This window comes from Pogoniulus pusillus, chromosome Z, assembly GCF_015220805.1.
Source record: "Pogoniulus pusillus isolate bPogPus1 chromosome Z, bPogPus1.pri, whole genome shotgun sequence".
NCBI classification, from domain to species: domain Eukaryota; kingdom Metazoa; phylum Chordata; class Aves; order Piciformes; family Lybiidae; genus Pogoniulus; species Pogoniulus pusillus.
In genome coordinates this window covers 28,755,410-28,899,588 of record NC_087309.1, presented here as the reverse complement: position 1 = coordinate 28,899,588, position 144,179 = coordinate 28,755,410, and the positions used below count along the sequence as shown (strand labels likewise).

The following is a 144,179-nucleotide window of genomic DNA, read 5'->3' as shown; positions in this document are numbered from 1 at the left end:
ATGCTCCCATTCCTAGCACATTTCTAGAATCACTGCTCTGTCTGACTCTTATGGCTAACAATCTCACATCTCATTTGGTAGCTTTGTGAAAACCTCAGGAATCACAGGAGGAGGATTTTTCTCGTGAAGATTGTATTTAAACCATCCTACTTTAATCCAGAACAAGCCCAGAGGAAGGCAAAACCAGACAATATTTACAAAAAAACACCTGAAATAAGTATTCTGTCTTTGTTTCTGTCTATAGCCAGAAGAGTAAGAAAACAGATGGGAGAAACTTACTTATTGATTTATAATTTCATTTGAGATTCAGGCTTCTCCAAACCATGGAAAACAGATGTACCATATTTTGTAATTCTTCTTTTGTCTGAAATGTCTGGTTTAAGACAAGGTTGAAAGAATACATGAAATTCTATCTTGAATAAAAAGCTGTGCTGTAAATCCATAGCCCACTTGAATCAGGCAAGTACCAGGCATTCATTTAAAGCAGACTACAAAACCTGAGATTGTTTTGTTCTTTTTTTGATCACATCAGTGATCAGAAGTTGGTTAAATTAACCAATGCATTTACTCTGAAAACCTTCCAGCAGCTACTGTCAGAAAGTTTCTTAAAACCATCATGGCCTTAATAAGCTTTGCCAGTTGACCTGGGAAGAATTAGTTCAATCACACTTGTTAACTCTTGTGTCTTCAGTTTGCTGGTTACCAAGGTGCATGGCTACACTCCCTTCTTGCTTTCCTTCAAGTCATTCTGTTGGCAGCAATCCTTAGCTCATTACCAAACTAGAATTTGACATTTCACAAGGAGGAAAATGTAATACATAACCTTTGTTATTTTCTTTTTGAAAGGCATAATTTCATGTTTTCTTCTGTACCCTCTCACATATTACCATCATACTTTATTTCATATAGTCATGATTGAATTCTCATTATATTTTTATGAAGAGAGAACTCTTTTTCAATCTCATTACATGTGGGTAGACTGGGTGTAGGAAAGGATTTTGAAGTGTAAAAAAGGCATTTGATTCCAAGAATAGATGTCCCAGAGAAACTGGATTTATTTGATGATTTATTTTACTGAGCTGACTGTAAAGAGAAAAAAAATTGTAACAAAAAAACTATACACAAAAACTAAGTCCAAATCTGATTGTGACTTGAAGTTGACTCCTAATAAAATTTTGCTTTGAATTCAAATTTCTAAGTAAAACTCTGTCACAACTGCTGTCACTGTTTGCTTCACCACAAGTTACATTCAGAATTAACCCACACATGCATGATGTGCAGCAAATGCTCCAATTTAGAGGCTGCTGTGGAATCTTGAAGAAAGTGCATTTTATTTACATTGAACATATTTTCCATGTACATTCTGAACTCACCTGCCCTCCCGAAGAAGGGTGTTTGATTAGTAGTGGCACAATCCCAAGGCAAGCAAAGTGGCACCATCACTCCCACAAGCTCTTGGTCAGGATTCTGGGTCATGCCAGAGGATCTGAACATGAGCCAGCAGTGTGCCCAGGTGGCCAAGAAAGCCAATGGCATCCTGGCCTGCATCAGGAATGGTGTGGTCAGCAGGAGCAGGGAGGTCATTCTGCCCCTGTACTCTGCACTGGTTAGACCTCACCTTGAGTACTGTGTTCAGTTCTGGGCCCCCCCAGTTTAGGAGGGACATTGAGATGCTTGAGGGTGTCCAGGGAAGGGTGACGAGGCTGGTGAGAGGCCTTGAGCACAAACCCTATGAGGAGAGGCTGAGGGAGCTGGGATTGTTTAGCCTGGAGAAGAGGAGGCTCAGGGGAGACCTTATTGCTGTCTACAACTACCTGAGGGGTGGTTGTGGCCAGGATGAGGTTGCTCTCTTCTCTCAGGTGGCCAGCACCAGAACGAGAGGACACAGCCTCAGGCTGCGCCAGGGGAGATTTAGGCTCGAGGTGAGGAGAAAGTTCTTCACTGAGAGAGTCATTGGACACTGGAATGGGCTGCCCAGGGAGGTGGTGGAGTCGCCGTCCCTGGGGCACTTCAAGGCAAGGTTGGACGTGGCACTTGGTGCCATGGTCTAGCCTTTAGCTCTGTGGTAAAGGGTTGGAATTGATGATCTTAGAATCATAGAATCATAGAATAAACCAGGTTGGAAGAGACCTCCAACATCATCCAGTCAAACCTGTCCCCCAGCCCTAGCCAGTCAATTAGACCATGGCACTAAGTGCCTCATCCAGTCTTCTCTTGAACACCTCCAGGGACGGTGCCTCCACCACCTCCCTGGGCAGCCCATTCCAATGCCAATCAATCTCTCTGGCAACAACTTCCTCCTAACATCCAGCCTATACTTTCCCCAGCACAACTTGAGACTGTGTCCCCTTGTTCTATTGCTGGTTGCCTGGGAGAAGAGGCCAACTCCCACCTGGCCACAACCTCCCTTCAGGTAGTTGTAGACAGCAATGAGGTCACCCCTGAGCCTCCTCTTCTCCAGCCTAAACAACCACAGCTCCTTCAGCCTCTCCTCATAGGGTTTGTGCTCCAGGCCCCTCACCAGCTTTGTCGCCATTCTCTGGACACGTTCCAGCACTTCAACATCTTTCTTGAACTGAGGGGCCCAGAACTGGACACAGTACTCAAGGTGTGGCCTGACCAGTGCTGAGTACAGGGGAAGAATAACTTCCCTTGTCCTGCTGCCCACACTGTTCCTGATGCAGGCCAGGATGCCATTGGCTCTCTTGGCCACCTGGGCACACTGCTGGCTCATCTTTAGCCTACTATCTATCAGTACCCCCAGATCCCTTTCCTCTTGGCTGCTTTCCAGACACTCAGTCCCCAGCCTATAGTGCTGCTTGGGGTTATTGTGGCCAAAGTGCAGAACCCTGCACTTGGCCTTGTTAAATGTCATCCCATTGGCCTCTGCCCACCTATCTATGAGGTCTCTTCCAACCTTGGTGATACTGTGATACTGTGATCTTGGATGTGGGCACATATAAGTTGCCCCAGCACATCACAGATATATACATGTCTACAAATCCTTACATCTGCACACATGAAGTTAAAGAATCTGGGAGAAGACATGAGATTTCAGCCAGCATTGTGGCAGACAGCTGTGAATTACTGCCTCCTTTTTCTTCCTCTCCTCTCCAACAGTGCTAAAGCCTCATCTGTGGTCAACAGCAAATTCACTTGTCCTTTACTGAACCAAATTGTGGCCATCTTTTGTCAACCATCTGACATCAGTCTTTTTCATGGTCAAGAGAAAAGACAAACTCGTGTGATTAAGGTATTTTTCAGTATTTTTTTTAGGTTAAAGTCTATTATTAAGAATAATATTTCACATTGAGCTCTTGGAGCAAGAAGCATGTGAAAGGAAAAGATTGCAGAACTGGCCCATGTTCTAAAAGTAATTATATGGCACCAGGCAGTGCTGGAGAATAAAGAAGGAGACAAACAAAACCTATTGTAACAACTTATTGTTCATTTTTAACATAGAAAATGCTAATCATAAAGGTTGTTCAGTCCTCTGAAACAAGTTATTCATAATTTGAATGGGTTATGATAGCTTTCATTGTCATTCTATTACTAGTGTTTTCAAAACCCTTTTCTTACCCTTGTTTAAATATTCACATTGTCTTTAATCTCAATCAAAGCACAAACTTTCCCGTTTCCCCCCAAAACCTAAATATAGGTTAGAAGACACAAATCCAAACAATTATAGAGGAGAGACTATACACTTTAATTTATAGCCACAGTCTACCAATAAAAGGAATAACAAATGGTTTGGTAGAGAAGCAACAAAACTTCTCAAAGGAAAGGGGTAAAATCTTCAACTAATCTAAAGATCAGATTCATTAAAGTCAATAGATCTATGCCTGCATACAGAACGTATGGCTCTGGATCTCTGCTTCTGCTAGTGAGGGCCATATGGTAAAGCCTGCACATGACTCAGCACTCTTCATAACCGAACAATAGCATTTAGCTAGATTGATACACATGAGCTTCCTGCTTGTGACTTAGAGTAACATTAATTAATAATTCATGTGATGCTTTTCTGTCATTTTACCACTGGGCTTGTACTCATTTGGTACACACTTGGTATCATTTCTAGAGACTTCAGTTAAGCAAGGCAACACACTTCTCATGTAGGAGGCAATTGTTGGGGTAACACCTGATGTCTCCAATGTCTTTCTCACAAACATGCTTGTGTTTGCTTGAATTTTGGCAACACAGCAAAGTATAAAAGATTAAGAATGAAAATGAGGATACCAGATCCAGACAACTTCAACCAAACTTTTTTTTCTGAAGAAACATTCAGCAGAATTGCTGCTGAGCCTTCTCTTGTAGTAGTCATGTAAGCAGGTGTGAATGTGAGACCAGTATATCACTCTGTGTCCAGCATTGATGGAAGTTGAAATAACGAAGTCCATATCTTGGTTAGAATCCATGACAGCCTTGCTAAGCATGATAAGACACGACATGTCAGCCACACAGACCCAAGACTGATCCACTGCTCCATCTCCAATGCTTATTCCATTAGCACATGGCAAACATTAAATCCACAACAGGCATGATTTGATCCATATGCTGGTTTTAGCATGGTGAGTACAATACAATGTCAACTAAATTATCTAAGTGACAAATTTCATCTGTCCTATCTTGCATTCAAGATCACCCGTGACCAAAACACTGCCCTGAGGGCTTCCTTTTTGCAACAGAAGCACTAATTTCACTCAGTTAATTACAGTAAACAATGTAATTCTTAGTAGAGACAAAATATGTGAGTGCACTTCCTCTAATTGTAGAGATGGTTCTTCCTCAAGTATTCATCACGTCTTCCTCTTTTTTGTTCTGTTACTATAGGGGGTCCAAAACCCCATGTCTGGCTACAAAAGGTCAATAGGCTTACTCTGAACTTTCAACTGCAGCCATTTTGTCACGTCTGTTGACAGAAATTTAGATTTGCCAGTGTGCTATGCATCTTGAAAGTGTTAACCTTTAGATTGTTGAGGGTTTTTTCTTTTCTGTCTCCTAGGAGGCCAGCGTTTTCAGCAAAGTCCAGTTCTTTGAAATCAATTATTAATTTTTAACTCTTCCATTTAGTACTTCCCACATCAGATACATCAATACTACCTCATTTTCTGAAAGAGTCAAATATTCAGTCTTGGAAAACTGGATCTTCAGAATAACCAGTCACTAATCTTTACTCCTTATTTACTTTCTAGACCCCCAGAGACAAATCTCTTATTCAGAGAAAGACTGGATCTGTTTCTTTAATGGTATACTCATTTATTCACTAAGGAAAAAAAAGAGGTGAATCAAGACAGAGGAGAAAACAGAAGTAGCAGTGATGATCTGTGAGTCAAACTTACACTGAGCCTGCAAGGAATGACCTTCTGGGCTTGGGGCTTTTCTGAATCTAATCCATTGCAGACTGATGAAGAACATCCTCACTATTGCCTACAGGAATTTTTTTCTACAAGAATTTCAATCCAAAAATCACACTCGAGAAGGGGGAGGAAGTTAGTGACTCATAAGGTTTTAATAAACCAACTTTGGCTGTTTATTAGCAGGATGATCTTACTTTTTCTTGCTTTGAATTAATGAAAGAAAACAAACTGTCACTGTCCTTGACAACATCCACACAGAACTCTAAGAAACACCTTTTTTCATCTAATATCTTTATAAACTACCATCTATTTTTCATTATTTACACAAAGTAAATTAATGTAATTTCCAAAAATAACCTGCAGGGTCTTTTTTTATGCCTGGGTCTATATACCAGAGAGCCTGGAGTACCAAACATCAGGAAACAGCATCTGCCTCGTTCTGACTTCTAAGAAAAAGACAACAGTCAGAGATCATCATCTTTTCCCTCTGTTTGCAAATGTTCTACAAGGCAAAGTATCAGAATGGAAAATAGTTTGCCTCAGAGACATGAATATTAGAAAAATCCTATGCAACCATCAGATAGGCCTGGGAAATTCACCACCTGGCAGATCACCTCCAGAATCAGCAGGAACATGAGTGTGTTTGAAGCAGATGCTCTGAGTATTAATGGACAAATTCCTACCTGCACCTGTCAAATCAGAATCCAATGCAGAGAAAATAAGAGTGGCCAGAAGAAACTCAGATAAAAGCTTTTCAGAACAGGGCAGGATATGGTCAGCAAATCATTAATGAAGGATGTGGGAAAGTTTTTTAGTTTTTCCTGCAAGCTGGAGTTGGGAGAACACTGAAGGAGTGAACTTCAAAATTTTCAAGAAATAAAATTGTAGCGATTATCTGTGAAGGTATCAGCTTGTGGATCAACATTTGTGGTGAATAACACACTTTATGATTCTTTTTGAAGGACCTCTCTTGACTCAGCTACCTTCATTAACATAGTTCTTCAAGTTAATGCTGATGATAAATGCACTCCTTAATGAGGTTTAGGTTTATGAGATCCAGGTAAAGCACAATTAAAGGACCCCTGCAACATTTTATTTGCATCTCATTATCATAAGACCTTGACAAAATTAGATTTCCAGGTAATTACTACAGACCATGCCACGGACTTTGTTTTACAATGAATATTGTAAGTACCAAACTCTATCTTTAAAACAAGCTCATTTCTCCTCACAAAAAAAAGTCAGGCTCAACAGATTACAAAGACTTTATTCACAGAAGCATAAACTAGTTTCTCTTACTCAAAAAGTTATGTTTAGAAGGCAGTTACATTCAGACTCTGTTATATTAAATATAAATAATACTAATTTGTTAGTTTCCTTCACCTGATTACTTCATAGTATTGAACTAGCAGAAGCCAAACAAAGCACTACAATTATTTCCATACCTATAGATGGATGAAATTTCTATTGAGAAGGATCTATCATCCCTGTTAAAGAAAATGAACATATCCTGTTCATTCACAGTTCCCAGAAGAATTGAGTTCAGATAATAAAGGCCAAGTAGTTAACCAAGACTCTATGCAAATTGTAACATTACAAATTTCCAAAGTTCCTCACATAAAATCAACATAAACAAACCATACAAGTGGCTCTTCAAAAGTTCACCTGAGAGTGAGGCTCAGACAGGCAGAAGTCTGTGCTCATGACTTGTTAGCATGATAGCTGAAGTAACTAAAACAATTTGAAACCTAAATTCTGAAAATCCCACAAAACTTATAACGTAGGTATTTTAAGAGATAATTTTAATTCCAGTATTGAGCAAGTCTCAGACATCAACTGCAGAACTGTGTGTGTTTAGAAAAGGAGTAAAGTATTAAGCTATCTCACACAGTTTAGACATAAATAGAACACTAAACAAACATATAACCTTCATGTGAAAAATATGTCTTGAGAATTTGAAGGTTTGTTTTTTTTTTCTCTTGGAAGTGGAAGCACACCCACTACCAGAGAGCAAGATGAGTTACATCTGTCTGTCATTCGCAGAGAACCTGCCTCTGGCTGCCAGAACCTTTCCAAACCAGCAGTGGCCACCTGTGCAGGGATACCAGTCAACTGCCTGAGTGCCTATGAGTGCATCTTTTCTCTTCTATGGGTCAGGGTAGTAATTAATTTCTTAGTCTTGTCCTCCTTACCCAGGAGCTAAAACACCCTGATCTTCTCACAGTCACTGTGACCAAGGCTGCCCTCAACCCATATTTCCTTGACTTGCTAGTGTCAAAGAACACAATATTCACTGCTGGGAGAGGAGAGGAGGGGAGGGGAGGGGAGGGGAGGGGAGGGGAGGGGAGGGGAGGGGAGGGGAGGGGAGGGGAGGGGAGGGGAGGGGAGGGGAGGGGAGGGGAGGGGAGGGGAGGGGAGGGGAGAGGAGAGGAGAGGAGAGGAGAGGAGAGGAGAGGAGAGGAGAGGAGAGGAGAGGAGAGGAGAGGAGAGGAGAGGAGAGGAGAGGAGAGGAGAGGAGAGGAGAGGAGAGGAGAGGAGAGGAGAGGAGAGGAGAGGAGAGGAGAGGAGAGGAGAGGAGAGGAGAGGAGAGGAGAGGAGAGGAGAGGAGAGGAGAGGAGAGGAGAGGAGAGGAGAGGAGAGGAGAGGAGAGGAGAGGAGAGGAGAGGAGAGGAGAGGAGAGGAGAGGAGAGGAGAGGAGAGGAGAGGAGAGGAGAGGAGAGGAGAGGAGAGGAGAGGAGAGGAGAGGAGAGGAAAAAGGAAAGGAAAGGAGAGGAAAAAGGAAAGGAAAGGAGAGGAAAAAGGAAAGGAAAGGAGAGGAAAAAGGAAAGGAAAAAGGAAAGGAAAAGGGAAAGGAAAAAGGAAAGGAAAAGGGAAAGGAAAAAGGAAAGGAAAAGGGAAAGGAAAAAGGAAAGGAAAAAGGAAAGGAAAAAGGAAAGGAAAAAGGAAAGGAAAAGGGAAAGGAAAAAGGAAAGGAAAAGGGAAAGGAAAAAGGAAAGGGAAAAGGAAAGGGAAAGGGAAAGGGAAAGGGAAAGGGAAAGGGAAAGGGAAAGGGAAAGGGAAAGGGAAAGGGAAAGGGAAAAGGAAAGGGAAAAGGAAAGGGAAAGGGAAAAGGAAAGTGAAAAGGAAGGGGAAAAGGAAAGGGAAAAGGGAAGGGGAAAAGGAAAGGGAAGGGAAGGGAAGGGAAGGGAAGGGAAGGGAAGGGAAGGGAAGGGAAGGGAAGGGAAGGGAAGGGAAGGGAAGGGAAGGGAAGGGAAGGGAAGGGAAGGGAAGGGAAGGGAAGGGAAGGGAAGGGAAGGGAAGGGAAGGGAAGGGAAGGGAAGGGAAGGGAAGGGAAGGGAAGGGAAGGGAAGGGAAGGGAAGGGAAGGGAAGGGAAGGAAGGGAAAAGAGCTCACAGTCACAGTGATCTGAAAATTATTTACTGTTGCTCACAAGTATTTGCCGTCCTCAAGGGTGGGCAAATGTATCACTATTCCATCTTTCTTGGGTGGTAATAACCTTGTGCTTTTTTCGTCATTTCTCTGCATTTAATTTCCCTTTTGATGATAAGCCAGTGTGTTCTCTCAGTATTTCACCTTAATCTTTGAACTTGTGAGAGGAGCTGCAATTTTAGATTACGTGCTGCGCTGAAGGTAACTTGAAGACGCAATGCATAGGTGAAATGCTTATGCTTGGAAAACAAAAATGGTAAAAAAATCTAGTAATATAAAACCATTGCAGACCTTTCATAACTGAGAGGTCCTTCCTTAAAATGGAAGAAATTAAATGAGGATTTTAAAAAAAGAAAACAAACAAAGAAAAAACCTAAACCACAAACTCTTTCAAGCCCCCAACACACACACTTTTCTTAGCATGTAAGTCCCAGAGGCTCTGATGTTTTAAACTATTCATCTGTTATTAAATTCCTGAAGTTAATATTAACATTCTTTATTTGGATGTCTGAAAGTTGACTTTAAAGTAAGAATCTTAAAGCTGTTGGAAGACATTCTGTCAACTTAAGAAGTTGTGGACATATGTGGAGTTGTCTTAGGGGTTAAACACTTAATGGTAAATTCAAAGTGCTGCCTCTTCACAGTATCACAGTATCATCAGGGTTGGAAGAGACCTTACAGATCTTGATTGTGATCTCTAAAATCAAGATTTCCTCATCTTATGTCAAACCCTAAATGCATAAAGCATAGATCACTATAATGTTAGCATTTTCTGGTCTTCCATTGCTACTAAAGCACTTTCCTTATAAATCCTGCTCCTACAGAGTCGTAATTCCTCTATGTGCTAGTTTGAAGCAAGCTGGAATGTTTTGGTAAAAGAAGTAGATAACAGGCAGTGAAATGAAAAACAATTGTGTCTCCTTCTCTCACAGTCACACTGAGAACTCTGGGAAGAAGAAAAACATTCTCCATTTTGGTTTTTTCCTTCTGCCTTTGCCTTCAGACCTAGTCACATCTCATTAACCTTGCTGCCACTAACCTTGCTCCCTAACCTCTTGGCTGCACCTCTCTTCTTCCTGAGAACTGGGGTAAGGTTGAGAGGGCAGGGGGAGGTGTTGGGGTGGTTTGAGAGCCCCTCCTGGGGACTCAGGTTTCTGGGAGGGGAGTTGTGCTTCTGTATTGTTTATCCTTTGTATATTTCTGTATATAACTGTATACATTGTAAATAGCTGCCTGTGTATTTGCTGCTGTAAAATAAATAGCTTCATTTATATTCCCAGAGGCTGTCTGAGTTAGCTGGGGCAATTCCAAAAGTGTGGGGGGGCAGGTAAGAGCCCAAACCATCACACTCCAGTTAATAGGTGTATTAAATTGGCCTGCTCATATAAAACAAACAAATATCACTGTTACTTCTCTACAATGAGAGAGAATATCTTGGTTATGCCAATACTAACATGTCTGGCATTGATCAATGTCATGAAACTGAATGAAATAATTGTCTGCTGGGGATGCTGGGAAGGTGTTTTGTAGCAAATCAGTTTGGTCCTCGTAATCAAGCAGTCAGTATATAAGAACTGTATAAACATCTCAAGCACCTTTGGCAATTTGATCCTCAGCTCCTTAAATGACCCAGTGCAAGGCCATTTAAGCACTTTCTATTGCTCCCTCCTTGAAGACAACAAGGAATGGGAGAAACACATTCAACCCATGCATACTGTGTTCCAGAAAAGGATCCTATGATCATTCAGTAAAAAGAAGAGAGAGGCAATGAAAAAAAAAAAAAAAAGGAAAACTTCTGCAGTCTTTGCCTGAGACTCTGAGATAGCATGAGGAAAAACGCTTAGATAAGCCTAAATATGTCCCAGATCAGCTAGAAATAAATAATGTTTACATCAAGAATCCATTCTTTTGCCTTTTTGTAAGTCAATAGGCCTCGGATTGATTTTGCTTGTGTGTCATTTATGTCTAACACAATGTGTTAGTAGGATAAAAATATATTTTGTGTGGTGTATTTCAGACATAAAAATAATCCAGAACTTTTCTGACATACTTCACGCAGCTGCAAAAATTTACTCTCATGTCACTGAAGTAGGATTATTAACTTGGTTAAGGTCTGTGGTGTGGCAGAGCAGACACATGAGTTTCAGACAGGACAGCAAATGAAACATTAGTGCCTGAAGACTAGCTACTGATGATCACTGGAAAGGTGTTGTGATAGGCCTGATAGGCCCAAAATAGGCTTATACATGTTCTACATTGCCTAGGCATGTTTTTCGGCTCTATGAGAGGCAAGTGTGGGAAAACAACACAAAAGAACCTGTGGCCACTGAGTCTGTCCTGCCCAGGGTCCTGTGGTGTAAGGTACACACATTTAGCTTGTGCCTGCCTAGTGCAAGGCCCATGCTTTCCCCAAATTTGGGTGAAAGTGAGCCTATGGCTTTGCCTAATATGGTAAGCTTTGGCTAACTGCCAACCTGATTGGCCATTCTGTGCCCAAAGAGCAATTAATCTTGGCCCACATTGATAAAGGAGATATGCAGGTGAACAATGTGCTTTGCTCCCCTGTTCTCTGATGTGCTGCTGTGCTCAGCCATGGTCTGCCATTGCCTACTGCCTTATTGTTTGCTGGTAAACTCCATTGCCATAAGTTACCAGGAGCAGATCCTGGATGCCTGCATGCAATCACCCTGTGTGGTCAGCGTGACATCGTGCTGAAACTACATCACACAACATCCTGCCTCTACACCTGAAAGTCCTGCTCATAAGAAGCCAGGAGACAAGGTCAGAGATTGTCTGTGTCCTTTCCACAGAAGCCAGGAAGAACTAAGTCTCAACGTCTGACAAGACAGAGTCCCATGAAAGCATTTGGGCACTGTCTGGACTGTGGCTAACTCCCATGAGTTGGGTAATAATAATTTATGAATAAATGCTTAAATGCCTCTTTGTAATTCTCCATTGCTTTCTGCCATAGAGCAGAAAGAGCTCCTTGAGCTCATCTACTGGGCAAGCAGCACATTGACCGCAAGCGGCATTGACCGTGGGAACCTTCTCTTCCACTTTAGTTAATGTTTATATATTTTGCTGGTTATTACTAGATCTAGATATTATCCATAGAATGTTTCCATGGCTGTGTAAGAACTGAAATGTTATTAAAATGAGTGGTCGGGGGTGGCGAGAGTTCTGATTAGCAAAATTAATAAACAGTATTAATTTTGGAAAAATACCATTTTGCATCAATTAATTTCCCCTCCACAAGAAAAGGGGGGAAGATTTTAAAGGAAAGTGCTAAACAATCTCAGGGTGTGGAGTTGGAAACAATAATATAAAAGTGCAGAATGAGAAAGTAATAGAAGAGAAGAAGCTGATAATCTCAGCTACGGCAGGGTTCTACTGTGTTTTGGAAATACATGAAGATATACTTTCTCTTAAATGACAAAATATTTGACCATCACCACCCTGCAAGGTGCTAATGAGTTCATTAGACCTGGGGTAGAAGTAAGGTGATGTTCTGAAATGCCTGTGAAATCAACACACTGTAAATGACTCATTGAGTCATTTACTTTCTTTGGCTATATCACTGATCTTATTTCCATTACTTGAACTCCAAAATCTACAGGTCATGTTAAGATATCTAGACAGGATAAGTCTGTGAACCCATGTCGTGGAGGGCCTGTAGGCCCAAAAGGAGGCTTATTTATGCCTATGCCTTGCCTGGACATGTCTTTCTGCCAGGACCCCTGGTTGTAAACAGGTTGTGTAAGCCCCACACACCCAGCTCGTGTCTCCCTGGGGTAAGCCCATGTGATCCCCATATTTGGGAAAGTCCAGGCAAGCAGCTTCTGCCTATTATGGTAAGGTTTGGCTGACTGCCAACCTGATTGGTCACTCCAGTGGCCAAAGAGGCCATTAATCTTGGCCCACAGTCAAGAAATAGGGGTGCACAGGTAAACAAAGTGCTCAGATCCCGGCACAGCTCAGATACTCAGTCGCTCAGATGCTACCTTGATAGCTCAGAGGCCCAGACTTTCATGCTTTGACCTATTCGCAGCTCACCTGCCTGCGTATCTTTCTTGCAGAGCACATTTAAGCCTGCACATATATATATATATATATGAGGAGCCTATAGTCTCCTGAGTCAGCTGTGCACATCTGCATGCTACTGTGTTATCAGGAGCAGATCCTGTATTGCCTTTACCTACGGAGCTCAGACTCCCAGCAGCCGCACACTTTGCATGCTCGCTGCCTATCACTGCTGGTAATAGCCATTGCCACTGAGATAACCAGGAAGCAGGCTTCAGATTGTCTGCACACACACATGGCCTGCTAGCCACGAGAACCGTGCAGAGACAGCACAATATTCTCCTGCTATACCTGAGATCCTGCCAGCTGAGAATTCCTGGACAGGATATCCAGAAGAAGCCAGCAGCACCAAAGGCAGAGATTCCATCCCTCGCCAGGAGAACAAGGTTAGAGAAAACCTATTTCCCAGAGACTGGAAAGATTCATCCTTTCCTCTCAAGCTAGGAGGATTCCAGCCTCAGAGTCCACAGGCAGAGACCCTGGAGAATTGGACATTCATATAGGCTGTGACATAGCCTCAGAGGGTAATTAATAATTAATAAGAGTTGTGAGTAAAAGCTTTAATACCTCTGTAAATATCTGTTGCCTCTGCCATAGAGCAGAATCAGTTTCAGCCTGCTCTGCTGGGCAAATAGTATAGAGACCTCAAACAGCATTAAGCTGCAGGGAAAACTCCTCTCTCTGTTTATAGTTTGAATGTTTGCTAGTTAATTAACCAGTTTCTGTACATATTTTATCCTAGATTGTTTTCATAACCGTGTAAAGAACAATTTAATATTAATATACAGTGGTTGGGGGTGGCAAGAGTTCAGAATATTAAGATTAATAAATATATATTTTTATATAAAATTATCTTGCCCTAATTAATTTCTCCCCTCCCCTAAATAGGTGTAGGTAGCAGAATACCCCCTCTGTAACAACCTAGAAGATGACCTTAGCAGCAGGAGACAAAAGCATAATCACTAGCAAAGAGCAAAGCAAATCTATTGTATTTCGTGTGAAATGTACAAAAACACATTGATCAGAGGATGACTAAGATTTTTCAGTGTTACAGGGTTTTGTCTTGGCTTTATCTGATGAAATATCGTGTGGAACTTAATAAAAGAAAAAAAAATATACACATTGTGAGGCATGGTATGAATTCATCCTCAGCTGTAGGGCTCCTGCAATGAGAATACAGTTTGCTTCTGATGTTTTAAAGAATCTTCTGAATCCCTAGCAAAAGATTATCATCTTTTCCAAACTTCTAAAGAACATATAGACATAAAAATACATCCTCACTTCATATATCACTCTTGACTTAATTAGAACTAGGCTGCCCTTTATCTAACACAAAGAAAGATGTCATTTAAAGCATTTCTAATTCATTGGACTTTCTGTTCATTCATTAGCTGTACACATTTTTCACCTGTATTTTCCATTACTCACAGTAAGTCTATTTTTACAGGAGTATTTTGACAACTTTTTAACTGCAGATGCTCGTTGATTTCTGGCAGTCCTCTGCAGAATTTTTAACAGGATATGCTTTCCTGGCATAACACCAGCAGAACTCAACATTTGCTCTTCCAGCAGTTTAAGTCAGTGTATGAATAACTTGGCCGGCAAGGTGTCTAATCTTTTAAATTACCTAGTCCTCAGCAGGTTAATTCATGCAACTCAGCAGGTTAATTTGTGAAACTACATTGACTTCAATGGATCAAAAGCAAATAACATGTAGCCACTTTGGTTACCTTTCCACCAGGACTCTCCTGTTAGTACTACATATTTGGTTTGATCACAAGACCTTCTGCTGAGACAATATGATACGTTCAGTGTGATTAAATCATTACTACACTTGCACATTTTATTCCTTTCACCACTGATGATTTCTTGCTGGAATAGTCAAAGGGAGACCAATTTCTACTGAGTACCTACTGGCTTCAGCCTCATAAACCTATTTAGGTTTAATACCTATGACTCATCTGTATCCAAGCTAACTTCAAACACAAGTTAATGAACTTAACCAAAGCATCTGTCCTGAAAAGCTTCCAGTAGATACTGTCAGAAAGCTTTCTAAATCATCATGGCCTTAATAAGATTTGCTAGTTGACTTAGGAGGAGTTAGGTCAATCACACTCTCTTATGACTCTATAGTGCCTTCAATTGACTGGTCATGAAGGTACATGGCCACACTCTCCTACTGGTTTCCCTTCAGTAATGCCATTGACTCTGATCTCTGGCTTCTGAGCAGAATTTGACCCTTCCCAACACAGAAAATACAACATGCAACTCATGCTACAAATGTAGCTCTGGCTTTGTTTAGAACATAATCAACAGGTGCATTGTGTCATCTGTTCACAGTCTTAGTATGGTTCTACTGTGTAATGCCAGAGTAGTAACACACACATTTCATGTTGTATGGATTAGCTCCCATTCCAGATTTGCTACGAGTTTCACAGTAACATGAAAGGACTGAATGAGGAACACATAGCACTGTTGAAAATATAAGGAGATTTTTTTACTGTACTTTAAAACCACACATATTTCAATATCAATAGTTCTTGTTTTAGATTAGGATTGTTTCCCTAGGTGTTTGTCACCACTGCAACCAGTTGCTTGTTAAAATAGATTCAACTTCTTCCTGTAGACAGGTTTAGACAACAACAAATTTGTCAAATGCAGTATCAGCTTTTAGATTTCTCAAAAGCAGCTTCTTGCAAGTAGTTGATACACAAAATTAAAATGCCTGACAGTTTTCAGGCATGCAGGGCTCAGGACAACTTCCTTATTCTATTAATGGCAGAACTGTATCTGTAAGGCACAGATTTGAGTTAGAAATCATTAATTTCATTAATCAGATGGAGATGTATTTGAGAGATTTTTAGTTTCTTTCATATTGTCACCTTAACAACAATGGATGCAATTATGCAGGTTCCAATCAATCAATATAAGACTCTTATCAGCCCAGAACTGCTTAAATATTTATTTTTACAAATATATCCAGAGAGATCATTGTCCTTATGGAATTTCATTTTCCTGTTAGGAATCTGCAGAAACAATGTAAACCCAGACAAAAATATCAAATTTTTATGTGTAGACAATTTTAGGAAACAAAAGACAGAGAATTCGCTCAGCTGGAGTAGATTAACTCAGTTACACATTACTGAAGCTATTCCTGTAGACAAACCAGAGGCTTAAGCAAAACCAGAAAGGTTTCCTCAAAATACTATCTGCAGCAACCACCTACTAGTTTTAGTAGATGTGTATCATATCAGTTTGTCATAAGGCTGTTCAATACTGGATTTCCTCCACTGTTCTCCACTCCAAAATACTTAAAATATTTTACTAGAGTGAAGTTTTCTCTGAGACACATCAGACCCCTTTTTGTTGTGTTTCAGTGGGTGCACTTTGAGGTATGTTTTCTTCTGTTCCATTCATCGCCAAACCAATTAGCTACATACTCCCAACTTCTGGTTCTACGTATGCATCTTCTATGGCTTGGTACACTTTGGGGCATTTATATAATCTATGGGGTTAAGCTTTCCTCCCTACATATTTATTCATGTTAGGTTCACAAGCCATTTTTGCACAAATAATTTGGTTTTCTATTGAAGATGACCCCTCCATGGCAAACATTACTATAAGACTCCAGAACATCTTTCCCATTTACATTGGAATTTGTCAGCTAAAATACTACCTCCCCAAGTGATATTCTCAAGAAGTTTCCTGTTGTCTGCAGGAAAAGTCTGAGGTAGGAGACAATGAGCACTTTAAAACTGATCTGCATTCCAAACAGTCTTCAGTATTTTCATTTCTCATCACCCTTTGTTGGCTATAAAGGTACTTCTGCCATTAAAGCTAGGAGCAGCCAATGCCCATATTGTCAGTAGTTAATGTCACTGACATACTATCAAAAATGCCCTGTTTGCTGTCATTGCATAGTGCCTAACTCTACCAGCACTCCCAGTGAGGTCAATTTGCTGGGGCAAGAAGTGCACAAATTCAGCAATCTGGCCTTCAATGCTGGGTCTGAATCTTATTCCAAACACTGATTAAAGGACAGAGCTCACCTAAGCGCAAGGTGCCAGTGCACTCTGCAATTTCCTTGGTATTTTTTCTACAGCAACTCCCTGTTTTCTACACAAATAACAAGGACAAGACAACTGCTTTCTTCTGGAGGCTTCCCACCTAATCTGTCTATGGTCTTATTAACCCAAACAACTTTTTACATAAAAATCCTTTTAAAATACAAAAGGCAAAACCTAAGGTATCCGAAGAGCTTTATTTAATAATTTACCTTCTAAATTAATCAGGCTCTTTTGTGTGCCTTTCAGGACTACTAATAAAAAGCAAAAATGCATTTTTTTTCCATAGCTCTTTGACAAGGCTTCAGTTGCATGTGAAAACTATTTAAGTCATGTTAAATGAGTTACAAATAAGGATGCCTCCATTTCTGGGCATTTCATCCAGTTCTGGGCTCCTCAATTCAAGAGAGATGTTGAGATACTGAAACGTGTCCAGAGAAGGGCAATGAGGCTGGTGAGAAGCCTGGAACACAAACCCTCTGAGGAGAGGCTGAGGGAGCTGGAGTTGTTTAGCCTGGAGAAGAGGAGGCTCAGGGGGGACCTCATTGCTGTCTACAACTACCTGAAGGGAGGCTGTAGCCAGGTGGGGGTTGGTTTCTACCAGCAACAGAACAAAGGGACACAGTCTTGAGTTGTGCTGGGGGAGGTACAGGCTTGATATTGGGAAGAAGTTCTTCACAGAAAGAATTCAAAGCTTTGTGCCTCCTTTGACTATGCAGGCACGGGGAGGGCAGCACAAGACACCTGACACGAGGTGCTAAGCCCCTAGCCCTCAAGGCTTTGCTGGGGCGAAACCCTTATTGTTTGCTCGTATACTCACTCCTGGACCTCGCTTCAACAGGATGAGGAGAGCCAGGGTTAAACCTGCCTGTCAGGATTTGTGCCCTACCAGGACACAATGAGAGTGGGCTGCCCAGGGAGGTGGTGGAGTCCCCCGTCCCTGGAGGTGTTCAAGAAAAGACTGGATGAGGCACTTGGTGCCATGGTCTAATTGATTGGACAGACCTGGATGATAGGTTCAACTGGATGATCTTGGATGTTTCTTCCAACCTGGTTGATTCTATGATTCTATAATTTTCGATGCTTTATGGTCATTCCTGGAGGTTTAAAGAACACTGGATAGCCACACCTTCTATAAGAGTTACAGCTGCTTGCTTGTTCTTCAGGTTTGCAAACAAGAAAGATAAATCTTGACTTTCTTCCTTCTCATCACAGAGCTCATAGGTGTTTAAAAGTGGCTTATCAAAGAGATGCTTCAAGGTTCTCTGATGATGCAAAAGTGGTGCTCTGTTTAGAGGTGTTTCCTTCTCAGCAGCACCATTCCATCTCTGTGTGACAGGCTAGAGCAACACTGGAATCTGTATTTGACAGCAAGAAATTGAAACACCATAAGGACTCCTCTTCAAGTGTAGAAGAGAGTTGGAAAGCACATCATAATTTCAAAGCACAGGATTACATCACAAACCCTGAGCTATCTTTACTCTTCAGGATATACTTATCCAGTGCTAGCTGACACCATATTTAAAACACTTAAACTTGCTCCAAGGCAGCCCATTTGTACAATGGGAATAATTTGGTATTAGTGTTTGGGATTTTCATAACTGCTAAAGGTATCTTGTGTTTTTAAAAATAGCCTTATATAGAGCAGACTATAATTTTACTGGCCAGATTTGTACATTTTTTCAGTCACTAGGCTGCATCTGGAGCATGACGAAAAGCTTTAGTTGAACATACGTGTCTGATTTAACTATCATTTCTTCTTTACTACCTTACCAGCAGAGCATCCAGCATCACACTCTTCAAAGGCTCCCTGGAACAAAAGCCAAGATTTCCAGTTTGTCTATTTCTTTCTAAAACCACAAACTTGGGTGAATGCCATTCTCACTTGTACTTTATCTCACGTGTCAGCATTTCACAGGCATTTCCCTTCTGCCAACGCAATCTCACATATGAGCCAAGACTTGCCAAATTTCAGCATTACTTAGCCTTCTAAGACATTTACTTGTATCACAGATTTTTTTCCTGAAATCATGTTAAAGAGTACTTAACTGTAATTTAGACTATATGGCAGCTTATACCCCTGTTGGGTAGCCTATCCTTGAGCCCAGATGCACACAGACAAACTGCTGAGTATGTCCTTGACACAGAGGAGTGTTATCTTCATTCATGCACATGTCCTTATCAGAGTATTTGACTCACAAAGTGGATAGCGTAGCTGGCACCGAGGACACATGTTACTGTAGCAGAGTGAATGAGGTGTGTGATCTCTCCCAGGGCTTCCAGATAGCTCAGCATTATGTCTAGGCACAACAGAGTGGGGTTTGATTTGGTTTTAGTTGGTTGGTTTGTTTTATCATTATGTCATATCTTAAGAGAAATGTCAACAAGAAGCATCTTTAAAAGAATCCATTAGCTGTTACACGTGCACACCATATACACACACATGCATGCCAGTGCGTTAATACTGTGTAGAAAAAGCAAGTTATTGGAGAGATCAGCAGCCTGCTGCTCAATATCACAACCACAGATAGCTCAATAGCAGTTGTGGCTACCACACCTGCCCAGGGGCTAGAAAGCCTGCTGTGCAAATACAGACCTCAAGGTGTTGTCTCCTTCTGATGAAAGCTAGACAGGAAGCTCTCCGTCAGGTCTGGATACTCAGAGACACTCACATATTTTAGAAGGTGGCATTGCTGACAAGTTGCATCTTCTACTGTGCACCTTCAGATGGTGTCCAGAGGTACAAGCAAGCCCACAGACCTTCAGGAATTCAGCTGATGTGACTGCCACTAGCAAACCAACTCTCACCCAACTCAGTTTTACTTGTACCAGAAATCTTTATTAAAGCAAATAACATAAGTAAGACTATCCCAGCTGCTTTGAGTAAGGGTTTGCAAAATCAGTTCTTTAAACAGCAAACAGAAGGGTTAAGCACGTGCTGCCTCTGTGCTTCTTGGAGATGAGGCAGTTTGCCAATTTTGCAGCCCTCAGTAAACTTGACAGAATTGTTTAGCTGTACAAATTGGGTGAATTATCTCTTACACAGATGCTGTTGTGGCCTTTCCTTGGTTTGCTTATTCAGTCTTTTCTGTTTTTCACACCATCCTTATAATTTAACTTTGATAAGCACCTATGGTTTATCACTCTTCTCCCTCCCCTTCTACCTCCACCTCTCAGTCAGAGGGAGCAGAAGAGAGAACAAACAGCAAAAAGCATGTGATCTTGCCAGGGTGGTGGTGTGTAGGGGAGTCCCCCTAAACTTGTGTAAATTGAAAACAATGCCTAGAAGCTAAAACAGTCTTTATTCATTTTTATTAAGCATTTACTCCAAGTGGCCTTTTGAAGCCAACCAAAACAATGCAAAGGCTGCACACAGCTTATAATACCTTTATATTTGCTGCAGAAGCACAGGGGAAATGATGAAATGCAGAGGGCATTACGGTGCCAGCAGAGCAGTCTGGAATTTTTTTTCAAAATGATGGGCTTTTTTACTGTGAGAAGGTACTTGTCTGACCTCACTACTTGAATGGCATTTACGTTGGTAACAGTTCTGACATTTTCTTTTCTCTTTATTTTCTTATTGATTCTCACAAATTTCACAAGTGCTCAACCTTCATCCTGGAAAAAAAAGCAAATATCTACAGAGGATGCATTAAATCCTGCCTGGTCCTACAAAAGCCCATAGAATGGCATCCTGTTTTCATGGGTGATGTCCTGAGCAGGGCCATGATAACAGATGTGCTCTGATAGATACAGACATGGTAGAGTATTCTACCTTGGAGAAAAGCTGGAGAAAGGAGTCCTTGCCTGCCTGCTGACAAAAAGAAAAAAAAAAAAATCAATATACTCACAGTAATGACATACAAACACATGCAAACATCACCCTGGGAGACAGCTCCACACTCCCTGCTCAGGACTTGCTAGCTCAGGGAAACTTGTCTGCAGTGCAGATAACTTTTTCTTCCCCAGCAGCTTCCTGTTTCCCTGCAAGAACACATTTCTGGTGTGTAGCTGCAGCATAGATTAAAGGCCCCTGTCCAAAACTCTCCTCTATCTTTAGGTTTGGAGTAGAATCATAGAATAATAGAATCAGTCAGAGTTGGAAAGGACCACAAGGATCATCTAGCTCCAAACCCCCTGCCATGGGCAGTGACACCCTACCCTACACCAGGCTGGCCAGAGCCCCATCCAGCCTGGCCTTAAACACCTCCAGGGATGGGGTCTCAACCACCTCCTTTGGCAACCCATTCCAGGCTCTCACCACTCTCATGCTGAAGAACTTCCTCCTCATGTCCAATCTGAACCTACCCATCTCCAGCTTTGTTCCATTCGCTCTAGTCCTGTCACTCCCTGATATCCTGAAAAGTCCCTCCCCAGCTTTTTTGTAGGCCCCCTTCAGAAACTGAAAGACCACAAGAAAGTCACCTCAGAGCCTTCTGCAGACTGAACATCTCTAACTCTTTCAGTCTGTCCTCATAGCAGAGGTGCTCCAGCCCTCTGATCACCCCAGTGGATCAACCCTTCTCTGGACATGCTCCAGCATGCCCACATGCTTCTTGTAAAGAGGGATCCAGAACTGGATGCTGTACCCCAGGTGGGGTCTCAGAAGAGCAGAGGGGGAGAATCACCTCCCTCATTCTGCTGGCCACACTTCTCCTGAAGCAGCCCAGGATCTGGTTGGCCCTGCAGGCTGCAAGTGCACACTGCTGGTTCATGTTGAGCTTCTCGTCCACCAGCACCCCCAACTCCCTCTCCTCAGGGCTGCTCTCCAGACAGTCGCTGCCCAGCCTGGATTTGTGCTTCAGGTTGCCCCAACCCAGATGGAGGACACTGCACTTGGTCTTGTTGAACCTCATGAGGTTGGCTTGTGCCCATCTCTCCAGCCTGTCCAGGTCCCTCTGGATGGATCCCTTCCCTCCAGCCTGTCTGATGCACCACACAGCTTGGTGTCATCAGCAAACTTGCTGAGGGTGCATTCAGTGCCTCTGTCCATGTCACCGACAAAAATGTTGAACAAGACTGGTCCCAGGACTGATTCCTGAGGGACTCCACTTGTCACTGGTCTCCACTTGGACATGGACCCACTGACAGCTACTCTTTGGGTGTGGTCATCAAGCCAGTTCTTTATCCATTTAGTGTTCAACTCATCAAATCCATGTTTCACCAGTTTGAAGACCAGGATGTGGTGCAGGACAGAGTAATTACACATCTCTTTTCTGTGCAGTTGCCTCACTAGAGTGTGACTCCAAGATTCCACAGGAAGACTTGATGCTCAAAAACTTCACATTCAAAGGCTGAATGGAGCTCTAAGCAACCTGATTTAGTATGAGGTGTCCCTGCCCATGGCAGGGAGGTTGGAACTAGTTGATCCTTGAGGTGCCTTCCAGCCCTCACAATTCTGTCATTCTATGATAAACCCCTGGATTCCTCAGATAACAACTTGCCTAGTCTGAAGGCCTTCTGAAGGTTCTCTAAGACACCTGTCATAGAATCACAGAACCTTAGAGATTGGAGGAGACCTCCAGAGATCATCAAGTCCAACCTCCCTGCCAAGGCAGAATCCCTTAGAGCAGTTTGCATAGGAACACATCCAGGCGGGTTTTGAAAGTCTCCAGAGAAGAAGACTTCACAACCTCTCTGGGCAGCCTGTTCCAGTGCTCTGTCACACTCACTGCAAAGAAGTTTCTCCTTGTGTTGAGGTGAAATCTGCTGTACTCCAATTTGTAGCTGTTGCTCCTTGTCTTATTTGTGCTGACCAGCAACAAGAGATTGGGTCCATCCACTTGACACCCACCCCTCAGGTATTTGTATACATTGATGAGATCTCTCAGTCTTCTCTTCTCCTGACTAAACAGCCCCAGGTTTCTCAGTCTCTCTCCATAGGGCCAATGCTCAAGTCTCCCAATCATTGTCATGACTTTGCAGGTCCCTGTCTCTCCTGAGCTGGGAGAGCCCCAAATTAGACACAGTATTTCTGGTGTGGTCTCACTAGGACAGAATAGAGCGGAAGAAGAACCTCCCTAGACCTTCTGTAATGATGCTGTAATCAGTGCTGAGATAATTCCTATCGACTGGAGTTGTTTTTATCACCATCATATTAAATACAATGTGACAACAAAATGAAAAAGATTTAAAAGTAAAAATAACTACAGGCAGTAGCAGAAACTTCAGACAGTTATAGCCAGAGGCTTAGTACTCAGCCAAGTCATTGCACTTTTCTGCAAGTTGTAGGTCTGTGAAGGATTAATATATCTCAAAGGTGAGAACAATGGAGACCCTTATAAAAGGACCAGCAATGAGAAAAACATGACTAAGTGTCAAACTCAAAATATACAGCATGAACAAAATATGTGGCAGGTGGGGATCTCATAAAGGTTTTATATCTATTTGTTTTGGGAGATACACAGAACCACCTCGGACACAAAGCAATAAAACCAATTGATCAGATTACTCACAATAACGAGAGAGAGCAGTGCTTTCACCTGCAACTAAACCCTTCCTTTCTCATTCTGGCAATGGAAGCAGGTTTCACAGTGAGTATATTCATACCTGCTTCAGGAACGAATGTACAGTTTCAGTGATGGAAAGAAGCTGTGATGAAGGACTAGTCACTTTTCCCCCCAGTTACAGGTACCTGGAATGTCTTGAGATGTTCTCATGGTGGCATTACTTTCACAGGGGAGACCACCAGGTGGACTGTGTGGCACTGGCTGACAATGTTACAAGATGCCCTGCCTGCCTGCCCCTCTACCCAAAGGGGACAAAGGTATGAAGTGGTTCACTGCATACACTCATCACAGACACTTCCACTTTGACAGTGTCAGAGTTTGTCTAGGTTTATATTGTCAGAAGAAAAAAAATGGATGTTTTATTCAGGGAGAAAGCTGTCTCAGCCTCTTTTCTGAGGCAGTAAAGTAACACATAGCCCTCACTGGTGAAAATCTACTTCAAAGTGGCTGTTTGGATTCAACACTGGACCTGCCTATGGAAGGACACCTGCAGGCATAGGCCTGGAGTAGTCAGTGCACTGTCGATTCACACCAGAGAAGCACTATGGTGATGTGAAATTTCTCAAACATAATATCCTACTTAACATTCTTAATGCCACTTTAGATATCTGAAAGTACTTTCAAATGTCTTCTGGCTGGAAAGAACGTGGAGGACAGAAAGGAAGGAATATCCAGTCAATTTATAATTTATGCTTTTTAAATGCCAAATCAAATGAGAAACACAGCATTTCTAAATGCTCAAGACTGCGTTAAGACAATTTGAAGCATGTAAATAGTTTATTCCTGGCAAAATAGATTATTCCTAGTGAAAGAAAAAAAAATAATTTTACCTGAACGCTTTTTTTTTCCCCAAATTCTCATTTTTCAGTGATGATTATGAAAGGAAAAAAAAAAAATAATTCCAGGCTGACCCCAGGTAACTGCCTCACCTTCATCCTCCCACTCTCGAAGACTGCAGGCATACTGTGTGGTACCCTGCATCTCAGCCAGTAACTAAGGCAGTTTGAAAAATGTGAGCAGCTGAAAACGGGGCAAATCAATGTGAGTTTAAGCAATCTGGCTACAACGCTCTGGCAAGTCCAAGGAGCTTCTCTCTGTGCAAAGGGCGCAGAGCAACACAGACATGAACAGGAGGACAGCAATAACCTACTTCCAAATAAGCCAGGTTGCTCAGAGGAAAAAGCTTTGCAGAAGATCACTGTGATACACACAGGACAACCATTCTGCAATCCAGAAAGCAAACAAACAACTCTACTTTGAGAAATAACAATAAGCGAAGCAAGTTCCAGGTCTGGAGCCCCTATTACAAGAGGGATGTGGACATGCTTGTGCGTATCCAGAGAAGGGCCATGAGGAAGATCAGAGGGCTGGACCACCTCTCCTATGAGGACAGACCAAAAGAGTTGGGGCTGTTCAGCCTGGAGAAGAGGAGGCTCCAAGATGACCTTCTTGTGGTCTTTCAGTTTCTGAAGGGGGCCTACAAAAAAGCTGGGGAGGGACTTTTCTGGATATCAGGGAGTAACAGGACTAGGAGGGATGGAGCAAAGCTGGAGATGGGTAGCTTCAGGCTGGACATGAGGAGGAAGTTGTTCAGCATGAGAACGGTAAGACTTTGGAATGGGTTGCTCAGGGAGGTGGTTGAGGCCCCATCCCTGGAGGTGTTTAAGGCCAGGCTGGATGGGGCTCTGGTCAGCCTGATCTAGGGTAAGGTGTCGCTGCCTATGGCAGGGGGTTTGGAACTGGCTGATCCTTGTGCTCCCTTCCAACCGTGACTGATTCTAAGTGGATTTTTCTACTGCACTTTTCATTGCTGACAGGATTCCACTGGCTGTAATTGCGATGCTCAGCCACTGATCAAGGATGAATTGTTTCTGTGGTCACCATTTCCCAGTAGTCAATGCCATCAGCATTGCTGCATTTGTGGTTACCCAAGGTGACAATTGATTCAGAGGAGGTACATCCAGTTGCCCCTGTCTGCCTGGTCTTGTTTCAGCTGAATATTCAGCACCAAAAAAGGGTAGAAGGCAGCTAGTCATTTGGGTAGAGATGAAAAAAGTCAAGAATCCATCAGAAAGTTTGTGCTACCAGCAGCCTTGAAAAAGGGACTGCAGTGCTGCTAAAAAGCAGGATGCATTCTCCAATTCCATTATTAGACTAAGCCAGCTGTGCTCCTTTCTACATGCATATTTATGCAAATAAAGCAGAAAAATTAATGACACAACTTTCCAAATGTTACACGTATGCGCTTTGGTGTAGTTTATATCCTTTTTCAGATTCACTTTCTGAAAATATTCCAGCCTCTTAGGGGCTTAAATGTCTTCTTTTAAAAAGCCTTTAAAATGTTTAAGCACTTTGGTATGTCAGGGGTATTGTAGAGAGCTTCATTAACAGGAATATTTGAACAAACAGTAAAAATAAACACAAATTGTAAAGAAGGCTAATTTGTAATATTTTGCTACAGATAATCATGCTGAAAAGATAGCTTCAAGAACTAAAGCCATTTGAGTTGAAATTATTACCTTACCTGGGGAGTTTGCCTGCTCTGTACTGTTCAGGTTTCTGACTGTGACCGCTCACTATGACTTGCTCAAAAAACAGCTCCAGGCAAGAATGGTTTACAGCAGTAGTCTTAAGGAAGAGTAGAGGTTCAGCCAAGAGGTTAAGAAGCAAAGGTGGGTTAGGCCAAATGGAAGGGTGTGTTAGAGAGATGCAGCTCAGTCAGCAGCCCAAGCCAGTGAGAGAAAAAATAGCGAGAGTGTTATCTAATGTTTTCCTTTTTTTGTTCAGCGAGACTGTGAGCGAAGTAGACATCACACTGTTTTCCTTTCACAGCCTGTAATCTAGTTCTTCTCACCAAAACACTCTAGCTAGCTTCAAACTAGCACACATGACCACCAAAAAAATCAGAGATTGCAAACTGGTCATGCATGAACCACAAATGAAAAAAAAAACCAGAAGATGAAGGGACTGAATTATTTCTCTATATGGATTGATGGAAGTTTAGATTGGATATTAGGAAAAAATTTCTTTACTGATGAAGAGTAGTCATGCTTTGGAACAGGCTGGTCAGGATGGTGGTGGAATTGCCAACCCTGGAGGTGTTGGTGGAGATTTAGATTGGATATTAGGAAAAAATTCCTTACTGATAAAGAGTAGTGATGTTTTGGAACAGGCTGCTCAGGATGGTAGTGGAGCTGCCAATCCTGGAGGTGTTCAAGCTGTAGATGTGATACTTTAAGATATAGTTTAGTAGTCATGGTAGCTGGGTTACAGTTGGACCTGATGACCTTAAGGTCTTTTCTAACCTTAAGGATTCTGTGATTTCTTGTATAATTTTCAGAGCTGTTTCAATGGTCTCCTTCTCTGCAGACTTGTTCCTGTGCTACCTGATCTAGGCATATCTGTTTTGCAAGAGGGTTCATCCAGATAATCTCCAGATGATGATCCATCTAACCCCTGTCATTCTGTCATTCTATAAGTTAGAATAAATTTTCTGAAACACTTGGCTTTTAAAACTAGTGTCACCTCTGCCCCAAACCCAGTGAAAGACTTGCTTTCATAATAAAGTGAATGACAATTAAGGTCTGTTAAAACATGGAAAATTATCCATTCCTTTTAGAAATTATTCCCACATGCAAACTAGTAATTGCTAAACTGCACAGCAGAGAGGTTATGTGTTTACCAGATTTTTTCAAATCTGGCAGAAAGGATGCAAATATGAACAGTGCCTGTGGAGTTGTACAGATCTCAAGTGAGCTCATTCTCACAGCCTCAAAGCTAATTCCTGTGGTTCTGGGAGGAAATTTTTTTTTTTTTTCCTGCACTGAGTGAAATTTACCATAGCCAATGACAAACCACCCAGCAAATAGTTCCTTAGTATTGATAGAGCAGACTTTGAATATCTGAGATAATATAATCTATTAAAAAAAACCACACACACACACAAAAAAAAAAAAAAAAAAAAAAAAAAAAAAAACAAACTGCACAAAACATAAGGAAAGGGACAGAAGGAATTTGTGTTGGTGACAGGTTTTTACCAAAAGGTAAAAACAAAAGACTAGAAGAAAAAGGAAGAAGGGGAAACAGGAAACTGCTACTAACTCCTGGACACAGTATTAGCCCAACTTTACACACAGCAGCTGGCATAGTCAGTCTTTACCACCAGTCTGCCATTCGTAGTTTTTCATCTAGGCACCAATTTTGGAACCACATGCTTATGGAACCAGCAAGCAAGTATGGTGAGGTAGTAACATGATGGACATAAAGACTTGAGTCAAAGAAATAACAGTACAGCTGCACAAGACCTCGGTAAGACCTCACTTTTAAGACTGTGTGCACTTCTGGTGACCTACACTCAAAAAAACCCAAAACACACAGTTCAGATCCATTGGAGGGTGGTGACCACCTCTTTGATGCAGCATGAGGAAAACATTTTCCTTCTACACAGATTTGGTGCATACCAAATGAAGAAAAAGAAACTGAGGATATGATGTTTCTTCCTAAGTATTTCTGAAGATTAAGAAAAGGGAAAGAAGGCTAACGCCCAGAGGAGAGGAGCTGTTCAAGTGCACTAGGATAGGGTAACCGGCATGTGAAGAAGCTATCAAAAGATTTCTAACCACTCCAGGAGTGAAGGTCTGGAGCTGTGTTTTCACGCGGGACAGCAATCTGAAGGACACCACAGTGCATCCATAGAAGGCTCAATCAGCCAGGGGGAGATGACGGGAGTCCCCACGGGCGGAAAACACATTCATGTCTGCGGGCGTCTCCCTTGTCAGTAGGCTTCCTGCAGCTCGCGCGGGCTTTTTCCTCTCTATCGGACACTGTGCCTGCGGGAAAAGGCTTCTTCTGAGCCCCTGAGGAGCAGTCAGGGAACTGAGACAAGGCGCTGATGGTGCCGCTGCCCCGATCGGGGTATTGAAGCCTGAGAGCGAGGGTTAGAGCGGCTCCCAGCTACTCGTCACGAAACCCAGTGAACGGACCGAGGCAAAGCCGACACATTCCACAGCCCATCAGACGCACACGAACGTGCTCTGACCCGATTTCTCACAGGATATGGGTGTTCGGTCATTAAAGATCCCTTGCCGAGCAGTGATCTGCAGCACGTGTCTAAATATGACTCGGTTTGAGCAGCGCCTGAGGAAGGCACCAAGCGCCGCCAGCCCTCGCTTTGCCGACGAGCGCTGTGACGGCGAGGGACGCTGCGACGGCGAGGGACGCTGCGCCCCATAGCTGAGGGGAAGGGGGAGACTCCAGCATCCGCTCAGAAAACAGAACAGTAAGGGCTGTCTCCAGCGCTAACAGGCGCGGACAGCCCCGATACAGCACCCAGGCAGAGGTTTCGAACGGGGCCGTCCCGAGACGTTTTCCCGGGAGAACAAGCAAGACAGCACGGAAAGAGCGGGTGATCCCCCGAGAACTCTGCTTCCCCCGACCCAGGGCGGTCTGCGGGGGCGGCGGCGACTACAAGTCCCGGCTGCCCGGGGAGGAGCCGGCGCTGGGTTGCCGCTCGCCGGCCCTCCCGGTGGGAGCGCAGCGCAGCCCAGCGACCGCCTGCAGCCCCGCCGCCGGCCCCCACCGCGGCCGCACGGCAACTTTTCTCGTCTCCGGAGCCGGGCAGAGAGCAGCGCACGGAGGGCTGCGGAGGGTAGCTGGGCTGAAAAAGGGAAGCCTTGCACGGGAGCCGGGCCGGGGGCTGCGGACGGGAGCGGAGCTAGGAACGGGAGTGCGGTGCAGCAGGCGCTGCGGACGAAATCTGGGCACCGCAGTTTCGCAGGACACCCCCTCGCTCCGCGCAGGGCGGCTGGGCACACCAAGCACAGGGCAGCCTGGCCGGCGACTGCGGGGGGCGGTGCGGGGTGCCGCCCCGGGGCCGGGCCTCTCCAACCCCGGAGGGTCCTAGGGGGGCGGGCCGGGGGCCGAGCCTCCCCCACCCACCCTCCATCCCCGGGGCGTGGGAGCGGCAGCGGCGGCCCGATGGGCGGTGGAGGGGGCGGCTCTGCGCGGGGGTCGCCCGCCGCGGCTGATGCCGCTGCCGGCCGCCCGCGGGGCGGCTGAGGCGGGTGGCGGGGCCGGGGGAGGTGGTGGCGGCAGCGGGCGGCTCCCGGCCATGTGTCGGCCGGGGGTGCGCGGGCTCCTTGGGCGGGCGTGCCTGCTGCTGTTGCCGCCCTGTGCCCTGGTGCTGGCGGCGGTACCCGGCTCCGCGTCCCACCCGCAGCCCTGCCAGATCCTGCGGCGCATCGGGCACACCGTCAGGGTGGGGGCCACCCACCTGCAGCCCCGCGCCGCCACTTGGCCCGGAGAGCTTGCGAACGGACGGCGAGCGGGCAGCAGCCTCGAGGGGGGCAGCGCGGCGGGGCCGCGGGGCCGGCGACCGGAGGCTGCTGTGGAGCGGCAGCCGCCCCCCTCGCCCTCGCCGCGGGACGCGCTGCTGCTGGCTGTAGCGAATCTCAACAGCATGGTTGGGCTGCTGCCCTACAACCTGTCCCTGGAGGTGGTGATGGCGATCGAGGCGGGGCTGGGCGACCTGCCCCTCTTCCCCTTCTCTTCCCCCAGCGCCTCCTGGAGCAACGACCCTGTCTCCTTCCTGCAGAGCCTCTGCCATACCGTGGTGGTGCAGGGGGTCTCCGCCATCCTCGCCTTCCCACAGAGCCGCGGGGAGATGCTGGAGCTGGACTTCATCTCGGCGGCGCTGCGCATCCCCGTGGTCAGCATCGTCCTGGGCGAGTTCCCCCGGCGGAGCCCGGTAAGGCTCAGGCGGGGCTGTAGGGGTGGGAGACAAGGGGCGGGAGACAAGGGGCAGTGCCATCAACGCCGGCGGCAGTGGCCCCGCAGCCTTCGGGTATCGTGCGGGAAAGGGTCGGGGTCCGGCAGGCTCCCGGCTGGGCACGGCTGTGGGAGTCGGACAGAAGTTGGAATAGGGAGGGACCCTGCCCAAGTCCTGCCCGGAGAGAAGCACCCTGTCTCAGAGGGCCGCCGAAATTCTTATTTCTGATCTTTCATTACTCTTACATCCTCTCCCTTGTTCTTATCAGCGCAGGGGTAGGAAGGGATGAGCATGGTCTCTGTGGAAAGGCAGAGCTCTGTGGCAAAGCTAAGTTACGAGTCTGGAGTTGTACGACGCATTAAGTTGTAGAGAGTTGAGCGGAGAAAAGAGGGTCCTCGCACTGGTGAGAATCTGAGCTTCGGGAGGTCTTTAGCTTGGCTTTTCGACGAGTACTCCTTCACGGACTATAAGAAGGTTCTTAACGGGAAAAAGAAAAAAAAACACACACACACAGAGAAAAGCCACACAAGAAAAAAAAACTTATTACTGACCCAGAATGCTGTGTGCTGTGTGTGGGCATGGTAGCTGTTCACCAGATGACATTATGGAGAGAGGTTGTTCACTGTAACTTGACTTTATCTTTAGCTATTGAAAGCATTAGAATTTTCTTTGCTCATAGTTCATACATCATTGCTGGACAAGAATTTTCCTACATCTAATTGCCTAGCTAAAGTAATGGAATGCAAGCTTTGTGTCTGTTTGCCTAGCTAAAATAATATCAACGAAATTCAGTGTGTTTGGCTGTTGTAGGCACGAATAGCATTAGTATCCAAGGGAGAGCTGAACTTTCTGTCATACAGAGATGGCAAATTAGTGTTACACACTGGGGGAAAAATGATACTTCAATGTTTTGCAAATATATGTTGTATGCCAATAATCAGCATGCAGCAAAAGAGACAGAAAATGGTGTATTCTGTGTGGCACATACAAGAGAAGTCATGAGTGAAATGGCAGAAGCTGCCATTTAGTCAGAAGTAAGTTGGTTTATATAAGAGGAGCTAAACTTTGTGCTGATAATGTAATCAGAAAAAAAATATGACTAACAGAATTTCCTTTGCATAAGGAAGTAGAAACTCCATCCTTGATCACTGTTAGACTTCTATGTTAGGTTTGGTTTTTTTTTGGGGGGGGGGTGTTAGATTGTGACAGAAAACATTGGAAAGAAAGTCTCTGCTAGGCAGCTCCTAGTCTGTAATTGAAGGTGTGAGTGCTATATGCCAGACTGAACTCAGCTAGTTCTCTCTGCCTCAGCAAAGCCCACACAACTCAGGTTTCTGTAGACTGATGCAGAAATTCAAGGTTAATAAGTGTCACTGAACACTGTTATTGATATATATTTGGTGCCAATAGCATCCAGGTTTGCCCTTACTTCTACCAGCATTTCTGTTACATTTTCAGTTGTATCGAAGTCAACACCTAAAGCTCTTGAAAGACCAGATCCTGAGCCCACTGTCACCTTGCTCTATGTATTAAAATAAGAATTATTTTCTAATCCATGCTAGATGGGTCTAGTTTATTCAAAGCTGCCTGAGGACACAAGATGTGTTAAATGCATATAGTGAAGAGTTAGAGTCATTGCTCTTTTCCACAGGCTTCTAAGCTTCTTCTTTGTTTTTCACGTTATTCTCAGGGCAGAGCCAAATAGATCAATCTGTCCAAATCAGGACTTTGTTCTAAAGCAGACATTTAAGTGTCATTGTCTTCAGTGACACCAATGCTTGACATTGAACCTGTGCTGAATAGAGTTTTCTTTTTCACCTGAGCTAAAAACACTCACTTTTCAAGGTTCTGTGGGTTTAAAACCAATCTTGGTCTATTTCAAAGGCCAGCAGTTAATAAAAATGTATCTGTCTCTCAAGCTTGACTTGTAGGACCTGACATCTCTCTGAACATTCTTCTTTTGTACTTTCACATAATAAATCCCATTTTAAGGCTAACTCTGGAGGCAGTGCTCCACCAGACTTGCCTCACACACGTCACAGAGTTACAGGATTGCCAGTATCATCTTTGACCTGAGGAACTCCAGATATGTTGGCCCCAGAAGCCTCTTGTGTCTTACCACCTGCTCCAGGCAAGGGTTTCGTGTCACTTGCAGTGCGGTGCCAGCACTGCCATGAAATGGACTTACTATGGACCTCCCACCTCCTTGGCCTAATAGCCCTGGAGCTACTGACTGGCTGCATCTACCGCCTGGCAATTTTAGAGAAGTGTAAATGACAACTTTGTAGGTCAGGCAGATTTTTCTGATAGGCCCAGCATGAAGTTTTTCCAAGAAGAAAAGTCAGGATGACTGAGATCTAACCTTGCTTCTGAAATGTGAAGCAACAGCCTCCCTGAGATCACCCTTTCCACTGATGCTTTGGCAGAGCAATTCTTCCTCTCCCCAAAACACCACAACACACCTTAGGGAGGCTGCCTAGCATTAGCGTTCTAGCTTTAGCAGGAACAGAAGCAAGCTCAAAACTTCTTGCCCTTGAAGGTCATTTCCTGCTGTCTGCTGTCTGAGTAGCACAGCAAACGTGCTAACAACTCAGTGTTCATTGGGTACTGTCTCAAGCTGCTTCTCTGCAATCAGATTTTTTGTTAGGATGGTTTTAAGGTAGTAATGTTTAACAAGGTCTCTTCTTCTGTATGATGCTAGAGCAGGAATGTACACACACTATTACTTCTGATGCTGAATGTTAACTTATTACTGCATACAGAAGTTTATAGTGATGGTCATTGTGATTGAAAAATACTATAGTCTTTGAATAAAACTTCCCTAACATGGCAAAAAGCAATACTTAAAATGAAAAAGGAAACCAGAAATCCAGAATTGAAATACATTTCAGTGATGCCAGCTACTGCCCCAGTGACATTTGATAATTTACTTCAAACATGTAACATGGAGAGGAAATCCACAGTGTCACAACTGGGCAGCTACACTGAGATGTCTAGCTAGAGTGTTTTTGAAACTGTTGTGGTTGTTTATCTTTGAAAGTCTCTCATTAAATTGTACTCTCCTGAAATAACAAAAAAATAAATTTAAAAAAAGAAAAAAAAAAGAAAACAAAACAGTCTTTTCCCCATGGCATTAACAATCACAAGACAATAGCCATGACGAAAGTGTAGTACAGGATTAATTTTCATAGAAGTAATAGCTTTTGCTGGAGGTTCAGCATTGTGTGTGACAAAATGCAGACACGTTTTCAAGGTGCATCTGCTCATTTAATTTTTATTTACATATGTGATTTAATGACTAATGTAAGCTGACAGTAAATCTAGATTCTGTTGTGACCTGAAAAACTATTTACTTTTCCTAGTTTACTGTTGCTTTAGTCAATTTTCATACTCTGGGTAAACAAAAGTAACAATTGAACACCGTCATGCAGAAATCCTAAAAACACTGGATTTCATTGCTAATAACACAAGTGCACTGAAGCTTTAACACCTCGTTATTTTGCAGACAGCAGCTCATGAGCACTGATGCCACTGAGGCAAGGCTTGTCATGTTCACAGGTGATCACAGGATATCAGGGGTTGGAAGGCACCCAAACAAGTCATTGAGTCTAACCCCCCTGCTAGAGCAGCAGGGGTTGTTTGTATGAAGAAGCACACTTTAATTTTCATTCCAAGATTGCTAACATAATTTTTCCAGGGGTGGAACAGGAAAAAGATCCAGGGGATGTGGACTACAGATATAGTGATATCTTATCTAGTGCTACAGGTCAGAGCCAGGAGTGTAGGAAGAACAGTCCATAATATCTAATTTATAGGTGATACTATCAGAAACATCATGTTTTCAGCAGCATTTTCTGAACTTCAGAACTTAGGGAGTATTTTCAGTGTGTTTCAGATAAATCAGTAGCTGTGATTATCTTTTAATGTGAAAAGGAATCTTCTCAGAGCAACAAAACAACATGAAGTAAATCTGAATCATCACTCTCTGTGTAGCCAGTCCGTGTTTTATCTGGTTTCCTGAGGAACTAGAATTGCAGCATTGCTGATTATCACTATGACTTCCGAGAGGGTCATAAGAATAAATGAATCAAGTCAGAGTTAAAGAGTGCATTTCCTGGTAAAGTAGCATGCTCAGGCTCTGAACAGATGCTATGTAAAGAAACTGACCATTAACTTTTTTTTTTTTAATTTTTCTTTTTTTAAAAAAAATTATTTTCCTTTTTCTCTTTTGTTTTCTTTTTCTTCTTTTTTCTTCTTTTTTCCCCCCTTTTCCTTTTCCTTTTCCTTTTCCTTTCCCTTTCCCTTTTTTCTTTTCCTTTTTTCCTTTTTCTTTTTTTTTCTTTTTTTGGATTTGTTTTTAAAGAAATTAAGGTGTCTGTTGAAAACAGCCTTGTAGTTCATATATATCAAACCACCCTTGATGTGGGCATTCCCTTTTGGAAATAACCAGGAATACCACTGCATGTTTGGTATCCTCACAAATCACACTGACCTGCAAGATGCTGGCTATGCCAAGCACCAATGAGAACAGCCAGAAATTACAGCAAGGAAATGGAGATGTGGAAAAGCTTCCATCCAACTAAATGCCCAAAGACACTTATCTCTTCCTCTGAGCCAGAGCTGCATTTTTGCAGAAAACTGGGTTTGATCAGCCAAAAAAAAAAATTATTTTTTTTTAATCTCATTTTCCAAGAGAGACTGCAAAAAGCATCCTTAGCTGCAGGCTCTGGTAGTGCAGACTGTCATCACTAATCTCATTTAGTCCAAATGTTGAAGTTTATACTAGTTATTGTGTATATGAGGAATACGTGTTCACTCTTCCTTGAGATCTCCAACCTTCCTCACCTCTCTCTGCATAAATAGTATGGCACATAACTTTTGTGCACTTCAAGAGGATTTATGAGGGGTTCTTTGAGGGAAAGAAGGATGGAAATTAAGAAGATGTACAAACATGTTCAGCTGCTTCTTATTCACCTAAAGGTCTCTGCACTTTTGCTTGCAGTAAGATTAAAAACTTGCACGATTTAAGACACTGATATGCTGTGAAGTGAGAGTCCTTTCAGATTGACAGCTAATGTAAAAAAGCTTTGTGTAACAGTTTTGCTCTATATACTGGCACGCTAATTGTTTTAAACACAGATTTCAGAGCCATAAATGATGTTTTGCTGGCAGCTCTGTGGTCCTAGAGTCATGCAAGAGGTCTCCTCATTGTAACAGTCCTTTGTGAAAGAACAATTATGCAATATTTCCTGACTCAGCCCATCTTCTGTCTCTTACATGCTTTGCCCAGTATTATACATGGTCCTCAGTTTACTACTTTGAGAATGTTTTTCACCTTCGTTCCTGCACTGCACTAAACATTGTCAGCTCTGAGAGTACCATAGTTCTTATAGTTCACTTATGTTGTCTGCTGAAGCCAGACTACCTTACCTTCAAGTTGATAAATGATGTGTGTTGAAGGAAAAGGAGTCCTTGTTTATATTCTAGTCTGTGGTCAGGAAGCTCAAGTTTTGCGAAAGAGATGTTGACATAACATATGGGAGTTGTATTTGCACCTTCTGTATTTTGTGATTTTTCATCTTGTTTGATGCTCAGGCTCTGCCTTCTCTGTGTGTTGCATGCTTGATAATACAAGAAGTCATCCTTGTCCCCTAAACTGTCATAGTCATTACTATTTAAAACACCACTGAAGGCATCCAGTCATGTAAAACAGAACATTGCAGCCTAGCTACCCATGGGGACTTCTTTAAGGATAGTTTTTCTGTCAGCAAGTTTCATATACTCAGAAGCATGGTGCAATGAAAAGGAAAAAAAAAAAAAAAAGCCCTGTCTCTTTATTCATGTTACAGTGGAAGAATTCAATGCATCATGGAAACAAAACAAAACAAAAAACCCTACACCCAACCAAACAAAAATCCTTTTTTTCAGAATGAAGGGAACTGGATACAATATTTTTGCTTTCACTTCTCTCCTCTAGATCTTTAGTTTTAGCAACCCATTGAGACAGAAGAAGCTAGAACTCTGCTGGGATGAAGTTCCCCTCATGTTTAAGTGAATCCTTCGGTATTCTAACTTATACCCAGTGCCCTTTATCTTATCACTGGGCATCTCTGTACAGTGCCCATCCCCTTCCTCGTGACCTCCAGCCTTTAGATGCTGATAAGCATTTGTAAGATTTCCTCTGAGTCTTCTCTTTTCCAGACTAAAGAGCCCCAGCTCTCTGTGCCTCAGCTTTGCCAAATAGCACCTCTCAGTACTATCTCCAGCCTCTCTCCTTTGGAAGAAGGCTTCTCACAAACCCACTGGATTTGCTATCTTGCCACTGGGCTTTTGAAATTAAGGGGTCTTGCAGGCATGATTTTAGCATGATAAATGGTAAATATATATGGCATTTTGGCATTTGAAGGTACGAGAATTTGTATTTTACCAGGTGTTTCATGGCTTATGAAGGAGCGTATTTTTGAGGCGAAAACGTGTTTTCAAGCATATTAATTCAAGACTTGGTAATTGTTTGTAATGCCAGAACATTATTTAGTATTTCTAAATACCTAATATTTCTAAAACCCCAAATCTTAGAGGAATCTTACACGTCTTTTTTTTTTTTCAGGTTTAAGTTTATTCAACACTTATCTTAGATAGCATAAAAGTGTCCTTTTTTAAATAATACTTAGAATGCGAGTTGGGAGGCTTGGTTTGCACAACAGCCATTCACAGCTTTAGTTGTCATCCATAGTTTTTTGTATGTTTTTGTCTTCCTGCTAGTTATTTTAGGGAAATGTTTCACATGTCACAGGTCTACTGTCTGCTTATTTCAAAGCTTGAAACTGGATAGTGCGGCATTATTTGAAATAACGTAGACCAGAGATTCTTTGAGTGGCTTCAAGTCAAGGGTGAGCAATCTATCTCAAATAGAGCAAGGAGTTGCTGCCCAGATTTAGAATGCGCACTGAGCCTATAATTATTTAAGGTATCTGACTCTGGGAATCCTTAGATAAAATTATGCCAATGATCACTTTGTTCTTGAAATACATCCAGTTCTGTCAAACTGTGTCAAATCACTTAGTCAGCATTACAAATTCTGTTGTGTTTTCAGCTACATCAATTCCATTTGAAAAATGTGGTGAAGAGTTAATGTTTGGAAAAGGGGTGGAGGTAAGGTGGTGCCTGTAGTCTAATACTCTACCTGTGGACATTTCCTACATAAATGGAAGACAAGTGCCTGTATGGAATTGGTATGAAAACTCAAAAGCAAAGATAGTTGCCTTGTAGTTTGATGTGCATTTGCATGTTAGTCTCCTTTCCTTGCTGTACTTATGATACCATACTAGGCTCTGGAGAAAATACCTGGCTAGTGACAATATTTTTCTCAATCCTCATCCCTTGCTGCCTCTCTGGTGGAGAAAAAGCAGAGTTGATGTCAATTTCAATACCATATGTGATATCTTCTTTTGTGTTTTCTTGCTGTTTTTGGTGTTCACAAAATAATGTCTTCTTCACTTCATAGCATTGAAGTCTCACGATTCACTGCACAAACTCATGTTAGTAATGAGCCATTATACTATGGCAGGGTTAAATTGTTATTACTTTACTGAATGAAATGCATTATCAGAAGAATCCCAAGGAATACCTGGCTTTTGTCCACTACGTAACAAGTAAAATTTGGCTAGAAAAGACAAACACAAAGACGATTTGCTAGCAGATACTACATGGTGCCAAACAGATTATTACCAAAGAAAAAACACTCTTTAGAAATACATGTTGGGGTGATAGGTTTAACTTTGCCCAAGAATCTGTCCACTAAGGTCAAAGAAAGCATGCCATCTTTCCACTAAAATGGAAGCACAGCTGTGGAAATTAGAAAACAAAGTACCTTGTCATGCTGGGCATTTTTTGAGTCAATGCTCACAACTTAACTCAAAGGCTCCTTATAGATGGTCTCAGCTAGGGTGTATTTAATGAGTTACTACTTAAGCCCATGAAATATTGAAAATGTAGAGTATTAGAACTTGAGGCTATGCTGGATTTAGTTACACTTTTAAGCTATCAAATAAAATGTTTATCTCATATTCTGTTTGGGGCTGAGGGAAATGAGCTTGTTCAGCCTGGAGAAAAGGAGACTCAAGGGAGACCTTACTGCTCTTCTACAACTACTTAAAAGGCATTGTACCAAGGAGGAGGTCAGTCTCTTCTCCCAAGTAACAAGCAATAGGACAACAGGAAATAGCCTCAAGTTGTGCTGGAAGAGGCTTATATTGGATATTGTGGAAAATTTCTTTCTTGAAGCGGTTGTCAAGCCCTAGAACAAAGACAAGAGGATGTGGTGCTTAGGGACGTATTTTAGTGGTGGAATCAGTAGTGTTGAAGTAATATTTGGACTTGATGACCTTAAAGGTCTCATAAATGTATCTATGTTTTTAAAATGTGAAAGACATCCATGCTATCACAGCTAGAATTTCTAGATCTACTGTAATTAGCAGAAAACTGTAAAAAAGCAGAATTTATTTTTAAACAATCTAAATTTGTCTTTTGGCTATAAATCTGTGTCTCTGAAGATCTTACTGAGGGGCTTTTAAAGAAGGAAAGGATCATCTTTTCACTTTGAACAAGGAAGGACACTGAATCCCACCGTGGTACTAATAGCTATGCATTGCAGAGTTTATTCTGAATAGCTGCAACAGCGCAGAGAGAGTGAAGAAAATGAAACAAGGAAGCAAGAAAATTAGAAACATAAATGTCAGTAATGCAGGGAGAGAGAAGAAGAAAATAAATGGAGAAGAGAAAGAAGGGAAGAAGTGCCCTTCTATTTGTTGATTTTCTTTCTGATTCCAGAAGTGTAAAACCAAGAGAACTGAATTCTGTGTGAAGGCACTGTAGAAAGAGCTAGGGTCACCCAAGTACAGAGTGAAACAGCTTGTGTGAGTCAGGGTTGTCTTGATCAATGCTTCCCAGAAGGTTAGTGCAGAGTAGAGATTAATCAAAGGTAGATAGCACTTTATTGCTGCTGGAGGAGCTACTTACGAAGGATGTGAGGTCTTGGTGTGGGTATACATAGTGCAAGCCCTTTTTGCTCCTTGGTATTGAGAATTACAGGGAGAAAGATGCACCTGGACATCTCAGGACACAGTCTTACCTGATGCTCAGCATTTCAGAGTGCCAAGGAACAGAGCGAGGTCATTTGGATACACCCACCATCATAACAGTAGGCACCCAGAAGGGGTTTTCTAATAAGTGAGAGCAAATTCAGGCACAGTGGCTTTAGGATTATGCTGTGGGCATCATCAGCTGTTCTTTGCTTCTGATCTGGCACTGAAGGCCTCCACACTTTCCCAAACACCTTGTCAGTCAGCACCATCACAAGGAGAGGATGTGCAAATGATGGAAGTAACAGCAGAACTGAAAGGTTTAAGCTTGAGTAGGCAGCAATGATAGATGATTCATTTATTAAGCAAGTCACACTCAAGCAAAGCCATTTGTGCAAGGAACTCCTCGTCTGTGTGACTAAGTTCACAATCTAGCCCCAAGTGCTTCACAACTGTCACATCAAGCTAGTAACATTACTCTTTGTAATTATGAACAGCTACATGAAGAACTGAGAAAGGGAATTGACAGTGTAGCGTAACACAGACCACAGTGAGCTAAGTACTTGTTACATGCCATCTTTGCAGGGCAACGCAATCAAATGTTTATGTGCAGCTAGCCTTGGGACTTTGTTTTGGCTGTAGACAGGGCTTCAGAACATATCTCTCTTCAGGCTTGATGTTTACCACTCAGTCTTGAGTTTACTGTGTAATTTCCCCAGAACATAGTATAATACAGCCCAGAGCTGCTTGTGTCCCTGCAGCATAGCCTGTTGGTATAAGCAGAGAGCACGTGTGTACCACTACCATGCTGAGCAGCCGTCGCTGTCTCTACAAGAAGTGCATTGTCAGCAGGTTGAGAGATGTTGATGAACCTCTTGTATGCACCCTGCTGTACAGTCTCCCTTGCAGTGGATTGCATACACCCTTGCAGGAGTGGTGAGTTGGGAAAGCCCTCAGGAGCCGGCTGGAAGGTTTCCACTTGGCAGCAGTTTGAAAGGCTCTGGTGCGCAGCATGCTGGCTAATTAACTTTTTCTCTGAAATGTTTCAGTCACCTGAATCTTCATGGCTCCCGGCAGCAGATGGGGAGGTGGAGAAGGAAAGGGAGGAGAAGAGTGAATGTGAACACAAGTGCACCCTCAGCTGCCACTGAAGCACAGTAAACAAGGAAATTACTGTGATTGTTTGATTATTATTATACTGGAGAAATCAAATGTTCAGGAATTCAGAAGCAGGCACCATTTTTTCCTTTTCTTGCTATGGTGTTTTTGCTACTATTTTTTTTTTTTTTTTTTTTTTTTGCCAGCTTTCATCTGCGGTGATAGTTCCTGTTTTACAACGTGGAAAGTATTTGAAGTGCTTTATGAAAATCCATGAATGCGCTGTATGGGCATATTATAAACTCTTAGTATTTCCCTAAAGGCAAGCTATTCCACTTGCAGCTTTTCTTTTTTGTTAGGACTGTGAAGGAAATGATTGCCTGTGCTGTTCATAAGATGTTTTACAGGCAGTCTCACTTAAGACACAATTAAAAGACAAGATAGATCTCCAGGCATAAGCCAAGATTTTAAAAGTTAAGTTTTGCATTTGTTGCAAGGAAATAACTATTAGACATAGCAATTAATAACCAGAACAAGCAGCTGTATTATGCAGCAGGCTTTCTCAGTGGCACTACTGATAAAGGAGTCACATTACACTCATCTTAGAAGCACATTCACTCAAACCAGCTTAATAGAACTTTTCTTTTTTTTACTTTTTTTGCTTTTCAAATCAGATGAAAAGTCATCATTATGAGTTCAGAGTTTGATAATTTTCCAGTGCTATTTTAGATGAAAGCGTAGTTATTTATCACATTCTCAGTGTGTAGGGGGTTTGTTTTTAAGATTTTATTGTACTCAATGTGTGTATCAAAGCACAGGAAAAATAGATCCAAACTTTACTTGCAGCTGATAGTTGCCCTCTTCCTAGGGTGTACTGGAACTATGTTAGCTGTGATTTACATTTTCTAAGTATGTTAATACCATGGAGTTGATTTTATTCCTGCATTGGAAGGGCAACATTGTGGAAGAGTTATGTGCCTGGGTTTTCTCTCTTTATATTGCATGCAATGAGTAATAAACTGTAGAGCTCCAAAGGGACAAATAACAGGCTTGAGGCAAACACTGGGTAAATAGTTTGAGCAAAAAACATTGATTATATTTTAAGCGTTGGAACCTGAAAACTTTGGACATCATTGCATCATCGCACCATGCTGCACTTGCCAGACAGGAGTTTCCAGGAGTTTATGCTTATTTCCAGAGAACAAAATCAAGCAGTGCTTTGAAGGAGTGCTCTGCCCATCTGCTGTATCATTCCCCAGTAATCCAACAAGCATACAGCCTGCACTCGTAACATTCAGTGGTGTTTCCCTGCTCCAGGATCTCAGAAAGAGGTGGTGTACTGCTGTATGATCCCAACATCCCCACCTAGTTCCCAGTTGCACTGGTTGACATGGTAAACAATCTGCTGCCACTATCAGCTGCCTTCTGACTGACTGCACAGAGGGACAGCTCATGCCAGACTCCCACTGGCTTCTATAAAGTTGTCTACTGCAGAGCTAATGGGGAGGAAATGATCAAACAAGGCATCAGTCTTTGTTCCTCAGCGATTCGAGGGAGAAAAAAGCATCTGTTAATCACCTCTTTAAAAGTTCATATCAGAGTGTATCAGTATAGAAACAGGCTGGTGCGGTTAACGATACTCTTGTGGCCTCCGATTAGAAGTCTTATATCAGCAGTCAACACAGGGAAGACAAAATGGTGATTATGCAGTCACTCCTATGATCACCTTTTCATACACATGCATTATTTACATAACACAGGGTGCTTACACACGTTAATTAAAACCTGGGTTTGTTTTCCACTCAGTTATACTCCTAAGATCTCTAGAGCATGTAGTCCTTCTAAAAGCATTCATTTCAATTTCATTTTTTTGTATTTTGTTTAATGTTATCTTTCATTGTGTAAATAGGAAATCCTCCACTGCAGAATACTTGTGGGAACTGGATTCCTCTGCACTGAGAATTTGTTTTGAGGGCAAGAGATGTGCGACCAGTCTGTTTGGAATATTGATACCCAGAATCCGAGGAACCCTCAACATTTTTTTCAGCTCTACCAATATTTTACCTTCCCTTTCCATTTTGAGTGTGTCACGCTCATTTCAGCCTTTCTTAATCTTGCCCTTTGGCCTGTGTTCTGAAGTCCTGTCTTCCACTGCAGGGTAGTACGGATCCGAAATTAACAGAATCTTGACTCCAGAAAAAGACCGCAAAGCTCTATTGTGATACAAATCATCAGCAACATAAATTACTCATCACTCACTGTTCATCACATTCTCTGAAGAGTACCAAAAATAAGGCACTTATTTATAAATAGCTCAGCCTGCTAGATCCCAGTGAAACTCAAATTTTGTATCTTCCCACCATTTTGACAGTGCATATAAATATGTAGCATGCAGTTACGTGGAAGTTCGATGTCCTCCCTGGGTACACTACAACCCTTATGGGGTTTACAGCAAAAGAACGAATCGCGAATTGACACCCGTGGTGGAATGCAGCATACCACATGATTAGCATAAGAAAGAGAGTTTGCTGATAGAGAATGGGAGCTTCTTGCCCACCTCATACTGCTCTTGTATTCTTCCCCAGAAGTGTACTGTAAGAGGAAAGGGGAGTGAGAATTCGCGGTGAATAATAAATCTGATAATCGCAGGCATTTTTTTCTGCCTGAAAACCACCCAAAATTTCTGGAACAAGCACTATCAATATAAGCATTAGGAATAGCTCCATCCCAGAGCCTTCCAAAAAAATGTGTGAAAGTGATTTCCTTTTTACTTCACTGGCTTTGAACAGGGACCAGCTTAAAAATACAGTTTGGGTTTTTTGATTAATACCTGCGATTTTTTTTTCCTTTTCCCATCTGATAAACAGGAATTGGATATACACATAGAAGCTGGAGCTTGCAAGTACTCCAAGTGTTCGGTTTTGCTATTCATTTTCTCTGTAAGCATTTATCTTAGTGTAATTTGATTACTGGAATGTTCATGAAAGGCAAATGTTGAGGCAACCACGAACAGCTGAAGCAAATAATTTCATTCATGTGAGTATCTGTATGTTGTTTCTGATGCAATTGCTATCATTTAGAAAAAAAAAACCCAACAACCAAACCAATATATTGAGACTTCCTGTTCATTTCAGTGTGGTATGGCTTTGCTTAGAGCGAGGAATTAGCCCAGCAGGCTTTGTGGCTTTTTGCTGCAATGTTAAAACTATATTTGTAAATCAACTGAATACTTCTACCAACTTTAACCTTTAATTTTACCTGAGTTTTATGTATTTTCACCAGAGTTCCCTTTACGTAAATATCTATAGAAAGCCATACACTGACAAAGACCGAGGATAGCTCAGATAATTCATCCTTTCATAGATCTGTATTATGCCAGCAAATGCTTGACTTCTGAGAGTCATAAGAAATTATTAACATCTTATTAGATAATAATAAGCAGCAAAATAGCTTATTGTTGTCAGTAAGAGAGGAAGAAATGAATATGAGTCATACCACTGAGCTGGGGACTCAAACAGGAAATTCAGTTTTCTTCAGCATGGTTATGGGAAAATACATTGGGCTGAGCACTGGTCTACCAGTATAGGCTTGGAGAATTCCAGCTGAATTTTCTTGCTTTGTCAGAATTTTCCTCTAGGAGGTTACAAGTTGTCCAAGGCTGTCAAAAACAGCAGCAATCCATCATCTCTCTATGCAGTGCTGAGTCATGTGCACATTCAGCTGCTGTTCAGTGTATTGACAGTGTGGTCACCATTGGAGCTGTTGTGTGGTGCTGTCATCCACCCTTTTTCTAAGAGCATTATCAGTGAGAGGAGGAAAGGGCCAACTCAGAAAACAATTCCCTGACTATGCACAAAATATTTATTTTTGCAGTGGGCTTTGTCTGACCTGAGTAGTGTTTCTAATTGTGTGGGCCAGGAGACCAACGCTGCCCTCTTGGTTGGGTAATTCACCTTGCCTTCACCATGATCTTAGAGACTGTTGTTCCCAGCAGCCTCCACAACTCTTTGCCTGATGTGTCTCTGTCGCAGTATAAGAGTCCCTGTGTCACTCGATACGCTCATGCATGCATAAAATCTTCCCTCATTTTAACTGTGGTCTACAAGTGCTGCTTACCTTTAGGAACAGAAAATCAAACCTTGCACAGAAGATCCTGCTTTCTGTGAGTGTCGCTCTTTCTCTTTTATTAGCACGGCTGGATGGCTGCTTCACTACAATTTATTAATAATACATCCTGGTGTTCTGTGTGGTACCTGGCAATGGATTTTAAGAAGGAAATTTTACAGAATGTTTCAGTTCCCTTGCCCAGATAGTGCAGTGCAGTCTCCATATCGATGTAAGATACCAAAGTGCTACTACAACAAAATTCAGAGCTTAGTGATTTTTATCTTCCTTACTTCCATCTCACTGAGATGTATGGAAGTATAATCGTGGAAACCTGACAAAGATTTGCACTCCAGTGCTAACACCATGTAAGGAAACTGAAATGAGGAAAGACAAAAGCCACACACATTTCTACTTCTTCAAGGAATATACTTTTTTCTTGTGTATGTGATTTTTTTATTACAGTCCTTTCTTCCTGAAGCAGTACATTTCTTGTAGAGAGCAGCTTTATTGCATGTTCTTGCCAAACTCATAGGAGCGGTGTGATCTGTCATCCCTTCCTTTCAGGTTGTCTGGGAGAATTACATACTCCTCTGCAACACTTCCTCTTATTCAAGAGAGTTAAAAATAATCACGGCACCAAAAATAGATTATGTGAATTCTTCATCCCCAAGCTTGGTTCACAAGACTCTGCAGAGTCATCATGGATTATTTGCATGGAGATGGATAGATGCAAACAGCTTGCAGAGATCAGTAAGACATGACGCTTTTGTGTTTTATCTCAAGCACTTATCCATGTTGAACTCCCAGGGCATGCTTCATTTTCGTTGGTACTTACCCTTTGCTTTAGGAGCATACAATCACCCACTTAGGAAGCAGAAATAGTGCATGACTGACTGTGTCATGGAACAAATTATTAACACTGAGTAGTTGGTGATAGCCGTTTGCCAACAATCTACATGCCAAAAATTTTGCTGAAGCAGTTTTGTGAGTACCTAACTCAATGTATTTTGCATAACTCAAGACTAGCTTCTGGAGCATTAAATTCACAACTTCTGTCTTGTTTGTTAAATTCATAAATGTCATTGTTTCTTCTAGTACATAGAACTGGCAGCTGAGTGCTAGACTCAACCATCATATGGTAGTGGAGTTTTCAATATGCAGGGAGGCACTGTAACAAAACCTACACCTTGGACTTTCGGGGGGCAAACTTCAATTTGCTTAAGAAACTTATTTCCAAAGTCCCCTGGGCAGCAGTCCTTGAGAACAAAGGGGTCCAGGATGGTTGGACCTACTTTAAACAGGAGCTCTTGAAGGCACAGGAGCTGACAGTTTCCATGTGCCGAAAGATGAGCCGGCGGGGAAGGCGACCAGCCTGGATGAGCAAACAGCTCCTGAAGGAATTGGGGCAAAAAAAGAGGGTGTATCACCCCTGGAAGGAGGGGAAGGCTTCTCCTGACGTGTTTAAGGAGGTAGCCAGACTATGCAGGAGAAAAATTAGAGAGGCTAAGGCCCAGCTAGAACTTAGGCTGGCCACTTCCATGAAAGATAATAAAAAGCACTTTTATAAATTTATCAATGCTAAAAGGAAGGGCAAGAGGTGCCTCCACTCCTTACTGGACCAGGAGGGGAACAATATAACTGATGATGTAGAAAAGGCTGAGGTCCTGAATGCCTTCTTCACCTCAGTTTTCAACAGTAAGGAGGGAGTAGTTCAGGGCAAGTGGCCTCTTGAACAGGGGGATGGGGTCGGGGAGCGGTGTGTTCCCCTGGAAATTCATGAAGAAGTAGTTCAGGACCTGCTGAGCCACCTGGACACCCACAAGTCCATGGGACCAGATGGGATCCATCCCAGGGTGCTGAGAGAGCTGGCAGCTGAGCTGGCCAAGCCACTCTCCATCATTTTCCAGCAGTCCTGGCTCACCGGAGAGGTCCCAGGAGACTGGAAAATGGCCAACGTGGTCCCCATCCACAAGAAGGGTCGGATGGAGGAACCTGGGAACTATAGACCCGTCAGCCTGACCTCAGTGCCAGGGAAACTGATTGTCTTGGGTTCAAATGCAGGTTCCCAGAGACTCTTATAAATTTAGTAGACCCAATGACAATTTATAGAATTTATAGAGTGCCCTCCCCTCTTCCCCCTCCTTTCCCCAAAAGACAGGGAGAGAGATAAAGGTAGGGACACCCAAATAAATCAATCTCACTCGATTTGGAAGTAAAAAAGGAAAAGTTTAACAATAACTTAGAAAAAAGAGATTGGAGGTAGGGGAGTTTACAAAGGATAAGGAAGGGAAAAACAGCAAAATACAAAAACAGGGATGGATACAACCCGAGTAGTGTGATGGTGTCTCTGCCTCGTGGCTGCCACGTGTTGTGCTGGTATGCAGTATGAGTGTGTGGTCATGAGTGAACGCAGGAAAAGAGAAGAGAAAGAGAGTGAGGAGCAGGAAGTGCTCCTCTTTTATACTGCAGGAAGAGGGGGGAGTGGGCTAACCATCACCTGGAGTGTGGCCCACCCCTGGGGAGGGGCCAAGACCCCTAGGGTCAGGTTCAGGGTCACTCCCCCAGGAGTGTTAACCCTATACACTGATGGAGCAGGTTATCTTGGGGGTGATAACTGCGCACCTGAGGGATGGCAAAGACCTCAGGTCCAGCCAGCATGGGTTTAGGAAGGGCAGATCCTGCCTCTCCAACCTGATCTCCTTCTATGATCAGGTGACCCGCTTGGTGGATGTGGGGAGGCCTGTGGATGTGGTCTATCTGGACTTCAGCAAGGCCTTTGACACTGTCCCTCACAGCAAACTGCTGGCTAAGCTGTCAGCCCATGGCTTGGATGGTAACACTCTGTGCTGGGTTAGGAACTGGCTGGAGGGCCGGACCCAGAGAGTGGTGGTGAATGGTGCCACATCCAGCTGGCGGCCAGTCACTAGTGGTGTCCCTCAGGGATCAGTGCTGGGCCCCATCCTCTTTAACATCTTCACTGATGATCTGGATGAGGGCATGGAGTCAGTCATCATCAAGTTTGCAGATGACACCAAGCTGGGGGCAGATGTGGCTGGGTTGGAGGGCAGAAGGGCTCTGCAGCAGGACCTTAACCGCCTGCACAGATGGGCAGAGTCCAATGGGATGACGTTCAATAGCTCCAAGTGCAGGGTGCTGCACTTTGGCCACAACAACCCCATGCAGAGATACAGGCTGGGGTTGGAGTAGCTGGAGAGCAGCCAAACAGAGAGGGATCTGGGGATACTGATTGATACCCACCTGAACATGAGCCAGCAGTGTGCCCAGGTGGCCAAGAGAGCCAATGGCATCCTGGCTTGCATCAGGAATGGTGTGGTCAGCAGGAGCAGGGAGGTCATTCTGCCCCTGTACTCTGCACTGGTTAGACCACACCTTGAGTACTGTGTCCAGTTCTGGGCCCCCCAGTTTAGGAGGGACATTGAGATGCTTGAGTGTGTTCAGAGAAGAGCGATGAGGCTGGTGAGAGGCCTCGAGCACAAGCCCTATGAGGAGAGGCTGAGGGAGCTGGGATTGTTTAGCCTGGAGAGGAGGACGCTCAGGGGTGACCTTATTGCTGTCTACAACTACCTGCAGGGTGGTTGTGGCCAGGAGGAGGTTGCTCTCTTCTCTCAGGTGGCCAGCACCAGAACGAGAGGACACAGCCTCAGGCTGCGCCAGGGGAAATTTAGGCTAGAGGTGAGGAGAAAGTTCTTCACTGAGAGAGTCATTGGACACTGGAATGGGCTGCCCGGGGAGGTTGTGGAGTCGCCATCCCTGGAGCTGTTCAAGGCAAGATTGGACGTGGCACTTGGTGCCATGGTCTAGCCTTGAGCTCTGTGGTAAAGGGTTGGACTTGATGATCTGTGAGGTCTCTTCCAACCCTGATAATACTGTGATACTGTGATATTCATTTGTAAGGTTGAACTGCCAAAGGCTGTCAGAAGGATGGTGGCTCCAGTGAAGGAGGTGTGGTTCAATACAAATTACAGATGCTGTGTTTTGAGTTTATAAGCCATGAAGTGCAAAGGAGGGCAGTTGCACTCATACAGGTCCGTTAATACATCTCATGCCTTTGAGTGAATTTGCTGCTGTGTAAATAAAGATGCTCCTTGCCTCAGCTTCAACCAGCCTGCCCACAGACAGCTTGGTCTGGCTGGCCAAGTGCATGGAAATGTTTGTAAAGTTCATTATCAGAAGCTGAGGGCCTCTTCATTGGCTGTCATCTGTCATCGGCTGTTTGCTGACAGCAGGGTTGAAGAGCTGACCTACATGAGCGAAGCCTACCTACATGCCATCACATGGGCTGGGGTAAAAAGAGCTGAGCTTTGAGGAAGAAAATGTTTTGTATGTTGGTAGGAAGCCAAGCACAGACAAGGGTCAATGACTTTATGTCTAGATAGAAGTGGGTGACAAGTGGTGTCCCTCAAGGGTCTGTATTGAGACCAGTGCAGTTCAGTATGTTCATCAGTGATGTAGACAGTGAGAGTGAGTGAACTCTCAGCAAGTTTGCTGATGATACCAAGCTGAGTGGAGTGGTTGATAATGCTGAAGGATGGGATACCATCCAGAAGGACCTGAACAGGCTGGAGAAATGGGCTGAACTGAATCTCATTAAGTTCATTATGGAAAAGTTCAAGGTCCTGCATGTAGGTTTGGGCAATCCTTGATATCAATACAGGCTGGGGGGTGATGAAATTGAGAGCAGCCCTGCAGAAAAAGGCTCAGTAGTACTGGTGGATGAGAAGCTGGATGTGAGCCAACAATGTGCGCTCACAGCCCAGGCCAGTGGCATCCTGGGCTGCATCAAGTCCCTTCCAACCCTGACTGATTCTATGATTCTAAGATTCTAAGTGAAGTGTGACCAGCAGGTCAAGAGGTGATTCTGCCACTCTTCTCTGCTCTGATGAGACCTCACTAGCAGTCTTGCGTCTATCTATTGTAACTCCAACACAAGAGGGACATAGACCTGCTGGAGCAGCTCCAGAGGAGGGCCACAAGGGTTATCAGAGGGTTGAGCGCACATGTCCTATGAAGACAGGCTGAAAGAATTTGGGCTATTCAGCCTAGAGAAGACTTCAGAAGACCTTGTAACTACATTTCACTTGCTGAAGAGGACCCAGAATCAGGCCAGGGAAGGACTGTTTGGAAAGGCTTGTAGCGATCATAGAATCATAGAATTAACCAGTTTGGAAGAGACCTCCAAGATCATCCAGTCCAACCTAGCAACCAGCCTTATCCAGTCAACTAGACCATGGCACTAAGTGCCTTATCCAGTCTTTTCTTGAAGACCTCCAGGGACAGTGCCTCCACCACCTCCCTGGGCAGATAGAATGTGGGAGCAATGGTTTTAAACTGGAGCAAGGTAGATTTCTGTTGGACTTAAGGAGGAAGTTCTTTACAATGAGGGTGGTGAAATACTGGTACAAGTTACCCTGGGATGTGTTGGAGGCCCTGTCTGTGGAGACATTCAAGATCAGACTTGATGTGGCTCTGGGTAGCCTGATCTAGTCAGAGGTGTCTCTGCTGACTGCAGCAGGGTTGGACGAGATGACCCCTGAGGGTCCTGTCCAACACAATGCAGTCTCTGAATTTTTGAAGAGTTAATGCTTTCATTTGCTTCAGAGTATTTGAGAGCCTTTTGAATCAGAGAAATATGAAGCCCCAGAAGATTCTAAACCACAAAGCTTTTAAAAACCAAATTAAATACCCAGCCTACTTGGGTAATTGGTGCTTTGCAATCAGTGTAGTGGTTTTCCAGCTGTCAGAGTTTGTTGCAAACCCTACATAGCTTTAAAGAGGAGATACATTATTTTATGACAGGGGGATATGGAGACAGTGGAAATTTAAAGGAAGAAGCAGAGAATGTTAGAGCCTGTGTCTGAAAGAAAACTAGATTAGTAAAGGCCTTTCCCCTCATTTCCATGCTGCAGATCATTCTTCCTATCAATAACATCCAGCATGTTAAATTGTTGCTGTTACTTTCATTACTTTCTCATAAATGAATCCAACCCCTATTAACCTGCCACAACAGGGTTTTTTTTTTTCCCTTTCTCCCTCCAGTAGATTTCTGCAGAAACAGGTAGGGTGAAGAACTTTATACACAATGAAGTGAATTGGATATTTAGTTCCATCACAATAGTTTCTCCAGCTACTCCTCACTAGCTTTGTTTACAAGGTTTAAAATGCATTAAACTAGCCCCCACCCAAAGGCTTTGCTGGTATGAGCAGTATGATGTGTCTGTCCACATCACAGAATCATAGAATCCCAGGTTTGAAGTGACCTCAACGATCATCTGGTCCCACCCTCCTAGGCGATAGCGTAGTTTAAACGAGATGGCCCAGCACCCTGTCAAGGAGAGTCTTAATACAGTCCAGTGGAGAATCTGCTACTTCTCTTGGGTGATTATTCCAATGTCTAAGTGTTTTCATACCGACTAGTTTTCTTCTGGAGTCCAATTGGAATTTCCCTAAGAGTAATTTGCACCTGTTCCCCCTTGACTTTCCCATGTGACTCCTTGTAAAAATGGGCTTTCCATCTTACTGGTAGCTGTCCTTGATGTACTGGCATATGGTAATTAGGTCTCCTCTGACCATTCTGTGCTCGAGGCTGAACAAGCCCAGTTCTCGCAGCCTGTCTTCATATGGCAGCTCTTCCAGTCCTCTGATCATTCCCATGGCCCTCCTCTGGGCAGTTTCTATTCTGACCACATCTTTTCTTTTATAGCAGGGACTAAAACTGAATGTGGTACTCCAGGTGTGGTCTGACAGATACTGAGTAGAATCATAGAATCATAGAATCAACCAGGTTGGAAGAGACTTGCAAGATAATCCAGTCCAACCTATGATGCAGACGAGGTTCTCAGTGCCTATGCCTATTTGGTGGAGGTTAGAAATTTGAGGTGATATAAATTTTATATAAATATATATTTTTTTAAATTTAATATTCTGAACTCTCGCCACCCCCAACCACTGTATATGAATATTATGTTCAATCCATGATTATGAAAACAATTTAGGACAAAATATATACAGGGAATTGATTATTTAATTAACAAATATTCAAACTATAAACAGAGAGAGAGGAGTTTCCCCTTCAGCTTAGTGCCACTTGGGAGCTTATGCTATTTGCCCAGCAGGGTGGGCTGAAACTCTTTCTGCTCTACAGCAAAGGAAACTTATATTACAGAGGTATTAAAGCTTTTACTCACAAGTGTTATTAATTATTAATCACCCTCCAGGGCTGCGTCACAGCCTGTGCCTAGTGTCCAGACTTCAGGAGATCTGTCTGTGGACCCTTTGAGGCTGGAATCTTCCTGGCTTGAGGAGAGATGATAAATCTTCCAGTCTCTGGGGTCTTAGGTTTTCTAACCTGTGTTCTCCTGGAGAGGGATGATCTTTGCCTTTGATGCTGCTGTCTTCGTCTGGATGCTGTGTCCAGGGATATCAGCTTGGCAGGACTTCAGGAGCAGGAGAAAGATATTCGTGCTGTCTCTGGCACGGGTCTCCACGGCTAGCAGGCTGTGTGTGTGGGTGCAGACAATCCAAAAGTCTGCTTCCTGGTTCTCTCAGTGGCAATGGCTTTTACCAGGCAATGATAAGCGGCGAGCATGCGAAGTCTCCTAGGCTGCTGCGAGTCTTAGCTCCGTAGGTAAATCAAGACAGCTTGCAGATGTGCCTAGCTTGGTTAGGAGGCTATAGGCTCCTTTTATATAAATGTGCAGGCTTAAATGAGCTCTGCATCTAAGGTACACAGGCAAGTAAGCTGCAAATAGATCAAAGCATGAGGTCTGAGACTCAGAGAGCTGCAAGAGAGGTCCAGACTCTGTGTCTGAGCCTTGCAGGTGAGTCAGAGCAGCAAGGCACTATAGTGAGGGTCAGAAAGGGCTGAGCACGTGTCTAGCTGTGCACCCCTCTTTATTGACTGTGGACCGAGATTAATGGGCCCTTTGGGCACTAGAGTGACCAATCAGCTTGGCAGTAAGCCAAACCTTGCCATAATAGGCAGAAGGCTCTTGCCTGGACTCTCCCAAATATGGGGATCACATGGGTTTGCCCCGGGGAGACACGAGCTGGGTGTGTGTGACTTACACAACCTGTTTACAACCAGGGGTCCTGGCAGAAAGAAATGTCCAGGCAAGGCATAGGCATAAATAAGCCTCTTTTCGGGCCTACAGGCACCCAGCCCTATCCAGTCAACTAGACCATGACACTAAGTGCCTCATCCAGTCCCTTCTCATGAACACGTCCAGGGACGGTGACTCCACCACCTCCCTGGGCAGCCCATTCCAATGCCAATCACTCTCTCTGGCAAGAACTTCCTCCTAACATCCACCCTAGACCTCCCCCAACACAACTTGAGACTGTGTCCCCTTGTTCTGTTGCTGGTTGTCTGGGAGAAGAGACCAACCCCCACCTGGCCACAACCTCCCTTCAGGTAGTTGTAGACAGCAATGAGGTCCCCCCCTGAGCCTCCTCTTCTCCAGGCTAAACAACCCCAGCTCCCTCAGCCTCTCCTCAGAGGGTTTGTGTTCCAGGCCCCTCACCAGCCTCATCACCCTTCTCTGGACACGTTCCAGCACCTCAACATCTCTCTTGAATTGAGAGGCCCAGAACAGGACACATTACTCAAGGTGTGGCCTGACCAGTGCTGAGTACAGGGGAAGAATAACCTCCCTTGTCCTACTGGCCACACTGTTCCTGATGCAGGCCAGGATGCCATTGGCTCTCTTGGCCACCTGGGCACACTGCTGCCTCATCTTTCCTCCTGGCTGCTCTCCAGCCACTCTATCCCCAGCCTGTAGTGCTGCTTGGGGCTGTTGTGGCCAAAGTGCAGAACCCTGCACTTAGCCTTCTTAAATCTCATACCCTTGGCCTCTGCCCACCCATCCAGCCTTTCCAGGTCCCTCTGCAGGGCTCTCCTACCTTCCAACAGATCAACACCTGCTCCTAGCTTGGTGGCATCTGCAAACTTACTGATGCTGGACTCAATCCCCTCGTCCAGATCATCAATAAAGATATTGAACAGGACTGGGCCCAGCACTGATCCTTGGGGAACACCACTAGTGACAGCTGCCAACTGGATGTGGCATCATTCACCATGACTCTTTGAGCTCAGCCGTCCAGCCAATTCCTGACCCAGCACAGAGTGAATCTGTCCAAGCCATGAGCTGCCAGCTTGGCTAGGAGCATCTTGTGGCAGACAGTGTCAAAGGCCTTGCTGAAGTCCAAGTAGACTACATCCACAGCCTTCCCCACATTCACCAGGCGGGTAACCTGATCATAAAAGGAGATCAGGTTGGTGAGGCAGGACCTGCCCTTCCTAAACCCATGCAGGCTGGGCCTGATCCCTTGGCCCTCCTGTAGGTGCTTTGTGATGGCACTCAAGATGACCTGTTCCCTGACCTTGCCTGGCACTGAGGTCAGGCTGACAGGTCTGTAGTTTTCTGGCTCCCCTTTTTGACCCTTCTTGTGTATGGGTATCACATTGGCCAGCTTCCAGTCTTCAGGGACCTCTCCAGTGAGCCAGGACTGTTGATAAATGATGGAGAGTGGCTTGGCCTGCTCAGCTGCCAGCTCTCTCAGCACCCTAGCATGGATCCCATTTGGTCCCATGGACTTAAGAGGATCCAAGTGTCTCAGCAGGTCCCTTCTTCCTCATGGATTAGAGGGGGACTGTACTGGTCCCTGACTCCATCCACCACTTCAGGAGTCCAGTTGTCCTGGAGACAACCTGTCCCACTAGTGAAGATTGAGGCAAAGAAGGTGTTAAGCACCTCTGCCTTTTCCTCATCCTTTGTCACTATATTCCCCTCTCTATCTAACAAGGACTGGAGGTTGTCCTTGGCCCTTCTCTTGCCATTCATATATTTAAAGAAACACTTTTTATTTTCCTTCACAGCAGTGGCAGCCTAAGCTCCAAGTGGGCTTTTGCCTCTCTAATTTTTCGTCTACAAGACCTAGCAACTTCCTTGAACTTCTCCTGGGACACCTCCCCTCTTTTCCAAAGGTGATACACTCTCTTTTTAATCTTTAATTCCTTCAGCAGCTCCCTGCCCATCCAGCCTGGCTGCCTCCCTCGTCGGCTCATCTTCCGGCTCAATGGCAGAGCTGCTCCTGTGCCTTCAGGAGTTCTTTCTTGAAGCAGGTCCAACCTTCCTGGACCCCTTTGTTTCTAAGGGCATTTTCCCAAGGAACCTTCTGAGTTAGTTCCTTAAATAGGCTGCAGTCTGCCCTTCAGAAGTCCAGTGTGGAGGTTCTGTTGATGCCCCTCCTGGTTTCTCCATGTATTGAAAACTCAATAATTTCATGGTCACTGCACCCCAGGCAGCCTCCAACCACCACATCCCCTACCAGCCCCTCTCTATTTGTGAGCAGCAGGTCAAGCAGGGCTGTCCCCTTGGTAGGCTCACGTAACAGCTGGGATAAGAAGTTGTCTTGCACACATTCTAGAAACCTTCTAGACTGCCTCTTCTCTGCAGTGTTTAAGTCCCAGCAGATGTCTGGTAGGTTAAAATCGCCCACCAGAACAAGGGCAGGTGATCTTGAGGCAGCCTCCAGTTGTTTAAAGAGTAATAAATCAACCTCTTTTTCCAGGTTGGGTGGTCTATAACAGACTCCAACCAGGATATCAGTCTTGTTGGCTTTCCCCTTAATTCTCACCCATAAGGACTCAACTTGATCGTCCTTGATTTCTACCCCCATGACATCCAGAGAGTCCCTAATATACAGAGCCACTTCTCCACCTCTTTTCCCTTGCCTGTCTCTCCTGAAGAGTCTGTAGCCATTAATTACAGCACTCCAATTGTGTGAGTCATCCCACCATGTTTCTGTGATGGCAACAATAGTTTTCCTTCAGCACCAAGGCCTCCAGCTCCTCTTGTTTGTTACCCATACTGCGTGCATTAGTGTACATGCACTTCAGCTGGGCTGCTGCTTTTACCCCTATCTCTGGCCTAACATCCTCAAGTTCCTTTGGTTTATCTCTAGTGCTGTCATGTTTAACCCTCTCCCCCTTCCACTCTAGTTTAAAGCCCTCTCAACAAGCCCAGACAGCTCATGTGCCAGGGTCCTTCTCCCCCTCTGTGTCAGTTGTATCCCATCTGTTGCTTGCAGACCTGTGGCAATATAAAGTTCCCCAAGATCAAAGAATCCGAAGTTATGTTGGAGGCACCAGCCCCTGAGCCACTTGTTCATCAAATAAGCTTTCCTATTCCTCTCTGCATTCCAACCTGTGACTGAGGGTAAACATGAAAAGACTACCTGTGCACCTGTTCTCTCAACTGCTTTTCCCAGTGCCTTGAAGTCCCTTTTCACAGCTTTTAGCCCTCTGGTATCAACCTCATCCTTTTCTGCCTGTAGAGTGGGAGTGCTGTTGAGTTTCTCATCAACAAGGAAAGATCTTGTGTTTCTTGGGTGTAGTTCGGATTTTCAAAAGTTTTCAGCAGTTTATGCAGGTCTCCAGCCTGGTTTTGAAGTGGTGCAGTGCCATCTCCTGCTGCTGGGCTTGCTTCTGGGCCGTGCACTGAGCACCAGCAGCATGAAAAATGAAAAGGTGAGGAAAGGCTGTGAGCCATAAAGCTCCCACTTCGCAGTTGAGCTGCTGTACCCAGACCAACGTTGAGGTCTCTTGCCATCACCTAGAGATTTGTCCATAATGGTGCTTTAATGCAGTTTCATCATGAAAGGGGTCTACAGGGGAAGGCTGATGTGTTTCACCTGTCAGTGTGATACTGGGACCAACTGCATGTGCCACAAAGAGAGATGAAGAAAAAGATAACTACATTTATTTGTCCAGGGCTGGTGTCTTTCTATTAAGGCTAGCATCTGGTGAGTGATTGTGTCAGGCAACAATACAGACCTTCCACACAGCCAGATGGGGCCGTTGCACATAGCATGCTGGCTTTTCCCAGTGTATGGTCTTCAGTCTGTGCCTACCATCACATAGCACATACATATGGATGGATACATTGATTAAAGCTTGTGAAGTACCAGTTACTACTGCTCCACTAAGTCCAAGCTCAGGACGAAGGAGGGTTTTATAAGAATCATTTGTATTTTATAGCAATTCACAAGCTCTGTGTAGTCACTTTATCGTTGGTCTAAATGTCCATGCGAGGTGCAGAGTAAAAGCAAACCTGCTAGCAGTGATCTATGCAAATGTTTGTGTGTAGTAAAGAGGTGATGGCATTGTGTTTTTCTGTCAAGGCTTTAGATAAAAGCAGAAGATTGAGTCAGCAGCTAGGCGCTGTAGATATTCATCTTGTGCATTACACATCAGAGGGTGAAAGAGGCATTGCTGGTGACATTCTCTCAAGTCTCACTACAGTATTTGCTGTAAACCACTTTCTGCTCTGGGAAGTTACTGTGATAATGTCTCATTTCAGCACTCTGTACCCAGAACTCTTTTGGAATACAATGGATAATTAATAAGTTGCTTATGTACTTCAGACTTAGGAGGAAATCACAGCATGCCCACAGACATGTGGTACTGATGTGACATCAGTAGGATGGGTAACACTAGGCTGGGAACTAGATGGGAAACACCAGTTTCCACACACTGGAAAGGCAGACCAGTGCACCGTGAGTAGTGTAGGGGTACAAATGTCCACATTATTCAGCAGTAGCCCATGAAATAAATGCCCATTTTTTACTTCCCACATTCATTTAGGCATTGGGGCAGCTCTGTCTAGCGCAGGAAGGAATGGGAGATTTGAGGCCTAGATTCTGCTGGCAAAGTCTTGGTGTATTCTCCAGGATGTGTGACGCAGCCTTTTTTTTTTTTTCCCCTCTTGTGTGTCAGTTTTCCCCTTCTGTTCCCTCCCTGTGTTAAGAGTGTGAAATATTTCTCTTGCTGTAAGCCTTAAAATGAACAGAGAGCTGTTTTACAAAGGGACAAGAAACCTGGCCACTGGTGGTGATCTCTACCCCCTGGGGCACTGTGGAGGGGGGTTTCCCCATTTTTACGGAGTAAAGTTTGCCCCCAAGAGGAGCACAAGAGGAAGCAGTGATTTCAAATTGCATCATTTGGTTTCTATATTTGACAGCAAACCAGGACCCCTTCCTCCTCCTCCTCCTCCTCCTGTCCCTGTGTGCCTTGGTAACAGGCTCTGTGCAGTCACACAGTTTTGTGGGTAGTTGCTATATGCTTTTAGTGGAAACTTAAAATGCTTCCGTCTTCTGGGATGGGGGTAGGCACCTCCTGACTACAGGATCATGTCTTATTTTGTGTTTCAAATGTCCAGAAAAGCAATTGCACACACTTTCACAAAACTTCTAAGTTCTGCAGTTGTCTTTTGGGGATTTTGATTGGTTGGTTGGTTTTTACAGCAATGTATTCACTCAGGATGAGGAGGGAGTGGCAAACAAAGAATTTGCAATGAGTGTCAGCCACTAGGCTTTGCTGCATTTTCAGAAGTCAGATTCTTCCATTAAAAAACAGGAGATCTTCAGCTGATGGGCTAAAAACACCACACCTCCTAGTTTATTAAGTTTTTGCTCCTGCAGCAACTGCCGATGTTGAGTGGCACTCGAAGTGCTTCTTGTGCAAACAGACGTCCTTCTGCTGAGGAGAGTAGCTCCACCGCCTGGCAGCTAGTGAAAGGTGTGTAATGAGGCGAGGAGGTCCGTGCAGGATGAAACCTTCCTGCCCCAGATGCGCATGGGAAGACCTTTCTACTGTAGCCATGCAGAGTGACACTCCCTGGCCCAGATGTGCAGGATGAGACTCTCCTATGCTAGCTGGTAGAGCAGCACTGCAGACTTTGGGCAGGCAGCAAGTGGTGTTTCACAGAGTCACAGGATTAACCAGGTTGGAAAAGACCTCTAATATCATTGAGTCCAACCTGTCACCTGACACCTTCTAATTAACTAAAACCATGGCACTAAGTGCCTTATCCAGGCTTTTCTTGAACACCTCCAAGGATGGCAACTCCACCACTTCCCTGGGCAGCCCATTCCAATGTCAATCACTCTTTCTGTGAAGAACTTCTTCCTAACATCCAGCCTAAACCTGCCGTGGCACACCTTGAGACTGTGTCCTCTTGTTCTGTCACTGATTGCCTGGGAGAAGAGACCAACGCCCCCTGGCTACAACCTCCTTTCAGGTTACAGAGAGCAGTAAGGTCTCCCCTGAGCCTTCTCTTCTCCAGGCTGAACAACCCCAACTCCCTCAGCCTCTCCTCATAGGACTTTCATGTACATTCAGCATGGTGTGTCCTGATAGCTGGTTGCCTCTGTCAGCTCCCTCTCCCCCACTTCATGCAGTGTGTTTGTTTTCAAAAGAGGTGTTTGATTTTTTAATCTTATTTTCCCCTGCTTGCCTCCTGCTCTGAGAGCAAATTACAACTCTTCTTTATAATTTCTCATCTTTCTAATTAAATCCTTGATGTATTAAATAGAATATCTCAAGTGGAGACGTTTAAATTCACTTTCAGATTTTAAGTCAAATAAGTATGCACAAAAAAATCACCTCAGAGCCACGATTTAAATGTCTACCCTCAGAAATATGAATGGCTTACTTTACCCTGGTCTTGTTTAATAGAGTTAAAAGATCATTCTTTGCAAGCTTAATTCTCAGCTTTCTTTTGTATGAAAAATCAATATAAAGCAAAATTCACCCATAGATAAATTTAATCCTGTGGAATATAATGAGAGCAAGGCCCAACAGAAGAGGATGCAACAATGAGGTGGTGCTGGCTTTTTGAAGAATGAGATGTGTTTCAGCATCAATTTGTCCCACCGTCTGTTGCCATATGTAGCTATCAATTTAGTGACTGCTCCATGAATAACTTAATTCAGCACAACCTGCATTTCTCTGGCAGGCAGAGGATGAGGAAGCTAGTGTGATTTCTAGTTATTGTCCTTGAGGAACTGTGCCCTAGGAGGACTGTGGTGAGACCTCACAGTATCCAAAGCTGTCCTGCTCCTGGAGATGCTGTCTGCAGCAGGACAGCCCTGCACTCCCCACGTCAGTGCTGGTTTACAGCTTTGGCTAAGGATGGAAAAGGAAAGTGTTCTTGTTGAGTTGCCACCTCCATCCCCATCTGTCTCCAAGACCAGATGACCTAATTTCACACAGCTGAGCTGTGAACACCAGAGAAGGTTGCACATAGCCATTTGTGGAAAAATGTGTCAAAGGGGTGCAGCTGCTGAGGGTATGTGGAACACAAATGCTTAAGAAGAGCTGAAGACACTTTGAAGCCATGCTGGAATTGGACTGGTGAGCGAAACTGGTGCTACTTACTGCAGGTGTCAATGGTCAGTAATATCTATCTGGATTCAACGCTGTGTGAGTAAGATGGATGCATGTCAGAAAGGGCAATAGCTGCCTTTCTAAAATGGGATCAAAGTTCTTTTATCTGTGTAACACAAATCTATCTTCTCCATAGCCCCCTCCTCTTATATTCTACATTTTATTTCCAGAATTAATTTCTTTTTATTCAGCCAGAATTTTGCTCATGCCTAAAAAGTTAGGTAACACAGAAAGTGTACTCACAGACTCTTGTGCTTGTGAAAAAAAAGAGGCATTCTCTCGTGATATATAGCAGCATGTCCGTCTTGCTGATGGGAAAGTGGAAGCTGCTGTAGCAGAGCAAGGATGAGAATGCTGTTGTGAGGGCCCTTTACACTGAGAAGCCTGGCAAGAGTAATGTGCTAAGGATCCTGGTGTGAAGTATGCTTGGCAGTATGCATTGTAATTACAAACTTGGTTGCCAAATTCTCTGTCAACTCTTGCACTGTGTTAAGGGTAGTCCTCAAGAGTGAGGCATCAGAGCAAACACCACATGCAGTTAATCTCAGCTTTAGAAACTCTATATACAAAGCCAAGAAATTATCATTAGTCTAATTAAGGTCCTAGCAGTCTTGTCAAAGTGGTGTTACTGGTCTTAATGATGCTAACAGTTAAATTATCCAACTACTACAGCTCATTCTCAGTAATAGTATGGTTCAAATTTCCATACATGCATTTCATACATATATCTCTTTTCCCAGATGTTGGGCTTACTGTTCCAAGCACACCTGGGTCCTGAGGTCAGCATCACACATCTTCTATAGTAGACAGACAAGGGATGTGTGTGTGTGTTTGTTTCTAGGGGATGGAGATTATTAGTGGCAAGTCATCTGTGCCCCAAGATGTCTAAAAGGAGGAGTATTATGTTGATGACAAGTTTCTTCCTCCTGGCTTTGCTTTTGTGTAGTTTTTTATGTTTTGTGATGCTGTGTATATGTTGTTGTGTTTACATGCCCATTCTTCATTTGTCTGCAGTTCCACCTTCTATCTCTATGGTATCTGGTACACATTACATATTGGATACGTTTGTTTGTATTTTACTCAGCTCTCAAAATTATAATCTCCAAGTGACCATTGGTGAATTGTGAATTTTAGCCCTGGCACCTCTGGTGCTATTCTTTGCTTGTAGTCTTAAGAATTCTGCTGTCATCTTGTGATGGTGCTTCTGAGGATCCCTGATGCAACCTTGTGTGGGGTTTTTAGCAGTCTTTGAACTGTGATTTCTTGACGGTCCAAGTACATTTTGTTGCTGTAGGCTGATACCCCTGTATACTTAATCTGGCAATCACGCTAAAAGACTAGTAAGAGTTGTTGCATTAGCAGGCAAGCACACAGAGTGCTCTGTTAGCTACTGAAATAGTTTTCACAGAATCACAGAATTAACCTGGTTGGAAAAGACCTCTTAAGATGATCAAGTCAAACCTATCACCTTGCCCTTCTAATTAACTAAACCATGACACTAGGTGCCGCATCCAGGGAGCAAGTGAGCAGAGCGTGTCCTCCCTCCCCTCCTGGCAGCCTTCAGATACTTATAAACATTTATCAAATCCCCTCTAAGTCTTCTTTTCTCCAGACTAAAAAGCCTCAAGTCCCCCGGGCTCTCCTCATAAGCTATGCCCTCCAGTCCCCTAATTATCCTCATAGCCCTCTGCTGGACCCTCTCCAGCAGATCCCTGTCCCTCTTAAACTGGGGAGCTCAAAACAGAACAGAGTATTCAAGATGAGGTCTCACCAGGACAAAGTAGAGGGGGAGGAGAATCTCCCTTGATCTGCTGGATACACTCCTCCTAATACACCCCAGGATCCCACTGGCCTTCTTGGCCACAAGGGCACATTGCTGTGCCATGGTTAACTGTTCATCCACCCAAACTCCCAGGTCCCTCTCCTCAGGACTGCTCTCCAGCAGATCACCTCCCAGCCTGTACTGGTGCAATGCATTTTTCTTCCTCAGGTGCAGGACTCTGCACTTGTCCTTGTTGAACCTCATCTGGTTCCTCTGTGCCCAGCTCTCCAGTCTGTCCAGGTCTCTCTGGATGGCTGCACAGCCTTCAGCTGTATCAGCCAAGCCTCCCAGCTTGGTGTCATCAGCAAACTTGCTGAGCAGACTCTGTCTGTCTGTCCCCTCATCAATGTCATTGATGAAGATGTTGAACATGACTGGCCCCAGCACAGATCCCTGGGGGACACCACTGGTCACAGCTCTCCAGCTGGACCTGGCACCATTGATCACCACTCTTTGAACACCATCTTGTAACCAGTTCCTAATCCACCTCACTGTCTGCTCTTCCATCCCACACTTCCTCAGCTTGCTCACTGAAATGTCATGGGAGATGGTGTCAAAGGCCTTGCTACAGTCGAGGTAGACTACTTCTGGTTTCCTTGAATCGACCCTTTCAGTTATGGCATCGTAGAATGCTATCAGGTTAGTTAAGCATGCTTTCCCCTTGGTAAATCCATGCTGACTACTCCTGATTACCTTCGTCTCTTCTAAGTGGCTGAGATGCCCTCCAACAGGAGCCGCTCAATCATTTTTCATTTTCCACATTACTGGAAAGTGGCCTTAGAGAGGAAGCCTGGGGCAGAGCTAGGTAGGATCTCCTTGCTCATGCTGGCAAGTGTTCACTTGCCTGTGACAATCTGATTCTGTACTGGTGTGCAGCCTCTAGAAAACTACCATGTGGGAACAAACTGCCTGCTCTGCCTAATGTTTGCACTCCCTCTCTCATGGCATCTTTTTACCCAAATGTTTGCCACAGCTGTTCAGACATTTACTACATTGCTGTAGCACTTGGAAGCAAAAGTCAGAGACATGGACCTGGACACCTCTTTTTCCCGTTGGAAGTGCACCATGGAGCAGAGGTGGTTCTCCAGAGTTTTGCATTGCAGTTTTAATGCTGGAGGAAAGGCTGTCATGGGGAATTAATGCAGCTTTCTCTGACCATTTCGATTAGCAACCATCTGTCTTTTCTTTTTTTTTTTTTTCTTTAAACTGTAATGATAAATTTTAGGGAAGGAAAAACTATTTTGGCTCATGGCATCTGTGTGAATTATTCTTTGTCAAACTTTAAATGTTGGATTTTTTTTTTCCTCCTGGAGCAAAGAATACTTTGACATTTTTGAGGTAGTATTACTTATGATAATTTATAAGTGACTATGAAGGTAAATAATGGATCTTACTTTCCAAAACCATCTGAAAATTCCCATTTTATATTGTCTCTTTGTCCTTGTAGAGAGCTGTGCATATTCAGATAAGTTTGGGGTATTTGTATGTAGACAGTACAGGTGCTAAGCAGCATTGAGTCATGACAATCTGAACTAAGACAAAACTTAATCTAACCCCTGTGGCTTTGTGGTTTTTAAAATCAACAGTCAGAACCTTTTTAGGATCTGCTTATAAGCATTGCCTGGACAGATGCCAGGCTTCTTTTGCTGCAGGCATCAAAACTAAACCTAAGCTAACTTTTTTCTCTAAGAAGCTTTTAAACCGCCTGCAAAAAACAGCCTTCAGCCTAAGGTTCTACCCTGTTTCAAATTACAGCCTTGATCTAACAGGTGTGTATGTGAAGATATCAGTCTTGAAGACAAGAAAGAGAGGAATCGATTAAGCCATCGTCCTTATCTTGGGCCAGAGCAGGTCTGGGATTTTATTCTTCAGAGAACCCAAAGAGTAAATAGATAAAAACCTACTACTGGTAGTTTTAATCATATTGATGATGCTGTTTAAACAGATGTTTAAGTGTTTTGCTGAATGAAGTCCTAGGAGCCAAATCTAATGCTTACCAACATCCTGGGGGTTGACTGGGACCAGGAGAGAGTCCAGAAGCAGCACGACATTTGGGCTCAGCTGCTCACATTCTTCACGGGGCAATGGAGAGATCCGTGCCTGCCGTGCACACTGTCTGTATCTCTGCAGAAGCCATGGAATGAATATTGAGAAGGTGCTTCACTTTCTGCTTTGGAAAGCTATGTGTGTGTAGCCTTTTGACCACAGTCTTCCTTCGGGGCAGATCAGGTTTCTCACCGCATCTGGGAGGTAGACATGCTGGAGAACAGCTTCCTTCTGCTGCTGCTGCTGCTGCTGCTGCTGCTGCTGCTGCTGCTGCTGCTGCTGGGCACACCACACAGCAGCAGGGATGCAGTATGGTGAGCAGCGCAGAAGCTGGTTGGGCACGTTGGCAGGACCTCTCCATCCAAAGTTCTTCCCACAGTCTGTCAGCTGCCAAGATAAAATGCTCCTTGAAGAATTGCATCTTCAGCAGCAAGGCAGGTATTAAGAGTATAACATCTTCTTTTATGACATGAAAGGAAGAAGCAATAGCTGTGCCTATTGCCTTTAGGGAACTGTTTTTAAGCCTAAATTTTTTCATTTCAACCACGGAAGAGCTTCCCAGTTTTGGAAGTTGTGGCATCAGCTTGCTTGCAGCTGCCATTTCACTCTGTTTGTAAAGCTGTGAGTCCCCACAGTTGCACTGTAAGCCAGAAGGCTTTTTTTTTTTTTTCTTCAGTGGAGGTTTCACTGATGTAATTACGTAGCCTGTTTTCTCTTTTGTGTTTCTTACCCTAAATGCCTGTGTGAGCACTGGCACTGCCCCCAAGAGTCAGAGGGCAGTACCGTTTTCTGTATACGGTTTACTTTTACACAAACAGCAAAAGAATATTCACATATATGCTTTTAAATCTGCTAATGAAGTCACCATAATGTCAAATAAAATGTCACTGTGACCATGCCTAATTAGCATTACAAAATTGGTTGAAGAGATAAATGGCCAGATCCTTTGGGGTGTAAGTCAGTCCAGCTCCGGGCATTCGTGGTCACGAGATTTACAGGGACTGAGGATGGGTCTACAGAATACAGAAATGGAGGCTTGCAAAATATTGCATTAAAGAAATGCAAAACATGTTTCAGTTGTTAAATGAACCTGCTATCTCAGGTGTCTCAGTTAATGAAACCATGAAACTGCTCTGGTTGGGATACAAAAAGCAACTAAGTCATTACAGTCTCTGCTGATGTATGGGAGTGAAACACATCAGACCATGTAAAGCTTAATATTCCATGAATGGCTTGGTCCAAAGCCTGCTCAGAGTCACTGGAAATACTGTTAGTATCTAATCCAAAGGAAATTAAGGATTCTAGGCTTGTTCTTTACCCAGTAGATACTAAAATCAGTTGATCATTGCTGTTTTATAAAACAGGAGCTAATGACATGCAATAAAAATTTAAGCACTCATAAGCATAGAAAACGTTTCTGCAAGTGACACTGTGTAAATTCAAACAGATTATTAAAAATAGTTCACAATTAACATTCAAATGACATTTAATTGTCTGTGTAATTAAAAAACAAACAAAAAAAACTTGATGAAAGTCGTTCCATCCTTAATGACAGTGTAAAGTCAAATTTAAACAAGCAATAAAGATTTCTTGTGAACTTTGTAGTTTAGCTGATATAGTCAACCTTTGCTAGTTTCCAGAGTGAGGTAGTGAAGGAGTTTGTGTAAGAACTATAATAAGGATGGATGGGCACAGTTCAGCACACTTACACACAGGATCACAGGATATCAGTGGCTGGAGGGGACTCAAAGAGATTATCAAGTCCAACCCCCTGCCAAAGCAGGACCATACAATACAGCACAGATTACAGAGGAATGCATCCAGATGGGCCTTGGAAGTCTCCAGGGAAGGAGACACCACAACCTCTCTGGGGAGCCTGTTCCAATGCTCTCTGACTCTTACAGTAAAGAAGTTCCCCCTTGTGTTGAAGTGGAACCTCCTGTACTACAGCTTACATCCATTGCTCCTTGTCCTATCTCAGGGAGCAAGTGAGAATAGCCTAATCATTCTTGTAGCCCTCTGCTGGACCCTCTCCAGCAGATCCCTGCCCCTCTTAAACTGGAAGCCCAAAACTGAATACAGTATTCAAGATGGGGTGTCACTAGGGCAGAGTAGAGGGGGAGACAACCTCTGTTGATCTGCTGGATACACTCTGCCTAGTACACCCCAGGATCCCATTGGCCTTCTTGGCCACAAGGGCACATTGCTGTGCCATGGTTAACTGTTCATCCACCCAAACTCCCAGGTCCCTCTCCTCAGGACTGCTCTCCAGCAGATCACCTCCCAGCCTGTACTGGTGCAATGCATTTTTCTTCCTCAGGTGCAGGACTCTGCACTTGTCCTTGTTGAACCTCATCTGGTTCCTCTGTGCCCAGCTCTCCAGTCTGTCCAGGTCTCTCTGGATGGCTGCACAGCCTTCAGCTGTATCAGCCAAGCCTCCCAGCTTGGTGTCATCAGCAGACTTGCTGAGCAGACTCTGTCTGTCTGTCTGTCCCCTCATGTGTGCCATTGATGAAGATGTTGAACAGGACTGGCCCCTGGGGGAGACCACTGGTCACAGCTCTCCAGCTGGACCTGGCACCATTGTTCACCACCCTTTGAACTGTATCATGTAACCAGTTCCTAATCCACCTCACTGTCTGCTCTTCCATCTCGGGCTTCCTGAGCTTGCTTACTAGGATGTCATGGGAAATGGTGTCAAAGGCGTTGCTAAGGTCAAGGTGGATTACATCCTCTGGTTTCCCTGAATCTACCCATTCAGTTATGGCATCATAGAATGCTATCAGGTTAGCTAAGCATGCTTTCCCCTTGGTAAATCCTTGATAACTACTCATGATATCCTTCTTCTCTTCTAAATGGCTTGAAATGCCCTCCAGAAGGAGCTGCTACAGGGATGATACTATCTCATACATCTTCTGCTCCACAATAAGTAGAAAATTATGCACATCCAGACTATAAGTTGTTTGAAGCCTTTGCTATGAAATGACTCTGTCTCACGGACTGCTACTGGGTGACTAAGTATGCAGTTTGGGGAAATTCCTCGTTAAAAAGCAGTAATGGTTTATTAAAATCAACAAAAACTCCTAAAAGCATTACGAACACTGTTATGTCAAAGACCACAGTCACACTGACATGTGGCTTCTGTGTAATTTGGAGAGAGGGGCTACACGTTCAACTGCATGGAATCTTAGAGTTGCTTAGGTTGGAAGGGACTTCTATCCCACACTGCAAAGACCACCACTAACTGTGTCACTCAGTGCCACTGTAAGAAGTCTTTTAAATACCTCCAGGGATGGTGACTCCACTACTTCCTTCAGAAACTTCTTCCAGTTCTTGACAATGCTTTTGTTGAAGAATTTTTTCTTATTATCCAACCTGAACCTCCCCTGGCATAACCAGAAGCTGTCTTCTCTTGTTCTATCATCCTACAGATAAGAAATAAACCTTTCAAAATAATAAAAAAAAAAAAGAATCATCTTTTGCATATAAAACTGGTGAAGTCAACAAACTGCTCACTGGATGAGGCCAGAGGGAGTTCTTGGTTGAAAACTAGAACAACATGTCACATCAAGCATCCCCTGAGTCCCAGTACAAAGCAGACATTAATTGCCTTTCCTCCCTGATGTCTACAGGAATGTTTGCATAGAGGGATGAGGAATTGCTTGAAAGTTAAGCAGAAGACAAATGCCTGGTGACTAAACTTTGTGTATATTACTGCATGAAAAAAATTCTGAAGACCAGACCCAGTGCACTCAACAGAGACTGTGATTGCTGCTTTTCCAGGACAGAACATTTACCTTTTAAGCACATCAATTTAGCTGCTAATAAACACAGTGGTGATAAGTGCTCACACAGATGCACCTGTGGTCTTCAGAAAATGACAGCTGAAGCAGAGATGATTACACAACAAGAAGCACTTTTAAGTGCTAGCTCAGTCTAAGCCAGATCATCCCAAATCCTTCTCTATTCAGTCAGGAGCAGCATCTGAGCACAAGAGCAGTCTGCTGGCCCATATTGGCATAACCAAAGAAGTTGCACATAAGATAGGATCAAAGCGAGAGCTGCTGAGTGCTAAGCCTGTAGAATAGTATAGAATAGAGTAGAATAGAATCGACCAGGTTGAAAGAGACCTCCAATATCATCCAGTTCAACCTAGCACCCAGCCATATCCAGTCATCTAGACCATGACACTAAATGCCTCATCCAGGCTTTTCTTGAACACCTCAAGGGATGGTGACTCCACCACCTCCCTGGGCAGCCCATTCCAATGGCAAATCACTCTCTCTGTGAACAACTTCCTCCTAACTTCCAGCCTATGCTTCCCCCACCACAACTTGAGACTGTGTCCCCTTGTTCTGTTGCTGATTGCCTGGGAGAAGAGCCCAACCCCCACCTGGCTACAGCCTCCCTTCAGGTAGTTGTAGACAGCAATGAGGTCACCCCTGAGCCTCCTCTTCTCCAGGCTAACCTACCCCAACTCCCTCAGCCTCTCCTCATAGGGTCTGTGTTCCAGGCCTTTCACCAGCTTTGTTGCTCTTCTCTGGACACGTTCTAGCATCTCCACATTCCTGTAGGAGAATCCAGCCCCGCACCTGAGAATTCCACATCAGATGGAAACTGCCTTCACCTGTACTGCTGAGTAAAACTGTGCCAAATTTTCTGGCTCTGAAGCATGATTCACTTTCTGTGGACTGTGTGTGCTTGGTAGTGTGTTTGCTCTGGGCCTGCGGTAGTGCACAGTGACCCTAAGGTGTAACTCACCTTTTGTGTATCGTTATCAGTTCAGAGTGTTTTAATACTGGAAGAACCATGCTGCAGACAAGAAAAAGCTGTCTTGCATATGTTAAAATGTGCATATGCACTGGGTTCAGCATGGCAACACAGAAATCTTCAAAGGTCTAAACCTGCTGGGTAAGATGGAGAGCCAGTTTTCATGCATTCTAATCTATACAGCCTCCTGGGAGTGAAAGCCAAAGTGGGCTAGGACACACCAGTGCGTAGTACAAGAAAGCTTGTCTGGCTGGTGTGATGGTTTGGGGGTTACCCCGCCCCTCCCACACTTTGTATTTGCCCCAGCTAACTCAGACGGCCTCTGGGAATATAGATGAAGCAATTTATTTACAGCTAGCAGAATTTACAAGCAGCTATTTACAATATATACAGTTATATACAATTATATACAGAAATATACAAAGGATAAGCAATACAAAAGCACAACTCCCCTCCCAGAAACCTGAGTCCCCAGGAGGGGCTCTCAAACCACCCCACAACCTCCCCCCGGCCCTCTCAACCTTACCCCAGTTCTCAGGAAGAAGAGAGGTGCAGCCAAGAGGTTAGGGAGCAAGGTTAGTAGGAGCAGGGTTAATGAGATGTGACCAGGTCCAAGGCAAAAGCAAGAGAGAGAAACAAAAATGGAGAAAAAGTCTTTCTTCTTCCCAGAGTTCTCAGCGTAACTGTGAGAGAAGTAGACACAATTGTTTTTCATTTCACTGCCCGTTATCTAGTTCTTTTACCAAAACATTCCAGCTTGCTTCAAACTAGCACAGCTGGGTATGTGCCGGAACCAGACCAGGTACAAACTGAGCCGTACAAATGCCCAAGTTTTTGTCTTGGAGATACTATTTTATTCAAGAATATGGACAAAAGCTGCTGTCGTCTCTCATCAACAGATGGTTGCTTTTCTGCATCCAAATGGTTTTCGTATCTGCACCTTATCTGTAATAGCTCTAGTACTGTGCTTGGGATATTATGCTTCTGTATATACTGAACAGAGTTTGTCCTCCTCATGGCTATGCCCATGCAGTGTGCTATCCTTTATAAATGAGAAATATTCTGTGTATAGTGAATAACTAATTTCTTCTGTAATAGTGAACTTATCTAAGACAATAGACTTGCAAGGTTTTGCTGATTGTAGGCAGAACATTGTGTAAAGCATGTTCATACTTTGATTTATTTATTTTATTTGATTTACTTGCAGAGAGGATACAAGAAAAATTCCTTTCTACTCTGTTTGCAGTGAGAGACAAACTAGACTTAATCTACCTGATCACCTCATAACCTCAGAAAAAAAAGGTTGTTTTGATTCAGATGGCAGAGACTAATTTATTCAAATCAGCTTCCAAACCCCAGATATTATGCACAATGGTATGGGGATTTTTTTCTGAACTAATCATGCATTTTAATTACTTGGGAGTACTTTCCAGCACAGAACTCAGAGAATCTGCATAGCTTAGCTTGTTGTGTATTCACTAACTTGTCCTTTATTGAAGAATCTTACTGGATGTCATTGATTGTGGACAGTGATGTATTTTATTAGCTTATTCATGTGTCTGTTTGAAAAAAGACCATAGGTATCAAAGTAAGAGATAACAGAAAGAGCTGAGAGCATCTTCAATTACAGTATTCTCTTTATCAAGCTCTGAATTTAAATTATCTGCTCTGGAGAACAGATGGAGAGTTCATCTAACGCAGTGAAAGCTTGCTCCTTATAAGTGATATTTAGCTCTCCAGTTGTTTGGGGTTTTTCTCATTCTACCCCTTTCATCTCTGTTGGAGAGCCCAGGGTTTTATTTTAGTAAAACTGTTGTAAATCTATTGACTATGACATTATTCCCAATTCAGAATGACATTTCTAAGATCCATACAAACTGGAGCCTATAATGAACAGTAGAATATTGTTAAAATCAAATTGATAGCATTTTATAGCAACTTTAAATGCAGTAAAGGGTCAACTTCTCTTCTATCTAATATGAATTAACTCCTGAAAATGTAAGAGAATGAAGAACAGACTGTAAGTATTTAGAAAGGTAATGAATAGAAAGATAAAATTCAGATGCCTGTGTACGATAAGATGATGTAGGATAAGATCATTTGAGAGGGCATGAATGAGGGTAGAGAGGCTCTTCAGAGGGACTTGAATAGGCCAACATTAATGGGATGAGTTTCAACTGAGCCAAATGCTAGATCCTGCGCTTGGGGTTACAACAACCCCAAGTGATGCTACAGGCATAGGGCAGTATGGCTGGATTGCTGCCTGGTAGATGGGGATCTAGGGGCTGTAATAGGCATCTGAAGGCCAGTGGCATCCTGGCGTGTATTAAAAATGCTGTGGCCAGGAGGTGTAAGGAGGTGATTGTCCTCATGTACTCGGCTTTGGTGAGGCCACACTTCGAGTATTGTGTTCAGTTTTGGGCACTGCAATACAAGAGAGATGTGGAGGTGCTGGAGCAGGTCCAGAGGAGGGCAACAAAGCTAGTGAAGAGCCTAGAGAATAAATCCAGAGTCCAGAGGAGTGACTGAGGGCACTGGGGCTGTTTAGTTTGAGTAAGAAGAGTCTAAGGGGAAACCTCACTGCTGTCTACAGCTACCTGAAGGGAAGTTGTGGAGAGGCTTCTGTTGGTCTTTTCTCACAGGTAATTGAAGGTAAAACAAGGGGGAATGGCCTCAGGCTAAGGCTGGACATTAGGAAAAAAATTTCAGGTGGAGAGGCACTGGAATGAGCTGCCCAGGGAGGTGGTTGAGTCACCAACTGTGTGTGTGTTTAAAGATCGTTTGGATGTGGTGCTTAGGGACATGGTTTAGGGTGACTCTTGTAGAGTAGGGTTATAGATTGGACTTGGTGATCTTGAGGGTCTTTTCCAACCTGGATGTTTCTGTGATTCTGTAATAGACAAATATTGATATAAGGGCAGAACAATGATCATTTGGAACAAAAGATGCACTGAAACAGGCATCAGAATTCACATGTTTTTTTTAACAGTCTCGTCACTGAGATCAAGTATCAGTGTAAATTTTTTAAATTTTTTTTTTTTAAGCAAAGCTACTCTGGGGACTGTCAAATTCCCATCTGGAACCGAAAGTGGGAACAGTATGTGATGTGTTAGCTGAAGATCTGATAGAAATATTTAGATAGAGCAAAGAATAATTGTATGGAAGATGCAAGAAATTGCTTGGCTTTTTTTTCTTTTTTTTTTTTCCTTCCTTACTAAGTCTGTAGATAAAAATTAACTTTAATTTTGGGACCACAGAATGGAGAAGGTGTAAGAGAAAGGGAAAAGTGTTTATGGATCAAATAATAAGAAGAGACAAAATACTTACCTAAGAGAGCAAGTGAATTAGCCTCACATCCTTCTGCTTTACCTGGAAAAGATAAAGCCAATGGCAGTGCTGTTGGTAAACACAACTTACCAAGTTCTGTTATATGATGTACAAAATGTATTATGGAATACTTATTTTCGAGCTCAGAAATCATACTCTGCATATCTTAGACTCTCGTGTGTTCAGTAACTTGTACTTTGCCAAAGAATAAATCTTCTCATGCTTTATTGGCAGCCTATGGTGATGTGCATCAATTGCAGTCTGTGATCTGTTTAATTAGGTTACTCATGTGTCTGTCTAAAAAAAAGCCCCCAACTAGGAAAAAAAAAGCTTTCCCTTATTTTTCTTACTCTTTACCAAAGAACTTGTCAGTATCCATTGAATTTGGACATTTAACACCATGGTTAAACCTGACCACTGAGGGCAGTGTTTTCTCATAGCCCTGTTAGAAGAGCAGGGAAATCTTTGCTTGAGAATACCAAGAAATCCAAAAGTATAAACAGACTGAAAGAAATATGAAGACTTGGGAGCAGACTCCTTAGTGACTACTGAAGTTGACTCAAACTCTAGACGAGGAAGCCTGTGAATGAATGTTCATTTAAACTGCGTGAGTATAAATGTCCTTGTTTCTCACATGCTTCCCTTAGTTGACTGGTGATTACTTTGAACTGAGTGAATAAAAATTAAGAAAAATCATTAACTTTGCTTCTGGCATTGTTCTGATCAGTTGTCTTTTATATTTTTATGTGCAGAATCCCCTTCACCTGCAGATGAGTTTAGAAAACTCACTGAGTTCTGATGCTGATGTCACTTTCTCGATCCTTGCAATGAACAACTGGTATAATTTCAGCCTGATGCTATGCCAGGAGGAGTGGAACATCACAGATTTTCTCTTCCTCACACAACAGAGCTCCAAGTTTCACCTGGGATCCATTATAAACATTACAGCTAACCTCACTTCAACCAGTGATCTTCTGAACTACTTACAGATTTATCTGGAGAGCATCAAAGACACAACATCTACAATGGTGATGTTTGGATGTGACATGGAAAAAACACGGAGGATTTTTGAAATAACCACCCAGTTTGGTGTGATGCCTCCAGAACTTCACTGGATTATTGGGGATTCACAGAATGTAGAAGAACTGCGGACAGAAGGTTTGCCACTTGGTCTCATTGCTCATGGCAAGACAACACAGTCAGTCTTTGAGCATTATGTACAGGATGCAATGGAGCTGGTAGCAAGAGCTGTAGCGGCAGCCACCATGATTCAACCTGAACTGGCTCTTATTCCAAGTACTATGAATTGCATGGACACAGATGAAAGGAATATCACTTCAGGGCAGTACTTGTCAAAGTAAGTTGTTTAGTTTCTTTTCTTTTTTCCTAGGTAATATTCGTGGCCAAAAAAAAAAAAAAAATCGTTTTCCTTCCCTTTCCTACCATTCTCAGTGGCTTACCTGTCACACTGTTAATCCTTTGTAATGCAAATTTGTTTCAGTACTTCCTCCTGCTTTGTTACTTCTGGGCAAATAATGAAACTTAGCTTGGTTACACAGAGAGATACTGTAGAAGAAACTGTTCCACAGAAGGAGCCATCATGCAGTAAACGTAGGCTACACTGGTTGCAGACTCTGTGCTTAAATTATCTTGTATTTATGTTTATGCAGTTAGGAGGGAAGTGCCAGAACTAGTGTCAAATTCTCTGAGGTTTTGAGATACGTTAGAGAACATAAAAGAAGGTAAGAACACTTGCACCATCAAAGCAGTCAAGAGACCATAAAATCAAATTTCTAACCCTTATTAGTATGCTTCCATGGAAAAGAAGTAAAAAATATTGCACCTTGACCACCTGAGAGGCTACTGCTGCCAGGGAGAGCACTCAGAAATACAAGGTGCTCTCTCTGCTGCTTGGTATGGGAAGCTCCTGTTTCACCCTCTGCTAAAACTATTCCTGTAGACCACTGCACATCCCTGTTCTGAATTTATTCATAAAACTGCTTGGGGATTCATACTGAGAAATCATCTAGCTTTAAATACATGAGAAGAAAAGAATTGCATGGTTCTTTTTGAAAACAGACAAAAAAAAATTTCCTGTCTTGGTTTAAGCCCACCCAGACAGCAAAAAAACGCACCACTTGTTCACTCCTAGACACCTCAGTGTGATGTGGAGGAGAAAACAGAACAAAAGGCTGGAGGTTGAGATGAAGAACAGAGGGCTTGCTCACCAATTATGGTCATGGGCAAAAGGTAAACTCGACTTGGGGAAACAAAATCAACTGAATTTAAACAAAACTACCACCTGAGCCAGAGTAGGATAGCGATGAATACAAATGCATCTTAAAAACAGCTTCTTCTCACCTCTTTCTTCTTCCTGGGCCCAGTTCTGCTACCTCCTCCCTGCCAGCAGCACAGGGGTGCACGGAGCGTGTGTTGCACTGCAGTCAGCCCATGTCTGTCCAGTGTTGTTTTGCTGTTCCTTCCTCCTCAAGGGAAAACATTCTGAGAGACTTCCCCTGTGGCACTGTGGCAGAGGAGAGTCTTCCATTAATTTCCCTCACGGTGTGTGTCCCTTCCACACCAGCGGCAAACCACTCCACCATGGGCTTCCCTCAGAGTCACAGGCTTCTTTGGGACTAGTGATCTGCTCCAACGTAGGATCCTGCATGGGCTGCAGACAGGATTTTTCTCCATTGTTGATCTCTAAGGCCTCAGCCTGCTATCCCACCATGGACCAAAGGGGAGTGGTAGCTTCAATGTGCTTTTCAAACATGTTTTCTCACCAACTTCAGTGTCCACATCACATGGTCATTTCTTTCTTGTCTCACTCTCATCCTAAACAAAAGAGGTCCCAAAACAAAAAAGCCAGCCCAACATCTTTTCCTGTCTCTTAAATATGTTATCTCAGAGGCACTGATTGGCTCAGCCTTGTCCAGAGGTGGATTTGACTCTGGAAGCTGCTAGAAACTTCTTACTGGAGCTACTCCAGAAGGTCTCTTCCCCACTAGTGAAGCCCAGCCAGACACAATCTTAACACGCCAAGTACATGAATTCATCAATTAGCTTACACACAGGGACTGCTGCATGTTCTCCCAACACTACACCTAGTTTTCAGCCTACAGATTTCATTGAATGGAGTTAGGATAAAAGTTCTTGAAGCTTTTTGTATGCTTGCAGGTTCATTTTCTTTTTTAAGTTACATCTGAGATGTCTTTTCACAACACATCTCAAAACACAAACGTTTGAGACCATAAGTTTCTTAGTCAGCACTCTTCCATAACTTAGGGGTCACAACCTTCTTGTTTCCAGTGAGTGAAACAGGGCTTCGGAATAAGCATTGCACTGGATTGTGGTATCCCCACTGACATGTGATTTAATGTTATCCTACGGGTATTTTACTAGATCATATCTAAGTCTCTAAGAAGGAAAACTCAGCAAGAGGCTTCTTAAAATAACAAATATTTAAAGACAGTAGCTTTAGGAACAGAGTTTTTAGTGTTGAGGAAGGAACAAATTAAAAGGGGAGCAAAATTAAGGTCCTTGAAAGGATTCCTTCAGAATACATCTACACCATTGCTTTCAGCAGAAGAGTATGAGATCTGTCCTGACCAGTGACTGACGCAACTTCTGTTCTGGACAACAGTGTGCTATTTCACATCTGTTGCATTTCTTGGCCCTTTATGTTAGTAAAGGTGTTGTGAAGAAAAGAAAATTATCGCAGTGATTTTGTCCCTAGGCATCTGCTTAGAGACAAGGCAACAGGTTAGATGAACCCTTGTCCTGAATCACTGCAGCTACTTTTGTAGAGCATGTGAGATGGATACTTGGTGGCTAGTACTGATTGTGGAGTCCGAATGGTACCAGTAATTTCTGAGGTATGAAGCACTGATGAGTCACTAGACTGTGACCAACCTTGTGGATTACATGAGTGCTTTAGGAAAGTGTGAAACTTTTATCTGATGATGCTTAGTGTTGACTAATGAACCCATCTGTCTTGATAGATAGCTTCAGAGGTAGTGCATGTGGCGATGAAGGCACGGTGGCACAGACCTTTGCCTCCCTTAACTGCACTGTGTGGTTAAAGAGCAGTCTCACAAGCTGGCACAGCCAACACCAGCTTTCATTGCCAACACTGCAAACATTTAAATGCCACTCTGAAGCAGAATCTGGCTCATGGCATCCTGAAGATTATGAAGTTGTAAGTTTCCATCCTTCATTCCTCTTAGGATGAGAGCAATTCCCTGATCTCTTCATGCATGCTTATGGGAGCACCTTGTTGATGGAGCAAGCTATTAATATTTCAAAGCCATATCTTGTCTTAACACTTCTACTAGCCTTACAGCTTTGACTGCTTCTTAGGTAATTTCAGTGTCATGCTGTTTGCTTGCCCATTCCGTTTCTTGCCTCCAGTAAATTTTGCATGAAAGATGTGAAGTGACCAAGTCATCTAGCTTGAAAGAAAATGAAATCGTTTAATTAAATCATTCTTAAAAGTACTACAAAGGCATCGCTGCTGGAGTATGGTAGATCTACAGTCCTTACAACAAATCACATGAAAAACAAAACCAGAAATCTGCAAATTACACACTTTGGACTCATCAGTCAAGTGGAAGTGACACTAGTGAAACTTCGTTACACCTATCACAGCTTATTGTTGTGATCATCAGCTCCTATAGCATCAAGAAAATTAAGTCAGACAAATCGTTCTGTCTGTTTCCTAAAGTTATAGAGTGAAAGTGTTTTAGGTGAAGTCCCTGCCATGAGTTTCACTAGTGCTGCATATAGCATATACAAGTGATGAGCAGCCATAGCCACTTGCATATAGAACAAAGTGCTGTTACAATGTGTCTCCCACGTGGTTCCCCTCATTCATTTTGATTAATGTTCTGTCACAACTGAAAATATGAAACATGCAAATCAGCTGCGAAAGTAAGCTACTAACTTTGTAAGGCAGCAAAGTCACGCATTTATATGCTACTAAATCTCTCAGGTGACTGCTTCTAACACAATTCAACCACAGAACAGGTACAGAAGGCTTCATCCACTCTCGTGGGCACACTTATTTCTACGTGAAAGTTGGAGGACAGAGTGCATAAATTCCACTGTTCTCATTCTCCCTGCAGAAAGTAGATCTAATGCATTCATAGCTTTGTCTGAATGCTGCTGGTCTGCAGCATTCTGATATCCAGGTTTTGATGTAGTTAGCCGCGTGAGGCCAAAATTGTTAGGACTTTAGTAGCTTATTCCATCTAAGGACTATTATCCATGATTTTTGGCATTTTATGAACTGTAACACTATTTTCCATACTTAAATAATCCTTTCAGAAGTTTACATACAGACCCAGCTATACATGCAGTGGTTTTATTGTAACTGTCATAGTGATGGCTTCAGCATACAAGCTCAGCAAGGCTTGTGTGGTGGTTTGGGTGTACCCTGCCCCCCCACACTTTAGAAGTACCCAACTAGACTCAGCCAGCTCTGGGAATATAAATGAAGCTATTTATTTACAGCAGCACAATGTACAAGCAGATATTTACAATATATACAGTTATATACAGAAATATACAAGGTAAAAGGTAATACAGAAACACAACTCCCCTCCCAGAAACCTGAGCCCCCAGGAGGGGCTCTCAACCACCCCTGCACCTTCCTCCTGTCCCGCTCAACCTTACCCCAGTCCTGAAGAAGAATGGAGGTTCAGCCAAGAGGTTAAGAGGCAAAGGTGAGTGGAAGGTGAGGTTAGGGAGCTGCAGCTCAGTCAAAAGCCCAAAGCAGAGTGCCAAAAATGGCAAGAGTGTTATCTAATGTTTACTTTCCTCTTCAGCAAGACTCTGAGGGAATCAGACATCACCATTGTTTTCCTTTCACAGCCTCTAATCTACTTTTTCTCACCAAAACATTCTACCCTGCTTCAAACTAGCACAGCTTGTAAGGAAGAACTTGCATGATTTTTCACAAAGCCTAAAGAGGAGACCAGGTGTTAAGGAGGGGTTTGAATCTGGATTAGGAGTGAATTGTGATGAGGGCTATATAAAAATTATTAAATAGTTTATTATATATATAAAGAAAAATTCCCCAAACTTATTAACACACAAGGATTCTGCTATGCAGTTGGTAAAATTATTGTTGTAGAGTGTATATATACACAGTCAGAGTAAATGTAAATTATTTAGGAAAGGTTTTAGAAAATACTTTTAACTGTACTCAGCACTGGTCAGGCCACATCCTGAGTGCTGAGTCCAGTTCTGGGCTCCTCAATTGAAGAGAGATGTTGAGATACTGGAACATGTCCAGAGAAGGGCAACAAAGCTGGTGAAGGGCCTGGAACACAGCCCTGTGAGGAGAGGCTGAGGGAGCTGAAGTTGTTTAGCCTGAAGAAGAGGAGGCTCAGGGGGGATCTCGTTGCCATCTACAGCTACCTGAAGGGAGGCTGTAGCCAGGTGGGGGTTGGGCTCTTCTCCTGGGCAATCAGCAACAGAACAAGGGGACACAGTCTCAAGTTGTGCTGGGGGAGGTCTAGGCTGGATGTTAAGAGAAAGTTCTTGCCAGAGAGAGTGATTTGCCATTGGAATGGGCTGCCCAGGGAGGTGGAGGAGTTACCATCCCTGGAGGTGTTCAAGAAAAGCCTGGCTGAGGCACTTAGTGCCATGGTCTAGTTGACTGGCTAGGGCTGTGTGCTAGGTTGGACTGGATGATATTGGAGGTCTCTTCCCACGTGGTCGATTCTGTGATTCTATGGAGAGTCTTGAAGCACAAACTGCTGCTTAAAGGTTAAGCATAAGCTTCCACAGACTTGAGTGAAAAGAGTTTACTCACTGGTTAAGAATCTCAATATTTGTGATCCATCAGCATAAACAGGGAAAAATATAGTCCCATCCATGCGGTGGCATTCCACATGGTGATGGCGCAGCGCGGCTTTACTGCTTGTTCAGTTCAGATTGACTGCGTTGTCTGACACGGCCCACGGACACAAGTCCTCTGTGGCTCTTAGGAACTCATCGGAGTGGTCAGCCACCTGGGCAAAGCAGGATCCAGGGTTGTGGGCTGGGGCAGTCCAGTTGAATGCTGTGTATAGCAATGAGTCAGCTGGTGGGCTGGAGCAGCAGGCTGGCATGGCAGGCCAGCAGGTCCTGGTGCCCCAACTCGTTGCTAGGCCATTGCTATATTGTTACCTATACTCGGGCTTGGCAAAGCTCAAATGGGCAGCTCTATCCCAGCCTAAAGGCAAGCTGTTTTCAGTCCCTCGTCTCGGTCAGGCAGGGTCTGAGCTGCCGATCGTAGGCAAGTCCCCAGTTATGCACAGTGCAAAGTGTTGTGGCACGCAGAGGCGTGTAAGGCTCATGGGTAGTGAACAAAATAAAAGCAGCAGCAGCAAAAAACAAGTATGCTAGGTTTTAAGCATTTTGCAAGCGTCTTTGGCCAATAGCAACAGATTAAACCAGCCCTAGAACCAATCCCCAATCCTGAGTTGCATCTCCAAAAAAGGACAGGCACATGCCTAGCATCCGTGACCTGTGTTTACCACAAACAAAACAAGTTGCAAAACAAGGTCAAATGTGGTGTCTGTGATGGACTGAGAGGCTTTTGGCCACTCTCCTGCACGTCCTCTACCATAAAAGAAGAATAGGGGGAGGAGGGGAGGTGCACCAAGGTGGGTATTCAAGCAGGTGTTTAGGGCAAGTGATGGATATGTATTCTAGGTATAGTTTGGACCTTCCATCACACCAGGCAAGCATGGGCACATAAACTACATAAACTTTTCTTTGAATGTTTAAGATTGCCTTTCCCTAGAAACTTTATCTTGACAGTATTTACATACACAAACATCCAAGTATACCATCAAATATGAAATATGAGGTAGGAGGAAAGGATTAGTCAAGCAGTGGCAGACACCACTGATTAGCAAAGTAATGGCATCTTTCAGCTAAAACTATACTGTGCAAATTATTTTAACAGTGAGGACCACATTTATCTGTCCTATTTATAAACACATGCATGTGGTTTCAGGAATTGTTTTCAGGACCAAGTTAACACATGTATATGTGTCAGTGTTGGCTGTATCAGCTTTCTCCAGGCACAACCTGCTCAAAATAGACTGTATAAGAAGAGTTTTGAAGCCATCTCAGAGAAGGTTGTCACACACAACCACACTCAAAACCATATTATTTAGTGTTGTTGATTTACCCTTTGGTAAAACCTGGTGAATCTTGAGACATGCACAGTCAAGAGTTTTAATTGCTGACGCTCCAACGAGAAGTATTGGAGGTCATTAGAACAAAGGGCACAGACTGGACAGAGGTATGCATGCACACACACTTGCTGCGGGTTCATCCTTTCCAAATCAGTTAAGGTGATGTTCTATCCACCCTAACTGTTGATGAACAAGTAGCACTAGCTAAAATTTGTCTTGCTCGTTGAGGCTGGAGTGACAGCTATAGCTTTTATACTTCTTTCAGTACTTGTTTTCTTCCAATTCCCAGGACTAATGTAAGGCATTACATTCCACTGTGACAGAGAAATAGCTGTATTCTGAATTCCTTTACTGAAGAATGCATGCTTGACTTACCTCAGACTGTGTTAACAGCAATTTAAATCAGTTGTTTTCAATAAAATCACTGTGCTAATGCTTAAAAATTCTTAGCAAGGTCCTTCTACAGTCTTTGCAAAATACATACCAGTGTGGTTACTAACAGCAGTTCAGCTGATCATGATATTTACACTAAAGAGGATTTTCTTCTTAAGTAACACTTCCTTCTTGCTCGATTTCTTGCTCCTTTATCCATGTCATTTTAGCCTCTTTGATAATGATTTACCAGAAGATGAATTTAACATATCAGAGAGAGGACAACTACTAGCAAACACTGCCACCCAATACACAGGAAGTTCTTTGTTCTGAATATCTGGAATAGTAAAAGCCCAGAAATCTCAGTGCAAGATATGCAGTGCAAAATTGGCAGTCTTCATGAAATCTACTGCAATGTCAAAATTGCCCTTTTAAGAACATTAATTTTACAGAGATATTAAGATTTTTTTTTTCTTTTTAAAGCATTTAAATGGATTGACCATTTGTAAAACGTAGGACCTAGGGCAAGCATCTTTCACTGAATTCCTTTTTTTGTTCAGAAGTGGCTAACAGTGATTACTAATGCAAATTTTGCATTTTCAAATCCAGATTGGTTCACTTCAGAATGCTTGAAAGCTGTTGACAGCACTTCAGTAGCCTCTCTTACATAAGCTAGATCTTACTGAAGCTGCAGGATTTTTCTTGGAAGGCTGTTTCATACATAATTTCTACTCTAACATTTTCATAAATATTTTTGTCTAGGACACTGACTATGGATTTTATGAGGTGGATGTAGCTGAAAATGTGGTGTTCCCTCATTCATTTTGTTTTTGTTTTTGTTTTTGTTTTTTTCCCCAGTAAATATAAAGAAATCTCTGCAGGAGTTTTCATTTACATAAGATATGCAGGAGAGCGTTCCCAAGTACTTTAGTCATAAATTAAGTGGTGTGTTCATCGTGCTGTAGAAAAGCTATTACTGATCCAGATGTTCAACATCCCAAATTTATTCTCTTAAATTCACGGTGTTTGCATAAACTCTAGCATGATTACTTCAGTTGTCTGCCTCTGATTATCCTGCTTTCTCCCTCCAACAGGTTTTTAGCCAACACAACTTTTGATGGTCTCAGTGGCCACATTAAGGTGAAAGGTTCTTCTATTGTCAGCTCAGAAAACAACTTCTTCATCTGGAATCTGCAACATGACCCCGTTGGGAACCCAATGTGGACTCGTCTTGGAAGCTGGCAAGAGGGAAAGATAATTATGGACTATGGGATATGGCCAGAACAGGCCCAGAGACATAAAAATCACATGCAACACCCTACCCGGCTGCACCTCAGAGTGGTAACTCTCATTGAGCATCCATTTGTCTTTACAAGAGATGTAGATGATGAAGGTCTTTGCCCAGCAGGGCAACTCTGTCTGGATCCTTTGACCAATGATTCAGCCATGCTGGATAACCTGTTTGAAACTCTTCAAGGAGGGAATGACACTGTTCCCATTGAGCTGAAGAAGTGCTGCTATGGCTACTGCATTGACCTGCTGGAGAAACTGGCTGAGGATATGAATTTTGATTTTGACTTGTACATTGTTGGTGATGGAAAATACGGAGCCTGGAAGAACGGCCACTGGACAGGGCTGGTGGGAGACCTTCTTGCTGGCACAGCTCACATGGCAGTGACATCATTTAGCATTAACACTGCCCGCAGCCAAGTGATTGATTTCACTAGCCCTTTCTTTTCAACCAGCTTGGGCATCTTGGTGAGGACCAAAGACACTGCAGCTCCTATTGGAGCCTTTATGTGGCCACTTCACTGGACTATGTGGCTGGGGATATTTGTTGCTCTACACATCACAGCTATATTCCTCACCTTATATGAGTGGAAAAGTCCTTTTGGGATGACGCCCAAGGGAAGGAATCGGAACAAAGTCTTTTCATTCTCCTCTGCCCTGAATGTCTGCTATGCGATCTTGTTTGGAAGAACAGCTGCTATCAAACCTCCAAAGTGCTGGACTGGAAGGTTTTTAATGAATCTCTGGGCTATTTTCTGTCTGTTTTGTTTGTCGACATACACAGCCAATCTAGCTGCTGTCATGGTAGGAGAGAAGATCTATGAAGAGCTTTCTGGAATACATGACCCAAAGGTAAAGCATGTCTGCTGCTATTTACTCAGCTTTTTCAGCTTCCCAGTCAAAACTCACAGCTGCATAATATATGATTTATTAAAAAAAATCAGAAAGCAATCTGTGCAAAACAGCAGTTGCAGTACAATTAGTTACCATACCTGACAGCACTTTAGTACAAAAGTTAAGTGAGGGAGGATCTTCAAACATCCACAGAAGTCTAAGGGGGTTTTCAAAGATTGAGGGTGAGGAAGAAAGGGAAGGATTTTGGTGTTTCTCAATGCAGGGGAGAAAAATGGCTTCTACATGCAGACTAAGGATTCAATTTCAGTTCAGCTGTAGTTATTTTGATCACTTGGATGATTTACATCATCCTGAGATCTGCTCAAAGTAACCACATAGCACAAAAAGAAAAGCTTTGATGTTCTGCGTAGGATTTTGGAAGTTTTTCACAGGCCATAATGGTGCTTACAAAGTCAATACTGACAAAATGATAAATCAAATGGAGCAGAACTGAAATATTGAGAATGATCCTACCTTCTGCATCAAAACAGTGGAATTCGCTTTACAAGTAGTCAGACGTCTGATTTGAAGTGTTGTTTCTGCTGGGGAACTGTCATGGGAGGAGATGAATTATGTTGTAGACAACCCATCTGCAAACAGCTCAGACTTCCTAGTAATTTTGGTAAGGCAAAGAAAAATGTAGAAGCAGGACTGCCTCCACCCACTGTCTCCTCTAGTCCCAAGGCAGGGATGAGGGGATTCAGATCGAATTTTAAGTGATTTTATAAGGCTATTCTGCTTTTGTTCGCTACTAAATAATGATCATGAAAATGTGCATAGAGAATAGTTTGTAAAGAGAATGATACATGGCTACAGGTGACACAAAAGCAGCTGTCCTCTTCACCTGACAGTCACTTTAGAGGTTGGGGTGCCACCAGTAAATTTCCTCTGTTTGGCACTTTGACCAGTGGAAGTGTGATTTTAATGTCCACAGCTTTTCACTCAAGAACTAACTGCTGATAAATAGCTCTGAAACTGTCCACCATTAATTTGTCTCAGGTACCTGAACTCTTACAACATTCTAACACTGGAAAGAAGAAATTTTAATAACTCAAGAATTTAACCTTTATTTTTGCTTTCATAAATTGTGTAAATAAGGATTACATATGTCCCTCCAGACAGCAAAGGCCAGGCTCCATCTGTTACATTAGTAAAACCTTGCATTGAGATTAATGACCATCCAGTTTTGGCTGGGTAAGTGTGACTTCTGATTCACTTCCAACAGTGGTATCTCAATTGTTTCTACCAAAAAACCCAAGAACAATACTTTTTACGGTGGCATGAGGGCACTCTAAAATTGATTTATACCTTAAAGCAAACTAATAGTAATAATAATAATAATAATAATAATAATAATAATAATAATAATAATGGTGTGCCCTTCCCCTTCCAGAAAAAAAAAAGATAAATACTTCATCCATAGCCTCATGAATTTAAACTGTATTCCTGGATTTCTAATGCAGGAATAGTGTATTTATTTTATTCTAAGTGTTTTGAATAAGCAAATGAGAGCTTTCAGCTGAATTCCTCAGCTCCAGGCATGCCTCTGGTACAGTAATTGTTGTGAGAGCCATAAGTCTGGCTTGAAAATGAGGTTAGTCCTCCACTCTTTGCATGAGTATCACCTAATCCAGCAAATCAACTCACACCAGATTAGATCCTTGTTTTCTGCATCATTATTGTGACCACACACATGGAGATCCTAAGACAAATAGTAAACATTTTTGCAATTGCAAATAAATGGAATTATTCTAAAGAGGCACTGTGAATCTTGGCTTTTGAGTTACAAAAATGAGCACAGAGTACTGAAGTGCATAGGTACTTGTCTTGTCATGAGCAGAAACACCAAAGACTGGTCATTAGTACCCTCAATGATGTCATTAAATCAGTGTCATTGTTTGGGTGTTACCCGTGCCCACACACTTTAGAAATCACCCAGACTAGACTCAGACAGCTCTGGAAATTGAATGAAGCTTTTATATTTATGGCTTAGCATAATATGCAAGCAGATATTTACAATATATACAGTTACATACAGAAATATACAAGTTAAAATGTAATACGGAAACACAAACCCCGCTCCGAGAAACCTGAGTCCCCAGGAGGGGCTCCCAACTGCCCTTCCACCTTCTCCCACCCCTCTACCTTACCCCAGATAGTGCCTTGTGCCCAAGGAAGAATGGAGAGTTGGTCAGAGGGTTAGGAAGCAGGTGGATTGATCAGGTTAAGTTAGAGAGAGAGAAATGCAGCCTATAGGCCAGGCAGTGACCAAATGTCTTACCTATGTTTGGATTCTTGCTCTTACACATCTCAGCAAGCCTATAAGTATCACAGTATCACAGTATCATCAAGGTTGGAAGAGCCCTCATAGATCATCAAGTCCAATCCTTTACCACAGAGCTCAAGGCTAGACCATGGCACCAAGTGCCACGTCCAATCCTGCCTAGTGAAGTAGACATCACCATTGTTTTCCTTTCACAGCCTGTAATCTAGTTCTTCTCACCAAAACATTCTAGCTAGCTTCAAACTAGCACACAAGCATTTCCTAGTCAGGCACTTCTATGCTTCCTAGACTAGATCTAATCTTCTGAGTAGTTAATTACTGGTTTCCAATGTGGTAATAAGGCATGGTAGATTTTATGGAAGAGGATTGCCTGCCATTACATGAACTACAAAATAGCTTTGTGTTTTTAATTCGTGCATTTCTCTCCAAAATCTTAGTCTGTAGGAGTAGAGTGGAAAATACAGTGGCTTAACCTTTTCCCACACAAAGCCTCAACTGTGCCCATTGTGGAGGCACCATCCCTGGGGGTCTTCAAGAAAAGACTGGATGGGGCATTTGGTGCCATGGTCTAGTTGATTGGATAGGGCTGGGTGCTAGGTTGGACTGGATGATCTTGGAGGTCTCTTCCAACCTGGTTGATTCTATGATTCTATGATTGAAAGTTCTCTCTATAACTTAAAGATAAGTTTTAGGAAATATTTGTGTGTTACATAGGTAAAAGCAACACTTATTAGGTATTGGGTTAAAGCTTTTTATTTATTTATTTAATTTAAACATTTTACAGCCAGAATCACAGAATTAACCAGGTTGGAAAAGACCCCAGCAATCAGTGACAGAAAAGGAGGACACAATCTCAAGCTGTGCAATGGCAGGTTTAGGCTGGACCTTAGGCCGAAGTTCTTCACAGGAGTGATTTGCATTGGAATGGGCTGCCCAGGGAGGTGGTGGAGTCACCGTCTTTGGAAATGTTTAAAAGCAGACTGGATGAGGAATTTAGTGCCATGATTTAGTTAATTAGAAGGACTAGGTGACAGGTTTTACATTATGATCTTAGAGATCTTTCCCAACCTAGTTAATTCTGTGATTCCATGACCTTTGAGATCATCAAGTCCAACCTGTTACCCAACACCATCTAAACAACTAAACCATGGCACTTAGCACCACATCCAGTCTGTTTTTAAACACTTCCAGGGACAGTGACTCCACCACATCCCTGGGCAGTCCATTCCAATGCCAATCACTCTTGCTGTGAAGAACTTCTTCCTAACGTCCATCCTAAACCTGCCCTGGCACAGCTAGAGCCTGTGTCTTCTTGTTCTTTCACTGATGGCCTGGGAGAAGAGACCAACCTCTGCCTGGCTACAACCTCCTTTCAGGTAGTTGTAGACAGTGATAAAGTTCCTTCTGAGCCTCCTTTTCTCCAGGCTGAACAATCCCAACTCCCTCAGCCTCTCCTCATAGAGCTGTGCTCCAGCCCCCTCACCAGCCTTGTTGTCATTCTCTGCACACATTCCAGTATCTCAGCATCTTTCTTAAATTGAAGGGTCCAGAACTGGACACAATACTCAAAAGTGTTGCCCAGCCAGTGCTGAGTACAGAGGCAGAATGATTTCCCTGATCCTGCTGACCACACTATTGCTGATACAGGCCAGGATGCTGTTGGCCTTCTTGGCCAGCTAGGCACAATGCTGGCTCATGTTGGCTGTCAACCAGTACCCCTAGGTCCCACTCTTCCTGGCTGCTCTCCAGCCACTCTGTCCCCAGGCTGTAATGCTGCATGGGGTTGTTCTGGCCAAAGTCTAGAACCCAGTAATTTTTTTTTTTGTTTGGTTTTGTGTTTTTGTTTGTTTGTTTGTTTTTTGTTTTTTGTTTTTCCCCAGATCTGCTTGCCTCTTTTTTTTCCAGTGGTGGAGACTCATTTCAAAAAGAGGGCAGCAGGATGCAGATATAATATTTTTAATTTTAATTTTAATGTACTTTTAAACATTCTCCTGCTGCTCTGAGGATTCATATGCCTTTGCACTGTGCTTTTGGAATATAATCAAAACACAGAGCCCGAAGTAGAGGACCAACCTTCTTGAGCTGGTGTGAGATGTAATTTCTTGAGGCTGCCAGCCACAATCAAGTAAATTCCGTCTGATACTGAAAGCAGATGGGAAGGAAGGCAAGTTGGGAAATCAAAAGGGGTTTTCAAGATTAGAAACCTGGTGTCTAAAGTTAGTATTGCCAGAAATAACCACTCTCTTACTTTGGTTAAAAAAAGACAAGGTTAAATATTGCTTGAATAAATAGCATCTGCCTTTTTGCAAAAACTCACGTTGCAACAGTGATTTCTAACTGGCTGAGCAACTCACTGTTTTAGCAGTTGCTCTGCAGCTCAGAAGGGGAAACGTGGTCCTATGCTGCTGAAATCTCAAAGGTACAGAGAAATATATATATTATCTATATCAGAAATACGTACTGTCAGTCATATATTTATATTATGTATATCAGAACTACAAGTAAAATTCATTGCATTGCAACCACTAATCAGAAGATAGAGTGGGACACAGGATTGGAGATATCTCAAGTGGATATTTAAATGTGTTAATGATATAGAAGTAGAGAAATACAGAAATATCAGTCTGCTGAAAGAAGGGGTGGCCAGTGAGGCGAGGCAGACCAGAGCAGAAAGCAAATTGTGGAAGGCAGGAAAAATAAGTTCCTGGAATGTTTATTGAAACTAGAGAACTTAGTATGTGTTTTCCATGTAAGAATCTTAGCAAGGACAAGTCACTAAAGCCAAGCTTCTCAATACTTCTCAGAGTTTGCTGCTACTTTTATTAGGTCACATTTCAAGTGACTTTTTACAGTGAGTTACAGCAGAGCCAGTAAGTGGCAGCAGTATTAAAGCAACGTTCTGCCACCTTACATCTTACTCTTCTAAGAGAATGGGCAATTTTGGACCACAATTGCCCCCTGTCTCCTCATTTTTCTAATCTTACATGTTTTCATAGAATCATAGAATCAACCAGGTTGAAAGAGACCTCCAAGATCATCCAGTCCAACCTAGCACCCTGCCCTATCCAGTCAACTGGACCATGGCACTAAGTGCCTCAGCCAGGCTTTTTCTTGAACACCTCCAGGGACGTTGACTCCACTACCTCCCTGGGCAGCCCATTCCAATGGCAAATCACTCTCTCTGCCAACAACTTCCTCCTAACATCCAGCCTGTACCTCCCCCGGCACAACTTGAGACTGTGTCCCCTTGTTCTGTTGCTGGTTGCCTGGGAGAAGAGGCCACCCCCCACCTGGCTACAGTGTCCCTTCAGGTACCATCTCTTGCCCGTGAGAACTCGTAAACACAGCTTTGGGAGAAGTAACTCACCTGAAGGTGTTTGCTCCGCTGTTTGAGTTCAGGAGGGTAGCTGCAGGTTGAATACAGTGGTTACTTGAGTGAAAGTTGCAGCCGTGCCCTGATTTCCTCCAGGAAGGCTCTCTGCAGTACCTGGCAAAAAAATGTAAGAACCCATTTGCAGATAGAAGAGACACAAAGGAAAAACACTGCATTTGGACTAGTTTATGCTGCTTTTATCCCTTCCAGCATCTGAATTGTAAAGGTTCATTTCAGTTTTCCCCTTAATGGCAGGTCTTTGTATGCACAACACATTGCAGTGTACTCCTTTGTCAGAGTTCCTGGCAAAACAGGTGTGTTGATGTATGAATTGATTTCTCTACAGGGTCAGTTATTAAGCATACAGGTATACAGGCTAGCAGCCTGGGATGGTCTGAGTGTTTGTCCTAGACAGTTGGCTTTATTCCTGGTACCTGTCAAACCTGCTTATCGTCTTGTTTCCTATATAGCTCCCTAGCACCTGGGTGGTGACATTATGCTTAGTAACAGTTAGAAGAAACACTTCCTGAGGTTTAGTTTCCTTTTCTGGGGCCAATGTACATTTTCAGAGTAGCAAGAAAAGATTGCAATAGGTAACTTCTTAAACCAGAAATGGTACTGTAAGATTGTGCCAGTATGCAAATAGGGATACAGATGTCTAGGACAGCTGTCCTGTGTCTGTTTCCTCATTGAAGAGGGCCCACAGGCAGCTGGAGAGGGACCTTTTACAAAGGCTTGTAGTGATAAGAAGATGGATAGTGGCTTCAAACTGAGTAATCTAGGTTTAGGTTAGATTTTAGGAAGAAACTCTTCACCATGAAGGTAGTGAGGCAGTGGAACTAGTTGCCTAGAAGAGTTGTGGATGCCCCGTCCCTGGAAGTCTTTAAAGCCAAGTTGGATGGAACTTCAGAGCAACTTGATCTAATACAAGGTGTCCCTGACCATGGTGGGGAACTTGAAACTAGATGATCTTTAAAGTTCATTCCAAACCGTTTAATGATTCCGTGATTGACAGGTTGCATTAGAGATCTATAGAAGCAAGTTGAGTGTGGAGCCTTGTAGGGATGGGTTAGGCAGAGAACGGGCACAAAAAGGAGTATTTGCTGCCATTCTGCATCAGAAGCATGTATCTTTATGGCTGATGTGCCTTTTAGGCAGTCTATCCAAGTATTTTATGTTTCAGTTTCCATTCTGATTTCCATAAAGTGGTGCTGTCTGCATATCTCGTCTAGGTCTCAGTGCCACAGACAGGGAGAAGAAGAAATTATCTCTAAGTACATAGTGTCATTGCCTTCCTTTGCCCAGCAGGCCTGCAACTAATGTCCAGATCCAGTCAAACTCTTCAGTACTACATAGAAAAAAGTTTAAAAAGTCTTGTACTACAGGATCTCAGCAGCGAGTGGTGGTTTCTGTTGGCAGGAGGACTTGAAACAAGGACTTTGCTTTCAGGCTTCCAATACAAAAACCTATGTTGGACATGCACCATGAGGTCAGGAACATGTGTAGATCAGATTATCTGAGGCAAAATAATTGTGGAAGCCCAGAGGGCAGAAGAACGATTTCAAACATGCCAACTGGAAGTATACAACAGCAGAGGATGAGGAGCTGGACAGATTTTCCTCAAGGTGGTCCAAGAGTTGGACTTTCTTTCTGTTAAAAGCGTTGTTATTTCAACAATATAATGAGCTTTTCAGATGCTTTCCAACCACTGTCACTGCTGTGGCAGCTGTCAGCTGCTCTTTGCCATCTTTAGGATGCACTTGAGGAGCTATACTAGTGAATTTGCTACAGCTATATTTTGACATCTGTGGATCACTTTCTCTTCAAAATAACCTTTGACGATGGTGAAGTTCCTTTCCATATTGTATTTTGACAGAAAATATCAAACCCATCGACAATCATTTAACAAAAAGGGCTACAGCTGTGAGTCCTACTTTCAGCAATTTCATTGTGTTACCTCACCAAACTTTATGTGTCTGCAGTGGAGACACTGCATATTATTTAGTCAGTCTACTATGCTTTTACAGATAGCTGGGAGAAGTAGGCATATCAAGCTGCTGTTGCAGACACTCAGGGTGAGATCACCTGAGCTGTTCCCTGAGAGTACCTGTTTCTCTCCATCACACATGATGGTGTGCTAGCATGGGCAGCACTGATGTCTCACAAAGAATGTAGGTGCCCCAAGGAATATCCTTGTACAGACCTGTGCTCACTCTGACAAGCCCCATCCAGCAAGTCCTTTCAACAGTCCTTTGTGCTTAGTCCTCAGAAGTCTCTGCTTCTTTTCCAATGCATTGTCTGAACAGTTGCTTTTAAGAGTTGTCCATCTCTTTATTACAAAACTGAAAAACCTTGAGTAGTCCAACCAGTGCCAAATTTCAGCCATTTTGTTACTCAGGAAATAATGTTATTTTTGTTTTAGTTATGGCCTCAGTATATGGACTGCTGAACTTGAGGGAGAATATAATTAAGGGCAGGTTTTGTGAGGTTTCAAGTTCTTGTTTCTGATATGTGAACATCTCAGTTAATGTAGAAGCCTTGCAGCCCTTATTATATCAGCTACAAACTTCCTGACACATGTATTAAAACAGTCCATAAATACTAACTAGCAAGGAACTGCAGTTGAGCTTTAGCAATGCCAAACAACAAAGGAAGTCCAGCCACTTTGTAGGCCTTCATCATTAAGAGGTGTGATTCAAATAGCCTTGCATTTAGTGATATTTCCCCTGAAGTTCAGCAGTCTTTAGACTGAGGCCATAACTGTTGTCTGTTTATTGATAAATTTTCTTCCTTTAAAAAAAGAAGGTCGTGTAAGAATCACACTGAAGAGAATGCTCTGAGAGGCTGCCATAGTCTTTCACTGCAGCAACCTAAGACGAATCATTGTAAGAAGTGCCACTTGCAGTCCTATGTATTATGTATTAAATAAATAATGAAATAGCTTGTATTTAAATATGCATTAAATGCATTAAATTGCATAGCAAAAAACCAAGCAACAAACTGAGTGGAGTTAACAGAAATCTTATTGCTCCCATGGGGTTTAGTCTCTGTACTGGACTGCAGGATTCTTTGCTTTTTACAATTAAACCAGTTGGCTGCAGAAACCTACAGAGCATGTGCTTCTGTGCAGGAAGTCATTGGACACAGGAAGGTCGTGACTTACAGCATCACAGCCTGCTAATTACTGCATAGTGGTTTTCTGAGTATTAATGAGTCAGTGAAGGATTTGAACTCAAGAGGACTTTAGATGTCACAGAAACCACAGTGAAAAAAAAAACAAACCAAACACAAAGGAGAAACTAAGCATCAGATTCCAGTCAGAATAAGGAACAGGTGTTGCAGGGCAATCTCATACAGGAGTGAAAGAACACCTGAAATTAACTGAGGTGTGATCTTGGCTTCTGTAGCTTGCCCATGCAGTTAATGGTGCCTAACACTTGACTTGTTTAGCTTCCCCTTCTTAAAACTTTATTCTGAAGTTACAGCTTTGCCTATCTAGGCTGTCTAATTTGGATTTTTATCACTCTGGTACCTAGTTTATTAGAACGCACAATGCAGTCGTCTCCAAATCAAGTTTCCTTTCCCACTGAGACCTGCTTTTTTATGCCTTCTTGTCAACAATTATCTGTTTGATATCTTTGCATATTAATCAGTTCTGCTCCAAGTTTTCACCTATGAAGAATATCTGGTACTGTGACCCACTGTCTTCACCACTCTTTACCTCACCAGACCAATTATTTGGTCCAAAGAATGTAGGGGTAGGGGCAGAAGGGAGGAGGTATTCCTGTCCTCATTGCACGTGGTACAGGTCATGAAGGTTGTTCTTTCAGTATCAGAATGAATTAATGCTTTGTAGCATTTCCCCAGCTATATTGGCATCAGTTTCTTACTCTCAAGCTGCAGTATACCTATATGTCATGTCATTTTTTAAGAGAGAAAAGCAAGCCCACAACCAGAAATAGCAACTATGGCATAGGTGGGGCACAGACCCTTGCAAGAAAGAATCCAAGCCAAAAAATGTGAGGAGGTGTTACTGAAGTAACTGTCAGAGAGAGGCAGAGAACAGTGAAAATCTGTAAGGTTAATCTTACTACCTGACAGGTGGAAAGTCATCATACAGTTAAATTAGCAGCAGTGAGGATACAGATTATTATTACTGTTGTTGTTATTATCATCAGCATTATTAGTATCATCATTATTCACAAAAGTCACAGTCATTATGGTCTATAAACAGAGACCTGGCTAGCCTGCCTCATCTTCCTAGAGGCTGAAGTCCTCAGCCAGCTCCTGTGATGATTCTTTGAATTTCAGGGATGCCAAGGGGTCAAGCATGCTACAAAAATAAAAAATAATAGTTACCTGATTTACCTTAATTTGATGCTTTTGAACCAAAATCCAGTGTCAAGTAATGTATTCAAGAAATTAGGGCTGTACTGTTAGACACTTCCATGACAACTGGAAACCTCTTCATCCAAACCCTTTTGCAACACAGAATCATAGAATCAGTCAGGGTTGGAAGGGACCACAAGGATCATAGAATCATAGAATCAATCAGGTCAGAAGAGACCTCCAAGATCATCCAGTTCAACCTAGCACCCAGCCGTATCCAGTCATCTAGGCCATGGCATTAAATGCCTCATCCAGGCTTTTCTTGAGCACCTCCAGGGGCAGTGCCTCCACCACCTCCCTGGGCAGCCCATTCCAATGGGAAATCACTCTCTCTGTGAACAACTTCCTCCTAACTTCCAGCCTGTACTTTCCCTGGCACAACTTGAGACTGTGTCCCCTTGTTCTGTTGGTGGTTGTCTGGGAGAAGAGACCAACCCTCACCTGGCTACAATCTCCCTTCAGGTAGTTGTAGACAGCAGTGAGGTCACTCCCTGAGCCTCCTCTTCTCCAGGCTAAACAACCCCAGCTCCCTAGTTCCAATCCCTTTGCCATGGGCAGGGACACCCTACCCTAGATCAGGCTGGCCACAGCCTCATCCAGCCTGGCTTTAAACACCTCCAGGGATGGGGCCTCAACCACCTCCCTGAGCAACCTATTCCAAGGTCTCACCACTCTCACAGTGAAGAACTTCCTCCACACAAAGCCATTTGTTCCTTTCCTGGAAGGCACAGAGCACTTACCTTGCCTTAGAAGTTCTAGACCATGTCACCATAGAGGACCATGTGCAGCCCTGGTACCTGGGGGTACAATTGCTACATGGATAGGGACAGGAGGATCTAAAGTGTTGTCTTAATCAGCCAATGACAGCTGAAGCAGCCATAATTTATATGAAAAAGAATTTGAAAGATGATTGTTTTGAAGGCAAGAAAGCTACCTGCCCTTCAAGTTACTGTCGCATTCAGTTTCACCCTTCAGCCCTCATTTACTTGTAGGAACTACAATGACTTTCCATCAACAGACTTGAGATGTGGGATAGAAGTACAGAAGGATTATTTAACCAGAAATCTCCCGTATCTGTTTGGTAGTTTGAGCATGTATTCAGCCAAACAGCTCTCCTTTCTTTGCTTCTTGTTTTAACAAAAGATTTTACCTGCCTTAGAGCAGAAGAACATGGTCAATGAAGTGACTCAGTCTAGAGCATTTTTATAGCTGTTTTGTGCTGCTGTGGTGCAGCTGGAAGCAGTGATCTCTTGCCTGTTGTGAATCAGATCCTTTTTTGCTTCAGTCTATCTGTCTTTTTCTACAGCAATTTACACTTACTGCCTTACGGTTCTCAGCTCTCCTGGAATAAATCCCAGCTCAAGGATCGCTCTGTTCAGAAAACTCTTTAAGTGCTATTAAGAAACAGGGATAAACACACCAGAGTGCTTTTCTTACGGAGCTTTTTGTACTAAAACACTGCCCAGAAACTCAATCAGCATGGCACACTTCAGAAATTAAGCTACCTACCACAGACTAGAGTCCACAGTCTCGACCCTTAGGTGTGCAGCTTCTGTAGCACACAAGGGAGCAGAGCAGACCTTATAATTATTTTTTAGCACTCACACAGGGAGGGCCAATACAGAGGCTTTACATTTTTCAACAGAGACCTAAGTCACACTTTTTTTTTTATGTCTGCTCTTGTTGCAGTGCAGGAGAATGAACTGTCAGCACCAGACTGCATAGCTTGAAACTGCTTATTGACTTCAATGCAGCTGTAAAGATTAACGCCAGCTAATGACTTGGCTGAGGTGGATTCAAGCTGACGGGATTTTGACAAAATTTGACATTATTGTAGCAAGCCAATACCCAGCACCACTGACGTTTTTTGCAACAGGGAAGGGAAAGTGAGCTTTAAAATGTATTCTGCATACACCATCTCCTGGAGGCCCTGGGAACATCTCCGTTTCCCAAGCCTGAACTCATGGGATAGTTTCTGAGCAAAACCTGCAACTCCAGAAGTTCACATGTGAATTTTCATCTGCAAGAATTTGAAATTCATGTGCTTCACAATGAATAATTTTATTCCAGCTCCCTCTGCACCCCATAAATATTCACTAGTTAGTTTTTAAAAACTCTTGCAGATAAGGAGGGAAAAGCCTATTAACCAAGTTATGCATTGTTTTGTTTGGTTTTTTTTTCAATTTCTGTTTATTCTGCTCTTTTTTTTTTTCCCCCTGAAACTTTGCTTAGCACTACCAATTGCATTACATTTATCAGTGGGTCATGAAAAATCTATCAGCAACTAGAAGACCACTTAAATATATGGGTTACATAAGGCAAAATAAAATGCTATTGCTTCATATGCAAAATACAGAAGACTGATTGCACAACAGCCGATCTTTAAAAGCATGTCAGCTCTTCACAGCAGAGCAGACATGCTCCTCTCCAGAGATTATCAACTGAAACTACAGTTCTTCAAGATTCTGCAGCAGTTCCCTGGCAGACACTGTGCTGGCACTAACGGCCATTCTGCTGATGTACAAGATGTCCATTAAACCTGGTGTTATACCAAGTAACCAGCACTATTGTGGGGCAGAGCTACTGAAACCTTTTCACTTTTCCTCAGAAGTTGTTGTAAAAGCTAGGAAAAGTGTTTTTGGCTATGTTTGCCATGTCAGTACCCTATTAAAATTAAAAAGCAGTACTGTAGGTGGTGGTAAAAGCTGAATCCATGTTCAGTTTGCATCTGTCACTGCAGGGTGCAGTCGCTGGCAGTGCGCTCCCCTCACTCTGCAGTGGGTTGCCCTTTTCTGATTTCCTTCAAAGAATAATTCATGGGGTTGAATTTTGCAAAGGAGAGGCTAACTGCATGAATGATGAAATCATTTTAATGATTTCAGATGCCAATTAGAAATTGAGTTCCTGAAACATTTTTCCTCCAGCCAGCTATCAAGATGCACAGAACAGTTCTGAATCAGATTCAGTGAGACTGTTAGTGCACCCTGTCAGTCAAATACTGAGAAAGCATCTCCTAGATTTAAGTCACTTCATTGCTTATAGAAAATAGCCATAATGTCACTTCTCAACAGTTGTTCTGTTTAGACCTTCCTTGTCTCTTCACAGCTCCCAGCAAGCTCAGACTCTATGGGATCAGAAGGCAATATTGTATTGCCTGCTTTTTTTGGAGCTGAGACCATCTTTTCACTCTATTTATATTCTGAACACCTGGGGTTCTTACACACTGCAGAAGTACATGACAACCAAGTGTGATGCAAACATCAAAATGGTAGTAGACATAACAGAAGTCTTTGAGGCAGATCTTCTGGCTATGCAGCACAGAAAGGTCATATAAAAGCCAGAACCTGCTAGAAAGATCTCAAAATCCAACAGCACTGTTTTGGAGTATATCAAGATTAACCACTGGCAGCACTTCATGCATTTTCAGTCTTAAATCCCAACTTGCATAAGATATTTCTCTTTCTGAGTGCTTTCAAGTCTGAGTCTAGATGTTCTCAGCCTAACTGATGGCACTGGATGCAGGGGGACTGTATTATATAAACTGGAATGTGCCAAATAATGCAAACCCCCTGACGTTCAAGATTATATTTTCCTGTTTCTGCTCCTGCTGTTTTATCACATCGATATTTTCATGCATAATTGGCACCCCAAGCCATAGATATATGCAGATGCCCAATTCTTGTCAACATCTTCCCAAATAAAACAAGTTCTTCACTTCCCACTCAGCAGATGTTTTAACAGCAGAGGATAGAAACCAAGAGGATCTAGAAGTAACGTGCCAAAGCAAAGGAGCTGGTAGCTGCAGTATTTGTTTTTGGCGGTAAGCAGCACAATCACCTGTCTAGTAGCACAGTGTTCTCTACAAGGAGTAGAAGACTGAGCAGCTGTAAACCTTTTCCTGGTGCTGTCAGAGAAGCTGGATGGATATTCTGTAGAGCTCTTGATCTTACTTAAACACCTAAGCTACCTCCCTGTCTCAGTGACTCAACAATTTCACCTCTTCAGCACTGGCAGGCATTCATGTAACCCCTTGTTTTCTTATGTAGTGTAATGACACATTACCTCTTGTTCACGATCTTATTTGTGTTGTGTTTTCTTAAACAGTGAGACTTCTTGGAAATACTGGCACATGAATCTCACAGATCCTTGAGATCACAGGGACAGCACTGGTACCCCAATTCTAGAAAGCATATTCACTTTCAAAGCTCTTTAGCCTTTCTCATGCACCTTCATCTTTCACTTCCCAGCTACATTTCCTAGTCTTCCTTCCAATCATTTTAGAGATCTTTTCCAACCAAAACAATTCTGTGATTCTATGATTTTGTGAAGATGGGTCACAGAATCATAGAATCAACCAGGTTGGAAGAGACCTCCAAGATCATCCAGTCCAACCTATCACCCAGCCCTGTGCAGTCAACTAGACCATGGCACTAAGTGCCAGGTCTTTTCTTGAAGACTCCCTGGGCAGCCTATTCCAATGGCAAATCACTCCCTCTGTGAAGAACTTCCTCCTAACATCCAGCCTGTACTTCCCCCAGCACAACTTGAGACTGTGTCCCTTTGTTCTGTTGCTGGTTACTTGGCAGAAGAGAGGAGATTGGCTACAACCTCCCTTCAGGTAGCTGTAGATGGCAACGAGGAATAAAGGTGCAGCCAAGAGGTTAAGAAGGAAGGTTAGTGGCAGTGAGGTTAAGGAGATGTGGCTTGGTCTGAAGGCAAAAGCAGAGTGAGAACAAAATGGAGAATGTTATCCAATATTTACCCTTCTTGTTCCTAGAACTCTCAGCGAGACTGTGAGAGAAGAGACACAACCATTGTTTACCTTTCATAGCCAATTATCTAGTTCTTTTCACCAAAACATTCTAGCTTGCTTCAAACTAGCACAGCTCTGCTTCCTCCCCCTGAACAGAGGGCAGGGATCATGGGATCATGCCTTGGCAAGCCAGGGCAGGTATCTTCCAGGATACGTATGCATCAAGAACCTTTATTCTTGTCATTCCACAGTTGTCTGAACCTCTGAAGTCAGAGTACTGATTAAAGATGACCAGTGCATAGCCTCCTCTGGCACTACAGCCCTGTGCTGTGAGGGACCACCACTTGAGGTGGCCCATTTACTAGTGCATATCCAAATGGGAGCTCACCATGTGTCTTGCAACTTGGTGTGCAACACTTTTTTTCACAGCAGACTGGTAGATGGTTCCGAAAATCAGAGATGTGCTTAAGCAGTATGACCATTCATGGTGTACATAAGTGTTTGATACCAAACACAGTTTACTAATACGACATCCCAAATCTTGAGCTGTAAAAGTTATATTGTTAGCTGCTAGAGCCTTCACCTTCTTTTGGAGAGCCACTAACAAATAACATTAAGTAGCTTTTCAACCCTTGAAAAATGTTGGATTTTAACTACCCTGTTGATAGATTCGTATCTGTACTATTACGCTGCCCAGGCCACTGTCGTTCCCGCACTTCTCCCACTTGGCAGGTTGGCTGGCACAGTTTGCAGTTCACTGTGGTGCTATTGTGGCATTGCTAGCTGGCATTCAAGGGGCTGGTTGCAGGCTAAAGCAAAGTTCTGTGTATGACAGCAGTGCTTAGTTCCCATGCACTGCATGGGAGAGGCTGCCTGGGAGTACAGAGCTAGCCTACTGACTGATGAGTGGTGATATTCAGAAGCAATGACTCCTTTAAAAAAGCAAATTATTTCCTTTGAAAGGTAGGTCTGGCAGCTAAAGAAAATAATAAGGAGGGATATGTCATCTGTACCTTAACTGTTCCTATGTCTTGTTCAATAAATTGTCAAGCTGGGACTTTCCTGTCTCTAGGTCGAAACAAACCTTGTTCTTTTGATTTCTTACAGCCTTAGATGTCTGATTTTGGAGGGACCTTGTCAGGCCAGCACCTTGAGTGCCATGAAAACTCTTGTCTGGAGATGGATCAGCAGCTATTGCATTCATTTATTTTTAATCACACTTGCATCATCAAGTACTCCTGGTACTCCAGAGGTAGAACAAATGTCAACAGTTCCTAGTGCCCATTACCTGCTTTGTGATCGTTGTGTGCCCTTGACACTGACTGAGCTTTGAGAGAAAAGCCCACAGTGTACACAGAAGTATAGTTTCCACATACTGTCTTCTCAGTAAGATAGCCATATCTATATGGTATTACAGATTAAAAAAGCAAATTACTGTCTGCTACAAATCATCAGTTTAAAAAAAAAAATCACTCTTGATTCTTAATAATTGTTCCTCAAATTCTTATTCTTCAGAGCTGATGATTTTTTCAGAAGCTCCAAGCATTAGGATTCCTTTACAGATTTAAAGAAAACCAAAGAAACACACATGAAACAGAGCATGAGAAACAAAAAAGATACCTGGAAAAGTAAGGCAGGACTCACAGGAAGTCTGTGATATTTATCTACCCTATGAGGACAGAAATAGCTGCGTTTCCATCTTCTCACAGAATCTTCCCAGGAGAGAACTACAGAACAAAAGAAAGCAGCAGCCACAACTGATGATTATTATTTCCATCCTGAAGTTTTTAACCCTTACCAGTCTTAGTGGATCAGCAGTGAAGGTAGTGCAGCTAGACCGTGACCTGCTTTTGGCAGCGTTTTGTGTTGTTAGTCTACAGTTCACAGAACTGGAAGCAAACCTTTTCCTCATGTGGATAAGCAGCAGTAAGGAGGAAACACAATTCCCAGAAGGTGTAGAGGACAGAAACTCTATTGAGATTTATCTTTCATAAAAAGAGTTGGGAGTCTGCAGAGCTGCAGACGTAATTATGCTTAAGAAAAAGCGTAGATTACCAGAAGCAGGTAGGACCATAGGATGCAAAAGATCAGCAGATAATTTCCTTACATATGTGTTCCAAGACTTCCCACCAGACATATGGTGTTGCTAGAGACAGGATATTAAGCCAGATGGACTTTTAATCTAATGCATGTTCCAGTATTGTCATCACTTGTGAGAAATTTGACAATGTGCCCAACACGATGTAAAATTATTTGGGACAGAATATTGCAGAAAGGTACAGTTTACCCTCTCTCTTTTGTGTCAGCCTTTCTCAGAGAGGCTTAAATCTTTGTGTAGATGTAGATGCTGGAGACAGTTTGAGTGAGGGATACTTCCTAGTGTAGTCAGGCATCCACAGTATTGCATGCTGTACTGCAGTTGGCAGCACCAGGTGTGCCACAAATACCACAACAAATGCCTAAGTTGACTTGGAAGGTGGCTTACAGTTCAGTGGGTTTTTCAGTGTGTTCACTGAAACTACCAAGAAATAAACCCTAAAAAAATAGTCCTGACTGTGGCAATGATCTTCTTGGGACATAGAGTGCAGAGACAACCCTCCAAGACCATTCTTGAAGCAGGGCATTTTCAGTATCTTGAGACTAGACCTAGATTTGAGTTGACAGCATTGTGCTGGAAGTCTCCATGAGGTATTGTCATAGCACAGCTCTGTTATTTATGTCTTCTGGCAGTTGAATGCTGCTCCCACACTTCCAGGCAAGAACATTTCCCTCTGCGCCCACAGTCCTTATGGCACAGCATGCACTATGGCCAGCTCCATCTGGAGGCACACCCTGCATTGCTTGTCCCGTTGTCATTCAGACCAGAACACCACACAAAAATATGCAAACACTCCCACCATGCCCACAGTTTTGCATTTACCTGCAGGGCTCATTCCCAGGGTTACAATACAAGGACCAGATCAGCAGAGCACATTGTTAAAGCACCTGCCCACCTTCCAGATAAAAATTACTAAAATACAGTGTATTTGTGTCTTTCAGGACATTGAAATACCATCCAAGATACCTTTTCCTGTTCAGTTTCAGACTAAACTAGATAAACCTGTATTGACAGACTAAACTAGATAAACCTGTGTTATTCTTGAAGAAGCTAAGGGTACTGTTTTGTCTGTAAAATCATTGATGAGAAGAGAGGGAAGGGTCTTCTGTATGGCTGTGTGTTGTCTTACATGCTATTCTGCATAGATAGTAATGCTGTGAGCCAGATGGACCAGCAGAATGCTTCTTTGCTTTGTCTTTGCAAATCAGAGCATGGCTATGATGTAAGATAATCTTTGATGTGCACGCTCTTGGTGGCATGCACAAAACTACAATCTTTAGTTTCTCTGTGGACAATATCAACAAAGACTGTGGTATGATGTCTAGACATCTAGGAATTAAATCGTGGTGCTACTCCTTTGCAGAAGCCTATATCTCATCCTTCAGGAGTCAATTAAAAGTCATTCTGCCAAAACAAATCCTGATTGTGGGGTCCTTCACTGACTACCTGGAGCCCCAGAAAGTAGCTAGCAAGCCTAGAAACTGTTTAAAAGATAAATAACCCAACTAAACATCTGGATCTAGAGTTTCAAAGCATCTCAAAGGAAATGTTTGTCACATTTGAAGAAAACTGAGAGCACACAAACAGGCTAATCAGTCACCTGGCAAATCTTTTCAAGCTTTTTCTGTGATATGGAAAGCTGACTGCAGGAAAACGTCAGAGGCAGGTCACTTTGGACAAACTTCACACAAGACCAAAGTACCAAATATGGATGAGGCAGATGATTGTTGTAATCTGTCATTTCATCTCCTCAGCTCCATCACCCGTCCCAAGGGTTTCGGTTTGGAACCGTGCGAGAAAGCAGCGCAGAAGACTATGTGAGACAAAGCTTCCCAGAGATGCATGAGTACATGCGACGCTACAACGTCCCTGCAACCCCGGATGGAGTGGCATATCTAAAGTGAGCCTCTGCACACAACAGCACAGCTGATCCTTCGACCAGAAGGCACAGCTGTGAGATGGTGAAGGGTTTCCCAATTTCGTTGTCACTTATCCCACAAAACAGTAGCTGAAGGAAGCATGGCGGGGAAAGAAAGCACATAATCACCTGGAGGGAGTGGTACATGGAGAACAGGCTAGCATAGTACCAACTGGAGTGTTTTCAGGGGAAGCAGTGCTTCACAGTGTCTGCCGGGATGTCATCAACCATGGGCAACATATAAATCCTGGCACGCTTCTGTGCTTGGGAGTCCTTCATCAAGCAGTGAAAAGCATTCGTTAAAAAAAAATCCGAGGCATCTTCAGCATGCTGGTAGGAGAGAAGGTTGTCAGAGAGAATCCTTAAAGTATTTATCATGAAAATGAATAAAAGAAGCATTGTAGCTGTAAAAAGTAATAAACACTGGGCTTTCTTGCTTTAGGGAATTGTGGTGTCACTGCCTTTCAGAGACATTTGTGCCTAACTATCTAGGGTCACACAATTGATTCACTCTGCCAGGAAATGGGAGAAGTGATAATAAGGCTGAAATAATTCATTCATTTTACAAATAGAATCTCTATAACAGATGTCCTGAGAATTTTTCAGCAGAAGTTGCTTCCCATTTATGTATTTTCCCCAGACCCATTCTAATAATTAAGATACATGACAGTTCCTTTGGGTTAAATTGAAATCAATCCGTTGAAAGTAATGTAATCACATCAGGAGGATGCCTGGACCTTTAAGGTTAAAAAAGTAGAGGAGAAAATCCTTGAATCAGATGAATACAAGCACTGCAGCTGTTCTTTTATATGGTCATTTTGTGCAAGCAAGCTATTCATAAATTGTTTGTGAAATTCAGTCCTCTGTGTTCATGAAGGCTGAACAGAGACAAAAGCTGCATTTTTGCTCTAAATTACTACCTTTAATATCACACACAAAAAAAAACCCAAAAAACAAAGACAGCACTAATATTTTAGCACCTTTTAATCTGTTCAATAAGCTCTGTACTTGAGTTGGATTCTGTTAAGTCCTAGGTTATTCCATCTTTCAGATCAGTAGTACTTCGTGAAAGCAAAGTTAAGTTCTACACCTGCTGTCCACCTGTAGATACATAAAGTTTGTATTTCATGCACAATTCCCTTCTTCAAATTATAAATCAGTTTTACATTTGAAGTAGGAGTCCTCATTCTCTGTTTTCAGTCATCTTCCAGAGAGCTGCATAGATAAAATGTTCATTGAGCATCACTGAGTCTTAGGCTGTGATGAGATTCTGTTTGTGAATTGTTAATTTGATGTTAAATACAGGCATGACCCAGAGAAACTCGATGCCTTCATCATGGATAAAGCGCTCTTAGATTATGAAGTATCAATCGATGCTGACTGCAAGCTTCTAACTGTGGGAAAACCTTTTGCCATTGAAGGTAATACTCAGTTTTGTAACATAGTGCTCTGTTTTCCATGTGGTGCATTTGCTTTGTTGTGATTTGGTATTCTCAGTGGAAGTTGAAGACTATGGTAAGATTCTCAGTGATTGAGCAGAACAAAAGCTTCACCACTTTTTGTGGTTTTTTGAGCTTTCAGATCCCTTGTACTATTCATTGCCTTGCTCTATGTAGGAGCTATTCAAAATGGTCAGACAGTGCCTCTCCAAACAAGTAGGAGGCACAGTTCCTTTCACTGCTTGCTATGAAATAAGGAAGCTTCTGAGAAGTCACGCATTTTGTAGGCTCACTTTCATTACACATATTTAAGACCCAGTGAAATAATGTTCAAAATACTGTTGTACAGTTTCATTCTCATCTGAAGCAGATAAATATTGTGCCCGTTTAAAAGGTCAGCTTAAGTTTCTCACTGACTCTGTAGCTAATTGAAGATAAGGGAGCCTGCCCTGGTGTGTGGCCTCCTGCAGCCCTGGTGTATTGGCAAGCACAGATTGGAAGGCAGTATGGAAGCAAGGCTTATCTGAAGCTGCCTCCAGCACGAATGAGCACATCACCAGCCATTACACTTCAGGAATGACTTTAGTGATAGATGGCCAATGAAAATGATTGAAGCTCTCTCTTTCTTTCCCCCCAAGGGCAATCACTCTGGACGCTCCCATCACGCATTAAAACAGCCTTCTTCAGAAGTGTTCAGACCTGATTGAGGAAGGCAATATCCTAAATGAAGGCCAGAGGAAGCTGAGCATTTTAATCATTTCAGTTACAAGTCACCAGCACTAGGCATTTTGTAGAACACTGCTTTTTGTTATACCTCATCAGTGTCTCACATTTGAAATCACACCAGCGACCTGAAAGCAATCCATTTTCTTCTTTTCCTTTTGTGGTGGGGGAGGATAGATGCACAGAGGCTGTAGCAGGGTTTCTGTGTGTGCAGCCGCATTTTATTCCTCCATGTGTATGCAACTTGATCAACCTTCCATTTCAGAAAGGTCAGCTCTGCTGAAGCTTCCACAGCTTTGAATCAAGTAAAGTAAATTGCAAACAGAAAAAAACCAACCCAAACTGCATGGTTTTGCATAAATGGACTTCATGTCACCTAATTATCAAACACCCAAATGCACGTGAAGTATTCGTGAACTCTAGCTATGCCTTCTCTGAAACCATTTCTTTAATGTTAGAAAATATATTCACGTGGAAATACAGGCACAGTCTACAAAACTCAGCTGGGAGGGAGGCCACTGTGGTGAATGGATGTGTATCACCACATCACTCTGCATCACTGAAATTCAGGCCGCTGTGCTGGCAAATGTACCACGCAGGTACATGTATAGGTTTTGGGATTGTTTGGGTTTTGGTTTTGTTTGGTTGTTTTGGGGTTTTTTTTGTGGTTTTGGTTTTTTTTCATTCTTTCTATGTTTTGTTCTAGTGTTGTGCCTTTTTTTTTTGAGAGAGGGTCTGAAATTCTGAATTATGAACTGAAAAAAACCAACAACCCAAAACCCCAAAAAACAACCAAATTAAAAAAAAAAAAAAACACAGTTCACAGTGGACTAGAAAGGAATCTCTGCATGACATCTGGCAAGCATCTCTACATGCAAGTACACACCTTTCAGGCAGGAATTTATCTTTTCCTAAAGTCAAAACCCCAAATTCTGCAAATGAAAGACCATATTTGCAGTTACTGAATCTGTTGCCACTTTACGCTAAGTCCTTTACCAGCATTTTAATGTAGTAAAAGACAACACAATGGCTAAAATACTTACTTATTACTATCTGACAGCCCATGTCACTGCCAGAGCAGAACTACAGAAATTGAAAGCACAGCTTTTGGGCTTTAAATTGCTGTGTGACAACAGTAAAGCTTTTTCCCATATATACATTTACATGCATGGAGCTCATCATCAGAAAATACATGAGAATACATGCCACAACTGACACCACAGTCATGTCCACTGACCTAAAAGTGTAAAGAGATCACAGAGTGGTTTACTTGGCATTAAGGCACTTTCTTGATAAAACTAAGTCAAAAAGAAGAACTCTTAGCAAGGAGATGCAAAAGACTGTATTTCTAGGGCTTGTACAAAGTTATTCATCTATCGGTACCTCCATCTTAAGTAAGATATGTCCCAGTTTTACATATTTGCTTTGTGGCATTAATAATTTTGAATTTGCATGTCCAGATTGATTTGTACTCTTTGTTTTTCACATCAAAAAGTCTCATCTCAACAGTATCAGATTGCAGTAAGCCAGCATCCAGATTTGAGCTAGCTTGCTGAAGCAGAATATCAGGGTGATCTGCCACTCTGGCAGCTGATAGCTGAAATGAACATATTTTAGCAACAAAGTAAACAAGTCAGAGAGAGATGATTGTATTGTTTTTCCTTCTAGGATATGGTATTGGTCTTCCCCCCAACTCTCCTCTCACCTCAAACATCTCTGAACTGATAAGCCAATACAAGTCTCATGGTTTCATGGATGTTCTGCATGACAAATGGTACAAAGTCGTTCCATGTGGGAAAAGAAGCTTTGCTGTCACAGAGGTAAGCAGTGACCTTGGATCACATGAAGGAAAATTTGCTCAAGTTATCGGTGTGCAGTAGACATGCACATGTGATAGAGATGGGCTGCAGCTGAAGGGAAAGCATTACTCTTCAAAAGAAAGAGAGGCTAAGCCCAACAGCTCTCAGAGCACAAGGAGAATATCAGCAAGGCTGTGCTGCTAAGTTAGGCATGCAGTGTGTGCATCAGAGAGCACTTCTGGAAACAGATGGGCATGTAACATAGCACTGAAAAAAAAAGTGGTCTGGCACACCACAACAAATCTAATTCCACTCAATTATGTGTATCACCATCTACAGGTGATGGTCCATCTCACATGGGAGTGATAGCTGAAAAAGCTGAGAGTAACGCCAAGAAGAGCAAAAGAAAGTGGAAATTCAATGCATGCCAGATTTCTAATATAACCCAAATCACTTCCTAGCATGGTGGCAGCTGCTTGTACCCAAGATAAGACTTCAGCCTCGAAATGGTCCACTAAAATACCATGTTAAGTACAGGAGAGAAGTAGGTCTTAATGTCATAAGTAGATCCTTAGGAAAGGGAAGTAAATCTCCATGGGTTTATGTTCTGATATCAAATCAGGTGAGTTATGCTACCTTGTGTCAGCTGAAGATGTAGGCCATTATTTATGAGAAAAAGACCCTTATCAGAATAGCAGTTTTTCATCAAATGCCCTAGGCTGTCAAATAAAAAACAAACAAGAAAAAGTACTGAGGAATCAAAAAACCCAGCATGCCTGAAGCTTAAAGCATACATATTTAGCTCTAGAGCCTCAAAAATATGCATTATATTCTCACTAGTACAGAACACATAGCTGGAATTATGATATCTCCTCGTCAGAGATTGCAGCCCTACACATTCTCCATGGAGGTGGCAGCATGGCCGTTTTCCCTGGAAGAGAAGCCCATTTTCTTAGGGCGCTGACTCACACTCTCTAATGGTTGCCTTAGCATCCTGTCTACACACTTCTGACTAAATCGATCAAAAACTAGCACAGTTTAGAGGTAAGACAAAGAAAGAATTTGTCGTTCTTTCATATGTAGATTGCTGGGGTATTTCTAGATGTGTCACAAATGAAATAAATATTTTCATATCAGTCATAGAAGAAATACAGTTTATTTGTATTCAGCTTACTCTGTTTCTTCTGTTGTTTGACTCCGTGCAGTCAGTCGCAGTAACATTACAGAGATTCACTGAAGCGTGGACAGTGTTCAGCACAGAAGCAGATAATTCATTTTCAAAACAATCTCAGCTTCTAAGTGGGTATTTATTCACATTGATAGCATACAAAACTAGGACCCAGCAATTGCCTGTGGATAGCTAGAGTAAGGCTTTGTACTTTTCCATGTCTTTTTGATGAATTTGGCCTGTGACACACTGTGCCTGTTGACCAAGAGTAATGACCCCAAAATGGGAATATACGTAGGTGAACTATTGATCAGTGCAGCCTTTAAATGGAAGAATTATCCATCTGCCTTCTTTGTCGTCACCTCTTTAGGTGGTACCTGATTCTTACACACCTGCCACTCCTGCCCAGAGAGGTTAATTTTGTGTGGATTTGTTTTGTGATTCATCTTCCTACTCACCATTTTTTTCTAATCTTACTCTAGGAAATTGTACATCCTGTGGCAGACCTCACCAGTAGACCTTTCCATTTCTCTCAGCAGCACTTTGCTCATTCCAAATTGTGTTTGAAAACAAAGTTGTCTTGGAAAGGTATGATCCAGACTAGAGCTGGGAAATTTGCAGTGACTTTTCAAGATGAGAAACCAAATAGAGATGAGTTTGAAAAGTGTAGGGGTCAGTAGGGCTTCACTCCACTGTTTTGTGTGAACCTCTTCAGCAAAAGCACTTGCCCTTAGGCATCTTAGCCGAACACTCATTCAGCCTTTCATGGAGACTGCAGCTAATTCAAAGTTGCAGTGAATTACTGCAGTGAACTGCATCTTGCCCTCTCCACCACATGTAATTGTTGGTAGCAGTGGTCATGCTGATTGCTAGTCCCTAGCAATACCACTTGAGTACTCTTGATTTAAAATTGTCATAGTCTGGTCTGAGAGGAACATTTTTGCTGTAAATTTGCTAAGTCCCTGCTGAGGGCAGAGCATAGTACAGGAGGGAAGTGGAGCTGGCAAGGTTTTTATCTGGACATATAACATCTGGACCTAATCAATGTCATTTGTTTTCAGTGTGCATACAATACACTTGGCCCATCCTCTACCCTATTGTTACTCTCATTAGTGGCACTTCAGCAGGAGCCAGGCTCCTAGGACATCTCAGCTTAGCAGAGACAAAAATTCTTTCTTTCTGCAGTATTTTTGGGAATCAAAATACAGTGAACTGGCAACTTTTCAGCTTCCTCCTCATGGCAGTGCAACAGCTACAACACTGAGCCGCTATGACAGCAGGCAGGGTGGATGGCCTGAACTGGCAAGTTGCCTGTCACTTTGCAGTGGTTTTGACTTTTCAGACCAGGCAGTTCCATTTAAACATAAGGAAGAACTTTCCTTTGAGGGCAACAGAGCACTAGAACAGACTGCCCAGAGAGACTATGGAGTCTTCTTTGGAGACTTTCGGAACCCTACTGGACAAATTCCTTTGCAACCTGCAGTGAGATTGGACTAAATGATCTCCAGAAATCCCTTCCAGCCCCTACCATTCTGTGATTCTGTGATGATCAGGATAGGGTGTGGAAGAGATCATCTGGCACACTGTGGTGTCTCAAGACAGTATGAAAAAGAAGGGCCACTGGTCTTCTGGGGAGCAGTCAGGCTTTGGGAAAGGATCATAGAATGGTTTAGGTTGGAAGACATCTCAAAGATCATCTAGTTCCAACACCCCACCATAGGCAGGGACACTTCCCACTAGAAGGAGGTTGCTCAAGGCCTCATCTAACCTAGTCTTGAACACTTCTAGGGGGGGGAGCATCCACAGTCTCCCTGGACAACCTGTTCCACTGTGTCACCACTCTCACTGTAAAGCATTTCTTCCTAACATCCAGTTTAAATCTCCCCTCTGCCAGTTTAAGCCCATTACTCCTCATCCTGTCATTGTAAGACCTTGTAAATAGTCCTTCCCCAGCCTTCCTGTAGGCTCACTTCAGATACTGGAAGGCCATTACAAGGTCTCCTTGAAGCCTTCTCTTCTCCAGGCTGAAGAGCCTCAACTCTCCTAGGCTGTCCTCATAGCAGAGCTGCTCCAGCCCTCTGAGCACCTTTGTGGCATTCCTCTGGACTCACTCCAACAGTTTGATGTCCTTCTTGTGTTGGGGGGCTCCAGAACAACTGCACTCCAAGTGAGGTCTGACGAGAGTAAAGAGGAGAATCTCCTCCCTTGCCGTGCTGGCCACCCTTCTCTTGATGCAGTCCATAACTGTGTGCAGACTGCTTTGTAGCTTTTAGTCAACACTTCAGAAAGCATTGTTGAAACCATATCTCACACTCGCTTGGGATGCTTGAGTATTCCCTGTTCACAGCTATCACAGGATGAGTGAACTTCAAGACTGACTTGCACATATTCTGGCAGTTTAGTCAGGTAACATCCAATATATTGAATACAAAAAATTGCACATTGTTACAACATGATATCCCAACTATCAATATCAACAACTTATTGATACTTCACACCAACAGTATCCAGCCTGACATCTGCAACAATATATGCAAACACACAGACAACACCAGCCCAAAGTAAACTCTCTTACTACAGACTCCCTGCGTTTCCTTCACAGCTGGTGACACTAGGAAAGGTGTGGTGACATGCACTGCCTGTCAGAGCCTAATCAGGAGATCCGTGGTGCTAGTGGTGAGATTAGTCACTGACCATGGGCTTCCACCTGTTCCAGATCTGGCACACAACAAAGAAAATTCATCCTCACTTATCATTGGTGAGATGCATTAATAGCTCATCTCTGGAGTCTTTGAAGTAACTTGTTCAGATATGACCTGCCATAGCTTGTGCCCAAACTGGTGATCTTTGGCCTCAGCAGTCACCCAGGATGCATGGTGCCTCGTTCGTCTTGCTATGATTTTATCCAGTTATCATTCAGCAAATTGTGCCTTTCTGCTCTGGGTTTTTTCTAGTCTACTTAAAAGTCAAGAGTTAGTTTATTTTGTTGTTACTCCAATCACCTGGCAACACAACAGTCAGTTTTTCAGTCATTACCTTGAAGCTCTGGCCTCTGTGTTTGTCTCTTATACACTGCAGGCTCAAGGGAAGGCCACTCCACACAGGGAAGATATGGCCCTGTGCTTATAAATAAAAGCTGCCCATAAGTCACTTTTTATGGTACCTTATTACCAGTACATGAAGAACAAACACTAAGAACAGGAAAAAAAGATTTTACTGCCCAGACAGTTTGCTAAGTCTGCATGTATGCTGCCTGAGGAGGAGACACGATCCTCGACTACTGGAGGACTGGGAACATTTTGAAGAAGGATATTACAGAATGGTAAACATTTCCATTCTCAAGGAGTTGTGTCAGTGCTGGAAGAGCCAGTGGCATCTGGGCTTGCTTTGAGGGAAAAAAGTACTTCCCACAATGGCCCTGAAGAAAAGACTGCATGGATTTTGAGTCTGACAACAGAGTCAGGAGAAACACATCTTGAGTCTCCTGGAAATGAGTAACAGATTTAGATTGACCTCCTGAAACTGGAATTAGACAACAGTTCACTGTCTGAGGAGGCAAAGCTGTTGTTCCCAGTTTGCCAGCCTGTAGTATCACAGAAGCAAACATCTTCTCAGAACCTAATTTCAGGTGATACTTGTATTGTTTTTCTGCCCACTACAGACACAGGGCTGGGAAGATGGATGAGTTGGGAGAGAAAGATTTATTACAGAAGAGAGGATTTTTCCAGACCTGTGCAAAAAAACTCACAACAAGAAAGGAAAGGAACTTGTCTTGCTATTGTAAGATGATGATTTACAGTATCTTAAAGTTTAGTACTTGAAACTCTAAAGCAGTGTTTACCAGTCTTTGCTAAGGATAATCTCCCTAAAGATATTAAATAAGTATTATGTCAATGCTGCCACTTCTTTGAGAACACAGAAAGCTATGAGAAGAAATAATGAATAAATAGAATAAATAAGTAGTCTAAATAAATAACCAAATCTTTCTGCAGCAACAACAAGTGCCACAGTCTGGAGACTGGGACAAGTTTTAATACTCCTTAGTTACCTAAATACAAGCATTCAGCATCAGTTGCAGTTTGCAAACCTACTGAGATGCCCAAATAAGTCAGAAGGCTGCTTTTCATATCCATTTATCCCTAGTAAAGCTCTAAATAATTCCTTCTTCATAGATGAAGTGCAAAATTTCAATTTCTGATCTCAACAAAGCTTTTTAAAATCCTCAAAGGGGAAATGCTATCAAAAAAAGTCTTGGTTACTATTAGAGCTAATAGACACATAATATCCCTGTTTAATGCTTGGGTTCAGCACTGTGTAACACCAATACCTGTGCTGTGCTTGCCAACCTAAAAAGTATCCACAAAAATCTTTAGAGGCTTCTAAAAAGTCAAAGCTGCACCACAGGCGCATTTGATGGCTTATTTGTTTCTCTCAGTACAACCAGGGAGTAAAGCCCATAAAATCCAGTGATGGAATCACTAAATGCTGGAATTTGATTCTGCTTCCTCCTTCAAAGAGAACATAAACATCACGTTTTCTTCTCTGCAAACCCTGCCTTCTATCCAGGGTCCAAATAAGGAGCCTCTAACTACAAAGGAGACAGCGGAAAACATTTAGGTAGGAATTGCAGATATGGGTTGATAAATCAGAAAAGTCTCTAAGGAAAAACAAGTAGATACCTCCACTTCTATTCCTCTATTTGTTGTGTTTCAACGCCTGACAATTTCCCAATTTGCAAACGGCAGATAACTGAGATGCCGTTGCCAGTGTAGTGCTTATCACTCAATAGCGGTAACTGACACAGCACTGAGTATGGTTGCTTACTGCTTCAGACCCACCACATGAGCACAATAGAGATCCTTCTCCTAAAATACAGGGAGCTGCCTCCTGAATTTACCATGACAAAGTTGGAACAAAGTCTGTACTTTTTTATGCTGGTTTAAGAAACACACCACTTTATGAGGAAAAGGGAAAAGGAAAAAAGAAAGGGGAAAAAAGTAGGTAAGAGTTATCAGTTGATTCTTCTGTGCCAGTAAAGACCTGACTCACACACCAGAATCCTACCACTTCAGCAGAAAAGAAAGCAGTGATACAGAGAATCCAGTTCATCACTGTTTTTTACAAATATATTATATGTATGCACCTACAATTACATACACATATATATATATATATAAACTGTAAAATAAGTAACAGGACTTGATGCTGTGATACTGATTTGCATGAAGCTGTGAAAATGAGATGTGCCTCTATTAGTTTGTTTTGTTATTTAACGTGTGTATGTCTATGGTAATTATGAACAAACAATAAACTGCCTTTTTATAATAGTACATAAATGTGCTGATAGTGCTATAAATAATGACGCTACACACTGCAAGAAACACTGTGCTAATTATTTCTCCCCTACATCATTTCTCCACTTGATGTAGTCTCAAAAATTTCCCACTACTGTGCAGCTTTTATCAGGTAGCTATTTCAGTGCACTACCTTCTTTATTCCTAGATGAAATATTATCAGTGCTTTGTTTTGGCATTTCCTTTCCTAGGAAAAGATGTCTTGTTTGGGACAATTTCAAAAGCTATCCATTACAAGTGAAAAACACATCTGAGATGCCAGTGCTGGAAATTCTTTCACCTAGTTCCAGGGTATAAAACTGTTCTGCAGAGCTGACCCTCATCAGCATAAATCAGAGCAGCTTTACTGAAGACAAGGGAGTTATTTTTCTTTTGTGGAGCTGGCCAGGTGCTCTCTCTGCAGTAGTACTGGAGAGGCACCAGAAAGCAGCCCCAGGCTGCAGGAGATATCTCTTGCATGCAGGAATACCCACTGCAATTGCCACTGTGTCTCTTTTTTTTAGTTATTATTTTGAATAGCTAAAATTCTATCATTGCATTAAACCTAATTCCTATTCTCAAAGCAATATAAATGCTTTCTACCATACAGCAACCAAACGCTGCTAGACTGAGCCTCCCTACTGATCTCCCCTTACCTTTTGTTTTAATTCTCAAATAGCTAAGCAAAATTCAGCTAAGCTGATTCACTGGTTCACACAACTGAGGGAGCTGATGGCAATGCCTACTCATAGACTTATTCTATATGGCACCAAAGAGCAATAGCCTGGGAGCATATGTATTTACAGATGTGTTCTTCATAGAATCACAGAATCATTCAGGTTGGAAAAGATACTTGGGATCATCAAGTCCAACCATTAACCCTACTGTACAAAGTTCACCCATAAACCATATCCCCAAGCATCTAAACAGCCTTTAAACACATCCAGGGTTGGTAACCTGACCACCTCCCTGGACAGCCCATTCCACTGCCTGACCACTCTTTCTGTGAAAAAATGTTTCCTAATGTCCAGTCTAAACCCACTCTGCTGCAATTTGAGGACATTCTCTCTTTTTTTATCACCTATTACCTGTAAGAAGAGACCAACACCAAGCTCTCCACAGCATCCTTTCAGGTATTTGTAAGAGTGCAATGAGGTCTCCCCTTAGCCTCCTCTTTTTCAAACTGGACAGCTCCAGCTCTTTCCGTTGCTCTCCAAGCCCTTCCTCAGCTTTAGTTGACTGAGAAAATCTGTTCAATGTATTTTTGCATCTACTGCTTACATCACAAAGTAAGTTGTTTTGTACTTGCCCTTGAACATTCTTTTCAGGAAGCACATGATGTGCATTAATGCTTCTTGGAGAAGCACCAAAAGCCCTTTTAACCAGTATGTCCAGCTCAGACAGCTAGAAGTCTTTTTGCTTCTTACGGATACTTAATATATGCTGAATTCAGAGATGGGCCACACTGAGGTCTTGGTTCTAAAGATCTCTGAGAAAAAGGTCAGAGATGGAGTTTCATTCTGCTTTTATCCTACATGGCTTCACTGGTAATTAAAAGAAGCAAACCAAGAAACACAGACATCCAATCAAACACTTTGGGTTTTGAGCAGTTTAAAGCACTGCCACCTGTGAATTTTGTGTCAGCCACCTGTTCTAACTGGAAGGACAAAGTAGGTTTCTCCAACAAGAAATTATAATGCTGAGAAAGAAGTTGTGCTTCAAGTTTGCTTCAAGCACAACTCTATGCATCAGAATGCCCCTGTGCCAAGACTTGACACTCTTCTATCCTGGTGTTGTGGTGTCCCACCTTCCTTTCCAGGCTTCAGTAACTTTCTTTAGAAATTGCTTTTACACCTGCATTATGCCTTTCAACACCCTTTAAGAGTTTATTCACTGGTACAAAAATTCTCTTCCCATAAATCCTGCTTAATGTGTTTGAGGGCAAGCAGGTTTATTTTGGCAGAGAACCTCTAAAATCATAGTTGATTGCTAGAGCCACATGCAAAAGTTCTCACTCTGATAGATTGCTGAAGGCCTATTCTTGTTACAGATCTGTGATATGTTTTCTCATATCATTATGTTTTAAAGAATGGAAATTAAACATGAAAACCAGAAGGCAGAAATACTATTCATCATTGTCCAACGAAAGTACACAAAGGGACTTCTAAGCCTTCAATGCACTTCATCACTCATCATTTCAAACATACTGTGATTTATCTTTCAACTAGATCCAGTTTCTTTTCTGGATTGCAGAGCTATATTCATAACTGGGCATAATCTCCACCAATACACACTCAGCAAATTAACAACAAACTGAAGCAATACACAGGTCAATTATCCAGGATGAAAGCATCCCAGATACTGTCTCCTGACATGCAGCTGTACTCAAGCAATTTGCCCCCCACCCCCACATGGGGAATAGCATTCTTTAATAGAAAGGCAAAAGCAGAACTTGTATTCCTGGAAATATTTCCAAAGTAGTCTGTGGACAGGAATTGTTATTAGCAATAGTTTTATCTCTTGATACACTCATGAGTTCTGGATGCATGAAAAATAAAGTTGCAAAGATTATACACAACATGCAAACCTAACCCACCCATTGAAGAGCGTTTGTAGTAGAGATTGCTGTTGCATGTGATTAGTGCCAGTAAGAGACTGAAGGTCTCCCTACCCTACATGAAAAGGTGATTTGGCAGAACAAAGTGAGAGCATTCCTTTTTTTCATAATTGCAGTTTTGGATTCCTAACAGGCACAGTTTCAGTCCTGTTAACATAGGCAGTGGAGAGGTGCCATCTTTTTGATGGCTTTCCTCTATGACCTTCTGCCAAGAGTAAAGCACAAAACTATGAAGTTAATGGTAATCCCCAGAAAATATGAGCTATCAGGCTTAGGTCACTGCTGATGAAGACTTGCTCTGCATTTCATTGACTGTGTTCTGTCAAGCTGTATTTGCTTTTAGAAATGCAAAGACACCACAAGTACTGCATTCTCATACATGTTCATCACTTAATCTCGTTAGGGAAACAGTAGAAGAGAAAAAAAAATCTTGGTCTTTGGCTAATTCTCATTCTTGTGACAGGTCCTTTGCTCCACTTGAACTGGATGATCTTGGAGGTCTCTTCCAACCTGGTTAAGTCTATGATTCTACAAAGCTATCTACAGCACAGAAAGGCTTCGTTGTAAACAGTATCCAGACTGATCTGCAGCATCTCACCACCCAGAGCACATTTCCAAATTACAAAACAGATGTGTCTGTTAAAGTACACTAACAGCTTCCTTACTTCATTAATTTCCCCTTTTGGTTTTATTCACAGACACTTCAAATGGGAATCAAGCATTTTTCTGGGCTCTTCGTGATGTTGTGCATTGGGTTTGGCTTGTCCATTCTCACTACCATAGGGGAGCACATTGTGTACAGATTGGTCCTACCACGAATCAAGAAGAAGTCCAAGATGAAGTACTGGCTCCATACAAGTCAGGTAGGTATTTAGAAGGACCCTTGTGAAAGTCATGTGGCTGATTTGTAAGAAAGCCTGAACTAGAACAAGGTGTAAAATGTTGTAGGAGCATGAATGTTTGGTATTTTTATTGTCACACTAGCTCCTGGCATTTTAAGAGGCTTACTTAATGATGGAATGAGAAGCACAGAGGAAACAGTTAAAATACTCATGACTAAGAGCCTACAGAAGAGACCTTCCTATTTGCACTTGTAACCTTACAACTCTTTTGGACACCAGTGTTATTATTCTGAATGAACCCAAATACTTTATCTCACTGTTTGAAGTTCTCAAAATTTTGATGCATGCAGAAGGTGCTTCATTTTCCTAGCAAAAATAATGGTGTTTGCTCTAGAAGAAAAGTTTACCTGGCAGCAACAGGGACAAAAAAAGGAAGATTTCCCATTGTTTTAAGGCAGCGTAGTGAAAGAGATCTTTCAGAAAAGAATGCGACTCGCCGAGATCCGCTTTTGTTCTCAAGTTAATTCTAACGCCAAGCATTGTTTGCAAACTATTCATCAACCTTTCAGATTGCCTTTCCTTGGGAAACTCGGGGAAAATAAATTCGTTGTAATGACAAAGCACAGACATTGCTTATATCCTTGAATGTGCGAAATAATTTATGCTCAGGTCCATCATGCAAATCCCAAATTGTTTACCTATTTATGGAGCTATTTAATCTTGCCTTTACCACTTTATTTTCTTCTTTTTCCTCTAGAGATTACATCGTGCTCTGAACAGTTCATTTATTGAGGACAAATGCCAGCCTAAGACAAAACGAGTAGAAAAGAGGTAGGTAGTTTTGCATGGCTGAAAACCCAAACTGCAGGAATTGCTTTGAAGTGAAATATGTTGGATATCTCCTTATGGATCCAATACACCCCAAAAGAAGGAAATAAGACGGAATTGACAAGAGAGAGAGAGAAATGTATTCATTGTCTCTAAGAGAAAGTATTAAATCTAGATATTCCACTCTTTCAGGATTTTGTATACAGCTAATGAAAGTACTGCTATTCTAAAGGCTTTAGATACTTAATGACTCACATGCTACACTGTGCGTGACAGTGTATGTGTTAGAAACTTTTCCAGCTTTCTCATTTTTCAGAATGAGAAATAAGAAAGATCAGAAGAAAATACAGTCCTCTTTTCAGAAAACTTTGTCTCAAACAACTCTGTCTGGAGGAAAAAAGTAGGTAACAACCTTGCCTTGTTTTCATAGACTTTATACTCTGAAGATGAGATCATCTTACCTGTAGCTACCAAGAATGCAAGACATTTTATTAAAACTTCATATTTGCTCAGTAACTCAAAACTATTAGTGTTCTTTTAAGGGCACAGGCAGCAGTATTCTTTTTTTATAGCTATACTCAGCCACAGAAAAAAATATCTTCTAGACCATTGCTAGATATTTGGCATGACTAAAGTCCATGTATGTAAATGCATGTTGTGTTTAAGTTTGTCATTCCTGCACTAATGCAAGGAGTAAACAGCTATAAGCTTCTGAATTGCCTATGTACAAACAAATATATAAAAGTGCAAGCAATTTATTTCCTCCGTTCCTTCATCTGCTGCCCCACATAATCCACAGTGCAGTATCTCTTGCACACGGGGACTCTGCACTTTGAATCTTTCAACAGCAGTAGAACTAATTGCTGCAAAACTTCCTCATCCCACACCCTCAGCTACACACCTTCCTCACTAGGTGGTAGCATTCACATTTCCACAACCTGAGGCACTAACTCAGCAGGACAAAAAGCCTTGGTTAGGAGCTTGTTGTGGCAGACAGTGTCAAAGGCTTTGCTGAAGTCCAGGTAGACTACATCCACAGCCTTCCCCACATTCACCAGGTGGGTAACCTGATCATAAAAGGAGATCAGGTTGGTGAGACAGGACCTGCCCTTCCTAAACCCATGCTGGCTGGGCCTGATCCCTTGGCCATGCTGTAGGTGCTTTGTGATGGCACTCAAGATGACCTGTTCCATGCCCTTGCCTGGCACTGAGGTCAGGCTGACAGGTCTGTAGTTTTCTGGCTCCTCCTTCTTGTGTATGGGTATCACATTGGCCAGCTTCCAGTCTTTGGGGACCTCTCCAGTGAGCCAGGACTGCTGATAAATGATGGAGAGTGGCTTGGCCAGCTCATCTTCCAGCTCTCTCAGAAGCCTAAGATGGATCCCGTCTGGTCCCACGGACTTGTGAGGATCCAAGTGTCTCAGCAGGTCCCTTACTTCTTCCTCATGGATTAGAGGGGTATTATACTGGTCCCTGACTCCATCTGCCACTTCAGGAGTCCAGTTGTCCTGGAGACAACCTCTTCCACTATTGAAGATTGAGGCAAAGAAGGTGTTAAGCACCTCTGCCTTTTCCTCATCCTTTGTCACTATATTCCCCTCTCTATCTAACAAGGACTGGAGGTTGTCCTTGGCCCTTCTCTTGGCCATTAATATATTTATAGAAACATTTTTTATTCTCCTTAACAGCCGTGGCCAGCCTGAGCTCCAAATGGGCTTTTGCCTCTCTCATTTTTTTGCTACAAGACCTAGCAACATCCTTGAACTTCTCCTGGGACACCTCCCCTCTTTTCCAAAGGTGATACACTCTCTTTTTTATCTTTAATTCCTTTAGCAGCTCCCTGCCCATCCAGTCTGGCTGCCTCCCTTGTTGGTTCGTCCTCCGGCACAATGGCACAGCTGCGAGTTCTTTCTTGAAGTAGGTCCAACCTTCCTGGACCCCTTTGTTGTTAAGGGCTGTTTCCCAAGGAACTTTGAGAGTTAGTTCCTGATCTTGCATCCCTTTTGGGGGATTTACAGAATTGCATCACAAAACACACATCCAGTTTGGCACAAGGCTGGAGAGTCTCCCTGTCTTTCATTTTGAAATATGAGAATACTGCTGATCTACACAAAAATAGAAGATCTAATAACACGTGCCCTCTAGGATTTCCCTGAGCCCTCTGGAATGTGACTCAGGCTGGGGCTGGTGTTCCTGCATAAAGCCTCCCTTTTTCCTCTGTCATCCTAGCTCTTTCAAAACAGTCTTGAATACCACCTCCTCTAAAGACATTTTGAATTTCTAACTTCCTTCTCTGCAGACAGGTGAGAAAAGAATCTACTCCCAGCTCCAGAGGATGGTCATGAAACCAACTATTTTTTTTTTCTGTTACAAAAACTGTTTTCAGCAATCCCAAACTTTAAATGTTAATCCTCTTCCTTAACCTGCTGACTGTTATCTCACACTAGTAGATATTTTGTCCAAGGATACCCACAGAAGACCTCTGTAATGGGGGGGTTTATCCTGGCTTCATAGAATGAATGCACACGGCTTTACCCAAAAGGTAAAGCAGTTAGGAAAACTAAGCTCCTCGCTCACATCAGCAAACTGTGCTTCCTTATGTTCAAGTTGTGGAAGGGAGGCCTCAGGGTGCTCCTCTGTTTGGGAAGAAACTCTAGAAAATGCCCTGATTTGGGAGGGCTGCAGAGTGAAATTCCCAATAAAAGATGGAAAAGATTCTCTGGAATCAAAGTGCTTTGGAAAGACTTTTCCACAGGGAAACAGGAAACATTTGAAAAAGTTCCAAAATAAACTCAAAATTTCTTCCTCAACACAAAACTCCCCAAGTTCTGTTTGTTCTGCCAGGAAGCTTCCATATGCACCTGCATGGTGTTGATGGACCACTTATTCACATCCATTCCCCAAAGCACAAACAACTATGCAACAAGACCCCCTTCACCTCTACACACCAACTCTAGGCAGTCAGCCTCTTTCCTCCTCTGTGGGAGCGAATGCTGAAGCTAGCATTGAGAGCATAGAAAGGACTGGTGTTGTAATTAACTTAGGAGACTGCAACTACAAAGGCATTCAGAAAGCATTTGTGGAGGACACATGTTTTCCTGAACCAGGGTTGGGAAGACTGCAATTTCATAGCAAAAATGAAGTTTTGTGGAAGATGAGTTTTAGGTTTCTGATCTACTCTCTGCCATGGTTTAATCACAAAAATGCAGCCATTTTGTGTACATGATTTGTGCATCTCCAGAAAAATCGTTCCGGTGCTACGGGAGTATTTCGATGCCATTCATAACAGCAGCAGCGTATTTTCCCAGTAGGGTGGATGGCTGCATGCACACAAGGGCAGGCTCCATTTTTCTATTAACTCCAATCTTTGTTCAGGTCCCATGTAGGCAACAGCCAGCACGCTGTGTGGAATACAGCCCATCTGGGCAACTGTCACCGGAAAAAATACATCTGCACCGATGAAGGGCAAAACGAAGTGACAATCCGACAGCACCAAGACATCCCTCTGCCACAGGTGAAGAGAGAGGCTCCAGCTTCTTTAACGACCAATGGGAAAGCAGAGTCCCTGAATACTGCTAGGACCTCAGTGATGCAAGAGCTTACAGAGCTGGAGAAGCAGATTGAAATCATCAAGAAGGAGCTGCAGCTTGCCATGGACAGGAAATCAGAGCTGGAAGAGTATCAGAGGACAAACAGGACTGCAGAGCCCTAGGCCAGTGCACCCAGGCCCTCTCCCATTTTTTCCCCTTCCTCTGTAAAATTTGTAACACACTTTTTTTAATGCCAGAAAGAGGTGCAAAAATAAATCAGGCAATATGCTCTTCATGAGAGCAGAATTGCAGCAGCCCTCAACCACTGCCACCCTCCTGACTATTCCTAACAAGTTTCTCATTTTCCTGGCAAACATTTGCCATTTGCAAAGGACTGGAGAAACAAGGAGCACCCAAACACTGAGAGTTCCTGGTTTCTCCAGTTGACATTACAGTGAGATTTCCACTATTTTAGCCCTTTCTGTGCATTAATCAAAAAAAAAAAAAAAAAAAAAAAAAGAAAAAAAAAAAAAAAGGGGATATGTAAAAAAAGAGACATTTAAACTGCTCATTGGAAGCATGTTCTTTGTTGATATGTTTTTGTTGTGGTATCTATGGGTCTAGTCTTCGTTCATGCTAAGGCTCCTTGTGGTTGCCTCATTACACCAGGTGCTAGTTCTGTGTTGGCAAACCCTTCCCTCCTGGCACAGGCTGTGGTTTCACAAATTTTGGTGCCAATCCCAGTACACGGCATTCTCTCAGCTCTGTCAGCAAAAGCACAGATGTGGCTGCTCTGTGACAGTGATGAAGGAACTAAATCAGCTTAAAAATAACTTGTCAAAACCACCAAAGCACCACCTCTGTCTGCTTCTGAGCCCCAGTTTGGCTTCCACTCCCACCCAGAGAGAAGCCACGCAGACAGCTGCACTGGCAGATGTGAGGGGATGGGTTTGGAAAGCAAGAAGGAGAGGAGTGAATTATTTACCAGTGTGAACTTACTCCCCTAATATTACCTATATGGAGGTGGTAAGGTTCTTTTCCACAGCTGAACTAAGAGAGAGGGGTTCTAGTCCATGATTTATTCTGACACCAAGCTCCATCAGAGTCAAATGAAGTAAGTAAAGCCTCTTTGTGGACTAGGGCTCACCGTGAAAAATGCAAGTTGTGGTTTCAAAGGTAATGTAATGAATTGAGCTCCCTCCTGCCTGGATGATGAGGGGAAGGGTAAGCTGTTCAGCATCTGAATAAAGACCGCATCAACTCAACTGACTCTGTCATTTAAACAGGATTTCTATGTTGTTTTTTTTTAAACACTTTCCAACACATCCCATATTACAAAGAATATTTGTGACACGATGATCTCCCAGATATTTCACTGAAGTCACTTTTATTCTCCCTCTATCTTCAGCCATGTGGGTGAATTTTCCCAGGGGTAATGTTTTCACCAGGCATAGTTTAAAGGCTACAGTAAGACCTGAAACTGTATTTAGGGGTCTGATAAAGGCATTCTACTTTTTTTAAATTTTAACCTTTGGGGGGAAAAACAACCAAAAAAATACAGAAGTAAAAAAAAATACAAATACTTCTGTTCTTGATAAACTTTTAATTATTTCCACTCATTCTAGTAAATCAAAACAGATAATCTAAAATTTTCACTGTTTGTCAATGTTTAATTTATAAGCAGAGTGAGAAATGTAGTTACTTCCACAATGAGCTTCAAGGACTTTAAGCTGAAACAAAAATACTAGTTTTACAATAGGAAAATACTTTTTTCTTGGTGAGGAAAGAAAATAGCAGTTTCTAAGCCTCAGCTGTGAAACTAATCCTGGCTGTTTCAAGTCTTTGTTTCCTCTCATGTCCCAACACTAGCAGTATACACACAAAAGCTTCAAGCTTGATTTTCAAACTGTAAAAAGGTAAAGGAGCTTTGTACTTCTGCAAGGCCTGTTTAATTTAGATTGCTATTGAGAAGAAAGTCTTAAGAGGAAAGCTGTTTGAAGATCAAGACAACGGTTATTGGTTGCAACCTGTCCTGGTTTTAACGAACAAGGATTTGTATCACAAAATCTACCATCAGCATTAGTATTTCTAATACACCGCTCTTAGTCCAACTTAACATGACATCACAAACTGTAATCCCAGAAGCAACATCCAGTAAAAGGAGGTTCTGCTTTAGTTTCTTCCATGCACACTCTAAATAAATTGAAGTCACACCACAAACTCTGAGCATCCCAGTTTCCCCTTGCAAAGGTGGGATCACATATTCCTTCTCACTTCTCAGGATTCATTGTAATTTACAAGGTTTAATTCCTCTATCTGAATGCTTTCAGAAAGATAATACATACTATAAGACAGTCTGTGACTACTTTCATTCTGCTGTTGTTTCTGTTACCACAGAATCAGGTTGGAAAAGACCTTTGAGATCATCAAGTCCAACCTGTTACCCAAAACCACCTAATCAACTAAACCATGGCACTAAGCACCACATCCAGTCTTTTTTTAACACTTCCAGGGATGGTGACTCAACCATCTCCCTGGGCAGCCCATTCCAATGGCAAATGACTCTTTCTGCGAACAAGTTTTTCCTAACATCCAGCCTAAACCTCCTCTCACACAGCTTGAGGCTGTGACCCCTCATTCTGTCACTGGTTGCCTAGGAGAAGAGACCAACTCCAACCTGGCTACAACTTCCTTTCAGGTAGTTGTAGAGATCAGTTGAGGTCTCCTCTCAGGCTCCTTTTCTGGAAGCTAAACAACCCCAGCTGCCTCAACTGCTCCTCACAAGACTTGTACTCTTCCTACAGTGAACACAGGATGGTAGCAGATGAGACAAACCTGGCAACTGGCCCCTTACAAGAAAATTAAGGTTACAGGAAAAGGACTATGCCCTATAAAGAATGCTATTTGATTTGCATTTTGATTTTAGGAGCAGACTTCAAATACTGCCTCGTACTATAGGAAGCACAGAGTCTGTAACCTATGCCATGTCCTTTCATGAAATTCCCTGCATCTATGACAAAATGACAGCATAAACAATCCAGCATCTTGACCCTTTCATTGTGTCAGGAGTAAGGTAGCAAGGATGCAGCCAGCAGGACAAAATTTAATTTTAGTTAACCATGTTTTGAAAGCAGAGTAAGGAAGGTATTAATCTATCTATTTCAGAAGCTTAAAGCTTGTGCAAAATGTTTCTGGTAAGGAAGGAGCACAGCTAGATACTACCAGAGGCTAGGAAAACACTTGAACTCTGCTGTGGTGAGGCCACACCTTGAGTATTATGTTCAGTTTTGGGCATCTCAACACAAGAGGAAAAAGGAGCTGCTGGAGCCAGTGCAGAAGAGGATAATGAAGCTGGTGAAGGGCCTGGAGAATAAAAGCTTATGAGGAGCAACTGAAGGACCTGGGGCTGTTTAGTTTGAAGAAGAGGAGGCTGAAGGGAGACCTTATTACTGTCTACAGCTACCTAAAAAGATGATGTGGAGAGGTTGGTGCTGGTCTCTGCTCACAGGCAGATGAGACAGAACAAGAGGGCATAGCCTCCAGCTGTGGCTTGGTAGGCTTAGGCTGAACATTAAGAACATTTTTTTCAAGAAAGTGGTCAGGTGTTGGAACGGGCTGCCCAGGGAGGTGGCTGAGGCGCCAACCCTGCATGTGTTCAACATTTGGATGTGGTGCTTGGGGATATGGTTCAGGGTGAACCTTATAGAATAGGGGTAATGGTTTGACTTGGTGATCCTGAGGGTCTTTTCCCACCACGATGTTTCTGTGTTTCTGTGAAAAAAACAGAAAATTAACCCAAGTAACAGCTTTTATTAGACTTCTGCATTACAAGATTAGCCTTTGTGGCAATGTCGCAACAAACTCCTAAAGTTCTTGTTTGGAGACTAAAGACAATGACAGCAAAGCCTCAATCTAGGGGAAGATGTCCACATCAAGCAGGGTTCATTAGTGGAATGTTGTTTCCAAAGATTCCCCAATACCTTATCTTTCTCCTCTTACGGATACTAAGATGTGCCTTTGCTTTTGAGGGTAAGGAAGATGTTTACTAATGTGCCTTCACAGATTCTTGTCCTGACTCAGGAAGATACATGTCTAAGGAGTCGCTCCACTGAAGTCTTTGGCTCTTTAGTTGGGAAATTATTCACTCTCAGAAACACTATCCTATCTTGATGGGATTTGATAAGCACCACCCAAAGCAAACTCCTCAGATAAAGCCCTCATTTACTTCTGCTGCACCACAGCTTCCATCCCATCAAGGTGGGACTTTGGTTAGATGTTCCAAACTTGGCAGTGTTAAAAGTGACAGACGGGAAATGTCCTTTCAGGCACAAAGAATCCACAAAAATTGAGTGAAAAAGAAAAGGGATGAAAAAGGAACCAAGAATCCAGACTCACTTTCACCCTAACCACACTTCCAGAGGAGACTGAAGATCACCTTACAGAAGCACTGACTACCCCAAAAGCTACAGTCACACAAGCGAGGGTGGCTGGGTGGTCAGCGTAAGCAGCAACTTTCCATCTCTCCAGTGGAAAGAATCAACCGATGTAGATCCTGTGGAAGTCGTTGGCACCAAAGGCTGCGTTGCACTTGGGGCACTTACGCTGCCGGGTGTCGTAGCGTGTTTTGACACACTCGAAGCAGAAGACGTGGAAGCACTTTGTGAGCACTGCATCCTTCTTGCGCATGTTACAGCATGGGCAGGTCAGACGGGCCTGCAAGACAAACGTTACAGTGAGGGCCCATGGCACTGCCCAAGGTGTGCTAAGATGATGGAAGGTGAAGGTCCTTCCAATCCTTGTAACAAGTGGGTGGTTTCTTTAATGCAAGATCGTGCTACAATGCCACAGTACAGACAAGAGATGTCAAACACCAAAAACGTGGCTACGCAGCCCTTTGACTAAAGCAGAGTTACAGTTGAGACAGCTACTCACTTTGTAATCCTTGATTTCTTCCATCAGTATCTCATCACAGTTGGGAACCATGTCAGGTTTTTTAGTGGTCTCCAGCTTCCTGCGTAACCTAGAAATATCTTCCTGCACAAAAACAAGAGACCAAAGAAATGAGCAGTATATTGTATCACAGCTTCTTCAGGGACCAAAAATAAGCAGCACCTAGCCAACAGTGCACCTGGCACACCTTCATCCTTAACTGTCCAACAGACTTACAACAGATTACACATTACCATCTGGTACCACATATGAATAAATTTATTCACCATCAGTGAATAAAACCTAAAAAAGCCAAGACCTGATGAAGTTGCAAAGTGAAACTAGATTCCCTCTCACAAAAAGAAGTCTGTGCAGTTGGAATCCACTTTACACTCAATGCATGAGGAGACAGACACCAAAGTACAGAGATATTGAAAGAGTGTGTATATACCTCAGCTCTTTTGAAGTTGAACATCTCTTTCTCTCTAGTTACTCTGTTTTCCACAATCTCATCCTGGAAGTCATGCAACTTCTTCTGAGCCAGCTCTAGCTGGGCTTTCAGTTCATCTGCAAGCTGTGCTGCATCCATGGCCTGAAAAAGAAAGTCAGCTTAAAAGCATCAAACAGACAAAAAAGCTGTATCACTTTCTAGTTCCTCTGTTTAGCAATCCCAAATTGCTCACAAAATGCTCCAGGCTGCTGGGGGTCTATTTTTTCAATCTAATTTTGATACCTCCCAATATAATAACTGGAATTACTCTCTAAACATTACTTAAACAACAAAACATCTTACTACTAACAAGTTCTAATCATTTAGCTCTTTGTAGAGCCAGCACTGTGACAGTGCAATGCATGTCACTTACAAATACACGGCTGACCATAATACTCTCTACTTGTTACAGAGTCACAGAAGGCATCAGCTTGGAAGAGTCCCTCAAAGATCACCCTGTTCACAACCCCAGCAGGGACACGTTACAACTATTTTCAACCATCCTTTACCTTTTCTCATTAAATTGCTTAGACGCAGTTCGATAGCTGAACTAGATAGAACTTGTCTAGTTGAAAGAACAATTGAAATGTGCTGAGTTCTACCCAAGGGGGGAGGCAGAACAGGTTGAAAGCTTGTGGGTAAGAATTAAAGGATGTGGAAAAGGAGATGAAATTATTGTAGGCCTCTACTATAGACCACCAGACCAAGACGAAGATGTTGATGAGGCCTTCTACAGATAACTGGAGGTAGCTTACAGAGCTAACTCCTTGGTACTCATGAGAGACTTCAATCACCCTGATATTTGCTGGGAAGATCACACAGCCAGGCACAGACAGTCCAAAAGGCTCTCGGAGTGTATCAATGATAACTTCTTGATGCAGGTAGGGGAGGAACCAACAAGAAGAGGTACACTGCTGGACCTTGTATTAACTAATAAAGAGGGACTGGTTGAGGACATTAAGGTCAGGAACAGCCTAGGGGACAGTGATCATGACGCAGTGGAGTTGAGTATTCTACAGGGTAGAATCAGACCAACAAGTAGAATTACAACTCTGGACTTCTGCAGAGCTAACTGCCTTCAGAGACACACTTGCAGAAATCCGATAGACTTAAGGCTCTAGAGGGTAAAGGAGCCCAAGAAAATTGGTTCATTTTTAAAGACCGCTTCCTCCAAGCCCAAGCTAGGTGTGTTCCCCTGAGTAAAATATCAGGTAGATGTGCTTAGGAGGCCTGCAGAGCTGAGCAAGGAGCTCTGGAAGGAAATCTCAGGGAAGAAAGAAACTTGCAATTCATGGAAGAAGGGATTTGTCACTTAGGAGAACTATAGAGAAGTTGTTAGGGCATGTAGGAAGGCAACAAGGTTGAAGCCCTCTAGGAAGTGAATCTGGCAAAGGAAATTAAAGAGAACAAGAAAGGCTTCCTCAAATGTATCAGTAGGAAAAGAAGAATAGGGAAGGTGTGGGGCCACTGCTTAATGAGGAGGCAGCCTTGATAACTGAGGATGTGGAGAAGGCAGAGCCACTGAATGCCTTCTTTGCTCCAGTCTTCACACCTACGGTTGAACTCCCCTATGTACTCCAGACCCTGGGTGAAGTAGAGGAAGCCTGGAGGAGGGAACACTCCCCACTGGTCAGTGCAGACTGGGTTAGGGATCAGTTGTGCAAATTGAACATTCACAAGTCCATGGGCCCTGATGGGATGCACCCAAAGGTGTGGGAGAACTGCCTGATGTTAATGCTCTGCCACTCTCCCATCATTTTTGCCAAATCGTGGCAGACAGCAGAGGTGCCTGAGGACTGGAGGAAAGCCAATGTCACTCCAGTCTTCAAAAAGGGCAAGAAAGAGGTTCCAGGGAACTACAGACCAGTCAGCCTCACCTCCACCCCTGGAAAAACAATGGAGCAGCTCCTTCTGGAGATCATCTCAAGGCACTTGGAAAAAAAGAAGGTTATCAGGAGTAGTCAGCATGGATTTACCAAAGGGAAGTCATGTTTGACTAACCTGATAGCATTCTATGATGGCATAACTGAATGGGCAGATTCACTGTCCCTGGAGGTGTTCAAGAAAAGACTGGATGAGGCACTTAGTGCCATGGTCTGGTTGATTGGATAGGGCTGGGTGATAGGTTGGACTGGATGATCTTGGAGGTCTCTTCCAACCTGCTTGATTCTATGATTCTATGGAGACCAGTGGACGTAATCTACCTTGACCTTAGCAAGCCCTCTGACATCATCTCCCATGATATCCTAGTGAGCAAGCTGGGGAAGTGTGGGATGGAAGAGCAGACAGTGAGGTGGATTAGGAACTGGTTACAAGATGGTGTTCAAAGAGTGGTGATCAATGGTGCCAGGTCCAGCTGGACAGCTGTGACTAGTAGTGTCCCCCAGAGATCAGTGCTGGGGCCAGTCCTGTTCAACATCTTCATCAGTGACATTGATGAGGGGACAGACAGACAGAGTCTGCTCAGCAAGTTTGCTGATGACACCAAGCTGGGAGGCTTGGCTGATACAGCTGAAGGCTGTGCAGCCATCCAGAGAGACCTGGACAGACTGGAGAGCTGGGCACAGAGGAACTAGATGAGGTTCAACAAGGACAAGTGCAGAGTCCTGCACCTGAGGAAGAAAAATGCATTGCACCAGTACAGGCTGGGAGGTGATCTGCTGGAGAGCAGTCCTGAGGAGAGGGACCTGGGAGTCCGGGTGGATAACAAGTTAACCATGGCACAGCAATGTGCCCTTGTGGCCAAGAAGGCCAGTGGGATCCTGGGAGCATATTAAGAAGAATGTGTCCAGCAGATTAAAGGAGGTTCTCCTTCCCCTCTACCCTGGTGAGACCTCATCTTGAATACTCTGTACTGTTTTGAGCTCCCCAGTTTAAGAGGGACAGGGATCTGCTGGAGAGGGTCCAGCAGAGGGCTATGAGGATAATTAGGGGACTGGAGGTCATGGCTTGAGGAGAGGCTGAGGGACTTGGGATTTTTTAGTCCAGAGAAGACTGAGAGAAGATTTAATAAATGTTTATAAACATCTGAGGCCTGGTCAGGACTGGGGGCCAGGCCCTTCTCACTTGCTCCCTGTGATACGACTAGGAGCAATGGGTGAAGTTGCAGCACAAGAGGTTCGGCCTCAACACAAGGGGCAATTTCTTAACTGCTAAGGGTCACAGAATACTGGAACAGGCTCCCCAGAGAGGTTGTGAAGTCTCCTTTTCTGGGGACTTTCAAGGCCTGTTTGGATGTATTCCTCTGTGATCTGTGCTAGATTGTGTGGTCCTGCTCTGGCAGGGGGATTGGACTCCATGACCTCTTTGGGTCCCTTCCAACCCCTAATGTCCTGTGATCCTGTGAACTTCAAGGTGTTTATTTTCTGTATTACCACACTAGATGAAGTTAACTGGGATCAAAGCTTTTGTATGAAAATATAACTGAGGAATGTTTAGAACTGGCCCTGGAAATGAACAAACTGCCTTTTCTTTCACAACAGATTTCCTTTTAAAGGTTACACAAAACTTCTACAACCAGTTCCTTCTTATCAGAGCAAACATCAGTCTACAATACTTTTAATCAGAATTTACATCAGGACTCCTCAGCCTTCTGATATACTAGTCCAAAACCAGGAAATACCAAGTTCTGTAATAACAATGACAGCTGGGAGCCATCTGCGCTTCCCTCAAAACAACAACTCTATTTTACAACCTAACAGGAAATAAGTAATTACTCAATCCAAGAGGAAAAAAAAAACCAGTTGCTCACCTTGCGTTTGTTCATTTCCAGAGCCTGTGTTCGAAGGCCTAGTTCTTTTTCACCCGTCCCAATACTGCTTTGCAGCAAGTGTTCCTTCTCCTCCAGCTTACGTACAACTTGCAGCTGGGCATCCACCTTGGAGGGAGATAGAAGAGGTGCAGAAAGACTGAAATGAACATTCTACAGGTCTTCAGGGTTGTCATTAAAAAAGCTGCATGCTAAAACCATCTCTGCCTCCTCATCACCAAAGAATTCCTTGTTCACTTACCCTTTTCTCCTTGAACCTGTGCACACTGGCAGACAAACAGTTATATCCAGACCTCTCCAGTGAATGCTTTAGACCTTAAGGCAGTGAAATACTCACAACAAAGAGGTCTTTCATTTTCTAGGAGGTGGCTTACAGAATTGCTGTAAGGCAGTGTGGTGGAGGGGCAGCAGCCCCAAACTGAGGCTTCACCATGCCTCTACATGCCCAGACATGTTCTTCTGCCAGGATCCACGAGGCAGCAAACAAATTGTGTAACACACACACGCCCTGTACCCCTGAGATCCGGGCAAGTAATCCCCTATTGGGAGGGTCCAGGCATGCCTCTATTGCCTATTGGGGCAAGGTTTGGTTTACTGCCAGCCTGATTGGTCATTTTAGATGTCCAACGAGCCACGAATCTCGGCCCAGAGCCTTTAAAGAGGGGTGCATAGCAGCACCACGTGGTCAGTCTGTTCAGACGGTCCAGACTGTTTACCAGTTCAGAAGCTTAGAGCATTTAGACTCAGCTCTGATTCACAGCAGCATCCTGCTGCACTGACCTGCTTGCATGGCCTAGACAAAGTATCAGGCCTCACTCACTTGCAAGCATTACTGAGGCCCGGACCTCATGCATTGATCTCAAGGTGCAGTCACGCCACCTGCGAGCCCTTTGAGAAGCAGAGCACATTCATGCCTGCACCATACATATATGGGGAGCTGGGAGACCCCCTGCCTAAGCCTAGAGCTATCTTGATTCATCTGCGGAGTTAAATCTCCCTGCAGCATGGCATAAATACTGCTTGCCAGCTATACTGTAAGTCTGGAAAGACCCAGGCCCAGCAGATCCTCAGACTGACTGCAAACCTACAAACACAGCCTGGTAGCTGCGTGACCATGTCAAAAGCTACACGGACCAATCCTTCTCCTGCATCGGGAAATTCCTGCCAGCTGATCATCCCTGGATATGCACAGCATCCAGAAGCCGCAGCTCCAAGGCAGAGATCACCCCAGGAGAGAAGGTTAGAGAAATACTGTTACCCCAGAGACTGGGGAAACCTTTATCATCCCTGCAAGCCGGGACAGACTCCAGCTTCAAGACCCCACTACTGGGCACACGCTGAGACAGATTCCCAGGAGGGTGATTAATGATTAATACTCAAGAGCAGCACACCTAAGTAAATCTTTGTAATATAAGTTATCTCTACCTAAAGAGCACACATAGTTACAGCCCTTGCTGGGCAAACACTAGAGTGGTTAAGAGGCATTAAGCCTAAGAAAGTATTTCTCTCTGTCAATAATTGTTAATAATTTGATATTCCCATTTAATAATAAATCCCTGTAAATATATCCCAAAGCTATTTTTGAAACTTTGCAACGAACCTGATTTCATAGTGGTTGGGGGTGGTATAAATTTGTAAATATTAATTTTAATAAATAATTTTATAAAAAATCAAACCCACCTCAAATTAATTTCTCACCTCCCCCTAACAGGGGAGGAATAGAGAAAACCCCTGCACAACAGGCAGTGATCAGTTACACCTTGGTTCTGACATGGTAGAATATACATGTAGAAGTATCATGACAACTGGCAAATTATTTTCCACTCCCATTCTCCCTGCTGCTCTCCATAACAATGAACCTGTAGACATCTTACACTCATACAGCAGTCTCTGCTTCTTACTAAGATAGGTCTCTTTGAAGCCTGATGCAGCATATGTACATTTATTAGGGGAACACTCCCTTTTCTATTGACTGTAGTGGAAATACAGTAGATTCTCTTTATAACAGCTTATTAGAGACCTAAACAGTGTCAGTAACACACCTCTGTTTTAACTACTGCTATTTACAAATAATACCTTCTGTGTGTCATGGTCCCTGACAGCAAGTAGCCTGAGGGTGAACAAGAGGCTGGCACGGGACACAGCTGAGACAGTTAACCTCAACTGACCAAAGGGACATTCTATATCATATGATGCTGTGGTCAGCAATAGAAGATGAAGGAAAAATAGGAAGTGAGATGTTGAGAGTTAGCAGCATTTGTATTGCCAAAGTAACAATTATGCTTGATGAAGTTCTGCTTTCCTGGAGATGGCTGAACACTTATTTACCGTAGGAAGCTTGTGCACAAAACTTTCCTTTAACTAATGAACTGTCTTCACCTTAACCTACTAGTTCTCACTTGTGCCCTTGATTCTCTTCCCTATCCCACTGTGAGGAAACAAGCAAGCAGCTGCACAGAGTTTAGCTGCCTGCTAGAGGGTTAACCCGCCACACTTTCACCTCCCCACATCAGTTCTGCTGTCCTCTCTCCCTTCTCCCAGTCACCTGTGTCTTCAGTGTCAGAACTTGGTCTGCCAGCTCTTCCTTCTCTTCTTTCAACAGTTTGTGGATCTGATTGGACTTTATACGTTCTGACATGAGCTTGAAATTAGCATCATCCTTCTCCCGCAGCTGTTGCATCAAGCGGATGTTCTGCTCCTGCATGTCTTCAAAGGCTTGTCCTGTGACATCCATTTCTGACAGCAGGGCCTCCTCTTCCTGCAAAGGAATCACAGGCTCTGGTGAAACTGTCTCCTGCACCCCTTGCAACGATCCTAAACACTTAACTCACTGGCACCAAACCTAGCACAGATGAAGGAAGTTGTCTAAGTATTAGTGAACAGTATCCTCCCAGCAACCAGAAAAAAAAAGCGTGCACCACAGCAGAGATGCCCTGAATTAGAAGGTATAGAAAACAAATGGTCATCTCACAGACTGTAGCTTGTCTGCTGGCAGAAGGAGCTGTGACATAATCATTGCCAGAGCTGGACAGAAACCAACTACCGACCTCAGGCAGCTTACCAAATAGCTGCCATAAACCAGACCAAGAATACTGCATGTGGGTAACTTCACGACTTCCAGGTAAAAGGTTGCCAAGTCCCTTAAACTCAAGCCACTTCGGAGGAGAAAGTGACAAAACAGAACAGGTCTGTCCTGTAAGGAAAAACACCTGAATTCTAAAAAAGTAACTGTCAAGTCACTGGCTCACTCTTTCCCCTCTGAGGTGGTCCTCGTCTCATATTGTGAGATTAAGGCCTTTTTTGTGGGTAAAAGTTATGTCACAGTTCCATGCACATGCATTAATTACATGAACAAGGCAGAGAATACTTTTCAAAAGAAATTTTAACCTCCAACTTTAAATACTAATCCAGCCATCTCTTCTCTGTGCTCTTCACCTAAGCCACAACCAGTCAAGCATTCCCCACCACTCCCTGCCATGAGCTTTGTGACTCTGGTGTTGGGGGTTTTCTTCATCAGTGAATTTTGGCTGGTTGGGTTTTTTCCCCCCTTCAATAATAAGGGACAAAACTCAGATCTCTGTCAGACAAACTGAAATTCTTTCTTTCAAATAATCTTCCTGGCTGTAAGCTGAGGGAAATTCCTTCTCAGATGCACCATCCAGGACACTAATCATCAGAAATTTCTCACCTGCTTAGCCATGGCTAGTTTCTTCTGTAAATACTCAATTTGTTCTTCCACTGCTCGGATCTTGCGGAGGGCATCTTCATCGGCCATTTTTTTACTCTCCTTCTTCTCCTTGTCTTCCAGTTCTTTCACCCTCTGCCTCAGTTCTTCCAGCTACAGCATGGACAAACCAGAAATCACAGAATCATTTTAATCAGAACAAATCTTTAACAAATTACACAGGACATGAAAGTATGGCCTGAACACTTCAAGAGCCTGTTTTCACAGGTCTCTGGAACACTAAAGAAACTGCCTTCAGAGGACATGCAGGAAGGCAGGGAAGGATACTATAAGCACAACACACAGGGACACAGACCTGACCACACATAGAGATAAAGACATGAAAAATATCTCCTGTCATAACAGCTGATAGGCTACCAAGAAACTACAGGCACCACTTTCAAGAGGATCAACCTTGACTTTTCAGCTGTTAAGACTGCAAACCAGAAGTGGGACCCTAGACTGGAAGGGCTGTAGAAATCAATAGCACTATACAAACCTGAGGGATCTGCAAACATATGTGTGCTTGTGAACCTAGAGACTGTTGAATGTGTGCACTACTGATTTCTCTCTACCAGTTCAAGAGGAGGAAGAGGACTTGTCTATGATTATATTTTGTCTTGTATCCCCATGTTGTGTGTGTATGTCACTGGGACATGTGCTGAGCTTCAATACTGGCTGAATATGCAACTGACAAAGCAGGAGTCAAATCCCTTGCCCCGAGCAAATTGCCCTGTTCATCTACACACCATTCCAGCCTCTCTGTAGCTGACAACGAGAAGAGCAACAATCTTGAAGACAAAACCAACAGAGTTCAGGTTCACAGTATCTGACAGGATCTTTCAAGTAATACACTGAAGAAAAATGGAAAAATAAATTAAATTTACCTCAGCTTTTGCCTTCTTCTCAGCTGCCATTAGCTGTACTTTGTCCCTTTGCTCTTTGGGGGCAGAGCGGTACATATCTAACAACAGCTTCATCTCTTTCTGGCTCTCCTGGGCCTTCCTGGAGATAGAATACAGACAGCTGTGAGAACACAGTTGCATATCCAGCATGGGAGTTAGAGCAATATTCTCTCCATTTCCTACATGGTACGCATACAGAGTCATCTTTGGCTCATCTTAACCTGGTTTAATGTAGAATAGTAAAGAAATAAAGGCTGGAGGCTGAAAAGATGTTCAGGAACATGGGCTGAAAAGCCAAGATAATCAAGGAGGAAGCATGTAGCCCAGCAGCAAACAATAAACTATACCCATCTCTGCTGTGGCACTCATCCAAGACAAAGAAAACTATTGTGCCCTTTATTAACAACCTGCTGCTTTACAGTTTTTTACGGCAGCAACAACTAAAGCTTGCACAGCGTAACCAAGTCCATAAGTATCCACTACCATGAAGTATCTGGTTTGGTAATTCATGCTTTAGATTGTCATGGGAGAGATGCTACTACATTGTCCAGATTACAGATGGGTACAGAGGGTGCCCGAAACCTCTCACTTCACTGAAGCCAATTCCTTTAGAGCAAAGCACAAGTCATCTCAGACAGACACTCCAGTTCAGGCATTATTTAAACTCAAGAGAGAGGGGCAACAACTCTTACTTGAGTTCAGCCTTCAGTTGCTTGATCGCTTCAGTCTCCTTCTTTCTTCCATCTTCATGCTTCCCTTTCTCCTTCTCTTTGGACTCCCTCTCCTTCTCAGATTCTTTCTGCTTCTGCTTTTCCCGCTCTCGCTCCTTTTCCTTTTCTTTTTCTTTCTCTCGCTCTCTCTCTTTCTCCTTTTCCTTCTCTCGTTCCCTCTCCCTCTCCCGTCTCTCTCGCTCACGCTCTTCCTCATCTCGCCTAGCCTTCATCTCATTAACATCTTCAGAAGCAGCCTTAGGTACAGACACTTGGGAGGAAGGATCATCAGGTTCCGGCTTGATCTCTGGAGGTTCCTCCTTTGTGTCTTCAGTGCTGGACTGGGACTGTAAGACAGCACTGCCACTGCGAGAGCGGATCTGTTGTGGAACAGTAAGAAAGAAGTCACAGAAGAAAACAAACCACAGAGCTTAGCCAGAAATCTACTTTATCCCCTTTCCCCAGTCTTCCCATATCCATATTTCATTGCTCCCTCCATAATTGCTACTACTCTTCATGAAGCACTACACAGCCACAAAGTAAAACCATCCTTAAATGGAAGCAACAGAGTGTAGAACTCTATCGAAAACTGCATTACATCCTGCATGCCATATCAACAAGTTGATATGGCAGGCAGGTGTAATAGCATTGCCCCTTCTCCTAAGCACTTCCTGTTCTTTCCTGGCATCTCCTGCACTCTGATACCTTGCTCAAGTCAGACTGGGCCTCTCTCAGTTTGCGCTTGTATCTTAGCACCTCTCCCTTCAGCTGGTGGTTGTGATTTTGGAGGCTGCTGATGAGATGACGCATCTCCCGATTAATCGGGCCTACAAAAACAGAAGCACACCTGTAACAAGCCGTACTTTTGTGGTGTGAACCTTTGGTATGGACTTCCACAGAGATGGAGAACAAGGTAAATGACAAAAAACAAATAAGACTTATTCTGGCACAGAACAAAGCAACACAGCACATTCGCACAGGAGATATGTCTGTTTTTCAAGCAATCCTAAGTTCTTGCAAATGCCCAGTCCTAATTTACCCTCAACATTACTTTTCCTCACATTCCTAAGGGAAATGTGTCATGCTGCATAAAACAAAAAAAAATCAAATGCTACTTTAGAAATAACTTATTTTCTCCCATGAGATTTGAAAAATAACTCGTTTTCTATTCAAGTTGTCATTCCAGATGTGTAAATGAACCCCTCAAAAGTAACTTTAATAATGCAAAATATTCTATCATATAACAAATTATTAGCAAAATGTCTGCCCTTTGCAACATTCAAAAAGGAAGACAGATTAACATGAAACAAGTCTCCCATAAGACAAGTGAAGAGATTTGGTTTTTTGAGACAAACCTGCCAAAACAAGTATTAAACAACAACGAATTGAACCAGGTGTTTTACTGCAATGCAGCCTCTCATGGACATTAGGGAGGGGAGAGTATTGTCTGTTTGTTTTAAGCAAAGCAGAAAATCTCCATACCTGCTTGCTCATTGGCAGCAAGTGTCTGCTCGAACTCTATCCTCAGCATCTCATACTCTTTGCGGACTTGTGCAAGGGTGTCCTCTAGCTGAATCACCTCTGTGCGCAGTTTCTTGTGAAGGCTGACCTCATCCCTCTGAGGAGTAAGAACGGGACAGAACTTGGTGCTGTGACCTGGAGTATCTCTCATCTCATCAGTATGAGGTACCAGAATAAATGACTTATTGCCAGGAAGATAATGTTCCTGAGCATTCCCAGAGCCCTCCAGACCCAGCAGTGACAGATGATAGAATGACAACATTCCCAACCATGATAGAGCAGAGGTATTACCTCAATTAGTTCCACCTGGCGCTGGTGTGTGGTGCGGGTACCATGAAGCAGAGTGCGGGCCTCATCAAGATGTGCCTTCAGCTGGAGGCTCTCATTATACAGAACAGAAAACTGGGACTGCATGCAGCGATACTCTGGGGTCTCCTTCACAGCCTCTTCCACTGCTCGTCGCAGCTCAACCTAGTTAGGACACAAGAAAATGTCATAGAAGGAAAAAATATCTCCTTGTCTTTGGTATCTATTCTGCAAGACAGGAGAAGAGCGAGTTCAATTGCCGGAAGCAATGACAAAAGCAGACCCTCAATAGAACTGCTGTGAAGTAGATGCAAGCAATATGCTGCCGTATCAGTTTTAAAAGTCTGTGATATCTCTGTATGCACTAAGCCTTTTCTATTGCATAGTGGCATCAGCAGTTTTTGATTCTCAGGTTCTGAAAGAGTTTGTCTCAAAGGTCTGAGCTTGGAAACCACAATTTAGCTTTATGGTGCATTTACTGTTAAAAGATTAACATATAGAAGCATATGACAGAAAACCAGAGAAAATATATATGCAAGAGAGCATTAGCTTTCTACCAGTAAGAGACATAATGACTGAAATGAGAGAAAGAAGATGTACAGAATCTGAATTTTCTTTACAAAACAAGGTTAGCAAATGATTGTGTCTAACGGCAGTAAAACAAACCAGGGAAAAGGTGGAAGAGCGATCAAGCAAATGTAAAGAGGTGACAGCTAACTACACATAGTTAAAATGTACTCAACACACCAGAAAGAACAGGAAGAAAACACTGTAATTTACAATGGTGACCACATGGTGTCACCATTACACTGAATGGCAAGTCAAAGTCATATAAACTTGCTAAGTTGTACCTCCTACAAAACATTACCCAGCTGAAGAGCAAGCACAGAATACCATACCATTAATAAGGTCTTCCAGAGACGCAGCATTAACAAGACAGAGGGAAATCGATTACACAAAATACCTCCATCCTCAAACAGGCACAGACACCTCACCTTGAGTTTTTCATTCTGTGCTGTCACTTCTGCAAGATCCTGGCGTAGTTCCTCCAACTCATTGAGGCGATTGCCAGCAAGCTCTTTATTCTCTTCCAGCTCTGCATTCATCTCCTCAAACTGTGGGGGAAAAGCTGCTTGTAAACTTGACTGTTAATGTATCAGCTGTCAGTAGTAATTAAGTAATTGTTTACACAGTAACAGAAATTACAGTTTTAACAGTCAAGTAACATCACAGATCGAGGGAGAGTCTACTTCTGTAGGTCTGTTTCCTAAGAAAGAAACTTATTCACAGACTCTCTTACCACTGTCCACAACCGAGCCCCTGAGATTACCTTGCGGGCATTAATGGTGATTGTGCCTCCATAGAGGCTGCTCCCAGCTCCATAGACCTTGTAGCCTTTGGAGTTTACCTGCAAAAAAAGCAACAGATTGTCATGAGCCAGTTAAAATGCCATGACTACTGATACAGCATGTCTGAGACCAGAGACCAAAGACAGCACATTAAAATCTCACTTCTCACAGAAAAGTGTCATAACATGATGTCACACATCTCAAAACTAGACCCATTTATCTGGTTTGCTAGAAAAGCAGATGATGCTTACACGTTCAAGAACATCTGCTAAGTGTCGGTTGAGCCTCTGCTCCCTCTTGCGTATCTTGTCAATATCCCACTGAAGGTCATCGATCATAGTCTCCAGAACAGACACTCGAGATTCTGCTGTCTCCACTCTCTCCTGCAGCTTTGAAAACTACAATAAAAAGAATGTTACAGACAGCATCTTGAACAAGTTAACATTTTCTGAGACTGCTCAGCATTAATTTTTCTCTTATACATCATACCCCAGACACATGTGCCTTCCACTCATCTTCTGCTGTGGCAACAGATTAATCAGTGAACTGCTCTGAATTTTATGCAAGCTGAAACCCAACAAAATCATGAAAATATGACAACATTGAAAATAGAGAAAGTGCAAACCTGGCAATATCTGACAGGACTTGTTATTTTTTTAATCTCCCCTATGTTCAGCTATTCCAAAGATTGATGAATCCCTTAGTGATGCAATATTGACTAAGTTGAGCATTAATAAGGCTGCTAAAGGAACTGAAACCTCTGAAACATATACCTCCAATAACATGCAACCTTTAACAACTGGGATCACCTTGTAACTGTTGTTATTACATTTTCATACCTGACATAGAGAAAGTGAGGGCTTTGAAACTTCAAGGATGTCAGATCAAGTGTTCCCTACCACTTCCTCTGCTCTGAACATTAACTCAAATTAACTCACTAATTTGGTTATATTGTTTCATTCAGTGATGCCACAAGCAAATCAATCCAAACTACACAGAAAATCTACATACAGTTCTTTACAACAACCCTTTCCATAACTTACTTCATTCAAAAGGCAACTTTCAAACCATGTTGCTCTTGCCTGCAATAACCTGCTTTCTAAACTATGACAAACAGAAATTATTCAAAGCAGGACACCAACACGGATTTCTCTCTACTTTTTCTACCTCCTGAGACATGAGTCGGTGCTTCTCCTGAAGAACATCAGCCAGCTCCTGTAGCCGTCCATTCTCATGTGAGAGGTAAGTACTGAGTTCCAGAACTGCTTCTTCCATCAATGAAATATCTGAGAAATGCACATAAATAAGAAAATTAACAGAAATCAAAGATTTGCCTTAATTAAGCAGCAGAGAGACAAAAAGAAAACAGTGTTGAACTATTTACCATATCTTTCTAGCAGCTGGTTTCCTAGGGTCTCATCTCCAGCCACACAGACCTCTGAATTGCAACCACTAAACAACCAGTGCACCAATGACAGAACAAGGGGACACAGCCTCAAGCTGTGCCAGGGGAGGTTTAGGCTGGATGTTAGGAAAAAAATTTTCTTTGACAAACTGCAAGTGTGAAGGAGTTCACCATGAGTTTGTAATACTGTTTTCACTTCTTCACTTGTAAGCATGAAACCTTTCACGCAGTGGCTAACAAATGGGCTGTAAAATTCAATTGTAATCTGTAATTTCTCAGGTGTACTGCAAACTAATGGGAGAAATATGCCTTTCTTTCCTCAGTCCAAGTCTGGGCAAGGCTCTCAGCATTCAAATTCAGAGGCAGTTATAATACACTTCTGGTGTGTACAGAAGCCATTTTTGGAGGTCTTGTTTACTGAAAGCTTGGAAAGCTAAGCCAATTAATTTTGAAAAATTAAGGATCAGGAGCAAAACTAGGCTTTAACACTTACAATACAGAATCATATCTAAGTCAGGGGTACATGAGGATGCTTCAGTATCAGCCACCTTGGCCATACCTCCACTGTTCACCTTGTGGGACAGCACATCGACTTTCTCCTGCAGCTTGTCATACATTGTCACGATCTGGGCAACAGCACGACGGGAAGATTCTACACGCTCCTGCAGCTGAGATTCTATCTCCTCACTCGTGCTGCTGGCTAGAGTGGCTAAGAAGGAGAATGCTGGCTCCAGTCCTTCCCCTGGGAACAGAAAGAGGTGCAAATCTGTAAGCAACATATCACCAGTCTTCAGCACCAAACAGCCTTGGTCACCCTTTAGAACGGTACAACAGCTGAAATCCATCTTTAGTACTGTCTCCAGACAGGTGAACTCACCTCGTTCCCTCTCATCTTTGCGCTCCTGATTACTGTCTGAATCTGGTTCAGGTTCTGGTACCACCAATGCTTTTCTTTCCGTCAAAAGATCTCCAAGACCTTGGTCCAGGTCGAAGCGTTTAAGGATGATGCGTATATTTTCATCAAACTGAAGGAGGGACAGACAAGGTGAGACAAAACAAATACTGGATGTGAACAAAAAGGAGTGCAGTGGAACAGGAGAAGAGAACAAGGTATATATAAGAAGAGTGTTACTAACCTGATTCCAGTATCGGTTGATAATTAGCAGAGACGCATCATCAGTGGCCTGCCGACGCTCCAGCTTTTCAATGTGCTCACGCAACTCATCTTCAATGGCTTGTCGTTGGTCCAGCATCTCTGCTAGTTTCCGGTTCTTGGCCTGTAAGGCCCGGATGTCCATCTCCTCCTGCAGAGACACACAGGTCAAGACACAATGCACACCAGCCAGATCACTGGGCTCACACAGAAGGCAGAAAGATACTTCTGTTTTCAGATTTCAAAAAACCAAAAGGCTCAGAGGGTGCAAGGAAGTCATACCGTTGAGGAAACGCCACCAAGCTTAATGGTCTCCACTGTGGTTCCTGGATCTTCAAGCCCTGCCTTCTTCTCTGGAGGTGCAGATGGGCCAGGCTCTCCAGCTGTCCGTTTATTGCCAATTCCAGACATGGTGGCCAAACCATACAGAGTACTGCCTTCATGAACTTCTTTCTGAAAATTAAAGACCACTACTGAAAAAAACCAAAACCACAAACCCCCACATATCCACACAGTTTAGTGTTTTTAACACAGTGACTCATCACAGCAATAACATGCCCACAGTACAGAACATGCAATTTAACAAGTTTTGGAAAATACTGGTCAACTATTCAGGTTTAAAAGACACCACTAGGATTAAATTGTGAACAGCAAGTAGATGGAAAAAAAAAACCCACGTAATGTAAAAATGGAAGCTCTGTACCTTATCAAGCTCTTTGAAATAAAATCTTCATGCAGGGTCAGTCTCTGCTTTTTTGATGTCTCCCTGTATTGACAAAAATTAACTGTGTTAGACTTTAACAAGCAACTAAGTGTATATCTGGCACCAGTTCACTCCAAACTAACCAAACTGTTATCTTATCAAGTTACAGCCAGTTAAAGCATAGGGCAACAACACCCTGGGATCTGCAATAGCTTACACAGAGGTCTAACAAATCCTAAGAAACTGAACAGCAATTCTAAGCCAAGGTTTATGATAACCCGTTTCAAGAGTTTTCCTGTCTATCAGGAGAGACAGAGACATAGTTTCACAGAATGGTGTGGGTTGGAAGGGACCTTGAAGATCACCTAGTTTGAACTCCTCTACCATGGGCAGGGACACCTTCCACTAGACCAGACTGCTCAGGGCCTCATCCAACCTGACTTTGAATACCTCCAGGTAGGGGGCATCCACAATCTCCCTGGGCAACCGGTTCTGCGACTCAACCACCCATACTGTAAACAATCTCTTTCTAACATCTAGTCTAAATCTACCCTTCTCAAGCTTCAATCCATCTGTTCTCATCCTATCACAATGAGCTATTGTTAAAAAGTCCCTTCCCATCTGTCTTATAGGCCCCTTTCAGGTACTGGAAGGCCACTAAAAAAGTCTCTGTGAGTGTTCCCTTCTCCAAGAATATATGTATGAAAAGCTCTGTCCTACTAGTTACAGAATCACAAACAAGTTGAGGTTGGAAGATATGTCTGGAGACCAAATGCTCAGTGCTTCTGAATGAAGCACGGTCACCCAGTGCAGGCTGCCAAGGACCTCATCCAGTCAGCTTTAGAGCACTTCCAGAAATAGAAAATTGGCAGTATCAACAGGTAACCTATCCCAGTATGTGTTGATCCTCAGCATTACAGCATTTTTTCCTACGTTTGAACAGCATTTCTGGTAGTTCCCTAAAATATTATTTAAGAAAATAACAAGTATTTCCCTAAAGGGTTTCCAAAACAAATATAGCAGATAGTGAGGAAAAATGAAACTTCTTAGATCTTTATGAGCCACAAGCGGCATTCTTCCATTTTCAGTGATACTGTGCCAACTCAATACACAGACCTCTACGTCTAAAGGAAATGCAGACCACATGGTGTTATTGCACCCAGTCTTTCATCAGTATTAAATACATGTCAAAATGTAAAAATAAACAAAGAAAACTTCCATTTAACCATTTCTCTCCTTTTTAGCAACAAAATTTAGTGACCAATGACTTTAGATAGAAAGACTAGGTCTTTGGTAGTGGTGGGCAGACAACTGTCGCTGCTAATTATCAAGTCACTACTGAATACTGCCATTTATATTGTTTGTCCACAGACAAAATATTTTTCCCACTATCTCCTGACACTATCCCTCAAAATTCTAGCTTTCCCTCTCCTTGCAGCAGGGCCTAAGCCACTAAGTTGGTATAGCCACAAATACTCTTCCTTTTAGGAACTGAACCTCATCTTCAGTCCCCATCTATTCACACTCTTTTCCCTGCAGACAGATCACACTGATTCACCAAAGGACTACCAAGGACTCAGCTTCATCTTAATCCTCCTCTTATGGTAAAACCTCTCCCACACAGAGATTGAAATACACCTCCACAGTTCCCACTGGCCGAAAATAACCTACTCCAACCATCATCAATTATGTGCAAACTTCCACATGCCCAGTACTTAGCCACTGGTCTACAACTCATGCCCACTGTGTCTGAACACTTTCACATACTCCTGACACCCATAGCCAAGAAACGTTTCTATTCTCACCATCCAACTCCCACACAAACCAGCCACTCTATAATTCCATTTTTTCTTCATATAATCAACATCCTCGAGCTGTGAGTTTCCCAAATGTGTGTCATGGCCACTCATTCAAATCTCAGTGATGTCCCCCAGAGACATCATCCCACAGAGGATACATAAAGCCCCACATCGCCCACCGCAGACTCCTCTTCACTCGAAGAAAGAAACACGCTTCAAAACACCATTGACTGCCTCCCTCAAAACCCATCTCTATCTTCTACGCCCAATGAAGGCCCCCACACTCCTGCCACTGAACCCCAAGCACATCTGGAAGCATTCCACATGACCAAGCACCGCCCGCGCCCATAGCCAGAGCCACGGGCTCTTCGGCGTTGCCTTCCGAACACCGACAGCCCGGTACCCCCAGCCGCCGAATGTACCTCTGGCCTACTCAACGAATGCCGCTCCCCAAAGCACTCCCACACGTACAAACTCATCCCTTCTTTCACGACTATACTGTGCCTCTGCTCCCGCACTCTCCCCTTCCTCCGATCCTCTACCTCCCGCCCCACACCTCCCCAAGCGCCTGGCCAGGCGCAGGCACCCCAGAGACCCTCACAAGCACCCCAAACGCAGCTGCCGCCTGCGGCCCACCTTCCCTCCGGACCACCGGAAGCCGCCGCCGCCGCCAGACGTCCAATCCCGTGCGCGCCGGGTTTACGTCACGCAGCACGGCTCGCGGCCGCCCTCCCCTTCCGGCGGCCATTTCGCCCTCACCCGTCATGGATGCTACTGGCCCGTTCTCTTGCCCTCGCTCGACATGGCCGCCGTTGCCATGGTGCGCGGAGGCGTCTGACGCCAGCGCCCTTACCCGCACATAAGATGGCTGCCGGTCCCTAGGCAACATTGCTACTGCCTTGCTCCACGCTCCTCCGGCCGTCGGGAGGAGGCTGTGGGCTGGATGGGGGAGATCTCTGGTAGGAATTCAGTCCCCGGGAGGAGGTGTCCCTTACCGGGACTCGCCAGCCTGCGTTCCCGCGCGGTGCTCCGCGGGTGCATATGAAGTGTATATAAACATCTGTGATGCAGGTAGCCTCTATGTAAAGAGTGTAAAAGTGCATTCGCTGCGCAGGCCTAACGGCAGCTCAGACTGAACTGGTATTTTCACACAACACAAGTTTAAGGTAAAATTTTAATCCTTTAGGTTCAATGTCTTCATCTCCGCCCATGTTTGTAGAAAGGCATGAGAACACCTACAAACATCGTGGGACGGACAGGGCTGCTGCATTATTTATTTATCTTCCCGAAGTCGATTTTGATCACATAGGCAGCTGCAAGCTGGTGCTGCTATCGTCTTTCCCTCAGCTCCACAGCACCTGCCTCCTTTGGGAAACGATGAAAAGGTGCAGTCTTCATGGTGCACATCACAGCGGAACCACCTGCTGTGACTGGCAGCAATCGCTAGTCTAGCTGTGCACCACAAGACCAGGCTGAATGAACCTCTGTGTTTCTAAAGGAAAAACAAACTCATTTTGAAAATTGTTCAGTAATTTTATTATTTTATTTTACTTCCCTGCAGTTCCCACTGCATAGCGGAGAGCTGTGGCAGCTTTGTGAGCAAATGTTAAGAGCAGCTGGGATGGGGAAGTTATCACACGCAGCATCGCAGTATTATTAGGATTGAAGAGACCTCACAGATCATCAAGTCCAACCCTTTACCACAGAGCTCAAGGCTAGACCATGGCACCAAGTGCCACGTCCAACCTTGCCTTGAACAGCCCCAGGGACGGCGACTCCACCACCTCCCCAGGCAGCCCATTGGCAAGCTTGGTTGTTGTTGGCGTCTACACAGCATGGTGGCATAAAATAACAGAGCTGGAAAGGTATTTC

General features: G+C 43.1%; 2 protein-coding genes and 1 long non-coding RNA gene across 5 annotated transcripts; 2 read left to right on the top strand and 1 right to left on the bottom strand.

The window, feature by feature from the left end:
• Positions 1-29,464: 29,464 nt before the first annotated feature.
• GRIN3A (glutamate ionotropic receptor NMDA type subunit 3A) lies at positions 29,465-120,809 on the top strand. 2 transcript variants are annotated; one of them, XM_064140609.1, is made up of 10 exons: positions 29,512-30,184; positions 72,455-73,059; positions 81,361-82,408; positions 101,102-101,247; positions 102,571-102,686; positions 105,096-105,247; positions 115,043-115,207; positions 115,944-116,017; positions 116,331-116,414; positions 119,390-120,809. In XM_064140609.1, the coding sequence occupies exons 1-10, from the start codon at positions 29,549-29,551 to the stop codon at positions 119,724-119,726; spliced, it is 3,363 nt and encodes a 1,120-aa protein (XP_063996679.1). In that variant the 5' UTR covers positions 29,512-29,548; the 3' UTR covers positions 119,727-120,809. The 2 variants fall into 2 exon arrangements, with proteins under 2 accessions (XP_063996678.1, XP_063996679.1); XM_064140608.1 differs by lacking the exon at positions 116,331-116,414 and having other exon boundaries at positions 29,465-30,184.
• Positions 120,810-121,127: 318 nt separating this feature from the next.
• On the bottom strand, positions 121,128-142,975 carry RNF20 (ring finger protein 20). Of its 2 annotated transcripts, none has more exons than XM_064140610.1 (21): positions 142,944-142,975; positions 140,509-140,571; positions 140,088-140,258; positions 139,789-139,956; positions 139,530-139,677; positions 139,212-139,394; positions 138,415-138,533; positions 137,499-137,645; positions 137,229-137,306; positions 136,894-137,013; positions 135,884-136,063; positions 135,554-135,689; positions 134,777-134,898; positions 134,054-134,451; positions 133,344-133,461; positions 132,421-132,570; positions 131,278-131,490; positions 128,715-128,840; positions 124,925-125,065; positions 124,477-124,578; positions 121,128-124,257 (listed from the first exon to the last, which is right to left on the bottom strand). In XM_064140610.1, the coding sequence occupies exons 3-21, from the start codon at positions 140,214-140,216 to the stop codon at positions 124,081-124,083; spliced, it is 2,955 nt and encodes a 984-aa protein (XP_063996680.1). In that variant the 5' UTR covers positions 140,217-140,258; positions 140,509-140,571; positions 142,944-142,975; the 3' UTR covers positions 121,128-124,080. The 2 variants fall into 2 exon arrangements, with proteins under 2 accessions (XP_063996680.1, XP_063996682.1); XM_064140612.1 differs by having other exon boundaries at positions 140,088-140,254; positions 142,944-142,971.
• A 245-nt stretch (positions 142,976-143,220) lies between these two features.
• LOC135173613 (uncharacterized) lies at positions 143,221-143,853 on the top strand. Its single transcript, XR_010301390.1, has 2 exons — positions 143,221-143,378; positions 143,494-143,853. It is a non-coding gene; the product is annotated as an uncharacterized LOC135173613 (long non-coding RNA).
• Positions 143,854-144,179: the final 326 nt, after the last annotated feature.

Coding starts and splice junctions, on each gene's coding strand:
- GRIN3A (XM_064140608.1), top strand. CDS start 29,465: ATGCCGCTGCCGGCCGCCCGCGGGGCGGCTGAGGCGGGTGGCGGGGCC. Junction 30,185..72,454: donor AGTTCCCCCGGCGGAGCCCG/GTAAGGCTCAGG, acceptor TTTTATGTGCAG/AATCCCCTTCACCTGCAGAT. Junction 82,409..101,101: donor CTGGAATACATGACCCAAAG/GTAAAGCATGTC, acceptor TCATCTCCTCAG/CTCCATCACCCGTCCCAAGG.
- RNF20 (XM_064140610.1), bottom strand. CDS start 140,216: ATGTCTGGAATTGGCAATAAACGGACAGCTGGAGAGCCTGGCCCATCT. Junction 136,064..136,893: donor CACAGAATGAAAAACTCAAG/GTGAGGTGTCTG, acceptor TGTCCTAACTAG/GTTGAGCTGCGACGAGCAGT. Junction 132,571..133,343: donor AGAAGAAGGCAAAAGCTGAG/GTAAATTTAATT, acceptor TCCATGCTGTAG/CTGGAAGAACTGAGGCAGAG.